Genomic DNA, 140,083 nt, shown 5'->3' with positions numbered 1-140,083 from the left:
GTAAACAAGTTGATTAATTAATAACCTTTGCGATTTATCTTTCCAGGCCCAGACTGTTCAACAGGTTCAGCATGTTTACCCAGCACAGGTGCAGTATGTCGAGGAAAACAGTGGCGTCTTCACCAATGGCAACATGTGAGTCACTTAGCCAGACTGCTCATACACCACTCCACAGATATTAACATTAAATCTCTGAAGCCTGTTCTTTCTCCTCCCCGGTCTCTTCACACCATCATTCATGTCGCAAGCACATGATGTTGGTGGGAGTGCATGGTTGTTTTTGTGTTAGATTTCTTTTCTTCGTGGTGTGAAGACCTGTGTTTGATGGTGCTTAGTCACCTGAAATTGACCTGAAGTAGTCTTTTTCTTTTAAATGGTGATGCTTTCCAAGAGTCTCTTGAGTCTAGGGAACAGAGTTGGATGCACACTCAATAACAAGCCCAAGCCGATATATGATGCAAACAAAATGCAGAAGTAGGGCTATGCTGTATTATATCAGCTGCGATAATACATGATATAAAAGTGTCTTATCATGACATCGTTGCTGTAGCAACTACATGTTTTAATGTTCCCTAGTATGTACAACAGTGACACAAGCACAGTCATGTTATTGCGTGAGGCCCATCTCAGCGTCTGATGTCGATTTAGCACCTAAAAAGAGAGCTATTTCAACAACCTCAAACACAATACTTTGCAAAATATGCAAAAAAAAACTTTTCCACTCTAAGTTTAAACAACAAAGATCATTCACCATTTGACGGAAAAATATACTGTCGAGCACAACCGGGCTGTTACAGAGGATGTTAGCAGCTGGTCATGTGCAACCCAAAAGTAAACAAATGACTCAAGAAAGCATCAGTAGCTGCACTCCTTAGTTGCACTACATGGAACAGGAAGAACAAAGTGTGGATGAACATTATTGATTCAGTTTCATGGTAGAAAAGCATGACTTTAAGCGGCTGGTTAAAAAGCTCGACCCAAGGTAGAACATCCCAAATAGAAAATATTTTTCAGTTGTATAATGTGACAATCGGTGTTGGGCTTTTTTTTCGTATTTTACTTCGGATGTCCAGTGAAAATGCTGCTTAGGCTACTTTTGTGCTTACTCGACTTATGCTACGTCACTGTATATCATGCTGGTGGTTGATGTTTCAATAGAGTCACATTTCAAATTAGGTAGTGTGTAGTGCTAACCAGTGCACCACTGTGGCACTTAATTATCTTAAAAGGACAAAATCCACAATAACAGCTATATTTAAATTGTCTGTAAAATAAATTTACCATGTATAAAGGTTTGTAGTTTTTCTGTCCTTACTTTGGGCACACTGGCTGATTGTTGTCATCTCTTCTAAACAGAAGAACCTATTCCTACTCAGAGCCACAGCTATACAGCCAGAACAGTGGAGGGAACTACTTTGACACACAGGGCAGCTCAGCACAGGTGTCCACTGTGGTGACGTCACATGGCATGACCAACAATGGAGGAGGGGGCACTGGAGGAATGAGCATGGGTCTGGCAGGGGGTCAGGTAATCAGCAGCAGTTCTGGGGCTTACCTCATGGACAGTGCTGGACCCCACCCTGCAACCCAGACCGCACGAGCTTCACCAGCTACTGTAAGTCGCATAGCATCGACTGTGTGGGTCCTCAGTCTACCTTTCCCTCTTTGCATTTGTGTGTTTGTTTCTTGATCTGAGTAGTGTTATGTAGTTTGTTGTGATTTGGTAACTTAGAAATTTTGCCTGATAAGATCCAGGCCAGTAATAGTTTGCTTAGAATCTCCCTATTAGCATATGTATCATGTGTACACATATTATACAATATCATACATAGACAATTTTAGTGTGCTACTCTTCCTTCATTGTGTGGTGTGTGCTTTATCTCTGGTCATTATGTGGGGCTGATGTATGAAATGCACTGTGTGGGCTGGGAGTTTGTGGAGTGATATAACTTCTACCGGCAGTGTTCACTATCATCTTTAATGTTATTTGAGCAATATAGGGGTTTGTTTTTATCCCTTATTTTATATGTCTACTATTTCCGATCTTTGAGGAAGAAGACAGGGAAGGGATAAGAGCTAAGAGACAGGTGCAGTAAGGAGGGGAAATTAGGGCATGCTTATGGAAAATCGCAGCCTTTTTATTTTGCTATGATGATCTAAATTCACTGTAAGAAAATATTTTGCGTTTTAGAAAATATCTACTCATAAATCAACATGTGCAGTCAGGTTTCACAGGACTCTATGCAGGTCTGTGAAGACCTACGTGCACCCTTATTGCTTCGCATTGGAATTAAGAGGCTAAGTAGCAGCCAGGTGCTGCTAATTATACGTTATTAATTGATCATCAGCAAGTGTGAGCACCTCTATAAAAGCAGAAGTTTTTGAAGTTTGTTGGTTTGGAGCATTTAGGTGTGGGTTAACACAGTGTCACGATCTTTCCAGCAATTTACCCCAAGACTGTGCAATAATCAGAGAAATTGCAAAAAAGAAGAAGAAGAAAATGACAGGCCTCAGTTAGCATTTTAAATGTTAAAGTTCATTACCACACAATTAGAAAATGATTGAAGAAGTATGGCTTGTTGAGAAGGGTCGCCAGGAGAAGGCCTCTTCTTTAAAAAGAAGAACATGGTGGCTAGTTTTCAGTTTGCAAAGTTGTATCCGAACAAACCAGAAGACTTCTTCATCACTATCTTTTGGATGGACGATACCAGAGTGGAGATGTTTGAGCATATGTCACAGCACCACAGCTAAACACAGCATATCAGCACAATCACCTCATACCAGCACGGTGGTGGAGGGCTGATGATTTGGGCTTGTTTTGCAGCTTGTAGTGATCGAGTTCGCCACGAACTCCTCTGTAGACCAAAATACTCTAGAATCAAGTGTCAGGCCATCTGTCCAACAGCTAAAGCATGCCCAAACTGAGTCATGCAACACAATGATGAGCCCAAGCCCAGCACCAGATCTATAACAGTCAATCAAGGTGTTACAGTGGCCTAGTCAAAGTCCAGCCCTCAATCTAAATGAGATCTGGACTTTCATGCAAGAGAGCTGTGCATAATAAATATCTGCAAACCAGCAGGAACTAAACCAACGCTGTACAGAAGAGTGTGCCAAAATTCTTCCACAACATTGAGAGACACTGATAATCATACTGAAAAGCTGTTGCTGCTAAAACTGTTTGTACAAGGTGTTGAATCACTGGGTCTACTTAGATTTTCACTGGACTTTTATGTACACTTCATCTAAATTATTAGCTTTCAAACAGTCATGTAAGAGTCATATTTCCAGCTACTGCATATCTCACTTTGGAAGTAAGTGTTCTTGCACTACAATGACCTGAGAACCACTAAGAGCCAGGTGTACATAGTATGCAATCACCCTCACTTGAGCTAAGTATTTGGTTTTTACTTTAATATACACTATTGGAATCACGCTGAGACACAGCACATATTTACCAGAAGAGCACTAAAAAGTTTTGAGCTGAGAATGGTTAACTTTATGCCTCGTGTTCATGCCCCCCCTCCCTGTAAAACAAGAGCCAGTCTGGTATTACAGAGTCATTGTCATCTCGAAAGGTTTTCCTGAATGACAGATTGTCCTGCTCTGCTTGGGTTTAGCGGTGCTTGCTTTGGAGTCTTTTCTAGATTACCTTTTTTATTTTCGCTTGTGGCCTATTAATGTGTGTACATCAACTCTTTATTTTTCTTGCTTTTGTTTTCATTTTCCCCTCTTACATTTTGTTGTCCTGTGCTTCGTGGTTTATCAGATTGAAATGGCGATTGAGACTCTCCAAAAATCTGAGGGTTTATCCAGTCAGAGAAGCTCGCTGCTCAACAGCCATGTAAGTTGCTTTTATGAACGCTCGCCCACGTCTAACTTTAACTTTTGCTAAACTCGCTCTCTTGCTGCCTCTCTCCAGTCTCTGTACGTTTAAGTTCAGTGTGGTGCCTGCTATTTTCGTTGCTGGTTTTAATTATTACCGCTTTAAATTTTCTGGCTGCTATAGAAGCTTTTGCAGAGCAGTGATGGAACAGTATTATATTTACTAACTGTTGGTCTAAGGTTTTTGTAAGGACCAACATGGGAGTCTGTTAAGTTAAAAAAGAAGATTAAAAAAATGTAATCAAAAACAATTCTTTCTCGCTCTTGTAGCTCCAGTGGCTGTTGGACAACTACGAGACAGCAGAGGGAGTAAGTCTGCCACGATCCACTCTCTACAATCATTATCTGCGCCATTGCCAGGAGCAGAAATTGGACCCTGTAAATGCAGCTTCTTTTGGCAAACTCATCCGCTCCATCTTCATGGGTCTCCGTACAAGACGCCTCGGGACAAGGTTAGCGCCTTATATGTTTTTCTTAAGTAAAGAAAAGCTGTTACATTAGGGATTTGACATTTTAATCTATTAGAAATATGCCCGCCTCCTCACTGTGAGTCTATCAGTGTGTTTTAACTTTGGGGTTTGTGTTGCAGAGGGAACTCCAAATATCATTACTATGGTATACGTGTGAAACCAGATTCCCCACTCAACAGACTCCAAGAAGACATGCAGTACATGGCACTCAGACAGCAGCCAGTTCAGCAGAAACAGAGGTAGAGCACACACAGCCTGGACTTCAATATTAGCAAGTTGTAGTTTTAATAGGTAGGAAGGTGAGCAATGTGATTTTTGTATTGGGGGTTTTTTTGTTATTGTTTTTTTTTTTTTTAGGTTCAAGCCAGTGCAGAAGTTTGATGGTGGCTCTGGGGAGAATTACTCAGGTGGAGGGCAGCACCATCCTGGTGCTGCAGAGCAGACAGTTATAGCACAGAGCCAGCACCACCAGCAGTTCCTAGGTCAGCGGCTTTACTTTTTACCCGAAAGTCTGTTTAAAAAAAAAAAAGAAAAAGAGAAAAACTGAACTGACATATCCTGGCTATTATGTCTTTTAGATGATTCTATTGTGTTCATTTCCAACAGATGCGTCGCGGGCACTCCCCGACTTTGTAGAGCTGGACCTTGGACAGAGCAATACAGAGAACATCAGCCCAGATGATGTGAAAGCTCTCCAGTCCCTTTACAGAGAGCACTGTGAGGTTAGACAAAGTGCTTTTTATATTCAATGCAGCGTCTCACACACACATGGCACACTGGGCACTTAAGTTGATGTCACAAAGGAAACGGGTCAGGATCCTCTTTCATGCTAAAAGATGTCTGAGTAATCCCTTTCAATGTTATCGCCTCCATTGATGCGTCATCATCAGTGTGTGTGTGTGTGTGTGTGTGTGTGTGTGGTAACTGTGTAACTTTTAACCCGGGCTTAACTTAATATCTGCAGGGCCCACATGTTTTCCACTTATTTTCTAATAAGATTCTTTTTCTCTGTCAAAATAAGGTCAGTTTTTTTTCTTTATCAATCATAACACAATCTTTTTTCTTAATCAGGAACTACTGTAAATTAGCTTTTACTTACATGGTGCTTTTCTACTCACTTTGAGCAGTCAAAGCACTTTCTCACTGCAAGTCTCATTCACCCGATCTCAGACACATTCATACAGTATTTTTTTTTTTCTTTCTTTCGATCTGTGTCTAAGCACTTTTGAATTTTTTTTTTTTTAATATGACATTCACACTTATGGACGTATCTTGCCCAAGGATACTTCGACACGTGGACTAGAGTAGCCAGGGATCGATCCACCGACCTTCAAATGCGTATACCTGCTCTACCATCTGAGCCACGGCCACCCCACAAAAAGCTGCTAATACTAAAAATACTGAAGTACAGTTTTGCTTAATTTAAAGAAGTCTGTGAATTTAAAGTTTTGTTGTTGTTGGGTTTTTTTGGATTGAGAGTGGGGGAACTTTCGAAAAGATCATGTGTGACAGAGATCTGTAAATGCCAGCAGCTGACATTTTGAAACAGAAAGTTCTCAACTCTGATAATGACCAGGAAACTAGGGATCAAATCATCCACAAGTGTTGACCACAGCTCTAAATTTTCGTTTTATCCAAATTAAAAAAGTTAAACAAAAAAATGTCCTTACAAACCCATAGTAGTGTGTAACCTTGTAAATGGTTTGGTATTTTAATGTCCGTGTGAAAGGTTTCTGCTTGTTAATATAAAAGGAATGGAATTTCATTTTAGCCACTAAGTGCAATGAAAAAACTGACAATATAACAGAATTGACTGGCATTAGTTTTTAGAAGTCATTATTTTCAAAGGAACAAAGAAAGCAGTATCATTCATGACTGTTCTCTTTTCATTTCAGGCTATCCTGGATGTGGTTGTCAACCTCCAGTTCAGTCTGATTGAGAAGCTGTGGCAGACATTCTGGCGTTATTCTCCCCCTGACACTGTAGAGGGTGCTACTGTCACAGAAAACAGGTGAGGTCAAGCAAATGATATACATGCAGTATGTGGTGTCTGAAGGAGAAATATTAAAATATTTAATGTCAGAAATTTTTTAAAAAACGGGTTAATCTGGGTTTTTTTTGTTTGTTTGTTTGTTTGTTTTGTTTTGTTTTGTTTTGTTTTGTTTTTTTCATTTTGCAGCAGCATAAGTGAAATTGAAGCACGGCTCCCCAAATCACAGCTATTGGTGCTGTGCAGAAACGAAACTGTACTCAAGTGGATGAGCACCTGTGACCATTTAATGTACCAGGCCCTTGTGGAGATCCTTATTCCTGATGTCCTGAGACCCATTCCCAGTGAGCCACAGTCACACATGACTCATGGTTTATTTGTTTGTTGTGTTAATGTTTATGACAGCTCAATCATTAATGCAGTGTTGTCAGATTTGCCTTTCTGTATCATTTGTCAGGTGCCTTGACTCAAGCCATTCGCAATTTTGCCAAAAGCCTGGAAGGTTGGCTCACTAATGCCATGAATGCCATTCCACAGAGAATGATCCAGACCAAGGTATGTTATTGCAGACATTATTCCCATCTGCAGCTTTTTTGTATTTGGCTGTATGGCTCTCACATCACATACTTAGAAAGCGTGAGTGTGTTCCTCACCCTTAAGTATGCATACATCAAAATCTAGAGACTGAGATCAACAGCAAGGAGATGGGTTGTAAAGTGGCTTGCAGATGTATAGCAATTGTGTGCAGGCTAAATAAGGTGAAGTAGTTCTACCAAAGTGAGATTTGCAGTAGGATGCATTAAAGCTTATCAGGTACATAAATAAAACTTAACCTCCTAAGACCCGAACTCTTCCACGACATGCATTTTTAATTTCTCTTTGATATTTGGGCATATTGGGGCCCAATGAATGTAAAAACAAAGAATTTCCAGATTTTTTTTTTTTTTGCTTTATTTTTGTTTTTAACAAAAATGAGAGCCACAAATGAGGATATTCATTTAAAATTTTGATAGAACAGTAGCAGTATAATGTCCTCGTAAGTGGATATCAGGCCCATGTAGAGCAAAATTGAGTATTTTGGTCAAAATAACCAAAAATGTGATGTCCACATATGTGGACGCCAGGTCCTAGGAGGTTAATTGAATTATGGTGGCTGGCACTGAGCTCAAATGATTTTGTTGGATTGCGGCTGAGCATAACTTCAAGGCCTGGCTGTAATAACACTACGGTTTATTAATAGATAACATGAATACCTAGAGCAGACTAATGTGTTTACGATACGTATGCATGTGTACTTAAAAAAAGATAACATCTGGGCTCTTGTTTCTTTTAACAGATTGCCGCTGTTAGTGCCTTTGCGCAAACATTGCGCAGATATACATCTCTGAACCACCTGGCTCAGGCGGCACGTGCTGTGTTGCAAAACACATCACAGATCAACCAGATGCTCAGCGATCTCAATCGTGTTGACTTTGCCAATGTACAGGTAAGAACTAAAGATCTTAACTACTGTGTCAAAGAATAGACTCTTATTCATTTTTTGTCGATTGTTTCCTGAAAATGTCCAAATAAAACCCCCGTGTGACTGTTGCATAGGAGCAGGCATCGTGGGTGTGCCAGTGTGAGGAAGGAATGGTTCAGCACTTGGAGCAGGACTTCAAGGCCACATTACAGCAGCAAAGCTCTCTGGAGCAATGGGCAGCGTGGCTAGACAATGTGGTCACTCAGGTCCTCAAGCCCTACGAGCACCGGCCCAGCTTCCCCAGGGCGGCTCGACAGTTCCTGCTAAAATGGTCCTTCTACAGGTCTGTGGTAGAGGGTGGGAAATAAGTGTATTCTGAGACACACATGAGAGTGTGCAGCATTGTTTTGAAAAGACAAAAACACTTTGGTGTTTTATATTTCTGAAGCTCGATGGTGATCAGGGACCTGACTCTACGCAGTGCTGCCAGCTTTGGTTCCTTCCACCTGATTCGACTGCTGTATGACGAATACATGTTTTACCTGGTGGAACATCGTGTGGCTCAAGCTACCGGAGAGACACCTATTGGTGTCATGGGGGAGGTAAAGATGTTGCATATCTTGTTTTCTCTTTACTCTCTCTGACTTTTTAAAATTATGTTTCCTAGTTAGTGCCATTGTCATACACTATATTAAATAACAACCTGTGAAATCATAGAAACCACTAAATACAAATTTCTTCATGATGATTGTTTGTCTTTGCAGTTTGACAGTCTCAACACCTTATCCCTTACTAACATTGACAAAGGTATGTAAAATGATAATATTTGCTACAAATAATGTGAGATTTTTTAATGTCATTGAATTGTGATGATTTTTGCATTTTCAGCCGTCTCTAAAGCTTCCTTTTAATGCATGTGTTTGCTGTTTTCTCCTGTCTAGATGAAACAAGTGGGATGGACAGTGACTTAGAAGAGGACACGGAGGAGTCCGGGGAGCCTCTTGCCAAGCGGGAGAAGTCGGAGCACGAGGTAATCCAGGTGATCCAGGTCGGGGCACTAGAAGATGGGTCTCACCCTGTGGTGGGTGTTGTCCAGCCTGGTGTACTCCACTCTTTGCCGCAGCCCCCACAGGACCACACTGAGCACATCCTTACCCCCTCTGTTGGTACTCCGACCATCCGCCACTGCAGCACCACGGGCAACACCTACGCCTCTGTTTGAGGGTCTGGGGGCACAGCCGACCTTGTCCGACCTTTTTACCCTGTTACTCTTCACATATCTTTCTCTTTGTAAGTCTTGATGTTTGTGTCCTTTTTCACACATTGTCTCTGTTTGCACCGGTGTGGATGTGCTCTCCTCTTCCAACCGGGTCAGTGGAGGAGCGATGAAGTGCTGATACACTGGCCACGCTGTTCTGTCCTTGTCTTACTGCTTAGATTCTGGATGTGCTGTCATCCGTTAAGTCTGTGCTCGGCAGCTGATGGAAGGGACCTGAAGGAAAAGGACTAATTCGACCCGTTAAATGTTTCCCGTTTCTGCCTCTGTCTGTGTATGCAGATGGGTTTTATCCCGAAGACAAATTACTACTGATAACTACTGATGTCTCAGAGCTCAAATCCATGTCACTAGTCCCAGTGGAGCAAAGGCATTGATTGACTCAAGACCTTACCTATTGTACATAATAGTTTTGCTATACTTTCAATTAATATTACATAAAAAAGAAATCATGGTGCTATCATTGTGTTTTGGGTTTTTGTTTCGTTTTTTCCTTAATTTTCTAGTTAATCCTCCTAATTTTAGTATGATTTCATGTTGTCACGCATTCCAACTGCTGATACACTTTTGGTTGAACAAAAATGTTTCTGTATGTAGCTAACGAAACTGACAAAGATACAACTTTATGTTTATATATGATTTTTAATTAAGGATCATGGGGCAGTTTTTTCCGTTCCCTTTGAGAATGATTTGGTAGCCATCCACCGATAAACACTTATAGCTTTTAGCCACAGGAAAAATAAGAAAAAAAAACCCTAAAGAGATGTCACTGCTGCTACTCTTGTATATAGGAAATTGAGAAGAAAGGCTGTTTAAAAAGGAAAAAAAGTCTCTAATGCTAGCTTTTCTATGCACTCTGTGCATAACGCTTGCCTTTGTTAATTTTAGATGCTCTGTAATGCTGTTTATGTGACAAGCTGTAATCTTGAAAACAACCCACCCGACACGTTCCCCTGTTTTTGCAATTTCTGTCTTAATGAAATTCCTTAAGTTTGCAGTGGACCAAAAACTAACGCGAGGAAACTGAAGAGTGAGCCAACTGGGGGCGCACAGAAGTTGTTTCCTGTCCAACAGTGCCATGTTGCAGAGCAGAAGGAATGTCAGGGATTTAATGTACCTCGGCTTTATCATAGTGCCTTATCTTTAAATGCAGCTGCCCATGTAGTCCTGACTGTGTGCTGTAGAGAGCCTACAGCCCTTCTGCATTGTCCAAGCCACAGATTTGGCTTTTCTGGTGACTCGTGGCTGGATTTGGGCTGGCTCATCAGTGTTGAGACCAAGGGATGCAGGCGCAGACACGCCTGTTGTTTCCTCCGGCTCAGCTCTACTTAGCCCACTACTTATCTGAATCGTGGTCTGTAGCCTCTCCCCTGCCCTCACTCTGCCCTCTCGAGGCCTATTCTTGCATTATTAGCCTTCGTTTTTGTGTGAAGTGTGCGAATGTGCGTGTTTGTGAACGTGGATGCTTATGTGTGCGCTGCGTTTTTATGTACGCATGTGTGTGTTTATGCCTGTGCGTCCGTGTGCTTGTGTGTATTTGTTGGAACACATCCATCAGTCACCCTACCTCAAACCAGTGGTGCCAGCCCTTTGACGCGTGCAGCACAGTCACCTAACCTTATTGCACACACACCACTGTACTGCACAAATCTCAACGCGATAGAGAAAATCTGCATTGCTTTTCTCTCACCTCTGACACACGTTCCTTTCAATTTTTAGCCCGTGACATGCTTCATTCTTTGTTCCCTGTTTAAAGATCATCTTTGTACAGTGGACCAAAAGTAGATATTTTCTGATATTCAAAGAGATATAGAGATATATATATGTATAGTATATATAATGATGATACACTACATATATTTGTTGTTGGGGTTTTTTTTGTTTTGTTTTTTTTAACGTGGTTGATCTGATTGTTTATATGTGAATGTTTCTTATGGTAGCTCATCTGTAATTAGTTCATAGACTGTGAAATGGGAAAGGCATGGTGACTAACTTCTGATTCCTTAGACTACATCTATACTTGAACTGTTATAGCCTTCTATGTTGTGGAGAATATTGAGATTAATCCTCTAAATAGGAACATTTTGTTACTAAAATAAATCTGTTCTTATTTTTTCATGCTTGTTGAAATGCTCTGTACGATTTCTCTGCAAAAATGTTTATTTATTGATATTTATTGTGATTTTTTTTTGTTTTGTTTTTGTTAAATTGCTTATGCATATGTTAAAATGGGTACTAATGATAACTCTTGATTATTCCGCTGAAAAAAGAGCAGACCTGTACAGAAAGGCTGGATGTTCTTTTCTTTTCTATTTTTTTTTTTTGTCATTTATGTCGACTTAAGGGTAAAAAAAATGCTGTTATCACAGCCCTTCAGCGGCTATCTTTAGATGCTAGCAGTACACTGGTACTTTTTGTTTTTAGTCTTGCTTGTGTGCCTGTGTAGAAAACATGCTTAACATTAGGGAAGTGTGGGAAAGTGCAAATGTCTTTTCAGCTATTGGGTCAGTGGACTCTACTTGATGTTCAGCCTTTTGGGGATGAGGATATCTGAAAAGTAAATTCTGACATTTCCAAACCCAGCTTCCTCACCAATTAAACCTATGCTACATCTGTAACACTTGCCCTGCCAACGTGTAACACTAGCCGTACTTGTCCTGCTGGCTTAAAAAAAAAAGTCACTGATCATATTGTAGAACTAGGCTCACATAAATCCAAGATTTTAACTGTATTGAATAGGAACAGCTTGGAAAGTCTCCAAAAAGAGCCAAGCGAACAGAGCGTCGGACGAGACGCTGCCGCCCTGACTCTCGATATTAAACTGAGTGCAACTTAAGAGAACAGAGAAAGTAATGAAAAATGTCCAATAAATGGAGAATTTATTAATCTCTTATATTGTGGAAGTCCTTATATAAATATGTGTTCACGTAATTGGAAAAAAAATGAAATGCACCATTCCCACAGGCTCCTTTAATGGGGTTGTGTCTATAAAATGTTCAAATGTGTTGTAAATCTGGGTGTACTGTTAGGAATAAAGGTTTTGCAGAATACTTTTCTTCTTTCCTTGGCAATGGCATTTTTACCTTTCTCCAGCTGGATTATGTTTAAAAGGAATCTCAGCTCTCTCATCATTATCGTCACTCAGAGATGAGAAGTTATTTTGTGCATTCTAAGTGAAAATGGATTTACTGGTTTTCCTTTAGGATCAAAAGTGCTCTCTGGTCTTGCACACCCTGCCATGTGCTGCTAGAAGCTTCTTATTTTTCTATCTCTCTCACTAAGTTTAGCTCTTTACCCAGTTTACTTTTGCCACATTGAGAAAGCCAAATCAGCATCCGGCACAATCTCAAAGCCTGCCTCTTTCCCAAAAGCTGGACCAATGTTAATGCAGCCAACACTATTATACTTTATTTCTGAGTGTCTTTGAGATTGATGAAGATTGTTTTTGTAACCGCTGTTTGCAAATTTCCAACCATGACCCTAGCGAAAGCTGAGAATTGCCTCTTCAGCTGAACAATATGGCAGCTTCACTGACCCATAGCGGACTCCAGTGCCTTTAATTTCACCCCGGCCAGAGCAGTGGGCCTTGGTGACTATTGGGTCTCTGGTGGGCTACAGATAGAGGCTACAGAACAGACATTTCCTTGCACAGGTGCTGCCACTAAGAATGCTGAGGAAGCATAAAGACATGTCCTCAGACTGGACTCCTGATTATTTACTGGATTTGACACACACACACACAGAGACGCTCATGTTGCTCATGGTAGATTGCCTGCATTTTATTGTACAGAACTGGTTAATGAACCATGACAAAAACTGTAAGTAAAATGCTCTCTCATTATTTTTTTTTTTCTCATGATCGTGATTTGTTTTGAATATTTTCTGAATGCTGTGACCCGTTTTGAGATTTGTAATTTTCCTTTTTTCTTTTTTTTTTCTTTCTAAGTGCCATTTGACAGTCCGGTGAGTCGTGGCCATCTGTAGCACCCTCTAATGCAAGCACAAGCATTTGGGAGTGGCGTTTAGGGAAGGTTTTTATTTGGCTTCACCCTAGACAAAAGTGTGTATATATCAAAAAAAGAAAAGGTATATTTATTTGTGTCTTAACTATTTCAGTTGTTCTTTTGGTGAACATTTTATCTGATATGTTGGCTTAAAGTGCTTTTGTGATTACTTTCCCCCCCCCTTCTTTTTTTGGATAATGTATAGTATCTGATATAATATATACACACAAACTTCATGTGACTTTCCTTTTGTGTGCTGTTAAGTTTTCTTCATATAATGTATATTTTTCAAAATTGGCAAAGCAAACCGATGTGTGTAGGATGATTTGTATCGTGTATTTTGCATAAAAAAAGCAAAAAAAAAAACAAGGATGATTCGGGGGCTTTTATATTTACGACATTATCATTTAGTGTGTCGTATTGATGATCATAGAAACTATTAAAGACACATGTAGTTTGTTTTTCTGAATATTTCAGATCTCAGCTCAGGCTAGCTTTAGTGTTGTTTTTCTTAAAATTTGTGACTTGTCTTTGCAGTAATAAACGTTTTCTTGTTCAAAGCCGGCGTCCTTTTTAACAAGCTTGATCCACTCACCGAGCGATGCCCATTAAATTTTATTCAACCATATGCATACATATAAACATCAATAGCATTCGAACTCTGTATGTATTCAGATTGTATGACAGAATTGTAAAGAAAAGCATGAAGTTGCATTTCTTGAAAATTGTACACTTTTTTTTTTAAATCATTTTTCAGAACGGGTGGTTCATCACTGTAAAAGTAGCAAAAAGAGTATAAAATACTGCAACAGCTGTAGGTAAACAGAGCTCCAGATAACAAAAATATTGTTTGATCAATAGTGCTGAACAAAACTAGAATGGTTCTGATCATTAAAACCAAGCTTGTACAAGCGACATAATACTGAAATGACTACGGTCCAATAACCTTTTCGCTTTTTTTGGCATCAATATGGCTTACACTTCCTCTCACAGTTCACCCCTCAGTTACTCAGCTAGAATATGTTAATTTAAAAATGGGTAATTGTGAGCCATCTTAAAGAAATACTCCACCTAAAGTGTCTCTAAAGTATTGAAGTCAGCCAAATACACCAGTCACACCTGCTGCGGGTGAGTGTTTGAAAGTAAAAACAGATTTTGGGCAGATAGCATATAAACCGCAAGTAGTTTGCAATGAAAACCCTTCAGCTATGCTAACAGATTATATGATTACCACAAGTAACCACAAATGAGACTATGAAGAAGACAAATTAATTACAAATTAATAAAGTGCTAAAGGACACTAAGCTAGTAAAAGAAATACAGTAACATATCAACACAGGCGTGAGATTTTTATTTTTACCATTTCCTAATTTCAATGAAAGTTTGGCTTTGAAAATTTTCAGTCGAAGCCATTACTTTCTCTGGGTTAGAACAGCCTTGACTGGTTGTGAAAAAAAGGAAGGTTTTATGGCGTTGAAAGAGAAACCGAGTTCATCTAAAATGGGCTTTTCAAAATGCTCTGTTATTACAAAAAGAAATATTCAAAAGGAGAATATAAATCATAGCACATCAAACAAGGACTGCCAGCACTGGAAAAATAAGCAAGATTACAGTTTACGAGAGCATGGGTAATGTATAACATAATTTTACATTAATGGCCTGATCTGTGAGGGGGAAACAACTCCGTGTACATGAAGCCGTATAAGAGAGCCATAAGAGGAGGACTGGACCGGCCGTATACTCCAGCTGAAATCACATTTGGGATGAGCTGGGATCAAACACCTAAATCATTTGAGAGCCAAATATTTCAATAAATAATTTACGCAAGAAAATGGATGAATTGGCTTCGCACAGCATCAACACTAATGCTGCATTAATATTCTCAGTGAAAATATTTTCTTTAATTCTTATCATTGTACCTTGAGTGTTTTTGTAACCTCAGCCTTGAGGTTAGAGAGGCACAGGCCGTGTTCGTTTGATGTTAAGCAGCCTCGCTTAGTAAACAATCAGCTTCCTTTTTCATGGCCGTCCTCTTCCACTGCGCTGCCAGTCCTCCCAGTGTGACTCACATGTTCCTCCAGCTGTTTGGAAGTCACTGAAACTGCAAACCTGGAGTCTCTCAGAATTCTGGAAACTGCTTGCAGCGCTGGATTTTTAAAGAAGTGTGTTTTGGAGTATACTGCTGGCCTTCATGTCCTCCTTCCTACTCCTAGAAACTATTAACCATCCCTGTGTTTGCAGTCCTCCTTTGGCACTCCAGGCTTATAGCTGGAGTTTTTCTCTTAAGAGTAGAGTCTGATTTGTTTTTCTTCTGTTTTTAACTGTTATTTTTCATTTATTTAGTTTTTTAGTTTTTTCCTAATACAGTTCATATGGTTTAACTCAGTCAAGAGGTTGAGGGTCAGCTATGGGCATGGTGTGCAGAACTTCATCCAGTAGTTGCAGGGCTCGGTGTAAATGGATCTCAATCCAACACGGTGTCTCTTTAATGCTTTGCCGTGGGTAGTCCGGCCCCCAGCCCTTCACAAAGCTCATCCGGAGGATGCACAGCCTGCGCAGGTCATCGACCCCAATGCCTGCAGCAGCTGACAGACCTGCAGGGGAAATTACAGGCGGCAATTTTTAGATCGATGTGGCACTACAGGCCAAACCAAAGCAGAGAAACGTGGGGCAACTGAATCTGTGTGTCTGTTTGGAACACACCAAGTAGGTACAGTTACCACACAGAGAGTACTACTAATTTACTCATTCCTCCCACTCACATCAGGTTGCATATTGTACTGCATTTCCACTAAATTTCATTTAGCCTTCTAGCCTTACTGACTACTCAAAGCACTGCAGACTAAAGGTCATCCATTCATACAGTGCTTTACTCTACACCCTTCAAGCACTTTTTCTACCTTTCATCCATGGACAATTTAGCTTAATATGCATGTAGCCAGATGAAGCCCACACAGGCACAGGAAGAACATGCAAGATGCACACAGAAAAGCCTCAGTCTATCCACTGCACCACCGGTCAGCTATAAAGAGGTTTCTTTCATCATCGTCATCATTGACATCATTGACAGTTAAAGATAATAAAGATGAAAAATCTAAAGTATTTTTTAAAAAGTCTCTCAAAACAGTCTGACAAAACCAACAAGTAAAGGAAGGAAAACATTGTTTGTTTTAATGTATAAAAAGAGGAACTGTGCATAACAGGTAATGAATAAATACATTTTACCACCTTTCACTTTCCTCATCTCAAAAGTGCTTTGGTCAGTGTTTCTTGTCTGATACTTAACATTTACCAAACATAAAAAGAGCTTGTCATAAAAACACAAGTAATCATAACAATATACTTGTTCAAGGCTAAGAGTGGCAGTAAGAAGACTCACTGATCGCAGGGGCGATGCCTCCCACGGAGCCTGGACCTGGAATATTCCCAGCAACTGCAGCTGCTTGCGCTGCAGCTGCTGCCTGAGCCGTCGCTGCCTGCTGCTGCATCTGCCTGTGGCACTGACGCAAATCAAACACCTGGCAGGGGATAAGGCAAATGCTAAAAATCTGTCTACAAATATTGAGAGACTCCGTGTATATATGGTCAAAATTCTCTACTAGTACACAGAAAAGGGGACACTTCACATAATCTACTGAGATTATCATTAGTCCAACTCTCATGGTTATGCTAATCGTACCTTAATGTAAGCACTGGGGTAGATCTTGTGAACTGCGTCGCCAGGCGCGCGTCCAGCCTCTCGGTCCAGATAATAGCTCTGCACAAACACTGCGTGATCACTCAGACAGCGCACCCAGACATCTCCTTCACCTTTGCACTCCAGCTGCACGCCTTTGCCGATGTGGAGCCTAACGACATGAAGGACAGGAAGTAAATAGTAACCATATTTGACATGAATTTTTTCACTAAACAATATCATGATATATTTTAGAGTGTGTGACATAGTACCTGGCTCTCTCTATGTTCTCCGTCCTGTGGACATTGCTCAGCTGACCCAAGCAGAAGCGATCTCCTCCTGATGGATCGACATAGCCATCCACAGTCACTATTGGACATGTGGATGGAACTTTAAACGTCTCCCCAACTTGGACATCCATCTCAAAGTATGCAATCGAACACCAGTATTCTGGAGCTGAAACAACCAGCAAGCAACCAGAGCTCAATCAAGTTCACTCATAGCACAATTAGGGATAAAAAAAAATTTTAAAAAGCAAACTGTATTTGATCTTCTTCCAGTGCTTACCAGGGTGGTTGGATATGGGTGGCTGGAATGCAATTTCATTGGTAACAGGCCCTGTAAATCATGTTGAAAATAATTACATGTGTATTTAAACAGAGAGATTTTATTTAGAAATGAGCATTGAACACAAAGCAGCTAAAGCTAGAGCTAAAAATGACCAAAAGAGGCTGACTCATAAACATATAATGCATTAAGGTCACTGCCCAGACATCGATGATGAAGATTATTTTAGTAATTTTCAAATCAACTTTTAAATTTGATAAACTTAACTCCACTCACACATTAGAAGTATTAACACTAATATCTTCAATAACTCATAAATAAACCATCACCTATTTGGCTTCACGTCTCTGTAGAATACTAATGTGTCCCTGCTACAGCAGCCAGTCTTTAACTAAACTACTTAACAGGGTTAATTAGCCTAATAGCACATTTGTCTCCACTGGCTTGAACACAGAAAATTACAAATGAATTTATCAGATCTGACTTGTCCAAGCTGTGCAGAACTTGTGCATGTTTTATATTCACTCACAGTAATGCCCTGTGTGAGGCATGGGCGGATGATGCTGTAGGTGCCCGTTCTGGTGCTGAGGCACCGCTGGGGTGAAGCTGGGGTTTCTGCTCCAGTTCGGGGTAGGATCTGTAAGCATACATTTAAAACAGCTGCATAAATAAATAGCTTAAAACAAAAGACTGAATAAAAGTAACTTTGACTAAATAAGTAATCAAATTAATTCATTTCCTTAAAAAATGCTTATTTAAATCTAACAAATCCCAAGTGTAAAACAGCAACATTTAGATTCACAGTGTTTTTAAAGTAGCTGCATTATTTTAATTCTGCAGAAGGTGCTGACACTGTTTCGTAACTTACTTGAGGGTCCGGCACTAATGGTCGAGAAAGCAGAAGTAGAAGCTGAACTGCTGCCCTCTGATGGGGGAAGTAGAGCAGGGCTGTTGAATGTTTCCTGTGGGCCCGGCCTCGACGGTGGATGCTGGATCGTCGGCAGGTGGTTTTCAGAGCTGGAGTGAGATGGCTGGTTATCGTAGTCATACTCATCCTTTACTAAGAGTGGACCTAGCAGAACAGGACGTGGTTAGAACTGAAGAACATTCACAAAAATCTAATTTGATCAAACAGAAAATGCTCACCCTACCTGAACTTGAGAGGGTCAGTCCTGATAGGTCTGCAAACACATTTAACAGCGAGACATTTTAATCAGCATTACTCTAAGTGTGGCTTAATAATCAGAGTAAAAATTAGGCAAGAAACTTGGATTTTTTTAACTAAATATTATATATAAACATGAGATATGATATCAAAGAAAATTATCACACTGAATAAACCGTAACATTCTTATATAAACCCTTTATTACTACTCTATATCTATTAATAACTCAAAAATTAACATCTACTCACCAATTCCAGGAGACACAACCCTCTCGTAGTGGTATGGGTTGACACAAACATTGTCACACTTCAGGTCAAACGCATACTGGCAATATTTCACATGTTTTAGCTCATTCTTGTGTAGATCAGGCCATCGCCATAATCTGGCATAGACAACGTGGGGAAACCCTTTCCGCCCCGCCACCTAAAGCAAAGAGGTGGATCAAATTGGACAGGTTTTTTTAAAGTTTTTCAATTTACAATCACAGTGTGTAACACCAACAAACACAGAAGTATGAATGTGCTGCTTTACCTGTAGGCGTCCATCCAAAGTCCGCTGTATGGTGACACACTTGCTAGGATGAGCTCCATTTGTAGTAATGGCTGTAATGAGGGAATCCAGCTCATCTTTCTTCTCCTTGAGCTTCTTGACGAGGCTCTCGATAGCTCGCTTAGCGAAGCTTTCGCTCTCTCCTCCCTGACGGTGGCACATGAGGCTGTGCACAATGCTCAAGCAGGCATCATTACTCGTGGGGGTGCTTGTGATTGACATCTTGCTCCTTAGGTTTCAACCTTGGGGAGGCTTTCCAGCTGTGTCCTCTTTGCCTTTACCAGAAGAAATGAGAAGGTAAAGTTACTGTCGAGCCACTGTTGCCCAAATTTAGCAACCTAAAGCAGGAGGAGAAGTGTCTTCAGTGAGAGTTCAGATAATAATCAGGATTTCACACCACAATTCATAAAGTAAAGTAAAGTAATCAACCTGTGAATCACCGCAGGTGGGGAAGAGAACTGACTGACATAACACTCAATGTACTGGCCACAGAAAGAAGAGTTTCTCTGGCAACTTTTCCAAAGAAGACTGCTCAAGGTTGTCTCTGTATCTTTGATTCAATACTTTATGCACATATGAACCGGTGCTGACAACAATGTTGTCATTCTGACGTCTGAGTTGTAAGGCACATAATTAATTTGTAACCATTGCTTTAAAGTTCCCATTCATCCATTGCATTGACAAATACAGTATGTTGTATGGGGGGCAAAATAATTTCAGTTTCTGAAAAATTAATTTGATACTCAGTTAATGTTTTACTTATTATACAGTCTCACAAAAAAAATGTAACTAGCCTTTGTCCTAATAAAGTAATTCCATCTTAAATCAGTGTAAACTTTCTGCTTGACCAATTTGTGAAATTTGAACTTAGATGTTTATATATTTTTCTTCTTTGAAATCTGGGGCCATGCTTGAACATGAATATCTCAAAAAGATACGAGCATGAAATTTTCTTACCATAAAAGACAATCAGAGTCTGCAATTTGGGACCAAGATAAAAGAAAAGTTCACATTTCTAATTTTCTGTTTTCGGTATCTGGCACAAATTACAACCCCTAGTTCCCTATTACGCTAAGAGAGGCTAGTAAAACATTTCAGGCTTTTATCTTTAACAGTTTTTGAGATATTCGTGTTCAAACATGGCCTCAGATTTCAAAGTGGGGAAAAACATGCTGGAAGTTGGTCGACAGATTTTTGAAAAATATATATCTTTGAAAGTATTAGATATATGAAGCTAAAACTTCACACCGACAATTATACCTGTACAAACTAAGGATCATTAAATTTTTTAGGGATGACTGAGCATAAAATGTTATTTAAATGGTGATTTAAGATGAGATCACCATATAGCTAATGGAAGCGGGTAACTTTATAGTTCCTCTATCTCTTACACCCCAGTATATTGCAACCCAGCGTGATCGGAACTACACTGCTCATGATCACGAACAACTGTGTATTCATAATAATGCACGTTGAGCAAATGTACAATTAATGAACAGAATAGGGAGAGCCAGCAATTTCCAATTCATCCTCTGTTAGCATTAGCTAACACTGGGTTACTCGTCAACTAATTCTAATATATAAATCACGACACAAATCAAAGAGAAAATGTTGCGCACTTACAGTGATACCACCGAGCTGTAGCCTTGTTCGTGGCGGCAGGAGATAATATGTGGTTTACTTTATCTACGAAGTGCCAGCGTTAACTAGCTTGCCTTAGCGTTATTTCGGCTAGCTTGCTAGCACACGCTAACCTTCATCAACTTCACGCCTAGCTTGCGATGGTCTTCTGTGATGGACCCAAACCTAAAAGCCTCGTCAAATGTTTCAGTGTAATACTCGCTAAACTCGCACTCCTTTATATGTTCGACTTCTTATACTTTACTGATAATGTGAGGGGGAAATATAAATGCTAACAACAACGCGTTTTACTAGCTAGTTAGCCACGAAAATAAACAAAAAAAAATCTCCACCCACCACGCTCCATCTGCGCATGCCCACGCAGGATGTGACAGGCGTGCCGCTGCGGTGCTGTTTGTTTATTTTACAGTAAAGACAGTGAAAATCGCCGCGCTGCTGTGAGCTTAAAGCTGATATCTGAGAGCGAAAACTAAATTGCTACAGCGAACCGGTTCATTTTTCGAGTATCAAAGTCTCAGTGAGTTCTGGGATATTCAACGTGTACACTGCACCAAATATTAAATTATTTTTAAAAAAGATGTGTTCCTCTACTTGATCAGATACTATTTATGTTATTCATACCATGACTTCCTGTCATAAGGCGACAAAGGTCAAAATTTCATCAAAGGATGGGGCTGATTTACAGATATGGCAAACGAGAAACCGCTCAGTGGCTTTAGTGTTTTGTGTGTGTGGTTGAAAGATGTCATGTGCGGCCTGTGGGTATTTAAAGATGATTCAGAGTACTATGTAACAGTGAGAAGCTGGCTGTTTTTTGTTTGTTTTTGGGGTTTTTTTACCTCAGAGGTCTCGAGCTTAACCATTTATTAAAAGAAAACCTATAAAATAAGCTGTTAATTCTATGTGTCCGTGTTGCTCATCACTTTATCCAGTGTCTGCAACAAGCAGTTTTCTCTCTTTTGCAGATTTCCTTTTTTGAACAGCATGGCTTTGTGCTCAAAGCCACAATTAACTGTCTTTGTTTATTGTACAGTTAGTGTTGTATAGTTAGCAATTACTGTTTTATCCCTTAATTTTACCCAAATTTAGCATGGTATTTATTTGTAATTCATAGTTTTATATCTCTTGGAGAAATATCTTTTATATACTTCTAAATGCACCATGGGGGCTTGGGGTAAAACAGCATTTCGGTACGCTGTATACTGTGTATACTGTTGTATTGACAATAAAGCTCTTGAATCTTCAATCTTCAATCTTGAACTGGGCCTGAGATGACCATCTGAGAGGCCTTATGCTCTCAGTGATATCATACATGCATTGAATACATACAAGCATATTACTATGCCATTAGTCTTGGGGTTTATTTGTATGCTACATATGCTGGCGTCATTGTGTGAAATTGCTTTGGCTATGTTTAACATGAATACCTGTCATTGCTACATATGTCAGACTCAGAGTTAAACTGGAGACAATGAGTCGAGTCTCAATCAGGGACTGTGAAAAATGACCTTTGGTTGGGCTAAATTAAATGGGCTACACAGAGAGATCATTTAATTACATCTGCTCACATTTACTTTATGTCTCCAGCTATTTTCAATTATGGTGGATCAAACTATAATCATTAAACAAAAGTCATGATTTCAAATAAATGATTAAAAACAACCGGGACACTTAAACACTAGTTTTTCCAGGAAGATCTATACTGGTTCTGCATACAAATAAACACTTATTTCCTGTTGCATGTCACTAGTTTCTACCTGTAAATGCACAATCATGTCCCAAAAAGCTTTAACATGAAGCTACTTCCCACTGTTAACAGAGCATTGTTTTACCACAGTTTAGTAAAGTTTAGTAAAGTGCAGCATACATGCAGCATAACACTATATATAAACTGCAAAAGACTGAATATCATCTAAAACCTGTGATTCATGTGTCAAAATCAAGATTTTTGCATCAGCGCATAAGTCTGTGCAGTCAAAATTAAAAATTCCTCTGGCACAGTGCAAACCAGGGGGGTGAAAATGGTTAGCTATTTTGTCACAATGACTCTTGAAGTGTGTTACTCATTGTCTAATTTCCTAAGAGTTTTGTTCTGCAACGTTTCACTGACATTGAACTCCTGCTGTGCCACACTGTTAATTTTCGGAGTATAACAGACTGACATTTTGTAGTAGTTATGAAACGTTGCATTCAAAAGCAAGGTTGGAAAGAATATATATATATTTGCTGTCGTGTGAAAAAGAATGTTTTCACAGGACTCAATGCAATCCTGTGAATAACTAAGGACACTTTTATTGCTTCTTTTAGTGCTGCTAATCAAATACACTCTATGATCATCAGAAAGTGTGAGCATCTTTACAAAAGAAGAAGTTTGAGCACATTCAGCTGTGTGCTAACCCAAAGCCAAGGAGGAAAGAGATCAACAATTACCTTGGAGAAGCAGGAAGGGTTTTTTATTATTATTATTATTATTATTATTATTAACCTTTATTTAACCGGGGAAAAAACTCTTGATATCAAAAATGTCCTGGCCAAGCAGGACAGCAGTGCAATCATAATTTGCATAAATTAATAGCACATACACAAACAAATCCATACAGCAGCTAAGTGTGTATGGATACACGATCCTAAACACACCAACAAATCTAACAAAGAAATCTGAAAAAGAAACAAATCAAGATGTCCCAGACAAAGTCTGGCTGAAGTCCTGTGGTACGACCTTAAGTGAGCTGAGCATAAAGAAAATCTTGATGAACTGAAGCAATATTAAAAATGATGTGGGCCAGAATTCCTCCATAACAATGTGAAAATTGATACAGTCATACAGAAAACAATCATCTCGAGTTATTGATGATAAAGGTGGTTTTACGAGGTATCGAATCACAGGCCGTTCTTAGCTTTTCATAGAAATCCTGTTAAAACTTTTTTTTTACATGGATGTAGACAACAGTCACAGAAAGAAAAAGAAATTGTACACAGCACAGAACAAAATCCTAATGGTCTGCAAGATGTAATGCATGGCTGTCGACACAGAGCACAGGCCTACTGTGTGCAATAGTACATTATAGTAACAAATCAGTGCTGGAAAGTGAGGGTGATCCTGACAGATTTTCATCCACGATCTTTTCTCCTACATCTTCCTTTACACTGTTGTGCTCTGTTTTTACTTTCCTTTACATTGCTATATCATCACATATCTTTATTCTTATGGGCAGGCTGTTGCCCCCATTAAATGTTTATCTTAGCAGCTCCTCTAAGACCACAAATGACTGTAACTCTATAAAAATGCTTTACAGTCTTCATACTCATGACTTCCAATGTGTGTGTTTGGCAGATTTTGACAAAAAAACAGGCTATTCTGAATATGATGACTCACACAATGCGATAGTGCTGCATTAATTTGGACAATTAAAGTACTGAACTGATATAAATGTCTGTTTCGCTCACACAGACATAAGCAGGCTGTAACTCTTCACACTGTAAACAATTGCACAGTCATTTGCCTTTTTATTTATTATGAGCACATGTTTAGGGGGATTTTACGTATTTTGAAAACTTCAGCAGAAATAATCGAAAGCAACTTGAGCAAAATTATATTTAGAAACTTGCAGATGATGTTAGAATCACACAATGCTGTTCGGCCTGCATTACACTGAACGAGAGAATGATGTGTCCTTTGCATTATATGCAAATATAATGGCAGAATAAAGCAGAATGCAGAACCACTTGTTCTTGAAGAGTATTTCTTTGAGTACAATACAATAAAAAACAAAACAGCAGTCAGCTATCATCACAAAATTAATAGTCTGTAATAGCAGCTACTCAGTGTCAGTCAACATATGTAGCACACAATTATTATGGAATTAGAAGGTGAAGAATACACCTACACAGTCCACTAATGTTCTGAGAGAATATGCATTTTTACCACCCTGGTTTATACAGCATCAAAGTAATGTTGTGACTCAGCGGGTGAAATTTCATTTTGCCAGTTAAAACATTTTGGAGGTTAACAGTGTTTTGTTTCAATAATGAACTTTTGTGGAAAGTGCATGTTCAGTACTGAGAAATCTAAAAAGGGCCCAAGAAACGTGCCGAAGCGGCTGAGAGCAAACATAAAAGAAATGGTCTAACATGAACAGAAAGCTTTTCAAATGTCACGTTCTGTACCTTTAATCTGCAACTGCTGTAACAGCCAGCTTGACCTTTTATGGGTTTTGCTGCCGTGGAAGAAAGGAAAGCCTATTTAATGAATGTTTCGTAGATATTTTAGGCTTAGTAGAAAGCGTTTACATGTAAAATGTAAGTTTAAGCTTAATGAGATTATGTTTATAATAAAAAAAAAACACTTTGCAGAAATTAAAGTTCTTAATGATAAGAAAAACAAACAGTAAGACTTTTTCTTGTCATGAATTTTCATTGAAGCTCTCCTATTGGCTTCACTCTTGGTATATATTTGTGGCTCATGCTTTATGCTTAACCTGTAATCCCAAGTGTATCATATTTGTTACATGAGTTTTTGAGAGCTTTACACCATTTTTTATCCCTAACTCCTTCATACGTTTTTGATTGGTTAACATAAACAAACTGTGGGCAATAAATTGCAAATTAAAACTCATATATGCCACTTTTTCTTTAGTTCACTTAAAAAAATAACATTTTCTGGCAATTATTTCATGATTCAGCATTTGCAGGGTTTAAAAATGAAACCTGCATAAGAGCCAAAATGTAAGAAGGTGAGAATGTGCACACTAATAAAGTTGAAGGTAAAACACTTATTTTAAAGTCAGAAGTGGGAAACTGATTTTCCCAAAGGGCCACATGAGAAACTGGGACTGTTGTGGAAGGCCACGCCAATAACAACAACCACAACAGTCCCAGTTTCTCATGTGGCCCTTTGGGAACATTTTAAACATCATGAACTAGAAAGTCGAACCCATTTCAGTGTGGAGTATACGAGTGTATACTTCCACTTTCTGGTTAAAATGTAGGTTAACTTTTCAAGTAGCATAGGGTATGTTACAGAACAGCTCCCAAACATGTCTACAAATAAACTGAAGGCGCTTATAAGTTCAGACCATAACAGATTTAAAGTGTCAAATAGTCAGCACTGTAAAATACAAAATTAAAATAAAATATTTCCCACTTCCATTTTAAATAAGTTCCACAATGATAAATGAATCCATTCACTGCCTGTCCGTATCTCTGCCCTGCACACTTGGCCCATGTAAATCTGTTCGTTACGTGAGGATCCTATTAAGTTCCACAGTGTTATTCCATTATTGTTATCTCCTTCCGACTGTTAACAGCAAAAGCTAGGTGATGATGTGACATGTATTTTTTCCATTTGTACCGTTGCCTTGGCCTTGATAGGAGTGTAAGCATGCCAGTGTCAAAAAAGGGAAGTGGGAGGGTTCAGAGGGCAGCAGGGAACCTGATGGTAGACTTGTCATTAGGACAAGCTGGCGCTCGAGACCAGGAATCTGACACCACCTTCTCACAAATGCTACCACTTGGAGTGGCGTCTCATCCTGAGTGATGGCCTACAAGACTCCAGGCTCTGACACCTCTTTATCACTCTGGTATGGAAGCGGGCAGAGTGAGGCCCGCCAGGCATGTGGCGCTAGAGGGACGGGGATTACGGCTGACTGATGGGGAGTGCGGTGATTACCTGACAATGAAATATGTTGCACAAGCTCAAAAACTGCTCAGTGAACATATTTGTTTTCAGATATTTTATTTTTTTTTCCCAACCGTATTAGCATTTATGTCGAAAGCCAAAAAGCAAGATATGAATGGCTGCTATAAAGCATGATTTCACAGCAGTCGACTGCAAGATTAAGCACGAGAAATAACATTTTTCAGACAAGAAGCCCCCGAAGAGCTCCAACACACCGTAAAATCCTCTCCTGGTCAAAAGCCATCGAAAATACATTTTCTGCAAGTATGGCAAGCAAATAGGAGAAAAAATGTCACAGTCTTTAAATCATCTGGCTGGCTCCAACATGCCACAGGGCAAAGAAGCAAATTATGTCATTTAGAAATTTGTGGCTGAATATCTCAATATAAAGCATTTCAGCAGGATTGTTATTCAAATAACACATAAGGCTTTTCATAATTTAAAAAAACACACATTACAGTTTATGTAGTGCATAAAATATGTATAAATTATTGAAATAAATATAGATATTGAAGGAAATGTGGAGACTTATAGAGGAAGTTTTTTGTTTAATTTCTCTCAGAATCCCAAAATATTCAGAAGGTTATTGCTGTTGTCTGCATTATTTAGCTTTTTGGCTTACTCCTCATGATGTGGCATGAGACGGGAACAACATTTATACTTTGATTTTCAGATGTTTGCTGTCAGACAATCGTTTCCTCTCTCTTGTTTCGACTACAGTAATAGATCATTGTGGTTAATAAGATTTGCAGCATTATATCGAAAGGCTTATAGTCTACATTAATATAAGGATTATTGATTTATCTTTATACAATTGCAAATTTACATCACGTGTTCATTTCTAATTTACAACTAAGTCCTGACCTGTGCTTTTTACACACCAATGCATAAGATCATAGATAGATAGATAGATAGATAGATAGATAGATAGATAGATAGATAGATAGATAGATAGATAGATAGATAGATAGATAGATAGATAGATAGAGATGTTTCTAAGATGATGACTTTTAGATCCATCACAACACAGTCTTAGTAATAAGTAATATTCTGAGGACTATCTGCAGCCACACTCTGCCACCACCATTCCCTCATACTTGTGGTTGAAAGTGATCGCCCCATTATCGTGATAAAGTAGTGAGATTGGCTCCAACTTCGTGGGCACACAGCAGGCACGCGGTGCTCTATCTGGACTCTTAATGCTCAGCAGAGTCTGCACTATGGCATGTTTGGTGGGGGAGACCTCAGAAGTCATAGGCGGGTTGCATACGCCGTTGCACTTGTACGCTTCATAGCCCAGAGGCTGGATGATCCATGAATCCCAGCCAATGTCTTTAAAATCCACAAAGAGAGGTGTTCTTTTGCATGACTCGCTCTTAACATTGCGACGGATTCGAGGAGGTGCGTCATAGATAAGGTTGGACTGCGGTTGCATGAGAGACTGTTGGTTCAGCTCGTCCTGTTTAGCATGGCCGTTCTTGTGATTAACATGCTCCCAGAAGGGTTCTTGGCCCCTGCCCATGTTCTCAGGAAGGTCATTCTCGTGGTTAATCATTTGGATGAGCTCTTGTTTGTCCTGTTTGTGGTCTCTGCTCTGATCATCTGAGAACACAATCATTATTGTATTGTGTTTCCCGTCCAAGCTCCTGTCAATGTCCACCAAAGTTTCGGCCTCCTCTGTGGCCTCTTGTGTGGCACCTTCATCCTCTGACCCCATACATGCAAGATGAACCTCGAGTCTGTGAGTTGCACACCCTGACTTCCGCCAGAGTGTAACCACATGCGTCAGGTCAAATGACACCCAGCTATTATCTTTTGCATGGATATGCTTTGTCACCAGTTCCTCCAGATCCTTCATCTCCAACACCTCCTCTTTATCCCTCCTTCTCCCTTCTTTCCCCACCTCTTTAGTCCAAACAACTCCCTCATGTACTTTGTAGATTGTCACCTTGCAATCAAAGCCAGCAGACGGTCTTTGGGCCTTCCAGACCAAAGTGAAAAGTCGAAGTTCAGCTAATGTTATTCGCTCGTGGTGGGGCAAGGAGATATTAAACAGCAAGGGATATATCCTTACACCCCTGGGTGTTATACTGTAGGGGGATGAATCTGAAATTAAAGGATGAAAAAGCGTGCTTCAAAACTTTTTGTATGAATGTGCGTGGTCAGACTTATGGCACTCTCACTCATAAATTGTCAGGATGAAATGAAACAATAATAATTCGCATTTATAGTACATCACTTTCCCCTCCATAAGTCAAAACTGTTGAATAATTTAAATTCCTGAACACAACATTAAACGTGACAAGAGTGTGAAGAAAGAAAAAATGTGAGTGGTAATATTTAAATGTTTACAAAACAAAAAGAAGCTTGTACCTTCATTATTGAAGCTGCGCACAATGTTGGCTGACGGCACAGCAGTCCGGTCATTAGCAAATCGGTTGTACAGCTCAAGCATGTACTCTGGCGGCTCTTTGTATGCAGCAATTTGCCGGGTCTGGGGCCTCAGCTTTGTGAGGTTCAGCGTGGACAGAAACTGGCTTAGAAAGTCCTGTGCATCAACCAGTGGATTATCAACCACGACACTACCAAGTGATGCCCTGTGATGGTTCTCAGCGGGGTTGATAGGACTGCTCAAGCTCAGATGAATGATCACCAGAAGGAAGTAGATAAACCCAAGGTTGGAGAAAAGTGAAGTGATCATGGCTGAATGGAGGAAATGCTTAATTCCAAAGAGTAGACATAAGAAAGGAAGATGAGAGCCTTTGGAGAAAACACCTGCAGAAAGTGCAACCTTGTTCCAGAGGTTTCTCTGTTAAAGGCCAACAGGTTGCAGTTGGGGACAAAGGGAAAACAGCTTTGCCCTTGTTGATCTGGTGGTTAGGTTCTGAGGGCAGGGCTGTGCTGACCAATGTGCTGTGCATGTTTGGAGATGTCACTAAAGCATGGGCTGCCCTCCTCTCTCTCTGCACAAGGATCTTATGACATTCAGTCCACTGATATTCTCATTTACATGCAGTGAATTTAGGCAAAAAAAAGTTGTAAAAACAGAGTAGAATGTATCATTTTAAAATCAAATAATCTTCCGTGTGATTTGGGTGGTTTTCCATATTTTTTAACCACAAATTGAATTTTAAATATAGCACATAGGCTTTCATATAACTCATGCAACCCATATTTATACTTGATACTTTAACTTTCATCTCATTATCTCATACATGTCTTGTATTTATTTATTCAAGCTTTACGCCGTGGGTCGGGTGAAACATTTCAATTCGTCATACATTCTGTACGTATTGCAGAATTAAGAGAAAAGTTGTCTTTGACTTTGTGTACTTGCAAAACTAATTAAAAATAAAATATACTGTAAATGACTTCAGTTTTTGTCTTTTAGAGTTTTTCTCAGCACTTCCTGCCTGATGTTGAGACTGATCTCAACATGACTGTGACCCACTAAATGCAGGTAATAGACTACAAATTGACTGATGTATTGACAGTTATTTTTATGGTGTTTTCCTACTGTTATTTTATCTGTGCTGTGATTTTGTTCTTTAAGTCCTTGTAAGGTGTCCTTGAGTGTGGTGAAAGGCACCTATATATAAAATCGATTATTGTTATTAATATTAAATAAAAAGTATTAGTATTTTATGGTTTGCAATCTTCACAAAATGCCTCAGTATCTCAATTTTTCATTCACCGTCTTAAATATGATTAAACATTTTTATAACGGTGATGAAATCATAATCCTGTTTGTGCATAGTTTTATTTGATTTTTGTATCCAAAACGGGAGTAGTTATGTGAATTAGCCGTGATCCGGAACACATGTGAAAAAATTCAAAATACTGTTTGTATGTAGGCTGGTTTATGAGATATTTTAAAGACTAATTTCTATATTATATATTACTTTCATCTGTTACCTGTCTAATACAGCTATTAATGGGGCTGTTTAAATAATCTTTGATGTCTTTGACACTATCTTTGAAACTATAGGCACTCTTTTTTTCCTTAAATTATTCTCCTAGCTTTCCTCAAGGAAAACCAAAGTCAAATGTAATTCGCATCATATGTAATGATATCTTGAGGCAGCTTATAAGCGTCGCCTGGAGTGCTGCTGTGTTCAAAGTTCTGCAGAAAAGAGTGTCGCAAAATTGCAAACTGAGTGCAAAGCAGACAATGAGCATTCAGTTTCGGCATGCTTGGTAAACAAATTAGTGTCATAGTGTGAATGCTTTCAGAAAGACAGCTTCAATAATCACTGTTTAAGCATTCGGAAAAAAAATCTGGCCGACTAGTGGGAGGTGTTTAATCTAACAGGTGCACACTGATAAAACAGAACACGGCATAAACTTCAGTCTGGAAAAGAAAAAGAAAAGCAGAAATGAGAAATTATGCACATAATTTATTTTCATTTTCATTCAACATCGCAATGCAAAAAGGACCACTGCAAAGCAGAGTTGTATTGAATGTAGGATCACTTACTGGTCTTTGCTAATACACATAAATAACTCTTAATTAATAACATGAGTATTACAATAAACATTACAATATAAATGCCTAAATTTAGAATATTAACAGTCCTTTGTTACACATGTACAATCCCATTTTTCCTCTCATGAAACAAATGGAATAGAGACACAGAGATTGGCAAATAGCCATACAGTCTACTCAGATTAATCGAGAAAAAACAAAATTCCAAGTATATTTTCGATGGTTAGCTCAGTGATAGCCTTAATCCTACATGTCTCAAACACTGAACCAAAATAGTTTGGAAATGAACTTAGATCAAAACCTATTGATGTGAACAACATCAAATCCACATTATTTTAGAATTGAATAGCTTGAGAAACAAGAAGTATACTGTCGCTAAGGAGTAAAATACAAATTGCACATGTCATATTCTTTGGAGTTATGATTCACCGCAGTTTGCATATTTGGGCTATTTCATATGTCATACTTAATCCCTCGTAAATTTCAGGAATCCAGTACACCTATAGCATCCCAAAAAGCCATAAAATCTATCAGCAAATAAACATGAATACATGTAGGCATTTGGCACATCGTTATTATTATTGTAAACAAAGGAAATCATTTTTAAGTGGATCTGTTTGTTTCTCTGTACAAGAATGTTCAGATAGCACGAGTCCACGTATCCTCAGTGGAAAATGTCTCTGCAGGATTTGACTGGTTTGATTGGCCGTGCTGTTACGTTTACACCCAGGAGTCCAGTGGTGGAGGTTTGTTATCCATGAGGCCCACAGCAGGCCTGCCAGCTCTGATGAAGTGCTTTCTTTCACTTATCGCCTAGGCCGATTTGCATGAGAAAAACAAGCCACAAGAAAGAAATCCTTCAAAACAAAATTCTGTAACCAAGTTTCAATCTGCTAATCCTACATGCTGTAGCAGTTACTCTGTGAAATTACAGTAAAATGGCAGCAATATTTGTCAGTTTTCAGCTGCAGCTTCTTTTTTTTTTCTTTCAGTGTACTGACTGCATAAAGCACCGTTCACACAAGCAGCCCAGCCCACAGCCAAGAAGGCTTCCAGGCATCACATGACAGAAAGTGCACATGAGAATGCAAATGTCCAGGGCTGAGATCTCAAGCATTAGCATGTCTTTAACCTGTCAGCTACCTAATAATAAAAAGTAATGTGATATTGGAGTGTGCCAATGTGCAATTACTGCAGACATATTTTATATTGTCACGTGGTCAGCCTCCTGAATGGTCTATGCAAACGGCCGATTGAGCACAAACAGCATTTCAAGGAGTATGAATGTCCACGAAGCTGTGTGCTACATGTGAGAAAGGACAACTATATAAACTATCCTGATGAGATTCTTCCTAAAATGTCCAAAGTGCCTAAGAAACTTGTGAAAGTTTCTTACTGTAACAGAAAAACGACTGCACTGTGCTCTATTGAATACAAGCTTTACTGTACCGTGCTGTTAACAGGTTGGTTGTCATATATTGTTCCTACTGTAATCTCCATAAACAGTTTATCACAATAAAATACAGACTGTGTACGCCTGACTCAAGTAACCTGAATTTATTTTCGTGTCTTTTTTCAAACTATGATGATATATCCTTCTCTTTTTCCTTTATTAAACATTTCAGCAGCTACCCTGAAAATGAGAGCAGGGCTGTTTACTGATTAGTAACTACACTCCCACAGTTCTCAAAAAATGGAAAAACCGAACCTGCATCCAGAGCAAGGTTTTAATAATGCTTTTTTTTTAAAGCATCAGAAAAGCATTAAATGAAATCATTAAAATGACATAAACTTAAACATTTAGGCTTTGTGCACTGTTATCCTGTAAAGATGCACAGCCGAGTATCATTTAAAGCTCTTCTTTGGCTGTTGGCTGCCTTTTGTTCTGTTCTCTGTCAGATAGATCACACTTTAATAATGTTGAAGTCAGAGCTCTGGGGAGGCCAATCCTCGACTGATAGGGTGTCATTGTTGTTGTTTTTCTATGCACGTATGTGTTTTTACTGCATTGCCGGTGTGTTTGCTAGATGAAACAGAAATTTCCAATTCAGAGTTGAGACTCCATAACCTCTGTTTCCACTGACTTTCAGGCAACGTTTTGTGTAGTTGGGGAATACTTCAGCCTTTTCTTCCTGTTTCCCTTCCTTAAGAAAAGCATCCTGACAATTATCTTTCCATCGAGACCATTTCTGATGAAAGGCCAAAAAAAAACCTTATGAAAATGGTCAGGTACAAGGACTTGACTACAAATGAGTGAGAAAGCAGCCAATGTCCAAAGAAAAACTATGAAGGACCTTCGGAAAGCCCAGAGAACTATTCCTCGAGACCCCTGTGGCTCATTGTAAGCAAAATATAAACAATTAACAGGTCACTCAAGACTTCTGCACAATACTACATCTATTTGGCACCAGAAAGATCCAAGCAAAGTCAGTGTTAAATGTTAAAAAGCCGGATTACCTGAAGAGCGTCTCTTTCCACAACAACGGGCGCCTTTCCATCTCCAATTCTATCATTTGGCTCCAAGCTTGAATAAACATCTGCAAGAGAAAAATCCTATTATATCGATAGTATCATTTCTTGAAACTGATACTGATCAGCTTCATTTTGCATCTCCAGTGGCAGCTGTGGCGTTTAATCATTATGGTGCTGTGAGCATTACAATAACACCATCTATCCATTTTATTCCACTCCAGGGTCACTGAGGGGCTCGAGCCTCTCCCAGTAGTAACAAGGACAAGACTATTACACAAACACTAGATTTTAACCTCACTTTAGACATTTTGGGGGCCAATAAAGTGAAGATAATTGCACACTCAGATATGATGATGTGATTATAAGAGTTAATAAGAGTTAAATAAACTACATTCATGTCAATTTCTATGCATGTTATTCATTTATTTAGTATCTGTTTAGGGAGGGCACATACAAGCTAAGAAAAGGTAAAAGGTGTGCAACTTTTACCTTACAAATTTGCTTTGTTCCATTTAAAACCAAAAAGCTCAGAGAGAAACAAGCAAATGCAATCATCCACTGAGAAGATTGCCCAACAACCTCCACCCTTCACCAACCCCTAAAGGATGTTTAAGTGGTGTTTATGTTTTGCAAAACAGCCCTGAGAGAGAAGAGAGTAAACCTGTTTTAAGGGGAAGCTAGAGGTCGCTCTTGACGTGGGAAAGTGGGTGTCCTCCTGAAATCAAATGTGACTGGTGATGCATGAGCCTGTCCTGCCTCTAGGAGAGACTGTTCAGGCTAATAAGCCGAGTCTGTGCACTGATAACCTTGGCGGCACATCACTGGTTTGGGGCAGTGTTTAAGAAGAATGTAGTCTGGGACTGCGAATGTTTATGTCTTTGTCCGTGACATGAGAAGAACCTCAGTGTGTTTGACAGCTTTTTGTTCCCAGAGCTAGAGGACACTTTTCTCATTTAGATGATGATTTAATAAAAATTCACTGAAGGAATGCACGCTGCAATTTTCTGACCTTGAGTTTTGTCCATGAGAGGCAAGGTGATGTCATCACTTCCTTGCTTTCCGCTCTTGGATTTTTTTGGCACTCCGGTAGTTGTGGGCTTTGAAAGACGACAAACGTAACATTACTGGATGACGGATGGTTTGCTTTTTGTGATGTTCTAATTTTATAAAGTGGCACGACACTGAAATCCTCTGCTAAGTGGCTTAAAGCTTACTATAAACACTGCTTTTCTGCATTTAAATCAAAGCCAAAAATACGCTCTCAACCTTTCTTTCTTTCCTTTTTTTCCACACAGATCTTCTTGTTTCTTCCTTATAACTATTTGGCAGCATGCATTGCTATGTGTAAAAAGGTTTGAATGATCACGCTTGTGTTAAAATCAGTCTTTTCTTGAAGTTTTAAACTGGCACAAAATCAACACGGATACCTTAAAGTGGCTCTTGTTCCAGCCGGCTTTGTTCAGAGTGTTTCTCAAGTCCTTGTAGGCCCATATTGTCTGAAGCACATGGGAGGCTGCCTTTGTCTCCCGCGCTGATTGGCTGACAACGGATCATATTGGATATTGTATAAAAAAAGCAGAGGAAATCTCTAAGACAGTAACGTCTCAATGATTAAACTCTAAATGCACTGGAACATGGCGAAACGATGCACTGAGGCAGTAGTCTAAGAAGATATTACGGCCAATAAAACTACAATGATCAAATCTTTTTTCTGTTTTATCTGTAAAAATGTTATTTGATCTGCCTTTTTTTATTATTTAAGCTTGTATATTTAAAAATGTGTAGATGTTCAGTTCAGTTTTTAACCTTGACTTATTGATGGCCACCAGCTTCTGCACAGCATGACCCTGGATGAGCAGCCGCGCGTTCTCTGGGTTATCTGTGATGATCTCGTGAATAGTGTTCAGTATGGATACCACCGTATCCCCCTCGAGATTCTTGGCTGGATGCTGCTGCCCACACGGCAGATTACCGACGAGGTCCCTCAGAGCATAGTTCCCTGCAACCAGTGACAGACAACGATGAAAATGTTAGCGCGGCTGTGCGAATAGAGCCAAACGTATACAGGCGTTAGAAACCTGTACCTATTAAATCTTTGTTTCTTCTGTCCATAGCCAGGTTGCGAAGAGCAATGGCCACGGCTCGCACAGCTTTGTCCGCGTCTGAGCGCAGGAGCTCGACCAGAATAGGCAGACCTTTCTCTTTTCTCACTGTCGCCCGGATATAGCTGGACCACTTCAGATGGAAACACAGAAATGAAAAATAGCAGAGGGAAGAGGTCGTGGTTTTTGGTTGTTTGGTCTTAATTCTTAGCCCTCATAAACATGAAGCAATACTTTTCAGTAAAATTCAACTGAAATATATAAAAATAAAGGTTTGTTTATTCAAATAATGACTGAATAAGGAAAATATGCTTGGTATAAACTGAATGGGTTTAACCAGATTTTTAAGTGTATAAATCTTGAAACTGTAAGGTAAAATACAGCAAGCTAGCTTTGGCTGCTGCCTTCACAAGGGGGTCACCACAGCAGGCAGCTCCACATACATGATTTGGCAAATTTTTTACACTGGATGCCCTTCCTGAAGGGATTTGCATCTCCTGCTGGGATCAACATGGTTAGGCGAATGTGACAACCACTACACTATGGTAAAATCTAAAAATACATACATAAATGAATAAGAAATCCAATTATACACTTTCATCTGCTCTCTTTTGACATGATTAGCTGTTAAAAGTCCTTTTATTTTTGGAGCAGCCTTCTTCTTAAATGGTAGTGACATTCATGGTGCACTATATGTTACAAAGCACATTAGTTAGAAGACCTATGGACCCACTTGAGGGGGACACAGTGGCAAAAGCTATTTTGGATGCCGATGACAAGGTCAGTCTAGAGAGTAAGCTGCGTAATGATGTCGCCTGAAAAAACAAAACCAACCAGTCAAGAAAAGAAAGCTTCGCGTATCCGCAAGGAAGGGCTTGAAGAGGTTGTCATTTGACTGTGCGCTGCAGTGATTGGAATAGAGGGTAAATCGATCGCTCCAGTTTAATTCACTTACGGTATTTCTTTAGGATAGAACTTTATTTTAAGCATCTTCTTCTCTTCTCCTAATGTACGTGCATTTATTTAGTGATTTTGTAATCTTACTGACCGCTCAAAGCATTTCAGACAGCAAGTCACGTTTTAAGCATAGCATTCATGCAGTATTTCATCTAACCCAGATCCACAGCACACAAATTAACCTAACATGCATGTCTTTGGAGCATGCACAATGGAGAGCAAACTCCACACAGAAAGGTTCCAGCTGGGATATGAACCAAGAGCTGTCTTGCTGTGAGGCGACAGTGCCAACCTCTTCAACACCCCTTTTTAAGGCTCTTCTTTAGCTATATTCTTTATAGCTTCTCTATAACAATAGAGAGGATAATCAAAGCAAGTGTCACCTTAAAACTGCATTCATTTAAAGTTTAAACACTTCACAACAGCAACCCAGGTAGTCGTGCGTATAAGAGATAACTCTTCTGTCTACTCACAGCCCAGTGTCCCGCAGCGAGGTTCTGCAGCGCTCCTGCAGCTGCCTCCAGGGTGTTGTGGTTGTGACTGCAGGTGAGAAGAGAGAGGTAAAGCCTCACCACCTCCGGCTGGTACAGCAGCTCCAACCCTTGAACACAAAGTCAGAGAAATATTACTCTAAAAAACCAAAAGAAGAAGAAGAAGTTCCCAAACCATTTTGCAAATATATGTTTGTGTTCAAGACGTTTGTCTATGTAGGTCAGTTCAGGTCAGCAGGCTGGTAGGTCAGGGGCTAAATATATATTGATTTAATGGAAGTGTATGGTAGAAAATTACTACTCCAGCTGACTCCCTACTGCAGAGACTTTTTTTTCTGTATTAAGCCAGGGGAGCGGAGGCTGCTGGACGCCTGACAAGTATAATAAAGCTGACCCTGAACCATAACATGCTTGTCATTCTGATTTGCATTCACAGACTGCAGCGTGGGAGGCATAAGCTGTTCTCTGATCTCTTTTCTAATGACAGCCAGATCCACATATACAGTATTCAAGCATACGGTACAATAGTGATTTCTGTTCTTTTCTCTTTTTTTATCTTATACAATACCACATAAAGACATGTGGGCCATCCAGTGTTTTGAGCAAACGCCAGATAAAATGTTCAGTCTTCGAGTTGATGGGCCATTTTGTTTTAGTAATGAAAATTTCCACAAGTGGCGCAGGTGCTGATGTGTGGCTTTGCATTTCAATGAATTCTCTTTGAGGCCATGCCAAAATCATGCTCACACAGCAATAAATGTAACGCAGAAAGCAGGTACTGATGACTGATAATAATGATAGGCAGCAGAAGTCCTTAATACAGTTAACTTTCAGCTATTTACAGTAAGCCTGATGCAAAGGTACTCTACATTTGTTGTATTTAAAGTGCAGTGTGAGGCTTATTACTGCATTATTGGATACCTTTCATTAGTTCTGCACATTTTGGTAAATCCAATGTACTGTATTTTCTGTCCACAAATCCATTTTTCCAACCTGCACATCACAGATACACACATGCACACAAACACCAGTTTTTAGACAGAGATAATGTCAACAAATCGATCGTGGTATCACAACATCACCGCTACGGAAAGATTCTGGAGGAATAAGCAGACTGACCTTGATTGAACCACTCTTCTGATTAATGTGATTTGAAGGGAAAGAAGAAAGAACAATGTCAGAACAATGTAATTATGCCGCAAAAAAGGACACATCAGCAGAAAACACATGACTCCTTCGTGTAGCGAGACACTGAGCAACTCATCAGACTAATGTTTTGCTCACAGAGGTATTTGTCAGCTTTAGCATTGCTGAGAATCATAAAACTTTAAATCACTGTTAACTCAAACCCTAATGGTTCCCCATTAAGTTGTTTCCTTCTCCACAGAGAAGGAAACAACTTAAACAACGCTGCAGCCTATTAATTCTCAACAACATGTCTAATTTTTATTTAGGTATATAATGTTAAAAATAATGGTCCAGCCTTCGCTGTCCTTATTGTTGCATCAGTGGCATGGTGCAAAAATTGCATAACTGATGTAACAAAGCATATCTAGGCTTTTTCCAATTTCTGAACCTTGCATTCCAGCCCAAAAGTAAAATCTATCATCAGCTCCTCCGTCTGCAGGAATATGAAATATTCAGGCTCTGAGAGGCATAAAGGGATAATAAAGAAATGTGAGGCCTAACAGCAAAAAAGGCAAAACGAAAATCTGGTCAGAGATGACAGCTCTAAAGTGTAAACAAACAAAATGTATCCCACTGAATATTAGTACAGAAAATGTGTGTCAAGCACTGAAAAGGGAGGAAGAAGAGAATAAGCATTTTGATAGTAAACTGTCCATCCCTCATAAAATTACTGTGGATATGTTTTAGACATTTTCACCTTGTATACAGCATATAGAGTCCACACTATGATGTATCTTACCAACCTTTGGGTCTTTTTCCTGAAAAACAGTCCGGTTCATTTTTCTTTGGATGCCCGATGGATCTCATGAGATGATTTCCGTGGGGCTCCTGAAATCGCTCCGCTCCTGGTATTTCTTTGTGAACGTGATAGGACAGGTTCCGAAGGATGCAGACGCAGTTCTCCACCGACTACGTGAAGAGCAGTGATGAAAGATTGCAGTTTAAAAAAGGACGTATAGAAAAATAATTCTTTAAATACCACATCAGAGACATTAGATTAGAGTCTCCTTATAAAAAGGAGAGTTTTGAGAAAATCTCAAGAGCTTTGAAGAACCTCATCCATACTTAGATTGCTTTGATGACGTTTAATAACTGTCTGAATCTGGTGCTGTTTCCAATATTAACTTAAATTTGAGACTAAAGCAACATGACTTTCAGTGGATTTTCTATTTCAAGTACTTCATAGTTAAAGTACTTCAATAAATATACTCACAAACCATCCCTAAACTCTAAAAGACAGAACATTTTAAAAAATTAACAAAAGCAGAACTTCCACTTAAGCAGTAAGAGAGACTAAACACGGGTTTAATTAGAAAGACAGACACTACTAAAGCATTTTTTACCCCTAAACAATGAGCACAAGTAATAAGACAATATGACCAGGATTTAAAGATTTTGTGCTCCAGTTTCCCAATGAAACGATGAGAGAGAAAAAAACTGTGGCCCGGAGCAATACATCCTGATATACCCCATCCGTCCTTTGTCCACTGACACTGAAACGAACAAACTGAGAGCAACACAGTTTTCTGTAAGTGGAATTTCTACAAACTGTTGTTTAGAGCAGCACTTGAAATTCCCCTTGTTAAGTTTCATGGGCATTACATAAAGAGGGGTATTTATACCCATGGTGTACTTGTTGTGCTGTGCAGGTTCAAAAGCAAACAGAAACTAAAAATTTAGTTACTTGTCTCAAAATACTTTACTAACTGTAATAGTCAAGTAGTAGATAAATATTTTATAAATGAACACTATAGATAGCTATGTTTGTTCTACTGCTAAAAGTAATGAAAAGTAGTTTTAAAAGCAAAAGGGCAAAACTGAACAAAGATTGGGAGAGCTGTGGAAAAAATAGTTCAATATTTAGTTAAATTTCTACATGGCTGAGACATTTAGGTTCTGGGTCCAAATGGTGGAGTAAATGTGAAGTTTACCAAACTGGTCCCAGCACTGACAGGTCAGCTGGGTAAAATGAATTGTAACAATACTAAAGGCCATTTTAAATAACTTTGGACTATGACTGGTAGTGTCGAAGAGTTACTGAAGCTCATCTGTCGGGCACGTTTGTTGGGCATGTCCAGTACATCTTTACATCCCAAGAGTGATACAAGCAATTTATCACTCCATCAAGTGACTCCCACAGACCTGTTTGGATTCACAATTATAAGAACCTCACTGCTTTGTTAAAGGGTTGGTGAACAGCGGTTGATAAAAATGTATATGACTGTATAGTAGAGGTGTAAGTAGCTATAAAGGGTTATTAAGGTTAAAAACTATATGGTGTATAAACATGCAGTCAGTGATATATGTCACAAATATCCAGCTACACTGTTGTATATTAGGAGTCACCAGCATTACCAGTTATGATGTCACAATTTTAAGCATGGTTACATTTCTCTGCAGCTTTGAGAAATAATTGTCATCATTAGAAGCTACATTTAGATTTTTATTTACTCTTAAACTTGAAATAAGAGTAGTGACTGCAGCGACCTTATTGTCTGTGTCCTTGTTGACAACAGCTGACTGAAGGGCATGAAGGAGCGCAGCCACCAACCCCTCACACTCTCTCAGTCTCTGTCGAGCCTCGGCCCCATCTGAGCTGACGTTCCTGCAGAAACAACTTTGTTTGCAAAGCTGCACAAACTCCATCACATTGAGCTTTTACCGGCTGTTTGTCATATGTTCCACAACGGCCGGCGGGGTTACCTCAGACATCCAGAGGTGTTCTTGAAGACTGTGGTCCACTCGGCGCTCTGCAGTTTCGAGGGGTCTGCTAAGTCTCTCTTCCAGCCTGAGTGTGGGATGATGATTTCGTCAGTCAGCGTTTGAAGTCCGTGGTTGATTACCATCATCTTTAGTGGCTCGTGTGATGAGAGGTTCCACAGGGTGCCTGCAGTGATAGAATGTAATTATGAATAAAGAAGAAAGTTGAAGAAGTAGCTTTAAAAAAAAAAAAAATCAGCGATACCTGTCACTAACTCTTTGACCTCCATGCTGCTGGTCTTCCTCAGCAGTCTAACTAAAGCTTGGATTCCATCACAGTTCTTGATGGCCATTTTATTATTGTGGTCTTTCCCGAAAGATATGTTGCGCAGTGCCCCGCAGGCCTTGCGGTGGACTTCTGCTTTAGGATGATCTAATAGTCCCACCAGGATTGGCACTCCATTCAGGTGGCGGACCTCTTGCTTGATTCGGTCATTCTCATAACACAGGTGCTGCAGATAGGCTGCTGCGTTGGACTTGACCGGGTCCATTGGGTGGCTGAGCATGGAGATCACCTCATGCAGGTTGGGATCTCTCCAGCGCGGGTCTCTTCGGATGCTGTCCAGGCTGACCATGCTGCTTCGTTTGTGGGGTAACTGCAGGGTCTGCGCTCGACACATGGCCTGGAAGAAAGGATTCAGGTTCCCCTCCAGCTGTGCCATGAAGGCGTCGTCGTAGCCACTTCTATAGAGACAGATATACACACACATTCATGTGTGGATCAGGATTGAAAACAATGCATCTCTTATATCAAGTAATCTGGAACACGTGTTTACTTTCTTGCTAAAAGTGGAGATTATAAATAAGCAGTTTTTTAGCTAGTACCAGTACCAAAATTAGCTAGTAGCTGCTTACCTCTTCCTCTGTAGCTTAATAAACAATGTGCCTAAATTTGCTTTTGTATTGTGATTGTGGAGTGGCCACAAATTTAAAACTTTAGCATTTTTTTTCACCATTGAACAAAAGCCAGGTTATCTCTTTGCCCCTGCATACAGAATTTATGCTTAGCTATGCTAGCAATCACATAGCTTCAGACTCATAGTACTGTATGTGAGGTGGTATCTTTCGTCTGCATATTCTCAACAAGAAAATGAATCATTTCCCAAAAACCATCATATTGTTTCTTTAAAATTCAACAGGCTTAATTAAGCAGATTCACATTACAATCACTGTGTCTAATAGATTGAGCTTCAGTAAATTTACAAGTGTTGTATCTTTGGTAAACAGTTCTGTCTGTCTGCGCGAGCGAAGGAAAAGCTTCTGGCAGCCAATAACAGGTGAAACCTCCTTATTTATCAACTTTGCAGCAGGCTGCCATCCCCGATTGATACCAGCTGCTACTTAACTGCTGTCCATCTGTCTTTCTATTATCCAGGTTGACTCGAGACTGGAGCAAAGACAGAACCTGGATGTTTGTGCAGGTAAATAATTTAGTATATAATATTATCATGGTGGGTCCTGTGTGATTGGAATTTGGCAACCTGTTGGAATTGATAAAAGATTAGATGTAAATATTTAAAATGTTATGTTGTGAGATTTATAATATTTTTTTTTTTTAGGAAATTGTCAGGATTTTTTTAGGAAACGTGTCAATAACCTTTTGGTTTAATCATGCTATAAAAACTAATCAGTTGTAGTGTGGATTTATGCTTACTATGAATGTCAAAGGTCAACTGGCCTTTCAGATTAGCTTCAGTTTGTTGAGGCCGTTTGTAAAAGGTGAACTCATTACCAGACACCTTCTTGATATTTCAATAAATCAAACTGCTCCTTCACCTCCGACTAGGCCCTCCTCAAAACACACACATAAATTACCTTAAATAAACTCACTCCACACCAAACCTGCTCAACTGCTTTACTTAAGAATGTCCTGTTAAATCTTCACCTCTATGGTATAGTGACTGACTGACAAACCAACACGAATACATTACAAATTACAAATTCTCCCCTCAAGTTATCTACATAAGGACTGATCAATATTTGTCCCCATCTGTAGGCCACACTGAAAAAGATTGTGGGATCCATAACATTTCAACTAATGTATCATTACCTACCTGGTTCTCGAGGGCTCCCTGAGAAGCTCCATGGTGGTGATTGGCCTAAACTGGTGGATTCCCCCCAGTGTTGGGTAATTGAGAGGTGGGTGGTTGGTCTTTATATCCACAGGGTTTTCTCCCCGTTCACTGTGGCCGTCCTGTTCTGGCTGGCTGCTCAGGCCTGCAGGGGCGTAGCTGTCTCTGAGGAAGGGTAAGGTGTAGTGAGCCCCCGACTGGAAGTTTTTGGCGGACCAGTAGCCATGGAGGTTAATTCGGGACAGGCTTCCATATCCTGCACATAAGTCACCTCCGATACCTCTGTAGGCATCAGGTAGGGCGTACGCTGTGCTCTGACTGTCTGGGTTAGCCGACTGAGGCTCAGAAGGCTGCACTATCAGCTGGGGTTGTGGGGGTGCCATGGTGGTGCTGATGGTTGTTGTGGTTGGTGTAACAGCCTCAGAGGGCTGAGTGCTTGTTTCGGGAGTAGGTTGTTCAGTGGTAGCGTCATCTCGAACCACTGATGATGATGTGAGATCAGGCGAGGCTGATGTCTGCAGGTTCTCCTGCTGTATCTCTGTAGATTCTTGGGTGTCACTCGTGGCCTTTTCACCCTCTTGTTCCACAGCCTTGGACTCCTACAAAGATAGATGCAGCTGTTATCCCAGTCTTATCAGAATCTGTGTTAATCTTCCCACTTTTCTCTCTTTCCTTTTAATCCCAGAAAATTGGTGTTTACAGTGAGATCGGGAGGTATTTGGTCTGGATGTACTACAGTCGCACAAAATTGTTTCTGTTACCTGCAGTGTGTTAATCATTTTGTTTTTAACTCTACGGCATATCCCATTTCTTATAGTGATGATCAATCATCATCATTTTAGCACATCCCTGGCTTAGTGAGCCTACAGTAAATAATGACTTCTTTGTTTCTGCCAAAGGATAATGAATTCCCCTTAGTTGAAAATGAGTTTAGATTGGAATCCAGCAAAAGAAGTTGAGGTCCAGCCACTGTTTAGAAGCAGAGTCAATTGCTGGAAATTTAATTGTCTGGTGTAGTAAATTGATTTTTACTTTAACTCTTGGATTGCAGAGTGTACGATAACTTATTGTCAAATTAAACTAACCACATTCAATTCTGTGACCAATGATTGATACACCTTTTAAGTCTGTGGACTTGCCAATCAATCAAAATCTACATTAACAAGGTGCATTAAGTTACCAGGTGGTGGCAAAGTGTGACCGTAAAGTCATTAACCTCAGTGTCTGTCTGCTGTGGGGTGTCGGTTTCTGTGGAGCTTTCATTGGTCGAGGTCATCACAGAGGCGATGGAAGTGGGCGTGTCCAGTTCGTCACTGGCTGATGGGTTATCCAGAGCTCCTTCTTTGGCTTCCTGGGACAAAGACAGTGGAGGAGGCCCCTCTGCACTCTGCTCCTAAATAATAAAAAAAGAACCATGTAAAGCTTTGTTAGTGATCACATTAATGGTGTGTACTGTGTACAACCCGACCCGATCAATTAGTCAGCGTTGCTAGGAAATGCATTGACTAATATGAAATATGGAAAATAAAATACATAACATCATTCAGAAAAAAGTAATTTAGACAAAGTTTTGTGAAATAGTTTCTGCAGCAGCACATGCAGCAGTGTATCAACGCAGCTGAGCAGATGATGGTGGGGAGTCAAGCAGTGGCTGTTTTATGAAATGTTAAACAATCGCCCCATCATTTTCCTTTGTCACTATACTAACTATAGCATATTCTATCTTTATATATAGTTGTGGTCAGAAGCTTAAATACACTCATCATGGACAAATGTCATGCTAAAAAAACATTAAGTGCAGACGTTTCTGTGGAATCCACACAGATTAAAATCATACACACTGGCTCAAATCTTCCTTAATAAGTTGCACTTCAACCAGATGCTTCTGGTAGCCATCAACAAGCTTCTGGGATCATTCTAGGTGGATGTTTGACCACTATTCTTGGCAGAATTGTGTTAGAATTCATTTAAATTGTTTGGTTTGTTGCCACAGACCCAGCTTTCAAGCGTAGTCCATACATTTTTGTAGTTTCAAGTTTGGGTTTGAGTTTGTAATTCTTGGTCCTTTTTTAAGAGTTTCCATGTTTATGAGTTCCTGTGTTCTTGTAATGTTGTTTTGCATTATGCGCTGGAATTTTTTTTTTTTTTTTTGGAAGGTTATATTTTGGTTCTTGAGTTCTAATTATTATGTCTTTCCTATGTCTTTTTGTCAGATCTCCATCTTTAATCACTTGGTGTTTAGTACTTACTATGGTTGGGTCCCTGGGCCTAGGACCCAGTGTTTTCAATGTTGTCTTGTTTGTGCATTCCCCGGCTTATCTTTATATTGCTGTACCACCTGATTCTGTTCACCTGTGTCTTCTTTTTCCCATCTGTGTCTTCTCTCCCTAATTACCTCGTGTGTGTATGTAAGCCCTCAGTTTTCCTTAGTTTCTTGTCGTGTGACGTGTCATACTGTTGTGTTTCTTCACATCATTATTCTGATATCTGGACTCTAGCCATGTGAATTTCCTGCCAATAAAAGCCCCACTTTATTTTAGTTAAGTCCTCCAAGTCTGCTTTCTTTCTTTTTCACACTCCTTATGCCAGGATGAGGTCGAGGCTTTGATGAGGCTATTCCAGAGCTTTATGCTAACCTGCTCTATTCCAAAACCTGTTTTTTTGGGAGGATCATTTCCTGTTGGAACACCAAACTAAGCTGGTTTTAGCTATCTAGCTGTTGATTTAAGGTGAAGTTGAAGAATTTGGAGATAGCCCTAGTCTTCACCACTGAGAGCAAAACTGTCCAACAGTATAAGGCTCCCACCACCATGCTTGTCAGCTAGTATTGTGTTTTTAGGTTTGAAAGCTTCATCTGTACTCCTCCAAACATACGTCTTATCAAATAGCTCATCCATTGTCTCTTGACCATAAAACTTCACTTGAGCCTTGGCTATTCCTAAACATCTAACCAATTTCCTCTCATTTTGGGTCTTCTTCCAGACCTTGGGAAAGTGGTGACACATCCAAATATTTTAATTGTACAATTGTCTGAACTAACGATCTTGGAATATGCAGTTTTTTAGAAATGGCTCCTTCCTAACTTGCATAAATCTCCAATTTTCCGTCTTAGATCTTCACTGAGTTCCTCGAGATTTCCCATTGTTCTGATTATTGGTCAGTCCAGTGAGAGCTATCAAACAAATCCTTTTTATGCTGGCAAAGAGAAACTCACTCATGAAACTCATGATCACTAATGAGAATTTAATAAGCCCTGGCCTTGTCCATTTAAAAGACTTAGAACCTTGTGCACTTGTGCACCCTATTCTTATATTTTAAAGTCATTAAAGATATATGCTGTCATTCCACCCTGGAAAAGGAACAGCTTGAAGATATCATTAAACACCCCAAATTATCATGGCATTCATGCCGATGATGACAGTGTGTAGACGTCTGACCAAAATATAACCGTATGCATAAGAATATATAGGATATATTTACATATACATATTTGATAGAATATAATGAAATCCAACTGCCTAAAATTGAGAAATATATTGCTGGCCTTGCTCTAATGTACATAATTCTTACAATACATTAAAAAGGACATTGCAATTTAGTAAACAACATTATGATAGCATACTGTGTCATTAAAGCCATTGCACATAATAAGGAAGCTGCACTTAATGTTGGGTTGTGAGCAGAGTCAGTGCTGAGAGCTCATCTCCTTTCAATTATCATGTAATTTATGTAATTCAAAACACAAACTGTGAATTCCTGATGAAAAATATACTCACTTTTTAAATTTGACTAATACAAGTCTGGAGAAAAAAAACACAACAATCTCTGTGTGTGAGCTTTTTTGTGAACTGTAATCTAATTGGGGAAAATGTCCACTGGGAAAACAATGACTCAAGCTGGTTCAGGGCAGTTCTGTCCATGATCATGTCTATCATGCACAAAAAAAGAGAGAGCGAGAGAGAGAAAGTAAAAGAAACGTAGCGACATAATAAGGAACCCTAAAAGGAAGCCTTATATGCATACTAGAGTGCACAATACAGAATCAGTTGGCTTGTTTCTGCCATCTTGTAATCTAATCAAAAATATCTAGAATCCCTGGATATATGCATAATTGCTTTTTTACTTATGTGCACTGGAGTGTGCTTCCATTTGTTTTAGCTGTAATAGGCAATTCCTGAACTTTCACACTCAATTCCCGTTAAAATTGAGAAACTACTCCCCTTATTTAAACTGATAAAGTTATCAGCCAACTTTCTCAGCACTTGTGAAAACTTAAAACGTTATGACTTCAGGGAGCTAAATTATCTTTCAATATTAAAAAAATATATATTTGACAGTCATTTTACAAGGAAGCTTTCAAAGACTAAGCAAAGATAGAGTGCTGTGAAAAAGTATTTGCCCTTGATTTCTTAGTTTTTTGCATACTAGTCACACTCAAATGTTTCAGATCATCAGACTATTTTTATTATTAGACAAAGATAACCTGGGGAAACACAATCTAAAGAAACCCAAGAGCCACTAGGAAACAAAGTCATGACATCTATCAGTCTAGAAAGCATTACAAAGCCATTTCTAAGGCTTTGGGACTTCCTGAACCACCGAATTAAAGCCGTAATCAAAAAAAATGGAGAAAACTTGAAACAGTGATGAACTTTTCTAGGATTGGCCAGCCTACCAAAAATGACTCCAGGACAGCTCATCCAGGAGGTCACAGAAGAACCCAGAATAACATCTAGGCCTCACTCACATCGGCTAAGTTCAGAGTTAATGATTCAACAATAAGAAAGAGACTGGGGAAAAGTGGGATCCATGGAAGAGTTTCAAGGAGAAACCGCTGCTGACCAAAAAGATCACAAAGGTTTGTCTCAAATTTTCCAAAACACATCTTGATGATCCCCAGGACTGATGTGAAAATATTCTGTGGACCGACAAGACAAAAGTTGAACTTTTTGGAAGATTTGCGTCAGTAAAAACTAACACAGAATTTTGTAAAAGAACATCATATGAACAGTCAAACACGTGTGATGGTCTAGGGCTGTGTTGGTGCTTCGGGATCTGGATAATACGCTATAATTGATGGACCTATGAATGTTCCTCTCTACCAGGAAATCCTGAAGGAGAATCACCAGCCATCAGTTCATGCGCTTACTAAAGTTATTTTAGTCTAATGTTAATTAGCCTAAATGTATTCTTAACTGTGTTTTCTATGATATTCTGAATCTTGTAAGTGTGAAAAATATGCAGTAAATAAATAAATCAGAAAATGAGGAAGGGGGCAAATGCTTTTTTACAGTGATGTATCTTCGGTGCTTGCAAACTGAAGTGGATAGGATAATGCTGAGTTCCTCAGAATTAAGTATGCATCAGATCAGCTCCACTGGCTGAAACATCATGCAGGTAATACTGGTTCCTCTGTGTTGTTAAAAACTGTATCTACCTTATTCACAATGTGTTAAGTAAGAATTTCTTGAAATGGCCCATTAGCGAAACTCTGAGCAGAGCGACACTGTAATGGCACTGTACGAGTCTCAGACAGTTAATTACTTAAAACAAATCGGTGAAATGTGGTTTAGCATCTCTGAGCCCTGAGCTGTGCTACTGCTCTGGTACAAAATGTGGATATTTCCATAATTTAATCTTGTTTATTTCTGGCAGAAGTTAAATTTCCCCTCCAATTTAACAAAACTGGTTTCATTAAGCAGAGTGGATTAATTATTGAACATCTTGGTCTGAGAAATAACTGGAGGAACTTTTTGACTGTAAACACATTTTCAGCTGACTTTAACTTCACATTTATTTCAGTGTGTGTCTGCAGAAATGTGATTAACGGCTCCTCTCGTTGTAATAAATGGCTAATGTACATCCTTGAGTCTTCAAGACCCTCTGAGTGAAGAGTTAAAATTATACAGGCAATAATGAAAGTGCCCAATCAAAACAGTAGAGTACAATTAAAGTCTTTTATAATGAAGAAAATCATTCAACTGCATCATCAGTGAACCATTCTCAACAAGTCCTCCAACTAATCTAAATCAATTTTCCCTGTGATCACTCAACGGCACATGCACAATATACCGAGATAAAACAAAATAAACTGTTAAATCTGCCCAAGCTTTCCTCTTTCTGAGGCTGCGGCATTAAACTGAACAAGAGGCGAGAACTAAAATCCACTGCATTAAATCAGGCTGCAGTGAGCAGCTAACTGAATGTGTGGAGAGAGCGAAAGAGAGCCTGATTCGCTTTCAAACACCTCACCAAACACAAGAGCCCCTCATATCCATGTGCAAAATGTGTCAGTGGGGAGTGGAGATGAAAGGGTCACTGAGGAGAAACTGGCAGCGGGGGGATGATCCTAGCCTGAACACCTCTGGGGGAGGCTGATTGGATATTGTTAGGCAGCATTAAATGAAGGCCTGGCCAAAAGACAGAAGGGGTACTACTGTCCTTTACAGAAGGCTTGATTAAGGATTTGGAGGATGTTAATAGGCTGGACAGTGGCCCGTGTGCTGTCTCTGTCTGATTCGAGCTCCAGGGAAGGCCAGGCCCCTGTGAGTCAAAGCTCATTTAAATAACTCACTGCACCATCACTAAGTATGCTCGCAGAGCCAAATAGGTCAAGATGATGATTCTGAATCCGACTGAGATTTAAAGGGGAAAAAAACGAGTTATAGTATATAGATGTTAGGTGCAGTGGTGCAGGAGACAGAATGACATGATTAGAATCTTGTTCCCATCAACTCTCAGAATCGAGGCCAGCAGCAGCAGCACTCGGGGTTTTATTTTGGGAGAAAGAGGCTGATCTAATGCTGACTAAGTTCAGATTTTGGTGACCAGCTCAAGGGCATGACAGACACAAGCCATGATTCAATCTGGTCTCAGGTCTATTTCAAAAAAAGAACAGCGGGCACTCTTGATTGCATTTACATGTGAGGGTCAAAGTCATTTAGGAGTGATCAAACTGGGGTATAAATTTGCTTAAACAGACAGCTTGTCTTTATCCGAACGGAGGATTGAAACAGTAATGCTGCCACGGGATAATAAAACATGACATCAGCCTGCTGATGTCAGAAGACATTAGTCACAACTTTGTCACAACTCATCTGCCCTCTACTATCTGTTGAATCAGTGATGCTTAAGCGCAAATGTGCAGAATAGTGAGTTAAAATTGCACTGAAATGGCAGACGCTTTAATAAACTCCTCTTATTTGTGGCTAGTTTCCTGCAGAAGGGCCATTATGCAATGCATCATGTTTAAGCTTGATGTAGCCACGCTTCTCTGTTTGAAAGAAATACTGATTCAAAATGACAATCCAGAGTGAAAAAAATGGGGAGAGGAAATTCTTCCTCAACATTTCCATCAGAAGCCAGATTTCACTCCTGATTACAGGCTGATCCTCAAATAGTTAAATGCTGCATGGTCAGATTTAATGTCTCACTGATACAGTACATCATGGCAATGCACTTACCAGAGTGTGTGCAGCATCACCCCCACTGCCACCCCCCACACCCCTCAAGAGGAACAACCTTTCCTCTTATTGCAATCAGATATGATCCCCCTCATGATATTGCCTAAAACAAAAAAAAGCACGCATGTTCACACGAGCACACTCACAAACATGCGCACACTTGATGAAGACCTTAGCGTCATGTCCCCATGCACGCAAGGAGACCGCACCGACCAGCAGCGAGAGGTAAGGAGGTGAAGCTACCGATGCCTCTTTCATTCATCATGACAGAGGCAGAATGCAAAGCTGTGGATTGCTACAGTTTTCTCTCTGCAGGAAGAAAAAAAACTGATGGGCAATAAAAAAAAAAAAAAAAAAAAAAGAGGGAGGGTACAGAGCAAATAGAGCCATTCCACCACACACACTTACCTCTTTCACTTCAGCAGGCATTGCCAAACCTTTTCTGCTTCCCCGCAAATGATGAACAAGATGCGTCCCCCAGTGAGACTTGTGTTTCTCTGCCTCTGCTGCCTTGACTCTCTTTCAGCATCTGAGGCAGTTCAAACATGAGCAGCCATCCTTCCTCCCTGCTTGCACTAACACACGTCCGCTCTCTCTCTCTCCCTCTCTCCCTCCCGCTCTCACTCTCTCTGCCTCTATTACTCTTTCTCTCACAAACACACACTAGACGCACCATGCACACATTTGCTCAACACAGACGTTCCCTCGCATGCACTCTCTCTCTCTCACACACACACACACACACAAACACACACACGCACACATGCTCTGAGCGAGAATGAACGCGGGGCTCTCTCTCATTACTGCGCTCCTCCTCTGATCTGTACTGCAGTTAATGTGTGTGCTATTAGTGAGGTGCTGAATCAACTGTGTGATGCCGAGCTGAGGTAAGTGCAGAGCCCCGCAATCCCTGTGCTCTCCCCCATATTTCCTGCCAGCTCTGGTCCAAGGAAACACGTGTACACACATGCACTCACACTTACAAGTGTGTACTACGCACACACATGCAGATACACACCATCCCCTGTGGGCTCACGAGCTGATGCAGCTGGAGCAGAGCAGCCCGCACTAGTTCAGTACTATGTCACCCATGTGCAGCATAACAAGGAACAAGGGGGATTTGAGCAGTGGAGGGATGGTAGCATGGCTAAACACTGCATGCAGCACTGGGCAGAGGAACAGGCTCCGTGATTAGTGAACTAAAAGATTATCTCAGAAAAGTGAAACAAACAAATCAAGCCCCTTTTCACAGCCTATCACTGTCTGCCAGCAAAGCCACTCCATTCTGCACCTGCTCAATTCATCATCATTTAGTTTAAATTTCCCCCCAACCCCCCCCAAAAAAGCACACTAAAACAGCAGGTGAGGTAAATGCGGCACCTTTTTTTTAGGTGTCATAACCATAAAATTTTGAATTACTCATTGCAGATGTCCTTTGTGAATATCACAGCTGATCTGAGGCATAATCCACCACTCGACTAGATCATGATAAAGTCTTCTGTCTTACTTACTTTCTCAGCTGAAAAAAAAAAGCAGTCCAGGACATCTTCCAATTTTCCACCAGACCACTTGTACTGAGACAGCAGTAATTCACATAAAAAATGATTTGCTATCATCCACAGACCAGTGCTCTCCAGCTGTCTGTCTTATTGATTTAAGAGAACCCCTCGCTATCATTGATCTTTCATATTGCATAGTCTTTCACAGTCTACAGCTTGTCCTTCTTTAATCTAACACATCTGCATCTTTGAAGTGTGTTTCTTTTAACAGTAAGGCAATCATCCTTTTCTCTTTGTCATTTCATGTAATCCTTTGTTAGTGAAAAAGCTGTCATGTGCAATTACATTTAAAATATACACGTCACCGGAGTAGCAACTAAAATCACTCATGTGGCTCTTCCAAAGGAGCCTTCGTTTACGTGTCTCAGAGATCAACAGATTATGCTTAATACAACCTTTTCATGAAATTTAAAAAAAAACAACGCAAAGGGAAATCAAAGCAACATCCATAGAACGTGATCACATTAGAAAGATGTGAAAACAGATCGATTTTTTTGGCAGAAATTAATCTTCCTTTCCTAATCAAAAAAACAAGATTGATCAGATGAAAATTACTAGCAATAACTATCTTAATGGTCAAAGATTAACAGCAGACACCAGAGCAGCCTTATCACTATTCACTATAGCGAGGGAAATAATGGACCACATCAACTTGTAGTTTACGCTGTTGCTGAAAGTAGAGGTTTGTCAAAGTTTAATTATGTTCATTCACACGTTCAAATAGTATATAATATATATATGTATATGTATCCCTCAATTTTTTGTAAATATTTTGTTAGATCTTTGGGACAATATTGAAGATATGACACTTTGATACAATGTAAAGTAGTCAGTGTGCAGCTTGTATAACAGTGTAAATTTGCTGTCCCCTCTAAATAACTCAACACACAGCCATTACTGCCTAAACCGCTGTCAACAAAAGTGAGTACACCCCTAAGTGAAAATGTCCAAATTGTGCCCAATTAGCCATTTTCCCTCCCTGGTGTCATGTGACACGTTAGTTTTACAAGGTCTCGGGTGCAAATAGGGAACAGGTGTGTTGAATTTGGTGTTATTGCTCTCACACGCTCTCATACTGGTCTCTGGAAGTCTAACATGGCACATCGTGGCAAAGAATTCTCTGAGGATCTGAAAAAAAAGAATTGTTACTCTACATAAAGATGGCCTAGGCTATAAGAAGATTGCCAACACCCTGAAACTGAGCTGCAGCACGGTGGTCCAGACCGTACAGCAGTTTAACAGGACAGGTTCCACTCAGAACAAACCTCGCCATGATCGACCAAAGAAGTTGAGTGCACGTGCTCAGTGTCGTATCCAGAGGTTGTCTTTTGAAAATAGATGTATGAAAGCTGCCAGCATTGCTGCAGAGGTTGAAGGTGTGGAGGGTTAGCCTGTCAGTGCTCAGACCGTACTCCACACACTGCATCACATGGCTGTCCTCCAAGAAAGAAGCCTCTTTCATAAAGATAATGCATAAGAAAGCCTGCAAACAGTTTGCTGAAGACAAGCAGATTACCTGTGGTCTGATGAGACCAAGACAAACTTATTTGGTTCAGATGGTGTCAAATAACCAGGTGAGGAGTACAAAGACAAGTGTGTCTTGCCTACAGTCAAGCACGGTGGTAGGATGTCATTGTTTCGGGCTGCATGAGTGCTGCTGGCACTGAGGAGCTACAGTTAATTGAGGGAATGGATTTGTGGATGGCAACATGTACTGTGACATATTGAAGCAGAGCATGATCCCCTCCCTTCAGAAACTGGGCCACAGGACAGTATTCCAACATGAAAACAACCCTACACAGACCTCCATAAAGACCAGTGCCTTGCTAAATAAACTGAGGGTAAAGGTAAACTTGACTGGCCAAGCATGTCTCCGGACTTAAACCCTACTGAGCATCTGTGTGGCATCCTCAAATGGAAAGTGGGGGAGCGCCATGTCTCTAACATCCACTCCTCCATGATGTCATCAGGGAGGAGTGAAAGAGGATTCCAGTGGCACCCTGTGAAGCTCTAGTGAACTCCATGCCCTTGTTGCCTGCAGTTTAGACATTAATGGCTGTATGTTGAGTTATTTTGAGGTGATAGCAAATTTATACTGTTATACAAGCTGGATACTGACTACTTTACATTGTATCAAAGTGTCATATCTTCAATGTTGTCCCATGAAAAGATTAAAATAAGAATAAAATAAGAATAAGAATAAAATATTTACAAAAATGTGAGGGGTGTACTCACTATTGTGAGATACAGTATATACAACTTCAGTTCCGTTTTCTCCTTAGAATTGCTTTCCTACACAGTTTTCATCACCAAACCTGCATTTCTGCTTACTGCATTTCTGTTATTCAGAGGTGCAAAAAATAATTTTAGCTGATCTTTTGCTTTTTTTCCCCTAAAATAATCTTCACTATCACTATCCACTGTAGATATGAAAACTGTTACAGCTGTTGAGTCTGGATAGGAGTGCAAAGAGGCAGACTGATATAAACGTACAAGTCAATCAATGTGAATGTTGCAAAATCCATAAACAAAACTAATGAAGTCCTACACACAGTTTAATAAAGTAAAGAACATAAAACCAACTGAGCAAACAGAATGGAAACGATATGACAAGACAAATCCTCGGGGGAAGGACTATTTATACACATGAGATAATCAAGGAATTGAAATACTAAGGAATGAGAATCAGAATCAAAGTATTAAACAAAACTAAGAACCAAATAGTAAAGAAAAATTCAAGCCATAAAAACACAAGATCCTGGTACCACGTCAGGGATCGTGACAAAGAAAAACATGGTGGAGGATTTCAGAGAGGATTTGGTCACAAATCAAAACATGATTATTAGTCAGCAGATGACGCAAAACTTCGTGAATGGGACGGAGATGGATTTTTTTAAAAGCTCACAAACCTAGAGAGTGCTCTTTAAACCAAATGCCTATTAAATCTTAATCTTACATCTTGACCAAGCCTTGTCTCAATTTGTTCCAGTTTGTTAAAAAAAAAAAAACATTAATATATTCAGGCCTATTTCAAGTTATAAGTGACCAGATTTAATATTTGATACTGACAGATGAATTTGAGTTAGTGTGAGAGAATGATGCTGCTGAGCACTTTAAATGTGAATTATGATGAATGAGGCCTTTTAATTTTTAAAATGAATTTGATGACATTTATTGACATTTACAAGGTTGTGAATTTTGGGAAATTACTTTGACTTTACTACACTTAAGGGTACAGAATGCCAGCTGTATTAATCTGTGAGCCAAGATTAATCTGTCTTTTTCTATGGGCTTCTTTCCATATTTCAGATCTTAAACTTGCAACAGATTGCGCACGCATAAGCGTTAAATAAGTCTAAACCGCAAATTTGACTCAAGGACTTTTTTCTTTATTTTGTCTACAGGCTGAATAGAGAAATTGCTTCACTGCTGAATGACAGTAAGAGCTGCTGTGGCACAAAGAGTCTGTACCCACCTGATATACACACATCTTTTCAGTGTGACAGCATGTGTTGCCTGCAGGCTCCTTCATTTTTACTGAACTGCTTTTAACTTCCAGCCGTTAACTTCAGCCTCCTACAGTGAACTCATTACTCAGTCCGTCCACTTAAGTGGCCTTTCTGGATTCAAACCCCGAGTGACCATTTACCCTCTCTCACCCATGTGAGCCTCAGCACACCAACTACCATAGACATTTTCAGTGTTTGGAGACCTTTCTCCGCTGGGTTTGCCACATGTTTAATCATCAGGTGTCATTCATCTACCATGGCATTCATTTAAAAATAAACACCGAATAAATATCCAACACTACAGCAAAACATAACAACAGTAGCAGCAAAAAAAAAAAAGAGGATGAGGATGTAATAAATAAGCCATGTGAGCTGAATAAATTAGTTTTCTCTGCTTTGACCCAGACAGCAAAGTCCAGCTCAAACATGTGCAGACGTCAATACTTCAACAGCTGTTGATAAAACAGCACGTGGGTGTGTGTGAAATAGTGTTGCTGAAAGATTTCATGTGTAGGAAACAAATCACCTACTTAAGAATAACATCAAAATAAAAGTATTTCCTGTAGTCCAGGTAGACTGAAAAGGGACATGAATTTATTGATTTTAAAAGAAATATGACCAAATTCCTCGATAACATCAGCAAAGTCTTGATGCTGCTGTGCATTTTTTATTTGTTTAATCAGTTAGTGAACAGATCATAAACACTGTAGAGTGCCATTAAATATTAGAGAGTGCGGGGGTGTGGGGACATTAACATTCAGGAATTATCCATGATGTTGCTGCTGTAATCACTGCAAAATACATGCAACACATCTTTGACTGACTTGCTGATTTTTAAAGAAAATACTTTCAATAAGCCAGTTTTAAGAGAAATATTATAATAATATTATATTTTTTCTTGGGTACTTTTATTCAAGACTTTTATTTGTGACAAGAAAAAAACAAATCAAGGTCCAGAGTCTGATTAACAGCTCAAGGGGTGGGGAAGCTACCGACAGCACAGCACAGAGGACACAGGGAACAGGTGGGTAAAGATGGGGTGTGACACCATCAAAGGAGACTGTACTGTCAAAAACGACATCAAGACTTAAAATTTGCTTGAAAACAGCTGGTAGAGAGAGGAGAGCAGCATTTGGCTTTAAATAGATGGGTGTCATCAGAAAAAGGGAATTTCAAAGATTCAGCACATAATATTTCTAAAAGGGAGGAATATATGAAATAAATGTAAGTGGCCGCCCCTAATTAGTGCCTCATTCTGGCCAGTTTGGACTGATAATTTTTTTGCTTAAATAAACATTTTTCATTTAATCAGAGAGGACGTGAACCAGTTAAGCACAACCTGAATCAACAGCTTACTAGTGTTATTTCCATTCCTGTTACTTATTTGGTATTATTTTTGAAAAGCATTAATAACATACAATGCTGCATCTCATCATTTGTGTGATGATTCATTGTTTTACTTATTATTCAATAGATATACAGTATCGGTTTTAGACACACCCATCAATGGGTGGGTTTGTTTTCTATGTTGTGTGGTAAAACCACCACCTGGATTTAACAAGCATTTAAGCAAGTGAAAGTATACCACTGAGTAATGACTGGAGTTATTAATATATGTTGCTGACAACAGATTATTTAATTATGTTTGAATGCATATCTGGTGGGTTGAAAAAGATTTTACTCCATTTCAGGAGGGCCACATTATTAGCCTGCATCAAGTAAATGGAAAATCGAAGGAGGGTGCTGAACTAAATATTGGATTAAGAACTTCTCAATGCATTATTAAAACTTGGAAGAATCATTTTGGACTGATTCAAAGAAGAGATGTGGTCTGGAAAAAAATCTTGAAATTGTAAAAAGTCAACTGTAAAAGTCACAGCGAAGTCACAGCCAGGCGAAGAGACTCAGAGGAGTGGAAATTTGAGAATATCCGGGATGTGCTGGAGAAGACTTTACACAGCGGCCCGATTCTCCAATCGCCGATGCCAGATCTTGGTAAAACAAGCTTGTGACATTGCATCAGCTAATTGAAACGATGCCACAGCGAATGTGTGCCACCATGAAAGCTAAAGCTCATCCAATAAAATATTCAAGTGTACAACTTTTATTGACAGGTCAGTGTATTTATATTAGATATTATGCAAATAAAAAGTCAAAAAAGGAGGAAAAAGTAGGTTATTGTATAATTGTGCCATGTTTTATGTTTATACTTCTTTATTCAGTGACACTGATTAATGCAATAAAAGCCGCATTATTTTAACGTTCATCAACCTGTCTCGCAGTATCCCCTCAGGGTCTGTGGATCATGGTGGAAAACTGCACCATGCATCTAGACAAGGATTCAGCTATCAGTGTGGTTTCGTATTCAGTGACTCTACTTTAGTTTCCAAGGGATACACTGCTCTTAAACCTGAAGCACATCTCAGATCATAATAGAAAGACTGCAGTACATGTATGAGATTTTAAATAGTCCATCATTTTGCTGTGTTGTTTAGAAATGTGAGAACTGACTTTCTGAGATAAATAGGAGATTTCTGTCTTCTTTGTTTCCATGGTCTCCAATATTTCTTTATTCAATGAGTGCAATTGGGAACAGAATGTAAAACTGGACTCTATCGTTGCTAAAAATACAACAGCCAGCACTATATGCAGAAATTTGTATCCAGTTTGCACATTTCCTATTAGACAAAGACAAATCACTGAAAACTGGGGCAATCTATGTTTATAGGTAAATGCGTTATTTTACATACTCGGGTCAGATAAATAGATGTTTGTGCTGAGCTGCATTGTTTTATAACACTACCACTGCACTATGACAAATCAGAAACCTTTTTAATTCTACCCTTTGCAGCTTTATGCCCACACAGGCCATTCAAACAAGTCCCTCTTTGAGAATCGCACCATGAAAGGGTTAAAACTTTCCACAGATTCAAGGTTTAAAGATTTTTTTTTCATGCCTTTTATGATAGTTTAATAGTCTAACAAGTGCAATTTATTCTTTTGTCACAGACTGATGAATTACAAGACTTTCCTTGAAACTCAGAACGCCAGGACCCTTTGTGGCGAATACAAAGTATTTTGCAGTCACACTACAGCTGAAACCCTCTGACTTATTTTGACTGCAATCCACACTTTCTATCAGTTAAGGTCATTGTTGAGTGCTTAGAATCTATTTAATATATGAGCATTTGCCAAGACTCCGACCAACTATTATACCAGGAAATATCTTCATTTTATAGATTTTCTCACATCTTTTATTATTATCCCACACCTTTACGCAAATATGCACATGAAACTATGTTTTCTAAAGTAAAGAGTGAATAGTAACCCTGTTCTGCTCTGTTTATTAATTCAACACACACACACTTCTGCAGTCACGCACACCACCTTTAAGTTTAAATAATGCCGTTTGTGGCTGCTGTGCATGTGATGAAGGCTACTGAATTGCTTCTACAGTATGGCAGAGATGAATGTAATTATTGCTGCCCATTATCTATACACACAAACACACTGAGGCTGAGCAGTACAGTGCAACACGAAGGGTCTGTTGACAAACACCCACAGAGAAGAAAACATATTACATTACACTGTGTATTGTGATACATTAATTGCAATGAAATGCCCACACAGTCTTTGGTGCTCAGCGGGGCATTTCACAACCTTTTCCTGCAGCCGCACAGAGGCACACAGTCAATGCAGACTTCTGTCCTAATTAAACCCCCGCACTACCCACCTCTGCTCTGTTCAGGCTGGCATGTGCAGCTGAGGCTAATTCATTTCAATACCGAGACAAAACATCTATAAAGAGTTTACAAAAAAAGAAAAAAAAAACACGGGAAATTGGTGCCAGCAGTGTTGAATGCTGCTCATATTTCAGATGGTGGTGCCACCCAGAGCGCATAATAACGCTGGAAATACCAGAAAAGGTCACCGATTCGGCTCCAGGAGAGAAAGGTCAGCTTTCATTTTCATATTCAAATATTTAAAGATGATCTACACATTTATTTTCAGCGAGTGAAACTTAAGAAGAAGAAAAAATCTGTGCAAATCCTGCTGCTTGTAGAAGGGCTCCTGTCAGACTGAGAGTCTGTCATCAGACTATAGATGGCAAAGCTTTACCTTGTGTCCTGACTTTTCACTTTGACTAAATGCTGCGCCCCGTTGGCAGCCTGTAGAAACAGCAATAGCTGCCTCCCAGCATCACCTGCACGGAGAGCAACTTTGCTCCAAGCGGTGCTACGTGGCATCCCCTTCCCAGTGACTTTATAAATAATGTAAATATTATAAAATGTGCCCCCGTCTGATGAAGAAAAAGAGCAAGTGCTGCTATTAATCCAAATCCTCCTTGTCGAGTGTCACTGCAGCGACTTCTTAATCACACCAACAGAGAGCCCGGGGAGGGAAATGAAATGCATCAGTGCCACTGCAGCTGAAAATGACAATCAGCTAGTTCAGCGATGCCTCTGATCATCAGGCATATCAATGAGGTGGAAAGAAATAGAGAGAGAGGGAGGAAGATACAGCTCCACAGTCATTGGCACGAATGTAGGTCAGTCAGCTGCAATTGAAGAAGTTTCATCAAAGATTTAGGCGACTGCCGGATTGATTGGGATCAAATCAGATCATGTAAAGAGGTTAGCACGAGTCCAGCAAGCGATTTCCTTTTTTTCCATAACATGTATGTAAGAAGAACAGCAGCACTGCAGAAAAGAATTATTTATACAGGGGGGGAAGCATATATTAAAGAGTACAGCTCAATAGGTTTAAGTACTGAATATTAATTGTTATATAATTGGGGTTTTTCTTTTGATTAACGCAGAAGCAGTGCTCGGGACACTAAAAAGTGAAGCTACTGCTGCTTTGACTGGCACAAAAATAAGACCGAAACATTTCTGATAAGAAAGCCGAGGAAGCACAAAAGAGAAAAAGCCTGCGTTCAAAAACCCCGCGTGGTGGGTTGTGCGTTTCTTCACTCCACGGGGGAAACAATTACAGAAACAAATAACTCTTTCAACGCGCACACAAACCCTTTAATGACTGTTTAAAGTTGGATGTGTCATTTAAATCCGCCAGCATGCATATTTGGGGTTTAATTTTTTTTTGCACAGCAACCAAGCTGCAATAGTTTCGCACTTTGAGATTAAAGCTGAGACAATGTAGATTAGACAGACATGTTTGTAATGGACGGTAAAAATAGCATGATGTAAGATGGAGGGCTTTCCAGACAACACAGCCTGCACAGAGTACTTTTGATCTCTTTCCTCTAACTCAACGACCTGCAATCCCGTCTTTGCACAGCATCCCTGTCATTACCGTCATTATCACTTTACCCCCGGCTAGAAAAAAGAAGAAGGCTGGAGATGGGGAGACGGGGGAGGAGGGCGAGACAGCAAGAAAACAACAGAGCGAAGGAGGAAAAAACATCACATCATGGCATCCAAATGCATTTCATTAAAGTGAGTGATTTCTACAGCACAAGCATGAGTAAGATTTAAAGTTGACAGGGTGAAAAGTGGAAAATATGAAAACCACAAGAATGATGTATCCTCAAATGAAATGCATATCACATGCATGTGATGTGATGTGTGGGTTTCTGCTACTGTGTTGTGTGTTCATCTGTCACAATGGGATTGTGATGCTTCATTGTGTCCCTGATGTACATTTGAACAAGTACAAGGCATTAGCGCTTTAAATTAACCATCCTTAAAAAGAAAACCTGACCAAGTGTGAAAATCGTCGCCGCGATTTGTTCGTGTGTTGATTGATGCCATTGTTTTAAGTTTCAATGGAGCAGAAACAAAAACGTTTTCTCCCTTTTAAGCCCGTGGCATCTATCTCCGCGCGGAGCTGTCTTATTTTTATTTTTTTTTAAATGTGATGTTTGCCCACGCTGTTTCCCAAACATTTTCATAACGACATCTGTCCAGAGTGGAAAGAAAAATCTCAATTCAGCCACAAAAAAAATATTTTCTTCTTTTTCATCTTCTTTTCATTTGGCAAACAAAACCATGCATCACAGCCTACATCTGCCGAGTGGAACAGACAACCCAGCAGCTCAATTACTGTCATTTTAAAAATCTTGACATAATCCAACCAAAGTCTACACTCACTGGACACTTTATTAGGTACAACTTGCAAGTAGCTACCTTACTTTTTGGCTTCAGAGCAAATTTTTCATGGGATTGATTCAACAAGGTGCTGAAAACATTCCTCAGAGATTTTGACCAACTGTTGTCATAAAAGGATGGACGTGGTCAGCGACAACACTCAGGTAGGCTGTGGCATTAAAACGAGGCTCAGTTGGGCCCAAAGTGTTCCAAGAAACTATCCTCCGTACCATTACGCCACCAGCAACCTGAACTGTTGATACAAGGCAGGATGGATCCATGCTTTCATGTTGTTTACACCAGATTCTGGCCCTATGATCCAAATATCACAGCAGAAACCAAGTCTTAGCTGAATAATTGTCCAATTTTGGACAATTTCGAACCGGCGCAAATTGTAGCCTCAGTTTCCTGTTCTTAGCTGACATCAGTGGGATCCGTGTGGTCTTTACTTGCTGTAGCCTTAAAGATGCTTCAAGAGATGCTCTTCTGCATACTGTGATTGTAACAAGTGGTTACCTGAGTTACTGTTGCCTTCCTTACAGCTCGAAGCCGTCTGATCGTTTTCCTCTGCTATCAGCAAGACATTTTCACCCAGAGAACTGCTGCTCGCTGGATATTTTCTCTTTTTCAGATCATTCTCTGTAAACCCTAGAGGTGGTTGTGTGGGAAAATCTGAAATATTCACACCAGCCCGTCTGACATCAACAACTATGCTATGTTGAAAGTCACTTAAACCACATTTCTTCTCCATTCTGATGCTCCGTTTGAACTTCAGCAGGTCGTCTTGATCATGTCTACATCTTTAACTGCTTTGAGGTGCTGCCAAGGAAGCTCTTTTTTTTCCCCTACTGTTACACATCCAACCAGTCCTCACTGGGTTGTTTTACTTTACATACTCTGAAGCTTCTCCTTTTTAAACTTTAGCCAGCTCAGTGTTTACATATTAAAAGAGCGCTGCCTACTAGCTCTTACATTAGTAGCCAAGGAAACAGTAAGTATACACCCGAATCAGAGCTTTAGAGAAGAAATGTGCCTGTTATCTTAAAAAAGTGATATTTAATAACCCGATCCTTTTACATTTAAGCTGAAAAGGCTTTTAAAGAGGAATCAGAAATGCCTCGTCACGATTGACCTGATTGAGTCTTTTATGGCTTTGTACGACTGTTGTGTTGGGTTTTGCAGCGTTTCACTGCTACACATTTGTTGCTACTGCAAATAAATAAAAGCGTGCTTCTAAAAAGTGGCATGGAGCACTGGTTCGCAGATCCTTGACAAGAATCTGTCAGTGACTCGTATAATTTGCAGCTTATTCATATTCCTCCTGGATTCTCGCATTGCTTTTAAGGTCCCGACATTGTCTGTCATCTTCCCCCCTCTGAGTTTCTCACTGTCATCTTCGCAGTCTTCACAGAAAAGGCTGTGTAATGTAATCTGTAAACGTGTTAGACATTTTTGCCAATAACAAGCACTCTGATGACTGCCGAACAATGTTGTTTACATTTTAATTGTTGCTCTCTGGCACCGTAATGGAGAGGTTTCCTTTTTGTGTGTGTATGTGTGTCATGTTTCACGGCTTTTGTTGTCAGGTCTTTAACTAAGCTGCGACGCATGAGCTTTTTTGAATTTACCAGTCTGGTGAGAGATCTGTCAGCAGTGCTGGAAGTTCCTGCCAGCGCTTTATATCATTCAGGCCTTTCAACGCTTTCTGTCATCTTTGCACTTCTGTCCGCCCTGAGGTCAAACGGAACAATAACTCACCTGAAAACTTGGCCTCAGAGCGTTGAATCTTGTCATTTATTGCCTAAACAAAGACAGTCTATCAGGGCTCGACGTAGTAAAAGTTCCTGTTATCAGAAATATTTCTGCCTCAAACACTGAATTAGTCATAAGTTCGCTCTGACGCTGAAGGTCGACCAGAAGAACGGACCCGTTAAAGCTGTTGGAAGCAGAAAAAAACAGAAAAATTTGTCACTTAATTCTTCATCTGATCCTTGTGAAGCATTAACACCACCTCTTGTAGATGAATGAAGTCTTGGTGATATTTCTTTTTTGTTTCTAATTAACTTAATGTGACCCGCTCGTACTATGTAATAAAAGTGCATTTGAGCCAGAGCCTCCTATGCTCTTTTCCATTACTCGTAGCCCCTGACATAGACATCATCATGCTGTTTTCTGGCATTTTACCCAAAACTGCATCATCTGCTGGATCATGCTGCTCTAGCTGAACATTATGCCTCCTTCTGAAATTGTTCACTAGAGGGTGCCGTGCACAAATTTGGTGCAGAGAGTGGCAGTATGGAGCCACTACCCTAATATACCTATCGCACCCCTTACGGACTCATAATATGTTTTTATCCACTTGTGTTATCATCATTGCTAAACAAATATGTGTTCTAAAATTTCTATTTAAGCATGAGGGTTTTTTTTTATGATTATCTTTATTTATTTTGCCTTTTTCAGTTTTATTACACACTCTGCAGGCTTTCATTTATAACAGGTGTGGTTAAACTTTACATAGAAGGGAAGTAAAACACTTTATTCTCACGTCCTACTGGAAATACTGTTTTGCTTGTGACGTGATGTGTCCCAGTCATATCTGAGTTTCGATTGGCCCAAACATGGCTGGCAGTAGGAGATACAACTGCTCATTTTATAGGTTCTTATGAGTATATCCACTTTTTTTTTTAGTATTATAGGAGAATTTTATAATTTATAACAAAATATTATTGTGAGACCCTTTATACTGAATGAACTGCTGGAACCCTGGATGGTGTTTTGGTGGCAATTCACATCACAAATAAATAACATAAGTGGAAATTACAAAATAGGTTTATTCATATAAACAGCTACAAAATTCTACTAAACAGGGAGTTTTCTTTTTTTGTTGTTCAGGAGGAGGCAAAGTGTATTGTTACACTGTTTCACAAAAGCATTATCAAATGACATACAAACAAATAAGTTAATCTGTATTCTTCACATAGCTCTTCTGAGTTTATAGAGCTCCCTCTGTCTGTACGAGGAGGCACAGCTATCCTGAGATTCACAGGGTTTTGTTTTTTTTTTATTTGTTCAAACTTACATGACCTTGCAAGAATATAGTTTCTATGTGTATCCATCACTGTGTATTTATTTGTCCCACACCCTCCTACAAAGGGAAGTCCCAAATGGCTTCTTATTTACACGCTGCAGAGCTGTGAAGACTGAGACTAACGCTGCATAGATGAGTCATTCACACCACCAGAAACATGACTCTTTTTTTCTTTTTCTTTTTTTCATTTCAGGGCTCCCAAAGTGACAGAGTCTTTCCCCTCGCCGGAGTATGGGAGAGAGGAACGTTTTGTGTTGGCATAGGAGGCGTACAGGGGGGCAGAGGAGGTTGAGGAAGAGGAAAAGCGGGGCAGGGTGGACGTAGAGGAAGGGAAGCCTGGGGCCGGCCTCTCAGGAGGGTAATAGGCCGGAGAGGAAGACCTGCCCCTGCTTTGTAGGCTGCTGCTGCTATTCTGCAGAGGAGAGCTGGAGGTTTTTGGACCATGTGTGAGAGAAGATGTGGAAGAGCTGGAGAGAGGTGAGGTCCTGATGTTGTAACCTAGGACGCCCGTACTCATGAGAAACTCCCTGGAGCCGTAGGCCGGCGGAGTTGGTCCGCGGGAGCCCGGAGGTCGAATGTTGTCCGGTGGTAAACTTCTCCTGCTTGGGATGTCATAGATCCCCATATCAGGGCCAAAGAGCACCTGGGTCCTGGCCGGGCGACGGAGCATCCTCTCCCGCTCCTCCAGCTCCCGTCTCTCTTGAATAGAAGCCATGATGGCTTTTGAAAAGTTATCATAGCGCGCAGCAGCAGACAGCGGAGGTGTCATGTCTGGAGGAATGAGGTCCCGAAGACTACCTCGAGGACTCTGAGAAGCCGCGTCTCGCATCGCCAAACCCAGAGGTGGGACGTCTCGCGACATTACGCTTTGGGATGCAAGGTCTCTTGGCAACAGTCCTTGGAAAGCAGGAGAAGGGACTCTTTGAATAAAACCTTGGAAAGAAGGCGAGGCATCCCTGGAGGTTAGACCCTGCAAAGAAGGTGAGGGATCTCGAGGCTGAGGAGACTGTCTGCTGATGCCCATAAACACGGGACTGTATGTGCGAGGATGCGACCGCTGCAGGTTCCCGTCTGTGCCCAGGGTCATAAAGTGATGGGGGTAGCTGACTGGAGCGGCCCCTCTCTGAGCCATGACCTGAGGGTCTGCAGGAATGAGATTATCATAGGAGATGCTGCTGCTGCTGGTGTTGTGGTTGGCCAGCAGGCTGGAAGAGGACAGGATGCCGGGCAAGGGACTGGATTCCAAATTGTCAGCATGCATGGCTGGCAGCTGGGATTTGCTGCCACTGCGACTGGTGTGTTTCAGGGTGAGAGAACGGGAGTTCAGCGGCAGAGAGTTGAGCTGCAGCGAGCTGGAGACAGTGCTGGTCTGGAGGGAAGGCTGGACAGGCAGGCTGGCCTGTTGGCTGCATCTCACGGGGCTTCCTTTAGACTCAGAGTGGAGGTCAGGACCTTTGTTACTCCCTTGCTGATCTGATGTCTTCAGCAACTTAAGCACAACAATACAAAACAGACAGCAGAATCTATCAGACACAAATCAAAACCAGGACTTATATACTGAGGAATAAACTCTGAAAGTCACCTGTTCTGGAGGAACGGGCGATGATCCTCTGGATATAGCCTCAAGGACAGGTCGTAGCTGTGGCACGGTGGGAATAGATGCAGGAAGGACGGTTTTATTATGATGCCCTGGATCTAAAAAAGAAGTCGGCTTCAGATTAATGGCATGCAACAACGTATGGAATAAAACCGCCAATGCATCTGAGCAAAGATGGCTTAAAGGAGTTCTTGTTTTTTCATCATCAACAAATCCCATGGAAAAAATAAAAAACAAACCAACAGTGCATTAGTTTGTCTCTAAATACTTTCCATAATCTCTCTGGAGCACACACACCAAAAGCCCTCTGATAGATAATATAGATGTAAACCTATGAAAAGTGGGTCACAAGTTTCCATTTTACAGATTTTTAAAACCAAAAGTACTTATAACAGAAGATGTATCTTTTTTTAAAGACCTGATATATAAAAAAAACTTTTAAGATATAATTATTGCGCATTTGGTGCAGTAATCATTGCAGTTTGCAGAGCCCACAATCCAACAGTAAATGTTTATTTATCAAATTATAATTATGTCCTCAAAGTGTCCCCCTTTTCTCTTACCTGATTAAAAAATGTTACCAAAAAATGTGGCCGCTACACTTTACAGATGCATGCTTATCACAGGATATAGGCATATGTGTCATTTTAAATTACCATCCATGGCAGCTACTTGGCTCTTCAACAGACCGTGGTCTGGTTTCGGAGGCAGCGGCGGTGGAGTTTTCGGTTGTTTGATGTCTGACAGCTTGACAGCTCCAGTTGAGGTTTGCTGGCAGAAGAAAAAAAAGCCAGAGACATGAGAGATATAGCTCATACATCATATATCACTTGACAAGTGTGTGAAAAATATTAAGCTCTTCGTGCATACCTTATTCTGGAGACTCTGTATCCCGTTGCCTCTGACTTTCACTGGCATCTGCCTGTCAATTTCTGGCCTCAGAAACGGAGGCTGAATGTGGATGACTGCTTTCCTACAGGGCCTTGCTGTGTACCTGGTGCCCCAGGACAAAGACAGACAGCAAAACAAGGTTGGTTTAAGGGTTTAAATTAAGCAGAAGATGGAGGAAGAGAATGTTTCTTACTTTGGAGAAATGGGACTGCAAACTAGATGCTCCAAGTTGTTACAGCAGCCACGTGTAAAAGGGTTTACTCCTCCCTGAAACTTTCCAGTTACCTGTGAAAGTATGAGGAAATATATTAGAGTTTTTAAGTGTATACATACAGTACTGTGTAAAAGTCATACATTTTGCTATGAATATGGAAAATAGGTGCAGTGATTTATTGAAAGGTGCAAACATACATGGAAGCACAGTATATGGAGAGTCTGTGAAGCTTGAAAGTTAAGTTTGTTATGACCACCTTTATTCTTCAACATAGTCCGAACTCTATTAGGCAGCTTTTTTCTCATTTCTTTAACTCGTCTTCAGTAATAGTTCTCCAGGATTCTGAAGGACATCAAAGCTGATTCTGTCTTTTGTTCTGCTCTCTGTCAACATGATCCCACACTGCTTCAGTAATGTTGAGGTCCACTGAAGAGGCCGATCCATAACTGATAGTGTTCAGCTGTGTGCTTTTATATCAAGCTATGCTTTTATAGTAATGGCAGTGTGTTTTTGTCATGCTGAACAGTAAAAATGATTCCCAACACCAGCAGCTGAAATATAGCTCAAACCATTACAGAGCCTCCACCGTGTTTTGCAGACAGCTGTAGACACTCAGTCTTGTTCCTTTCTCCTGACCTCTCTACATATTGACAATTTGAACCATTTCTCATGTGGATTCATCACTCCGTCAGCCACTGATTTTTAGTCTAGTTCTTGTGTTATTTGGAATACCTCAGCCTTTTCACCCTGTTTCCCTTCCTTAAGAATGGCTTCTTGACAACCAGCCTTGCACTGATACCATTTCTGATGAGGCTTCAGTGAACAGCAAATGGATCAGCTGAAGGGTCAGATGCATCCCTCAGGTCCTGTGTCAGGGCTTTGCTATATTTTTACCTATTTTGTACCGACATGACTTTCAGATACTGTTAATACTCCACACCTTCCTCTTCTGTACTTCTATACTATTTTATGCTTGTCAAACTGTTATCTTTGGCATTTTTCATAGATTCGGCTAAAGAAATGGGAACAAATGATGTGCATTTGCCACTAGCTGCTAGTAACAATGCACAGATACAGATAAAACTGGTTCTTTGCCAAGTTGTCTGTCTAATGTAGATAGTTAGGTGCTTTTTTACACTTGGATGATTTATAGGTCATTGTTTAGTGGCTTAACAATATTTTTTTAAAGAAACATTCCTCTGAAAATAGTCAGTTAAAAGCCCTGGACTGAAAATAATTGAAGACAATCAGCCCTTGTCCAAAGGAAAAGTTTGAAAGACCCTCAGAAAACATGGAGAACTATTGCTCAAAACAACTTTAAAAAATTACAAGTCTGGCTCCTTAGGAGTAAATGACTTTTGCACAGAATTGTATAACACAACATCGTTAAGTTCTTCAGTTTCATTCATACACTTCTATGTGACTGTTCTCAACAGTAATTTACATGTATGGAAAATACTGACTTGTTCATTAGTGGTGCGTCCTCTGGATACCAGATACAAGTGGAATCCAGTGAGACCGAGGACAGGGATCAGAAACAGCCCGGATATACTGATCACTACCAAACTGGGAAAAACGACGATAAGGAAAACTGCTTCTAGTTAGAATCAGTTAGACAAAATAGTCAACATATACAAGCAAAGATAGCTGCACACATATATCGAGTGCGCATAAGGATACGTGACAGTGCAGTGCAGCTTCCATAATTCATCCATGTGGTGCAGGATGTATATGAGGCCAAAAGTGAAGACACCAATCATGTGAAAAGTCAGTGACAAGAGAAACAGAAAGAAGTAGCGGTAGTTTCGCCTCCCAATGCAGTTGTTCACCCAGGGACAGTGATGATCAAAGTCCTGAAAGATTGAGAAAGTGTGGGGGGGAATACTAAAAATCAGTTATTCGCTGGTATGGTGTAGAACACTTTGTATGTATGAAGCATGAAACAGTGTCCCGCACTGCAGCATTTATGGCTTAAGCTCATTTGTGATGCTCATTCAAAACAGGGCCTTTAAAATGCAAAAAGCACAACGAAAATTCTATAAAACACGAGCTACACAACAGAAATATAAAGACACAAAGCTCACAGCACAACAAAAACACAGACAATGAGAGAAAAAATAAAAAAGGCAGCTATAGAACAGTAATACCTGCTGTGCTTTGTAAACACATACTTTCAGTAGATGCTGTCTGAGCCCTTTTTTCAAATTGTATTTCTACTGAGTCCACAAAGGATCTGAGGAAAGGATTAACCTGATTAATGAGATCTCTCCCTCTCTCTCTCCAACACCCTCTGGCCATCATTCACCCTGCAGAAATCCCCTTTATTGACTTTCCTCCCGACACACTGCTACACTCACTCAGAAGCAACAACTCATTTTCCCTCTTGATCTGTCCCTCCGTGCCTTCCACACCCTTATCACACAATTCCTCCATTTCAATTTCTCACCGCATTTGTTTTTGTGTTTTTTTGTTTTTTTACCCTCTCAATCATCTAGTTTTTCTTGCAAGCGGCCGGCACTTCCACTCACCTCCACACAGTGATCACAGATGCTGCAGTGGGAGCAGCGTGGAGGTCTGTAGAAATGGCAGGACGCGCACCACTTCATCCGCACCTGGACGCCCTTCACGTTCACGTTCTTGTACAGCGGAGCGCGGAACTCATCATCCTTGTCTTCATCCTCGCTGGCTGGGAAACAAGATGCGAAGTTGCTAAAATAAAACTCCCAAATAAACCAGTGATCTCTTCTGCTGTAAACATAATAAACATGACCCCTTCGCTTTGATTACTAACCCATTGGGAGCACGCCAGCATCCATAAAGGTTGCCATGGTAAAGTTGGCCAGCACGAAAAGGAAAAGGACGGCACAGCATGGTGGCACCGCAGGGCAGATGGTCACAGCCAGCCACGGGCACCTGAACACAAACACGCACATGAGAATATTCATAAACACCATTTCCTGCAGTTGCGCTGATGCAAATCCAAATTCCTGCTGTAATAACTGGAGGGGTGTTTTTGAGCCCTGCAAGCATCCATCACTTAGAGGTTAATTTTAACACAGCTATAAAAATTTAAAAAAAGAAAACGATTGTAAGGGATCATCTTCATCCCATTTATTGTGATGAGAGCTGTGGATCCCAAAAGTAATTGTTTACAGTGACAGATAAGCATGTATTAGCGTGTGCTCGGCAGTGCCCACAACAGGAGATTAAACGATGGAGGTCTCTCCTTGCACAGAATCCTTGTGCACCTTGTGCCCCGTTACACAACAGGGTTTGAACGATAGATAGCTTTCATTACCGAATAATCTGTTGATTACTTTTGAATCGTTTACTCTTTGAAAAGTCAGAAAATAGAAGGACGGCCACCGCGACATCCCTGATCCCAGCACAATGATGTGAAAGTTAGTGTCTGTGTGATGAGGCAAAAAAAACAAAGCTGCAGATAATTACCTTGCTAACTCATTAAATGTTCAGCCCTCTAACAACAGCATGCACACTGCTACTAGACAGAGAACTACAATAAAGGGTGGCTTATACGGATATAACTATTAATATTATAACTATAATAAGCAATCAAATTGCCAGAAAAAATGTCAAAAGAAGATTTGGTGGATTTAATGTTAAGTTGGATTTTGATCTGTTTAATTGCATAAAATGTTACAAACTATGATCACTACTAACTAATTAAAACTGTTGTGATTGATTCTACTCTACTGCATGAGATTAGAGCGAGAGAGAGACTAATATCCACTGGATTATGTTAGCAGTGTTTGATTGAACATCAGTTGATTGGACTATCTACTCTATGAGCCTTTTGCATATTGATTTATCAGTATGGGTACAGATCAATAATAAAATGCTATAATATGACGTATCTTTTAGGACTGACCGGGAAAACAAGTCAAAACCGGTTACGTGATTGATTGATTTATTTCGAACATGACTTCATGGAACATAGTTGATTAAAAATGAAGTCTGATTTAAAGTGAAAACGCCACAAAATTAAGAGTCCTCCAATCCCCAAACCCCCCTCTCAACCTACCCACCAAACCCACACCCAGGCTGGTTTGAGGGCGGTGGAGGGGGAGGGGTCTCGCCCTGCAGGAGGAATGCCTGCTGATGCCATGCCAGCTGCAAACACAGTAATCCCTGGATTATGAACTCTGGATTACAGACAATTTCTGCCAGTCCAGTTCATTGTGGATTCCTCACATCAGACGCTTAACACACAGAATATGCAGTCAAGAAGACCATATATCACACAGCATGATACTATATATTCTATAACATGACATAAATCCACTACATTTATTGTTGTGAGGGAACTTCTCACAACACTTGCAATCTTTGTTCAGTGCATTCAGAGCAAAACACGTCTTTTTAGACATGACAAAATGCTGCACAATAAAAAGATTTGAATCTTAAAATATAAAAATATGTGAGAAAAACATTAAGGAGCAGAATACGAGCCTCCAGCCCACATAATTTTGGGGGGATTTGTGTCCAAGTTCATCTCACATAGTGTGGTCATGTTTCACATGACCTTAAACTGTCATAGTTTATTGGTTACGTTAAGCTGAGTAACACTGCTCATTGTTATTTGCAGTTATCTCTTAAATTACAAGCACAAACCACGTTTTAACCAAAGAGAAGCTAGATATGGACCAGACTGTAATGTGGATGCTTCCACCAATTGATCTGAGACCATCTGGACCGCAGGGAGGGACAGTTCATTACGCCGTAGGCCCCACCTAATGAAACAGTCTGGGCAGGGGCGCTATTAAATCACGCAGAACAGTAAGCTGCTCTGCAATCTGCACACTGCGCTCATCCCTGCAGTGGGTCAGTGGCACGGCAGACACCACTCAGTCGGTCAAGCTGCAATTTCACTACTGCCAGCAGCCAGGGCTCCTTTTGTGAGCGCTGCAGTTACATAAATGACATCATAATCTGTCAGATTTCTAGAGACAATAGCCGTGCAGAAAACGCCACTCGTGAATACGTTCTCCACAGTGTCCTCACAAGGTCGTGGGTTCAACCTTTTTATGAGATTTGTGTCGTCCACATTTTCTCCTTCCCATTCTTGCCCTCTTTATTCGTAGTCCCCCATTTTTATCGTGCATGCAAATGAGATGGGAGGACGTTTAGGAGAAAATCAAATTAATTTCACTTTATCTGGACTTTTGACGTGATGCAAGCTAGACGAGTCATGTAAGCTTTGAAACGGTGCAGAAATGGTTCAGCAGTTTCAATGCATTTTTGCACCTTTAGCTTGGTGTTTTGAATTTCAGTGAAAAACTTAAAATAGCCTTTAAAAAAAGCAATTTATCAATAAAATGTCAGATTAATGGGATCAGTACAATCAAAGGTTTTGGTAGTGCAGCATAAACTTGGTCTAGTATGACCGTTAGAGGCTGAAGGCGATCAGACAACTTTGAAAAGTCTTTACTAAGTTATTTAAGCGTTAAGCATATTATAACTGTCTCTGTTTGATTATTGTGAAATATGAAATTGCTATACAATAAGCAGATCACATGCAAGATCTTGAGAAATTTTAAACCAGTAATTTTGGAGTTAGGGCCCACTTAAGAAACTGTAGCTTTTTTAAATTTCAGTATTTGTCAGTGCAAAAATGCATCCTAGCAGACTGGAACACATCACAAGGGGGATTTCTGCTGCTCTCTCTCGTTTCTGCTCCTTGTGGGTGATCTGGCAGTGTTCAACAATGCACCACACCTTAAACACTGACCCAAACAAAAGTTCACGGTCAGAGGAACAAAAGCAGGAAACCGGTTAACTGGTGAATTTTATCAGGCAAAGGAAGACAAAGGAGCCGCCACGGATATAAAGGTCGTCCTCTGACACTCCCAAAGCCTGCACTGGAAACAGAAATGAATGTATGCATGCTCGTACTGCTAATGCTCATAGAGAGCTGCCGACGCTGATAATTGCATGAATATTAGCAGATGAAAGGAGATGTGGCTGCAGGGTAACTGCGATTTCTGGAGAGGAATTTTCATGTCACCTTGCTCTGGTTTAAAAGCTAAAAACAGTTTAAAACATGAACAATGATACTGTGAATGTGCATGTGAGCACACACAAAGGACACGACTTCAAGGGTGCAAGGCCGTCCTGGCTGGTATTTTCTAACTACTGTGTGTTTCCATGAGTCACAGGAACTAAACGATGATGTTATGGCAGATGACAAGCGATGTCCCTTTGTTTCAGTTTTACAGGGGACAGGCTGAACAGAGTGCAGCACCTGTCCATCTCTGCTTTTCAAGGAAAAAATACAAGATGATAAACAAGCTATTTAACCGGCAGTCCACAAAACTCAGTGTCTGCTGTTTATTCCTCAAAGAAGATGTTTCTGCTTAAGGCAGTTATGAGTGACCTTTAAGTCTGCTTTAGCTGCATGCAGTATGTACGACCACACAGCTAGAAGAGCATTTTAGACATTTACATTAAATTGCACAAATAATAACAAAATGTTATACTGTTGGCCAGTAAGACAGACAGATTGTTTTGTTGTCTATCTTAAGATTGGGATACAGTCTGTGGGATTCAGAGGTCCTGTGGTCAGAATATGTCGATCTCTATTCTGTAGAAATGTGATAATTTAAAGTGTTTATGTTATAAGGTCGCTTCAGCTGACTTGCACTCACTTTCAATCACTTGCAGTGTCCTAGTTTTGCTGGTTTGGCATTGCAGTCCCAATTAAGCAGTCTCTTTTCAATCTATCATGTCAGGAGTTCATCGACTTCTTTTTTCTCTCATAGGATATAGATGGTCTGCAGGGATGCTCGAGAGTTTCTGGCCTATGAGCTCTATGTCTCTATACGTCTCAGCCCTGACGAATTTAAATACTTGCAGAGTTTTCCCTGTTTGTATCATCTCTGTATTCTCACATTTTAAAACTTCTTCTTAAAACACTCCATAATAAAAATGCAATGCAATCCTTGACCATAGACTGTATATAAAAGCGAAGCCAATCCATTTCCCACTTCCCATGATACACTATTCACTGAGCTGGTTACAGCAGATGGCTGCCCTCCCTGAGTCTGGTTCTAGAAGAAGGTTTCTTCCTGTTAAAAGGGAGTTTTTCATTCTCACTATCACCAAGTGCTTGTTCATAGAGAGTTGTTTATTTTCGGGGGTTTTTTCTGTATTATTGTAGTGTTTTAAGGTGGATATGCTTTAAGGCAGCGGTCCCAAATCCCCAGGCCACAGACCGCTACTGGTCTGTGAGAGTTGAGGCTCGGGTGTGAAATTTATGGTTTTCAGGGTTTTTATCGTTAACTCGGTCTTTTCCCGTGTTGTAGTTGTGCGTCTTATTTTGAAAGAAATATTTACGCGTTACCATAGCGACCAGAGAGCATTAAGGGGCAGAGAGGAGGATGTTACTCTCAGTGTTGTTGGCGCATTTCAGGAAGAAGCTGCTAATGAAGTTACACAATTACACAGTGAATTCGCGTTTACTATTATATTTACAAAATACCACAGTTTTTGTCTTGGTCGTATCATTTTATTTTGTTCTATTTATCCGCGACACCTTAATCGCCGGTCCGTGAAAATACTGTCGGACATGAAACCGGTCCGTGGCACAAAAAAGATTGGGGACCCTGCTTTAAGGAGGGCCTAACTTGTGGCTGACAAGGTGCCACTATATGCCCCTTGTTTTTTAAGTTAGATCCGAGCTAACACACCAAGGCCAAAATGCTCAGCTTGAGGCTTAAAAGCTGGACTTCGCAAACCAGTGGGTGGCCTAATGGCAGCTATGTCTATGTATGTGTATAGACAAATCTCAAAAATTACTCAAGAACAGAGCCCAGTCTCCTCAGCCTCCAACAATCCCAGATGCCATCCAACTGACCATCCACAAGGTGTACCAAAACAAACCAGAGACCCCACTCCTCAACACACAGGACCCAAAGGTTCAGCTGTCACTGTTCTGGTCCCAGCACTACAGGACACCCCTAAAGGTCACTTATTCATGCCCTAAATAATTAGATCTCCTTCAGAAGTACAGGAAGAACCGAAAATATTAGGCAGATGGTTTTAATGTTGTGGCTGATCCACCAGCCAGATTAACCAGATTAAATGTGCATAGTTATAAACAGGAGAACAAGAATTTAATTTTCACATTCTTCTAAAACAGGAATATTTAAAACATTTCAAACACATACACAGGAAAAATATTGCAGGAAACTATCAAAGTAAAGGAATTGCGAAACTATCCCTTCGCATTTACAGTAAACATTTCCACTTATTCTGACTCTTATCTCCAAATAACCTATTGTGAACTCAAAGATTGCAGACTTGGTTTTCCCAGATGGGGGATGACATGACATCAACCAGAGGAATCTAATCCCATACCCCCAATCTGGTGTCAGATTCCAGTGGAAACGGTGCACAGCCTGAGAATAGAGAGAAAAACTAGGGCAGATATGGCTACAGAGGTTGAGGGGTCAGAAGGCTGACATATAGCCTATGATGTGGGAGCCTGCAGAAAGTCAATGATGAATATGGAAAAGCTTTATCATTTAGTGCATTAGTATTACTTTGTAGTTCTCTGTGTAGCTTTGAAATGTTTGGAGAAATGACACAAATTTATAGTCATCGTTTAAATTGGATTCTCAGGGTATTATCGGATATTATATTCAAATTTGGCTTGGGTGGAGTCTTTTGAGTCTTGGACATAACCTGAATTTCCTCACAAATAGGTCAAAGCCAGTATGACTGAAACAGCACCTCTAACATCTGTATAGCGTATTTAAAACTACATTTTCTTCAGTTTGTCACATATTGCGAGAAACCTTGCAGTGAATTTTCGGGGCTTTTGCAAGATGAGTAGCCTCTTTTGATTTCCTTTAGCTAAATTTATGGCACATATGGGTCACAGTGACACACTGAGACATGCTGATTGTGGGTGGCTTATCCCATAAACTGAGCTCACACTTGGGTCCTCAGGGTGCACCGGGCAGGCACCCAGACCCAAGTCCAAACTGCCAGCTAACCAGGTCAGATGTTAGCAGCCTCTGTGGGTCTGCCAGCAGAGTGAAGACAGTGGAAAGGAGAGGAAATTTTGCTCTTTTTTAACAGCTTCTTGGATTTTCAAAATAAAATGTTAATTTAAAAAAAGGGAGAATAAAAGTGGAGTAAATTGCATTCAGTTTATTAATCTTAGCTGTGCCAGAGAGGATACTGGGGATATGTGTGATATTTTTCTAACGCTTAAATAGATCTATTTGATATTTAGTAGCTGTGGACGACAGGTGTCTGAATGCATGGCTCAGCTGAATGATCCGTACAGTAAAACACCAGTTTCCCGTGACTCTTTCGTACTTACGTGAAGACGAAGAACAGGGAGGAAGAGCCGACCAGGAGGCAGGCGGCCGTGCACACCGGGATGAAGGCGCTGGGTTTCAGCGAGTCGGCGCCGCTGGCGGGCATCCTGTCCTCTCCACGCTCATCAGTGTCTCATACCGACGAAACGCACGGCGAATACACCGCAAAAGTCCCTGCTCGTTTGTTTGCAAAGCCCTTCATAAATCGCAAAACGCCGAGAAACGACAATCATAGTCAAGGGGTGAGGAAGAAGGAAAAAAACCCGAAAGCTCCAAAAAATACAAATAAAAGCCCGCAGAGCCGCTGCTCACTCCTGCGTCCCGGTTGGTCTGTCCCGGCCGCCAGCAGCGCACAGATGCCGCCTCTCGTCTGTCCCAAAGGTGGTGCTTTTACTCATCAATGACGTGAAGCACTACTACACTAGGCCGACTGAGACCCCCTGCTGTGATCTCATGAACTACTTCTTTTCCTCCAGTTCTTCCCACCATTGTTGCACATGACTGCTGCTCATACCGGTGGTTAATAACACCACTGAAATAAGATCGGTGAAGGGGTTGCAGTGATGAAGTTAGTAAGTTATTTACTGGTGCGTGGTTCCTAAGAAATTCATTCATTTTCACTTAAGAGGCTGTGGAAAATTCTTTGCCTTGTCTTGAAGGCTTTTCGGGGGTGTTTCCACTAGGCAGGAGAGGGCGTGAGGGAGGGGGGGGGTCCCAGAAATCGCAATAATCAGAAATAGAATCAGTATAAAAAAAAATGGTGCCCTGTGTCCTGCTACAGATTTATTACGTGAAAGTGGCAATCATTTTGTGTTGTTTTGCAAAGTGAAAAAAAAAAACAGCATTTATGCTCAAAAGTGTCATTCCACATAATGAGTATGTAGAAGGGCACTTTTCAAAATCGTGCACACTGTATTATTTTAACTTTGTAACCAATTATCTTAGTTGCTTGCTGGGTAATATGAGCTATAATGATGCAATTTATCACCAGATGAATAAAAAAAACTACAGCTTTAAAAACTGGGGGGAGCGACTGGTGCCACCTCCACCCCACCAGACACGCCCCTGCTGTGGTTTAACCAGGAAGACCAAGGGATTAGAAGATTTAAGGATGCACAACAGTTATATTTTCAAGGTTTGGCAGGCAGAGGCAGAAACTTTGTCAAATTAAAAGAGCAATGTTCCTTGTCTAATCGTTAAAAAAAATAAAAAATCATGGAGAAAATCACAAAGTCTAGCTACAATACAAAAGATGATAATTAGGACACTTTTGTGATGATTTTCTACACACCAAAGATTAGTGCCAATAAACTCTCAACTGCTGGCAGGAATTCGTTCGGTCAGAGCTCCATTCACATGTCTTTGAACAAGCTTTACTTGGACTGTTGGGAAATTATGTATTTGGTGGCCGGGGATGACTGAGTGTTTCTGTTCTTTGTCTCCACAGATGTCAATTATCAGAGGACTCACAGTTTTGGCTGCTGGCCCTTTAATCTCACTGTTTGTTCACTGAACTTTCAGATTTGGCTTTGGATTTACCTCTTTCTGTGTTTTACTCAAATGGCAGTTTCTATAATCTACCAGGGGAAGTTTCCTGGGAAGGCATGACATGAGAAACACACACATCCATCTCAGTGGGACTGCACAATGAAAGCTCCATGGGGTTGGGCCATTTCTCCCCTTCTCTATAAATGTCTAACGCTAACAGCATCCTCCTCAGATTATATTAAGGTTGTGAAGCTCCCACACTGATCTAAAGGCTGACAAGTTGTTGCCTGATCTTGTGAAACAATGGAAGAGTTGATTGAATCCATCATCAGAGGACTCATGTTTATTGCAGGGATCCTGGGAAACAACTGGCTGGCTATATGCTCCCTGCCCAGGCACAAATCCAGCATCCGCACAAACGAGGTCCTTTTCATCAATCTGGCCATCTCCAACCTCATCACCAACTACCTGGTGGACCTGCCTGACACCATGGCAGATTTTGCTGGGCGATGGTTCCTGGGGGAGACCTACTGCGGAGTGTTTTGCTTCTGTGCCGGCCTCTCTGAAACCAGCAGCATCTTCACAACCTTCTTCATCAGTGTTTTCTGGCACCAGAAGCTGGTCGGCTCCCTGAAACGAGGCGGCGCACCGGTGCAGATGGACAGCCTGTGCCTCGTGGGCTGTCTGCTTGCTGGGAGCTGGACGGTGGCTGTGGTTTTCAGCGTCCCACACTTCTTCTTCTTCACACTGGAGGGGGCAAATGACAGCCATGAAGACTGCATAGAGATCTTCCCTAATCCAAATGCTAGGCAAACATATGAAGCAATTTATTTAACCCTGGCTAACGCTTTACCTATGGCTGGGATTGTATTCGCCAGCGCCCAGATTGTCATCACTCTGCTTCAAAACCACCAACGTATAAGGAGTCATAACTCTGATCAAACCAAGGAGATGGTTAAAGAGGAACGAAAGAGGTTTGAGAGCAAACGCAACAAGGCGTCAGTCAGCATCATCTCTGGTCCAACCAGCTCAAAAGATCTCAGAGATTCTACATCTACAAACCACATTTATACAGGTGTGCCTGCTCCTTCCTCTCCAAACCGCCAGCCATCGGGCCATAGTCTCCGCAACGCTCCCCAGAACTGCAGCGTTGGAGCTCAGCCAAATCTCTCGAGGCCCTCTCAGATACCATCTAAACCCCATCCGAACTCGAGCACTCAGGTGAGAGCGGCCAAGAGCGTGGTGGCTGTAGCCAGCGTGGTGCTGGTATGCTGGCTGACTCATTTGCTTCTGCACATTACTAACAACATCCACACTTCATCAATAGTAGTGGAGGTGTCCAGCTACATCGCAGCCTCCTACACGTGCATCATTCCCTACATCTTCCTGCACGGAGTGAAAAAACTCACTTGCTCATCCAAAAGATAAAAATGACTTCCAGCTCTTTCTCTTGATCCTCAGTGTACTCTCTTTTTACTCAGCTGTCCAACACATTATATCAAACTGCTTCACTGTTTATTCATACATTTTATTTCTCCTGCACTATAAAAGGCTAGATCCAAATCGGTCAGAGAACATCGTTTTACAAAGTGGACATAGAAGTCAGAACTCAGACCTATTTTAAGCAAATATTTTGAAGGCTTTGCAATGCCCACAGCTGCCTCTACACTTCTGAGAGAAGCACGATATATTCAAGACCTCCTGACTATCATTTAAAGAGTGGAAAATTCAATATGACAAGTGGCCCTCACCTACTTAGAACAAGCTCTCTGGTGATTTCAGAGTGACAGAGTGTAAATGGTTTCAATGTGACTGGTTGTACGTGTACAGAAGGTACTGTCATCTTTATTGTATCCGAGATTACATCATCACAAATAAAAGATGGCATTTGGCTTGTTCCAATAGTTTGCCATATGTTCAGTTTGCTACTTCTCAGCTATAAAAACACATATCTGACAATCATGTGTCTAAAACAATCAAATGGAAAATGTTTACACATACTCAAGGAAAACCCTGTATTTGTTCTGGCTTAGTTTTCTACAAAAACATTTAAGCATTAGGAAAACACTATAAAGATGCAAACCTTCAGACATTTTCCCCTCACAGACATTATGCATGGCTTACTATGCTGGAGCATGTCCAAGTATACCAACAAAAATCAACCCAACATCAGGTCAAAATCAGTTTATTTCTCATGAGGCTAAGAATTAAAACACAATTGTGTACTCCAGCACACAGCTAATTGTAATTTAGCAATTACTGCCTTGTAGGGCTGATGTTTCTAAGAAAGCATGAGTGCGGGATTCAATTAAAGATAATTATGTAAACAGTGTCACATCCACCCAAAGCAATTAAATGCCCCTTTCTGCTGATAATTTGTAAAGTTTCACACAGATATATTTCAACCAAGAACATGTGTGTCTAGTTCACAGACACAGTTTCTGTGTAGTGTTTTGAAAACATCCTCAAAAGTGCTGTTTTATTTCATTAAAAATGAGTTTTATTTATTTTTCTTCCAAGTGGGCCAGAGTTTGCAGTGTTAAAAAATCATTCTGCTTTCAAAACAATCACAAAAAAGCACTCACACACAATGGCACTGTTAAATCTAACGCCCAAGCAGACAAAACATTCATTGTAATTAATAAAATGAAATGTGTAAATGACTTGCGGCAGAAAAGACGGCATTATGGCCAAGTTATGTACATAATTACAACATATAAAACTAAACTGTTGGCAGACAGGCAATAGAACAATCAAAATCATTCCCCTGTGAAGAAATGGCTTCAGTCGGGGACATTTTACCAGAAAAATCAACCCTGCATTTCCACTATAACCAATAAGCTGTAAAATTTAAAGGGATTTTATATTTGTGATGAAAAAAAAGTCTTCTCATCTTTAGATATATGACAGCTATCTGCACACAATGCAAATAACAGTCATTCTTTCCAAGGTTGTATTTCTGGATAATGTTTAAACTAACAAAATGTATCAAATAAGTTATAAAAACCTGTCTCTCCAAGCTGCAAGACGAACTGGAGGGGAAAAAAGAGCCAAACTACTTTGTAATACAAACGTCATCATCATATTGTCCTTTGCTGACAATGTAAACACACTTTAAATCAGCAGTTTTCACTTAAGGCCAACAGGGCAACACCCACAAGTCACCCGACTCTTGTCCTGATGTAATAAAATTATGAGTTACATCAGTGGAGTTTCTCCAGCTTTGCCTGAAGGGACTTGAAGTTGCCGATGGTTTGTTGAAGGACAGAGTTTGGGCTCAGGGACTGCAGCTCCACGAGGTAACCACAGATGTTGTCAAGACACACGTTAGTGAAGCGACGTCTGCAAAAAACAAAACAAAACAACTTTCCAATGTTTGTAAATCACTAGGCGCTCTGCTCTTCCCTGAATCATTTAAATCTCATCCAAGAAAATTTCATGGTTGATCTAACTGTTCTCTCTTTCTCAGCAGAGAGAGGCAAAGTAAAGCTGGGAGAAACTTTAAAATCCTTGATGGATATAGATGGGATGCTTCAGATAGTCTTAGTGAGCTCTGACCTGAATAAATCACAGAGAAATGATCAAAGTGCAAACTAAACATCACGCGTGGCCAAACGAGGTGAGGTTTTACATGTTTGTCCACGGTATCTGACTGCCTGCTGGGAGCTGGCATGATGGGCATGATCTGTTGCTTAGAAACAGCAAAAATGCATCACACTGAAGAGGGGAAAAAAAGAAAAAGAAAAAAACAAAAAACACTAGTGTGATCAAGATAAACCTGTATTTAAAGTGTGATCATTTTGCTCCTTTTATGGAACATTTAATACATTTTCTATTTTTGGTGTAAAATTAGAAAATGCAGTTGCTTACTAAAAAAAAATGTTCAGCGTCATTACTCTCTGTTATGCTTTGTAAGCACTTTCTTCCTGTGCTGACAGCATTTAAAATTTAGCTTAAGATTATATCTAAAGTCTTGAAAATAAAGCCAAGATCATACTCTCCAGTGTAAACGTCTCGCCAGACTCGTCCCTGGAGAATTTATATTTTAATGCACCAACTACACACGTGCATAGCCAGCAGACTACCAGAAGGAACACTACAGGAATGCCTGCTCGGCCGTCGGATCTGCAGCTGTCCTTGTCCAAAATGGAGTATAATTTGGGCCTGAGAGCTTCTCAGTTCTGATCTTCACCCCATTGAGTAAACAAAAGCATGCCTCTTATGATTCCTTTGCATGTAATCTCGGTTAAAGTTTCACAGGTTCATCTGTAGTACAATGAGAGATTATGTGGTTGTGTTTTAACTGCCTCTGCAAACTTAAACCCCCTATTCCAGTACTATTTAATATCAGTGGTTTTTATTGTATATGGTTCATTTTCCTGGACTTTTTTGCTCTGTTCTTTTAAATGGCTTTAAATAGTGTTGTTTTTTTCCTTTCAACATCTGTCCAGGGGATAAAAGTTCAACAGAGATTTAGCTAACACTGGCACATGTACAGTAAAGTTGATGAATGTGTATCTAAAAGAAATAAAATAATCAGCTTACACACTGACTGATGGCAACAGTTGTGACAGTAATGCTCACCGGGGACCTTAGGTTAATGCTGTGAACACTACAGCAGCCACTACAGGCCAGGAGCTGAACAGACCCTAATTACCTGTCATAAGTTGGTACCCTGCTGGGGTCTTCTACATATCCTGAGAGAAGCACATGAATACACTCCACTAAATGAAGCGGTTTCCTCAGGCGTTGCCAGCAAGGATCCTATGAAAAATTTAAAAACAAACAAACAAAGGGTTGGTTTTTGGATTCATTGAGATAACTGGGTCATTATTGAAAAGACTAAAAGGAAGTTCAGCTTAAAAAGTCACGGGGCGATGCATGTACCCGAGTTTTGAGGAGCTGGTCATAGACCTCCAACAGACGTGGCAACTGCACCCCAATCTCCTGCATGGTAGATGTAACGAATCCCACATCCCAGTTGAGCCGGCAAACCTCCTGCTCCAGGAACTTTACTAGAAACTCTGCAATCACAGGACACATCAGCTCCTTAGCATCGCATACTCAGCAATATGTTCACTCCCGGGTACGTAATTGATTATGTGCACGCATGCAAGTACCGATGATTTATATAAAATTAATCAATGCCTCCATAGGCATGACAAGCTTGAACATGCTGGTTATAAAAAGGAGGATAATTAAGCAATCGCCTCAATCACCAACATGACCCTACAGACCTGCACACCAGAGACATGCTGACATAAATGATGCTAAAGGGAACTCCAATTACATAACTGTTGACAAAATTTTAAAGTGCAAGCTGGCAAATGTTAATCAGACTAAAACTCAATGTAATTACAGCTTACCCAAAGGGAAATATCTCGGTGTTCCAGCATAAATCTTTCCAAGCGATACCAGCTTCAGATTAAGAGACCTCATTCTATCCACTGGACTCATGGCCACAGTATCTTCCAGTTCTGAAAGAGAGAAGAGGCATAAGTGAGATATAAGGCATGCAAAAAAAATAAATGAATAAAAATATAAAGCCCCAGGTTGCATTTTTGTGGGATATTGAAATTTGGCTCACCTTTCTCCAAGATCTCCTGCCACAGCGAGTGCACCAGGATCGGGTCAGAGTGTCCAGCGCAGTGAATGATGGCCAGTTTGCATTCAGACAATTTGAAATGATCGGCAAACTCTCCGTAGAGCTATGCAACAAAAACAGTTCCACAAACAAATTTCCATTCACTGTAAAAACAAAACTCTTTATCCATCACCTTTAAATTAGGGCTAGCGTGTTAAAATACTCCTAAAAACACTCTTCTCTGTTCCACAGTTGCACGTTACCTTTGTGATGTCCATTAGCTCCGAGTCCAACTGAGAGATGACATTTTTCACAGAGGGATGATGGGAGTACTGTCTGATCAGGGTTTCCTGTATCTGCACTTGGATACGCACAAGCTACAGCAGAGGGGAAGTAGACAAACAGAGCATGAGCAGAATGTGCTGAATTTCAGGGGCTAGGATTTCTTTCACTGTAAGCGTTACAACGTCAGGGTTACCTCCATCTTCTCTTCCAGCTCATGGAGGAACTCTCCATCAGATGCCTGAGCTGAGATGGAGGATGAACTCTTCGCAGACAGGATGGCTCGAGCGATGTACTCCAAACGCTGCTTCAGTGAGATCTCCGTGCTACATGATCAGAGTGCAGACAACAAGGTACTTTTTCTAAATTGTTTTTTAATAAGTTGAATATAACGTATACACTTGCTGAAGGAGTCTGTGTTGGAGGTGCCAATTTTCCATGTAGATGTGTTGCATGTTGTGGCGTTGGCATTTTGCTGCTGCATCCGAACCTGTGCATGTCGGCAAGGCGGGCCAGTACGTGGGCGGCTTTGCCAAAGTTACGATTCTTCTCGTAGTAGCGCCACAGGAGGTCCATATTATGAACTTTACTCTGGTCCTGCTTGATCATATGCATCAGATGTTCTTCCAAGTATGGAGAATTCACCTGGACCCCAGAGCACAGGGACAAACACAGGTATGATATACTGGTGTGTAATCACCATGACAATGCTAAAAGCATCTTCAATTTGGTCATACACGAATGTGTGGAGGTGTAAAAAATAAAACTGCAAGAATCAGAGTAAAACAACACTGAAAATGTTGGATTTAAACATTTTTCTATTCATTTTTTATTATTTTAGGGGAGTTTTTATTTACATTAGTAGTCTTACTTCAAGTGAAACACATTTTTGGAACCAAACATTTTTTATTAAAAAAAAAAAAATGCAGTTTCAACTTGCTTTGATAAGTATTTAAATTTGTTTTAATTCTCCTAGTTTGTTAAATACCATTTTATTTTTATACATCTTCATTTATATATTTTGTTCATAAAACAATTTCTTTGAATGAAACTGAGGTGCAAAAGGTTTGGATGAATCAATAAAAAGGAGATGTGAAAAATTCATGAATAAATAAAAAGGTCATTTGGGAAAGCAAATAAATGGGGAGCGTCATTTCAAAATGTAAATAATAATCTACAAACAAATTAAAACATAACTAGAAATTAATTAATTCCTAGATTAATTTGAATTTAAAGAAACTATTTTTTTCAGATTTTAACAGCATCTGTCTTCCATGTATATTAGCTGTTGTGTTTGGGGCAATAAAATCTGGTTGAAAATAGAATCTAAACTGATGTAAGAACTGATTTCTGCCAACTAAAAAAAGAAAGAAAAATAAAAATAAAAACAAGCTTTACTGAAACAAAACATTTACGAGCAAGCAGACAGTACCTCGAGCAGCTTGTCAGTCAGGTCGGCCTGAATCAGCCAGTTGTAGAGCGCGATGTGAAACAGCTCGTCCTGAGACCTCTGGGCCAAACCCAGCATCTGCTCAAACTACACGGGAACAGATTTTTATTAGAAGGAAGATGATACACAGTGCAGCAGAAAGAAATGAGAGAAACTCCTACTCACATGAGCTGTCGCTTCTTCATTGCTGAGCATGTTGGGGTCAGAGGTCATGACAGGAGGTCCGGGCTGTTTAGGGACACTGGGGGACTGTGGGGCAGCTTTGCTCTGGTTCACCAGCTCCTGCATGGTGTCTGTGATGCACTTATAACATGAAAGTCTGGAGGTTTAAAAAGCAAAGATAAAGAACGGTGACGACTACATCTCTGATGTGGGTGATTTGTTTAAGGCTTCTTTCCTTTGTGTTACCTTTCCTGGAAGGCCTGCTGTCCCACTCTGTCCTGCTCAGGTTCTCCATTCTTGTAGAAATGAGGCCCTAGCCTCTGTGGATCCTTCTTCTCTGCCGCAGTGAGGCACAACTCCAGGATTCCCTCGTAAAAACGCACTGAGAAGATAAGCAGCATTAGAAAATAAATCTCACGAACAGTACATATATATAAACAGAGATAGTGGAGATGTCTTGCATCTCCTTACCCTGTCTGTACTGGGAGCAAACAAGTGGGAGGTCTGTGTGCTGGCTGATCTGTTGGTAGAGCCGTAAAGACTCTCTCAGTGTTCTCTCTTTATCTGCTTTATTCTGGATCTGCTTGGAGCTCTGCAGCATCTCATTAGCCTGAGTGGGGGACAAGAGCAAATTCAGTGCTGAGACACATGGATCGATGTGGATAAATCAATAACCTCTTAGTACAAGACCTCATTGCCTTAAAAAATACCTTGAGGATTATAAGAAATGTGAAAACAAGACGCACACATCAATAAAGTACGAATGTGATACCCCTGAAGCAGCAATAATTGTAACTATACTTAACACAGAGGTGAAAAACAAGGTGTGTGTATGAACCTTGGAGCAAACGCTGTCATCGCTGCTGTACAGCAGCGGACAGATGTCGCGCAGGTGATTGCTGATAGCATCCACGGAGGCGTTATCTTTGATGTAGACATTAATGAGTCCTGTGATGAGCGCTCCAGATAACTCCTTGCCTCTTATCACAACATCTTTAAAACTTGCTCCCTTCATCTGCTCTTGAAACTCCTGCAAATAACAAAAAATGGCAGAATGACAAAGGAGCACTCCAAAAACAACGGGGAGCTTCAACTGTATAACAGGTTTTACTGCAGGGTTATGAGCATCTGTTTGCAGTGCACATATGCACCTTTGGCAGCTCAGACATAATGAGGCTGAACTGATGATCACAGAGAAGCTTCCAGAGGGCCAGAGTCTGATATGAGCGATGCACTAACTGCTGGATGGCCTGCAGGGACACTTTCTCATAGACTTGAGCCTTGGCTGGAAACGGAGATGACAAAGAAAAGAAAAAAAAACTTACACTATGTTTCCTTTCCCACATTTATATATAGTGTAATAAAAAATTATGCAGGGGAAAAAATGAAGCCTGTATTCATGACTCACTGTGATATTTCCTCTGGAGTTCCTGCTGAACCTGCTGAGAGCTGGCTCCATCAGGACGCATGAATCCCAGCAGCCTTTGCTGCAGGTTGGCAGGGGAGCTGAAGATAACAGGAAACAACACAGATGTTATACAAAAGAGATAGGAAACAAGAGTCTGTTGAAGTATATTTTTATCTTTTTAGCATCTACAGATCCTGTTTTGTGCATTAATATCAAAAAGGAAAGTGTTTTGATTTTTTGAAGGTTTTGAACAGAAGCTAGTTTGAGGGGACTTCTCATCTAAACACAACTTTATTTGATAGCTTTTTCTGTCCTTAATCACTCGAGCTGAACTGTTCTCCACAGACTAAAACATTCAGCAAAGTTAAACCATCTGCTCATATCCCAGCTGGTGTTACATCATGTATTCTGCTCACTGAACTGAAGGAAAATCTTTAATTCTTTGTACATTTATTTTACTCTACTCCTTTAATTTGAAGGCAATGTTGCAAAAGATCTAACACAACTTTCTGAGGTATCAATACAGCAATTAACTCAAAATAAGAATAAACAAAATCTGTAAGGAGCTTTACCTTGCAGCACCGAGAGAGGAGGGACTGAACTGAGAGTTTTTATCCAGAAACTCCTGCAAGCCGCAGAGCTCATGAAGGACTGACTCCACATCAAATGAATTAACACTGCTTTCCAACTGTGGTGGGCAAAAGATAAAAGCTAGTGTTAATTATTAACAGCATGTAAGTAATAGGAATAGTTTTATTTACATACCGCCATTCAAAATAAAAATCACAAGGAGCTTCACATCAAATAAAAACCACAAAAGGAGGACAATGAGGAAAAATAAAATGCTAAAATGAGTCCACTGAGCTCAGAGATGATAGACTGGGGAGCAGAGAGTCCCAAAGAGAGGGTCCACAATTGCAAAAGTTCTGTCACCTTTAGTTTTTAATCTAGATGGACAATAAACTCTGAGAAGACCGACAGTTAGTTTGAGCGGTCCTACTAGTGACATGGCTGCAAAAGTTCACTGATGGAGCTAAGTGTTGCCAAACAAACCCCTAAAGACAAAAACCAGAACCAGAATTGAATTCTAAACTTGATGGGGAGACAGTGCAATGAGATCAGTAGAGGTATGACATGGGAACGTTTGGGAGGATCTTCTGTAGATCGTCCAAACTGTAGACGATCTACCTGCCTTAGTAAAAGCTTGTTAAAGAGTGACTTACAGGACAAATTCAGAAATAATACTAATATTTCTCAGCTGATGAAAGCAAGAACAAACCAGGTCCTTAACATGCAAATCCAATGGCAAGCACCCATCAAGTGTCAAAACCTAGATCTCTAATAAATGGAAAGCAAATCCTTATTTTGAATGAACCAGGGGGACAGCTGGCAGGAGCCCACATTTTATTCCCATCCAACTGGAGAAAATTATCTTGACATCCAGGATTTTTTTTACAATCAAAACAATTCTGCTGTGAGTAAATGTAATGTTACTTGCAACGGTACTTACAATACTGACAGTCTGATTCCCTTTGCTGATAGTTTTCTCGACAGCAAGGCTGCCATCCCAAATATTTCTGTTCAGAGTCAGCAGGAAAACAGGAGAGGAAGACATGTGACTCAGCAGTTTAAGGACAACATCAACACACATCAGCAACCAAAGCTTTGAATCTGAGGCCGAGTATTTAAGCTGTGACCCAGAAAAATGTGACAAATGATGACAGGATTTACTAACCCGAGAATGCGTGCGAAGTAGATGCAAATGCCGTTGTGCTTCCCGGAGAAAATCACTTCAGGGCCAGCTGACATAGGTGTGATGGGGGCAGAGCCAGAATGCATTGGTGCAAAGGGTGTGGCCAGTGCTGGGGGTATAACACCTGAAGGGGGCATTAATAATGCACAATGGTATGAATATTATAGTTAGCCATTAAAATTATTGTTTTCTTCACGTACAGATCTGGTTTTGCATGATTTGGTCACATCCCACCAGCCAGGTGGACACAGCAAAATGTTTGCTCATTTACCCGGTGCTGGAGAGCTCATCACAGGCCCAACAGTACTGGGTGATGCCAAGGCTGCAGGAAATCTCATCTGTGCTTCTCCTCCATATCTGATCAAAATTGTAAAAAAAAAAACCACTGCCTTTAGTTTGTGCTTAGTGTGACTGTAAAATTTACATATATCAAACCGTTAACTGACCTGAAGAAGGCTCTGGTGGCCCATTGTGAAACCTCTCTGTCGCAAGCAGCACTGGAGCAAGCGAGGATTAAGGCTGTGGCACAAGCCTGCTCCTCCTGTACAGAAAACAGCAATGATTCAAAAATATGTTGTATGTCATGAAGGTGCCTGTGTGTCACAGAGGCTGCTAGCTAGTCACATGCTCAGGCTTACTGCTACATGCTATGATAAGGGGATTATAAAATATTACACAGTGATTGTCACTGCGATTTTACCCGGTGGAGCTTGAAGAAGCGTTCAATTTCTTCACTTTCCCCTCCAGCACAGCTCACCAGGAGGTGACGGAGCTGATCCACTGGTCTCAGCTTTTGAAAAATATGACTCCCCTGAAGGAGATTTGACACTTTTAGTTGTACAGTTATGATAATGTCTTGTCACGCTGTAACAAGATTAAGTTTACGTATGCAACATGAAGCGTCATGACAACAATTTTAACCTTTGCAGAGAGGAGGACAAACTTCTGTGGAGGGATGTTGTGCTGCTGGACCACCACAGGAGAACTGGTGATGGGGATATGGTCCTTGTTCAGAGGAGTAAAAATCTTGGCCGGTCGCTCTTCATTAATGGCACAAAGAGCCCAAGAGTGTCCATCCACGTTAGACATCATCTGCAATGCAACATGTGCAGCGAACATGACAGATAAACTGATCATTATGTAACAAAGTGCCAAAGAAAGGCAAAACATACATTTTATTTATTGCATGACTTTTTTGTGCTAACCTGTGTCTCCATTAAGGGCTTCTTGAATGGAAAGGAGTCGTGATTGATGCACCACAGAATGTCGCTGTCCTCTGTCTCAGAAGCGGCCATAAGAAGAACACCTGAAAGATTTCAAATGTATTAAAGACAGATGTGGTTCCTTGCCAACAAAGTCCCCGTTCGTCACTGAATGAACAAATAAATGATTCAGGATCTGAGTGCCATTTGCTTATTACCTTTGCTGTGTAGTGCCTTATGTACTTTGGAGGGTTTCTGGAGGGTAGAGGAGGCAGAAAAACCTGGAGGAAGGCGGACATGTACCAAAGCTAGCAAACTAGGTCGCACTGCAACGTTCTTCTGGTGCGGAGGCGCAAAAGGTGTAGTGCTGAAGTAGAGACGCACACCTGCAGAAACACAGTATCAGTACAGACGTTACATAATGCACGTATTCTAGTATTTCATCCCATACTGATTAATATTTCATAACATACCTGCGTGGGTGACGGCGAGCAGATGGCAATCTGAGGACTCTGATCTGTCAATCACAGAGATCTGTACGATGGGTTTGAAGACTGAACGATCTATTGTCCTGAAAATGGAAAAACTGAGTTTTTCAAACAGCCAGAGAAAAAAAAAAAAAAAGAAATACTCTCCCCTGAGAAGATAATGACACACAAAAGAAGCTTGATTGATGTTTATTAAACTAAAACATGCCTGGCAATGTTTCCAGCAGCCGCAACAATTGAACTCTGTGACATTGTTGCCACACGACTCATTCCTTGCCCGTCAGCACCCAGGTCATACACCTGAAAAATATGCAAGTACTTCATTATTTTAACCGACAGGTGATTGCTGCACATTTATTGCTTTCCAGCCCAATCAGAAAGATATGTACGCACAAAATGTGCCTCATACCTGAAGGACACCTTTTTCTGAGCGTGTGAAAAGTGTGTTACGAGAGTTATCGATTGCAATCTGCACAATGGGATCTGTGGAGAGAAGCAACAAAATGTTCCAGTCAGCTTTAATCAGGCAGACATATTTCACTCCACCTGGAAACGTGAACCTGCTCCTTACCATCTTCAGAGAAGGAGAACTGAAGCACAGAAGGGATTAGGAAAGACAGAGAGCTCTTAGAGTGGTTGATTTTTCTGCAGCGTTGGCTCAGCCAGCCTGCCTCAGCCTGGTAAGCGATCTCATAGAGACAGCCGTCCTTTCCTGCCATAAAGATGCGTCCCAGATCTGTGGAGGTGATGGACAGGATGTAGGTGTTGTCTGTGGGGATTGAGAACAGGGGGTCTGGTAGCAGCTGCATCCCACCAGACATGCTGTCATTCAACCCTGAAACAAGAGAGAGACACAAATATGACCCAGATAAACCAGCATAAGCACATCATGATATTATAGGCACTACTCCTATTACCCCACCCTGACATCCATACAAGTATCATCACACTGATTCTGAAAAGTGTGCATGTCATGCATTTGTATATGGCTGACAATGTAAATGGTAACAAATTGAATATAAATGCCTTTAAAACAGCTGGATGTCATTTAATGTACTGCCGCTTAATACCAGGGTCGCTGGAGGATTTAAGATGGAATGTTTAACTGTTAATGTTAAAAGGAAACCTTTTCTTTTCTGTCACCTACAAAATATTACAAAAATTCTGTTGAGAAATCACTTACCAGCTTGACTTTTGGGGAAACTGAGCCCAAGGATGACCACGTCCACAGAAGTGGCCAATACTAAGAGGTAGTGAATGTGTGGCTGTAAAATCCCTGAGAAAAGAAGAACAGAACTCATAAGAATTACTCAAACAAAAGATGACAAATGCTTTGCGAGTGCCTAGGCGTACCTTGTTTTGGTTTTACTAGGCCGACTGCCAAAATAGTTTCAATCAGGCCATCAAAATAGGCCACGTCTCCTCTGCAAGGAATAAAAGAGAGAAAAAAAATGCCTCAACTCCTGGTTTTATCATCAATAAAAATACACAATAAAAAGATTATTACTAATAATATGAGCAGAGTTTGTGCGCTTGACTTGGTTTGTAAATGTCAGTCAGTCCTGTTTTATCCAAGAGGTACGCACCCATCTTCGTAATTCCACATAAAGATGTCATTGTCGATTGTAAGCCACGCTCGAGAAATTTCAGGGAAAACTCCCATCATGCAATTGAACTGCATGTCTACAAGTTGGTTAAGCTGAAACTCGTATTACTTGTGGAACAAAAACAAGTGCAATGAACATATTTTCTACTCGATATGTCAGATGAAAATCATTGCATTTGTTTTTCCTGAATGAACCAAAGGATACGGCTGAATTGCTCCACAAGCTCAGGTGGCAGAGGGACTCGGCGGACTGCACTGAGCTCTGGCAGGTTAGGCACACTGAGTAAACCAGGCCCCTGGAGTGGGTAGTCCATATCTGACACCCCGGAGAGGGACGGCATATCTGTGAAGAACAACAGGAAGTCTGTTTATAGTATTAAGTTTTTCTCCACTGTAAAATAAGGTAAGCAATATAGTTGTTGAAATATATGAAGACATTACACTGAAAGGTGTTAAGACAATGGTTCATTCTATATCAACTGACCAAATGCATCAGGCTTGGCCGTCTCTGATTTTCCTGAAGAAAATTCCAGGACTATACTTCCAAATAAGGAAGCTGACACTTTTAGCCTAGTGCATGAGACTCACATTGTGAAATTTAAGCTCTCTTAAATACCATCTGTAAAAAGAATTTTTTTTTAAAGTCATGCTGAGAAAGTGGGGCTGAAGTTATAAACAAAGACACCAAATCTTTGCAAAAAAAAAAGTTACAATTAAGTTGTTTGGTGATGGGTTTTTGTGTGCGCGTGTGTGTGTGTGTGTGTGTGGGGGGGGGGGGGGGGGTACAGAGTACTGTAGTACAGCGAACACCTCATATATGGAAATCTGTGTTCCAAAAACTATTAAAATTTTCAACAAAATTCAAGCTGTCAGAAACATATGTTGAACTACAGCTACACTTTTGAAATTCCATATTCCTTCAGTCATGTCATAGCAGATATTTGGCCTAAAAAATTTGAGAACTACCTAAACTATATGAAAATGGCTCCACAGAAAATGGTGTTTAGAAAAGTCTTAAAAATGCCCCCTAAACACAAAAACAAATTGATAATAAGTAGCACAGTTAGCACTGTTGCCTCACAGCAAGAAGGTACCAGGTTCAAATCCAGTGTGGAGTTTGCATGTTCTCCCAGTGTCTGCGGGCACTTCAGCTTCCTACCACAGTCCAAAGGCTAGCATGGGGTGAGGTTAATTGGTGATTGCCTAAACTTCTAAAGGTGTAAATGTGAGCGTTAATGGTTGCCTGTCACTATCTGCTAGGACTTCGACAGATTGGAAACATGTCTAAGGTGTACCCTGGCTTTCGAATTTTTGTCAGGAAAATCAGAGATGGTTAGGCTGGGAATTTTATCCTAAATTTGGTCAAGTGATATGAAATAGTTCCAATGTGAACTTTGCATTTCCCTTATCTATCTTTTTAACTACTGAGCAACAGAATAATTTAGCCCCTTAAAAAAAATACCATGATGCAAGCATAACATAAAGATGCCTCATTTGCTTATAAATCTGTTGAGCAGATTTAGCTTTCCTCCTTTTACAGTTAAATAAAACAAAAAACAAGCAAACAAAAAAAAAAAAAAAAAATCACATATGGCAAATAAATTCTTACAATGAGATGATCTATGGGAGTTTAACCAAATACTTTGATTAAGCTTTTTGCCTTAGATTATTTAATTTTAAAAAAAACCAAACAAACCCTAAGTGCTAAACCTTCACATTTTCATGCTTTACAACACATCAACCTGAACTATTAAACTGTCTCTCTTCACCCAAACACATCCATATTTCCCAGTCACTCCTGAAATCTGTATTTTACACACACATGAGCAACAACTGCTGCTCAGATCCTCTGTAGGAAAGTTTTGTCCAAAACCTCCTACAACATTTGCTTTCACCGATATTATCCATCCCAGTTTTTCCTGCTACTCCTAGTGTTGCATGAGCTGTAAACAAACAGCTATCATTAGGTCTTTCCTTCGCCTTAACTTACTGTGTGAGGGGACTCCGAGCAGTTCTGACAGGTCGGGAAAGTATCGGTCATCCTGCAGGTGTCTGTCGATGAGTCGGGAGGAGTTCTCCAGGGCTTCAGCGAGCGCAGCGGCGGGGCTGCTGGGTCCAGCGGGGGACGGCATGGCTGGGCAACCACCGCTCACCCTATCCTATCTGCACAAAAAGCAGTTCAACCACAATTATTCGACTGCACCATTTGGCCAGATGCCCTCCGTGAAGACCCGAGAGAAATAATCAAACGAGACACCAAAAACATAACTTGAACTTGGTTTTTTTCAGTTGCTGCTAGCTAATGTTAGCTAGTCGACAGAACACCGGTTAGCTTTCTGCTGCCACTTAGAACCTATTATTTAGCATACAGCTAACTGCCAGCTACGAGTGAAATAAAGCATTTAAAAGTGCGGTCATTGCTTTACCCGACTGAAACGATTCCGCGTGTTTCTGGTGTGTTAGGTCAACGAGTTGAGTTGACCAGTTGAGCAGCAAAATTCAAAGAATTACCCACAATACACATACACAGCTAGCAGCCCGCCAACCTCATGCACAGGAGTAGAGAAAGGGTTATTTCCGGTGTAACGTCTTCTTCGTCTCCTTCAAAGTGTGTTGTACTGCCATCCACCAAAGATACACAAGAAGAGGTGTAAAATATTCCGCAAAATAACCATTTAAACCATTGAAAGACGTGATGTATTCTGTTTCATCTGCAGTGCTGTTTCAAATAACGATGTTTTCAAATCTATGTATTCAACTGTTCTTGTAAATTTGATTTTTTTTTAAAGGTGAGACGCTCATTCTATAAAGGTCAGCAGTTTTAGTTTCTCAAGCAGAAACGCAACTTTTGTGTTTTATTATGCATTCAAAAAAGGTTCGCAATCAAAAATTAAACATTAGAGTGTAACATAATGTTTTATTGCAAATAGTGATTAAATATGCTTCTGACGAAGCATACTTATGCTTAAATGCATAAATATGCTTCTGACGAACTTCTGACGAAGTTGTGTTTTTGTATTTTCCTACTCAGTTGTATATAGTATTTGTATTTCTATTTTATTCTATTGTATATATTATTCTATTCTATTTTATTCTATTGTATATAGTATTTTATTCTATTTTATTGTATTTTATTGCATTCCAGTGTTTTCTAATTTCTGCTACATAACTTTGCACTTTTGCTGTAACAAAACAAATTTCCCACCTGTGGGACTAATAAAGGCCATCTTATCTTATCTTATCTTATCTTATATCTGTAATGTGTGCTGAATCTCATGAGACAACAATAAACTAATGACAGATATTAAGTATGGTTTCATTTCAAACAGATCAACGTCACTGGCATTATCAGACTAAACAAAATACATCACAAACTCCTTAGACAAAAAAAAAAAAAAAAACAGTGTGTTTGGGCTATTAAGAAAGACGTTTTATACAATAGATCATGATATTTTAATAACAGATAATTAACTCAATGGTATTACTGTGTAGTTTTAAATTTGGTTGGGAGTTAGTTAAGAAACAAACAATAGTTTGTGAAGTTAAATGATTGTTACTCCATATGTATGGACATTGCTTGTGGCCTCCCCCAGGGGTCAGTGTTGGTCCCCAATTGTTTAAGTTACACAGTACATCAATGTGAGGTGTCCACCGTGTTAAAAATGCTAGTTTTTGTTGATGACACTAATATGTTCTTCTCTTGTGATGATTTGTAATATGTACTGGATGAGATGATGATAAATAATTGTTCTGAAGATCTGGCTTGATAAAAACTAATTATCATTCAATTTGATCAAAAACGAAAATAATGTAATTTGGAAATGGTAGATTCAATACAAATGTAAAGATTCAGAAAAATGGGGCTGATTGAAAGAGTCTAAAACAGATTGCTTGGGATAACAATGTGACACATGGCATGTATCTCATGCATGGATTTTGTGGGATTTTCCCACACAACCATCTCTAGGGTTTACAGAGAATGGTCTGAGAAAGAGAAAATATCCAGCAAGCGGCAGTTCTTGGGGTGAAAATGCCTTGTTGATCCCAGAGGTCAGAGGACAGGCTAGACTGCTTTGAGTCGAAAATTAGGCAACAGTCACTGTAATAGCAAATCCTTACAACCATATATTGCAGAAGAGCATCTCTGAACTCACTGAAATCTGAAGCAGATGGACAGTAGCAGAAGATCACACCAGGTGCCACTCGTGCCAGCTAAACACAGAAAACTGATACTACACTTCACCATAACTTGACAAAAGAAGACTGGAAACATGTTACCTGGTCTGATTAGTTTCAATTTCTTATGGTCAGAATTTAGGGTAAACAACATTAAAAAATAATAATAATGTATACTTTATTGATCCCCGTGGGGAAATTCTTCTCTGCATTTCACCCATTCACTCAGTGAAGCAGTGGGCAGCCACCAGTGCGGCGCCCGGGGAGCAGTGTGTGGGGACGGGACCTTGCTCAGGGGTACCTCAGGGTAGCCGTTCACCCATCCTGCACTGTATCAACAGTTCAGCCTGCTGGTGCTGTAATGGTGTGAGGGATATTTTCTTGGTACACTTTAGGCCCCTTAGTACCAACTGAGCATAATTTAAGCACCTGATTATTGTCGCTGACCATCTATCCCTTTATTATCACAGTGTACCCATCTTTTGATGGCTGCTTTCACCAGAATAACACAACAGGTCACAAAGCTCAAATAATCTCAAACTGGTTTCTTGAACATGACAGTGAGTTTACTGTACTAAAATGGCCTTCACAGTCACCAGATCTCAATCCAATAGGGCACCTTTGGGATGCGGTGCCAAGAAATCTTCAGCAACTGTGTGAAACTGTCAATACGGATCAAAATATCTGAGGAATGTTTCCAGCTCCTTGTTGAATCTGTGCCCCAAAAAATGAAAGAACTTCTGAAGGCAAAAAGGGGGGTAAACTCAGTGGTAGAAAGGTGTACGTAATAAACTGCATATACCTATTAGCATGATTATATTTACACTAATACTCATAAAACACACAAGCTCGTTAGACAGGAACAAAGTGCCCACAGCAGATTAAAAATTCTTACCTTTTATGACAAATTTTGCTCAGTGAATTGAAAGTGGTAACATTTTATGAATCATTGACGGATGAGTTTAATCTTTCTGTCACATGGGCTTATGTGCCTTTTTGAAATTAACTTCATAGAATCACTCCTATTTATCTGTGTCAAACACACGGTGGGAAAATAAAAAGCAAGCACATTACACGGTCTGATGCCTGCGGGAGAAAAAAACGCAAACAAGTAACAAAGATGTAAGAAAAATTTATTGCAGTATTTATTCCATCAGAAGAGCAGGCGCTCGCTCTTTTTTGTTCCTCTGTGCTCTATAACATCAAAAATCTATATTAAAAACAATAATGGCACAGATACTGCACTTGTCTGAACATAAATAAATTATATCAAAGATAGTCCATTATAGAATGAAGGTAATAAACAAAAATGTCTAAAACAGGAGAAAAACGAAAGTTAGAAGTTTTTGAAGTTCAGGTCAAGTGAATAAATCCATCTGGTGCTAGTTTAAATTCAAAAAACACTTTATTAAGAACATCATCAATACACTAATTTCCAACATTCACTTTGTTTTTTTTACAGAATTATGTTCAGATATAAACACATTTTTTTTAGTTCATCTATAATACAGTGGGAGTAAAAATCAAACAACCAAGTTGCTGCACAACAGCGAAGGAACTCCCACACAATGTTTTCCTAAACATTTCCTTCTTGTCTTTTCCTTGCCTTTGAACATGTCTGTATTTAAACAGACATGTTTACAACACTCTTCCACCACCAGGACGTTAATCTAACTTCTGTGTACGTAACATATTGAATCCATAGTGTTGAGCTGTGCGAGATGTTTCACTAATCTCTTTGATTAACTCTTAGTCCCCTCCTTGGCAGCGTACAGCGCCCGTAATGTCTGTGCCACTTTGTTCGTGAGCTTCTGTCCGCTTGTCAAAGAGATTTTCTTGCAAATAATGTCCGACTCCTTGATATTGTCGACCCAAGGCACCTTTTTGCGGCCGTCCCGTTTCTTTGCGACAGCCCAGGGTCCAGAGTAAGATCCAGTCATCCAGTGTATACTGTAGCCATTTCTGGTCTTCTGGACGACCCTGGCAATCTGCGGCCTGTCTTTGTATTTGGGACAGTAGATGGCTACGATGTCCATTACCTCTACTGTCTCGTTCATGTTACCTGAATCCTCTGCACAGTCTCCACCTTTCCTTGGCTTTCGCTGTGAATGACAGGCAGTGTCAGAAACTCTTATTTATGTGGGGATAATATGTTAATGGATATGCTGTAGATACAAAGCACTGTTAAACACTGAAAATCATTCTTCACGTCTGTTGTTTGTAAACATTAATATAAATGTACAACTTTGCAATATCGGCGGTGTTGAATGCAATCTACTGTAATTTATTTGGTTATGCTTTGCAGGGTTTAAGTACAGTGATCTGCCCTGTAGCTAAGTAGTATGCTGCTGTAGAAGTATGCTGCTAATCGAATGCACTTTAAAGCTGATCGTCAGCAAATTTGAGCACCTTTGTAAAAGCAGAGGTTTTAGCCGTTTTCTGCTCTAGAGCATTCAGATGTGTGTTAACATAGTGTCACATAGTGCCATGGACATTCCAGCAAAATCACCCCAAGGTCAGATTGTGCTATCCTTAAGAGAAACTGCAAAAAAAAAAATCCAAAAGCTATATCTCAGACTCTACAGGCCTCAGTTAGAAAGTTAAATGTTAAAGTTCATTAGCCAAAAGACTAAACAAGTACTGCTTGTTTGGAAGGGTTCCCAGAAGAAAGCCTCATCTCTCTAAAAAGAACACGGCCGCAGGGCTTAGATTTGCAAAACTGCATCTGAACAAACCACAAGACTCCTGGAACAATGTCCTTTGGACAGATGATGCCAAAGTGGAGATATTTGTTCATAATGCACAGCACCATGTTTGATGAAAACTAAGTGAGAATTTAGGGTTTTGGAGCCACAGGATCTGGACACCTTGCAATCGACCATGAACTCTTCTTTATACCAAAGAATTCTAGAGTCAAATGTGAGGTCGTCTGTCTGGCAGCTGACAGCAGCTTGGCTCAAACTGGGTCATTTAACAGGGCGATGATCCAGAGCACATTAGTAGAAAAAGAATGAAAAAGAAAAGAATCGCGGTGCTGTAACGGTCCAGTCAAAGTGCAGACCTCAGCCTGACTGAAATGCTGTGCCGGGACCTTAAAAGAGCTGCGTCTAAATGAATGCCTGCAAACCTCAATGAACTGAAGTAATGTTTGGGCCAAAACTCTTCCATAAAAATGTAAGAGGCTGATAAAATCACACAGAGTTATTGCTGTGTTATTGCTAAGTTATTACTGCTAAAGGTGGTTCTACAAGGTGTTGAATCATGGGGTGTTTTTCACAGGACTCCAGTCTGCTGAAAGCCATCTTTTACACATGACTTTTATATCTATAATATTTGTCTGACCTCTGTAGAAGTGCTCAAGTCATAACACTGTACATACTAACATTACCATAAGCCCCCTCTCTACAGAGGAAAATTCAATAAATGTTCAATGGTGTGGGCGTCTTTATGTGTATGCATGCAATAAAAGTCAGTTTGCTTCAATCTGTCATTTTCTGGCACTTCTTCCCCAGCATAACAAACGCCACCACATATTTCCAGCATTGTAGCAGATACCATGAGGAAAACAAATAAAGTTCTTACAGCAGGGGGATCTTCATCCTCGCTCTCCTCATCATCTGTCTCCACTGGAGCTGCATGATTACTGTGGTTGTGATTTCGGGGTTTTGGACCCCTCAGCAGCGAAGTAATGGCTTTGTTTCTGGCATTGGCATTTGCTTCACCGTCCTCCTCCTCTTCATCCCGATCCAAATGATCCATTAGAACCTTGAACTAAGAAATTAAAGGCAGGAAAAATGTAATAACGATCATTTCTAGCCTGCATGTGTTTTACAAATCAAAGGACAAACAGTTTCTCGGACAGAAAACCAATAAGACTTCCCGTGATTATTACATGCAGACTAATGGACACAGCTACTGCTTATGTTTCCAAGCTGAGACACGAGTATAGTGAAAGCTTACATCCAAATACTGTTTTGCAATGTTCTTCTTGGCCTCATAGCTGAGATCTGTGTTGGCCAGATCACTCCTTAGGTAGTCCAGTGTCTGACTAGGGTTGAAGTGCACCTTAGATTTCCTGTTCACTGCCTTGTCATATACTTTGGCAGACTCTGTCGGTGAATACTTCTGGATTTTGCTGTAACACAAACAAAATTGCTCAGTAAAGCGATTTGCATTGCTCACAAAGAGATTATAAAAGATTTGCGTTTTCTCCGAGGCCCACCTGTCCGAGAAGCCGTACAGATTCTTCAAATGCTGTTTGAGCACCAGCAGCAACAGAATGCCCTGTGATGCACTGGCAAACTCCAGCAGAGGTTTGGTGTTTTCAGGCAGACGGTCCATCACTGCGTCCTCATTTTCCAGGTCAGAGTCGGAATCGGAACCCTTTCGCCTCTGCACTACATCTTCCTCCTCGTCACTGCTGCTGGATGTGCTGCTGCTCTCCTCATCATCCTTTTCATCATCGTCGTCGTCATCAGAGCTGTAGTTCCTCCTCCGAGAATGCTTCTTCTTTTTCTTTTTCTTATTCATCTTCATCTTCTTTTCATGCCTTATAGGCTCTTTCCGTAAACACTGCACAAATGACAAAAGAGAGGTCAGATATGCATCTTCTCTTGAGCACAGCGACCAAGCATAACAATTGATAAACAAAACTAGACAAAGCTTTGCACCTCCTTAAATGACTGGAGCAAGTTGCTACCAGAGACAGACAGGGTAATGTCTATATGATGCATGATGAAAAGAGGCTCCTCCTGGGTCTGATAAGGGAAGCAGGCCAAGTTATCTGCTATGAACAGCAGCATGTTCACCTCTGTTTTCTGCAGGAGATAAAGTCAAAAATGCACATTTTTAAATAACAAACAGGTGTAATTGCTCTTCTGAGGGCAAATACAGCAACGTAAATATCCCCTGACAAAGGTCAATCATGCCAAAGTAAAGAGGTGAACTTACAGAGCTGTCGTCAAACAGGTTGAGCAGGGAAATTAGAAAAGCCCGTCTATGTTGGCGGTTCCCACGGACCATGGTGTAGAGATGAGAGCAGAGAGCCGAGTCGGAGTCGTCGTGACGGAAACCGCGAATGACAGCGTGTTTGGATCCATTAATGGCCTGTTGCACCTGATAAGACATCTTCAGCCCTGCCACAGCCTTCATCTGCAAAAAACCCCCAAAAGCAGTGAGATAACTCATTAGGTGGGCAAGTTAAATGATGACATTTGAAATACAATTTATTTTTAAAGCCTGTGTTTTTTAAGCCAGGTGTGAGTTAAAAAAACAAACTGCAGAACGTAATAATAATATAAAAGTATTAGACGTAAATGTATTTACTACACATAAAGTTCTATTCTATCCCACCTTTTTTTAAACTTTCACATTTTTCCAGTTGTCAAAAACCACAAGCCAACTCACATGAATAAAGCCTGAGTATTTTTTGTCGATCTCCACCAGCTGCTGATCGGCCTTGTTCTTCATTGTTGGCTCCGGGTCTGTTCCCATAGCGATCAAGTAGGGCACACACTGAAACAGCAATTTACAATTTACGAGTATGCAGACTGTAAAACATAAAAAAATAAATAAAAAAAACCCACCTAGAAAAATATTCAGAAAATTTAAATAAACCTTATCAGGCTATACTGATGTAAGACTGTGAACACACCTGTACAGGGTGAATGAGGCCCTGGCTGAGAGTCAGGGTGATGACGCTCAAGGCAAAGTGCCGAACTGTGGATTGCGAGTGGAAGAAGGACTCCAGAACCTGCTTCAAATAAATCTGCATTATGGAGCTGCTCATGCCCGATGAGATGTCCCCCATTTCCTTGAGATCCTCTTGCTTGGCTTTATTCTTCCCTGAAGAAGCAAAAACATCAGCCTGGTGAGTGTGCAGGTGTCACATTAAGTGGCTGCCATGTTTCACTGCATGTGCATGGATAACAATGGACGTGAGCTGGAACTGTTAAACTCACATTCACGGTCAGCCTCCTGCATTCGAGAGTCCTCCTCCTGCAGGTATGTCTGCAGGTTTTTGAGGACCTGGATCTTCAAATTGACTGAACTGTTCTCGTCCGACAGGATGCTGTTATAAAGAACCTTCACCTCCTGCACAAACATGAGCTCTGGGTGCATGATGAACTGAAACCCTTGGAAGAGAGGAATTGATTGAAAGCTGTAAACATTAAGTGACACTATAAACACATCTATACGAGCCTTTTCTGAGGTGTAGGATATATACCTAAACCTATGATTGCCTTGATCTGGACCTCCTCCTCTTCGTGAGTAGTGAAATACAGCAGAAGCTCCAACACTTTGTCCTTGATGACAATCTAAGAGACAAAGAGACCCAGCAATCAAAACAGCTCTTGCGGTCTTCATTCACATTCATTCATGCTGGGTACCCTTCATGCTGAAACCCTGTCTCCCAGTCTCAAAACAGGTCGATCTTTCATGAGTTAGGAGAATGTCTTAACAACAACTCCATGGAGCCACTACAACATTTAAGCGAAAGGCCGGGGTTTACCTTGTTAGCACCTTTGAACTCTTCTTGATCGAAATCAAAGTGTCGACACAGAGCCCCCACAGTGAAGAGCGAGCGCAGAAGAGTGGGTTTGTTAGCAGCCAGGGTGGAGCTGGTGGGATCCTCTTGGTGCTGTGTCTTGAGTTTTGCTAACGCTCCTATAACATAACACAAACAGTCAAGTGAGCTTTAATGCGAAGTCGAATTATAAGGTGAACAATTGCATTTCCTGGCCTGCGCTTATATAGTTTAGGTTTTCACAGAGCTTTTCATTTCTAGGACTGAAATCACAACATCGTGTTTTGTCCGTCAGCTTGGCACGAACTCATAATTGGCCCAGTGTATTGGCTCTATTAATACCTGATACTGATCATTTGTCGATATATTGTTACCAGCGTTTTTTAACAGCCGGTGATTGAAAATTTAAAACCAAGGAGGAGAGAGGACACAACCATGTTGATGTTGGATAGTTTGTCCACCAGAGGGCACTCTGCAACTTCCCTATTGGCAAAGTTGTTCTGAGCCACAAAGAGAACAACCAGCTGATCTGAGATGTGTTGGACAGCATAAACAAGTGTTTGTTTTTAAACTCCACTGTCATATTAGATTAGTAAGGACTGTTAAATAACCAAACATAACAAATGTTTGGGAAATGTTATGTTTTATCTTAAAAAAGAAAAAAACATCCTTACCATAGTACCGATTAAAACAAGCCCAAACAAACTTGTAGTTGTGTGTGACCTTGTTCACAATAGCACCAAGACAGCTCACACAGTGTTGCACAACCTGGGAAGCACAAAAAGTTGTATCAGAACAACTGTCTCACACGCTGTTTGTGGTTTTTAAAGCTACCTCTGAAAGCAGCGAGCTGCAAACGAGACCTACCGTCATGCCGTATTTGATGATAAGCTTCATTAGGTCTTCTTCGATGGTAGTGAGGAAAGTCGCACTCGGGTGTTCCATCAGAGGCACGACCAGCTCCAGGATCTTAGCCACGTTGCATATCACCATGAAGTCGTTCTGACTCTGATAGATGACAGCACAAAAACACATGGCAGCTGCACTGTCCAGGTCCGTGTTTAGCTTGTGTGTGATCATCTCAAACATTCGAAAAAGAAAGAAAACTATCACAGTACTTACATTGCACTTGGTGGTCAGGTAGGGCTGCATAGTCATGGCATGCTTAACCATTAACTCTGCCCTGATTTTACTAAACAGGTAGAGAGTGGTGATGCACGCTACCAGACGACCTGAGCTGACCCCTTTGTCCTCACAATCTGAGACACAAACATAACAGGGTTATTATTTGTAATAAGACTTTTATCAGCAAATACACACCTATGTTTGTTTTTTTAGCAGAATACATTTACCCGCAAGAGACTCCTCATATTTTAGTATATGTTCCACTAGATTGTCCACTAGCTGAACACAAGCCTTCCCTGCAGGTTTGTACGAAGCGTTCTCCTCTGATTTCAGCAGCTGAAAAGAAAAAGAAATTAAAAATTACCCAACACAGTAATTAAAAAGAGTGCCAAATGAAAAAGTGCAGACAAGCATCTTCTGAGACAGCAACAAAGTCAACTAACATTTTGGAGAAGCTGCTCAAACCAGTCGTAGCCTGAGTCTTTACATGCCAACACCTGGAATGAAATAAAAAAAAACAACAACACAAGTTAGTTCATTTTACTTATTTAAATAAGATCACTTTTTGGTTTTTTGTTTCCCCCTTTTGCCCTGATAATACACACCACGTCTGTGATGTTCAGGATCTTTCTGGTCATGGCTTCTTTGTCGTGACTGGGAGTCGGGGAGAACCAGAGTTTCTGGAATGTCTCATTCACCAGTTTCTGCAGAGGAAAAGATGTTTAGTTAGACACACTGTATATGAACGCTACTACCAACAGTCAACTGTAAAAATGTACAGTAAAAAAAAAACAACGAAAAAACACCAGCCTTGATCCCTTCTTCATCGTTGACCCTCCGGATCATTTTCACGCACATCTCGGTGATCTTGTGAAAGTCTGGCTGCTCTAGACAAATATCCCTCATGATCTTAATGACTCTTTTTCTCACACTGATGCCTGTGTCCTGTGTAAAGACAAAGGGATAACTGAACATTAATTTCCTTTTGTTGTCACTTATGGATCAAAAGTGTTACTTATCCAGTGGAAATATAACACTGAAAATGATAGATAAATATAATAGCAGACAGGAAGAGTAAGAGAAAATAATATCAGAAATATATTCCTGCAGTTCTTCACTTGATCTTTAGGTGGCACTGCAGGAAAAAAGATGTTTTAAACTCTTATAAACTTTTGCATTTTGAATTAAACTTTCCAGGACAAATTTCTCTTTACAAACCCATAAAAGAACACATGTTGTGATTAAAGTAAATCCAGACTTTAGCACATCAATAGGTTAACACTCATGTACGTAAAAGAACTGGAGGAAAGAAGAAGAAGTTACCAGTATCCTTTCAATGAGCATGTCATAGTACTGCTCAATGAGCTCAGGTCGACTTAGCACAAAACGGCCGAGTAGCTCCACAGCAGCCTCTCGCACACTGGTGGAGTTGTCCATGAGGCGACAATGAACCCCACGCTGCATGTCCAGCTTAAAAATAAAGAAGGAAAATTAGTTGAGGACAGTGACAGGACAGAACTATAGCTATCAATCTCTGTGGCATCGAGCCATGAGCAGCACGTTAGCAGGGCAGCATTTACAGCTCTGGTGCTCAGTTGCGGGCAAATCTGCACAGTCACAACAGCTGAAACACGTTCTGTGTCAGACAAGCTGCAAGAGCCAAGTAGCAGTCGATACTGAATGACCTACCCGTGCCAGGATACTTGGATCTACAGCCACTACTTCAGAGAGACACTTCATAGCTTTAGTTCTGACTGCAATAGCGCTCTCTCCCAGCACTCTCAGGATCTAGTTTGAAGCCACAGAGAGAAAAAAATTAATGACAGCTGACACAATATAAACAGTCACTCATGTTTAAGCTAAATTGATCATCTTACCTGTGATAAATAAATATCAAAGCTTTGTGCAAACGGCCTCATGGAGGCCAGATATCTAACAATCAGACAGGAGTCGTTGTAGTCTATTGTGTCAGAGTTCATCCTGAAAGAAAAGTCGTAGGATCGTTTACTATAAGGATGAGAAGACAAACGAGCAATGTGGCAAAGTAGTGTCGTGAGTGAAGCACTATTTACCTCAGGGAACTGAAATGTGATGTTGACGTCTTGACGGCCTTGCGGAGGAATTTCTTCCTCCCCTCCGCCTTCTGCATGATCTCGGCGGTCAAGTCAACATCCCTGGAATGATGGTGACCTTTCAAGTCCTCGTCGTCCTCACTTTGAGACTTCATTGCTTTTTCTGCCTCGCTTGTAATGTCCCTGAACCACTGGGCAATATAAAACTTCCTAGCAAACTGGATGAAACAAACACATAAATATATAAGAGCAGAGTACAATACATTTTTTTAAAACACGAAAGCAGTTCCGTAGATTTTAGTTCATGAAAAATCAAGTTAAAAACACACCACCAATGCCGGATCGGTCTCAATGTTCTCATCTAGGTAGCCGAGCAAAGCCTTCTGTAGTTTTGGTATCTCGTCGCTGCCTTCAGTCTGTGAAAAAAATGCCAAAAGCATTTTAAAAGCAGATCGACATCTTGGTTGGTTTTTTATCTGTTAAACCTATTCCATAACTGTTAGTCTACCTCTCTGAGGATGCGGTCAATAGCCTTTTGGTCCATCTTGCTAGTGACAGCATCTTTACGCAGACGGGAAGCGACAGTGCCGAGGTAGTCCAGCGATGCCACCCTGAGTGCCATTTCTGTCTGCTTGTTACTGAACTGGTGCACCTGGAGCACAAGACATGGAGGAGAAATGTCATAAGAAAACCGAACATCTGCAACTTTTTCCTAGTGGGCAGATGATGAGTGGTGACACTCACCAGCAACCGGCCCAGTAAACTGAGGAGCAGCTCAGCAGCAGGCCACTCAGGCTTGTTAACTGTAGACAGCAGGTCATGAACAAAGTTCTCAAACAGCGGCCTGTAATCCTCCTCTCCCTGTTTACTGCCACACCTGAAACATGCAGAGTACTTACAGAATAGCAACACATGCAGTGCAGCTTATTCCACAGAAAAAGATACAACTTATAAGGAGTCACAGTCACACAGACATGACAGGTTATAGCAAGAGTAGGAACAACGACTTACTTCTTGAGGAACACAGATAAGAAGTTCTGAGCTGTCCTCATGGCAGTTTCATAAGAGTTTGTAATAAGGACATCTTTATCCACCTAGACAATAAATGGCCAATAAAAACAGTTTGAGCATCTCTTAAAATACCTGTTTTGGTTATTTACTGAAGGCAAATACGGTTTTAAAAATTCTATTAAAACCTTAATATTACCTTCTTATTGTGCTCATCGTCTGTCTCTTTCTCAGAGGGAAGGTGGACCACACACTGGATCAGCTGAAGAACAAGGGCTGTGACCATCTGGATATACAAAGGTTCTCCATCTGAGTCACTGCTGTTCAGCCTGGGGAGCATGAGACATCAGTTTCCTTATGTTACACTGGGGGCCTCAATAAACATCTGATACTGAGCAAATATTTACTCTGGTTGCAGTTACCTGAAATTCCTCAGGCTGCGTTTACTAGTCGGCAGTCTGGCCAGGGAGGTGAAAATCTCTTCAAGAATGAGCTGCCTGTGCTTCTTGTAATGAGAAAACACCTACACAAGAGTCAAATAAGAAACAACCGCATCAAAATACACCAGTCCAGACATCACACTGAAGCATCCCATCAAAAACCTAATCTGAATCAATTTCAGAAGCACCTATAGTAATACTCACCGCAGTCACTAGTGTGATGGCACATAACTGCAGTTTACTAACATTCTCCACAAAAAATGGTGTAATGCCAAGGGTGGAGACCTAAAAGATGGGCACAAAAGTGAGATATGAGCTAACTCAACAGCCAAGGTGACATGAGGACACAAATCTGAGTGATGTGAGGGCAGATCCAAAACTGCACCTGCAGAATTGTGGTGTCAGTAAGCAGCTGGATTTCAAGGAGCTCAGAGATGCTGCTGATGATATCGCACACTTTGTTGTAGAGCAGGACTACCACCTTCTGTTTGTGGGTAGAACATTTGGCTCTCTTGGACTTTGAAGAATGCATGCCACCTGGGTGAGGAAGATCCGATAAATAAACAAGAAGAAATTATTTTAAAAAAACAACAAAAAAAACAACCAGAAGGAATATGTTAGAATTTCTCAGATATTCTGACACAATCTTTAGATTCAAATCCAGGGTCTTAACATCAGCTGATAAGAAATACTTGATGGTACAGCCCACAATGTATGTTACATGGGAGGAACTTTGGTAAACGCATTAGTTTTAGATTCAAAATGCTTTGTGGCCAAAAGGAGGAAAAGAGAATTTAAAATGTATAAAAAACTTGTGTTAGTCAAATTAGACCAAAAGTCACTGGCTTTATTATCAACCATTTCCAAAATGCCGTAAGAAATTCAAGTAAGTAAAGTTTTAAAAACTCCAAAATGCTAAAATATACACATTTTTTTAAATCCCTTGGAAATCATGATTATTGCTGTACTTGTTAAAACAGCTAAAAAGAACTTAATAAAACTGTGGCTGACCTCCGTGTGGATCCACTCTGTAGACGGGGTCATACTGAGGGTACAAAGAGTTTTGCAGATGGAACTTGGTGTACTGCAGCACCCTCTCAATCACATCTTCTATATAAACAGCCTTTGGCATGTGCGGAGATGTCATTATGTTGAGTGCAGTCAAACAAGCATCGGCCGACTTGGTCACCCGCTCCATGATGAGGTCGCGCCACAACCGCTCCTCATCCATGGAATCACTATCCTGTGATTCAGTTTTTTAAAAAAAGAAATAAATTTCACATTTTGAGCCTGAACAGCATAACTAAGATCAGGCTGAGAACTTACATGGTTCATTAGGGTAGAAAGTTTGACGCTGTCCTGAATGTTCTTCTCCAAAATATTCAAAAACTTCACCAGTTTACTAGATGAAAACTGCGGGAAAAAATAATTGGTTACTTTGACAGTACAGTAGGTGTAAATTAAGGTTGTTTACAATAACAAAATGCTGTCAGCATGAGTGCAACAATTTAACACTGCAAGAACATGTCCTTCTCACCTTGTTAGAGATGCCCATAGCTTTAATCTTAGCAGAATCGCTGCCCAGCTCACTCAGCTGCTGCTTTCCGAGTAAGAGCTCTTGAGGTATTTCGTCATCATCTGGCACAGAGTTACAATGTCACTATTTTTTAATGTAACACTCGATAAATGTCAAAGAGTTTGAAAACAGCAGAGTACATCATAACTACCTGCGGCAGTGAGGTCCACGTCTTCGAGATTCTCAAGAACGCTGTCAATATTTGATGCAAATCTCTTAAATGTGGAGGAGTCCATCATCTCTGTTAGATTAACGTCATTGAGAACTGATTAATACAAATCCGTTATGTTTTAATAAAATAAATTATGAATTAATTATAAAAGAATTCAAAGTGGCAGGTCAATACCCTCTGGTGTCAACTTGGAATCATAAATCTTCCTGTTTTTCTGTTTTTCCTTTTTCTTCTGCTTTCTGGCAACTAAACACACACACACACACACACACAATAGTAGCCAAATCAGCAGCAGCAACAACCAACCCTCAAGCCATCAACAGAGAAAGAAATTGATGTTGTATTCTACACATCCCAGGGACCGGAATGACCAATCATTTTAAATAACGATAATCTGAATGACAGGACAGCTGGAATCTAATCAAAAAGTGAAAGCACGGGCTTCACTGGCCACCACGTTATTTGATTATCCACTTATCCACTGGTAAGCGTATGCAAAAAAAAAAAAAAAAATCTCACCATCACTCAGGCTCGGTGGGGGAGAGCCTTCATCTGAATCTTCATCTCTCCAGTCGCGCTGACGGCTACCAGACCCTCGGCGAGCGTTATGAAAACCTCCACTTCGACGGTGTTCTCCAGAACCTCTTCTCTCTTCATGCTTCCATGTCTTATCGTGGTCTTTCTTTTTCTTTTTCCTTGCATCTAAAAAACACCAACAGAGAAGAGTACACGTTGAGACAGCATTTGCATTGTAAATTACTGCTTTACATGCAATTAGGTGTATAATTTATAATTAGGTCTAATTTTTAGGACAAAGTTACATTTTTGTACTTTTGCTTCTGTACACCAACACTGATGACTTTAACTCAAGGTGTGACTGAAGTGCACACTTTGAGCTGTAATCCAAGAGGTTTTGTAAAAGTACTTCATTAACTCCATTTTTAGAGAGTCAAAAGTTATTGGACAAACTAATACAAATTTTAAAATAAGGATTGTTTTTAATACTTGAAAAGACTCTGCAGTCTAAAGGTTTTATTGTCATTCTGACAGGTTTTGTTTTGTTTTTCCCGTCTAATGATGGCGTCTTTCTCTCATAACTCTTTGGACCTCATGCTAAGTTCCAATTAAAAGCTACCAAATTTAAGTTAAATACTTGGGAGTTACACATTTTATCTGATCCATTTGTCATTAAATAACAAGGGAACTGGCTTCTTCCGGCCACGAACCTGCTTTTAATTCAACTGTCCACTTGCTTTTGAGCCTCTGAAAATGGGGGACTATGTATAAAAATTGCCATAATTGCTAAAAGTTTCATGTAATACTTTTGTGAAATACTGGTTTGACTTAAAATCCACTATAGTGGTGCACAAAGAAAACAAAAAAAATGCATCACTGTCAAAATACTGTCAATAAATAAAAGGAAATTCCATCAGAAGTAGAGACGGTAAAGCACTTTGGTAGATTTTACAGAATTCCCATGTGCTCTTCTAAAGACTTGCAATTTTTAAGGCCTAACGATATCAGTAATTTAACTGTAATTGAGATTAAACATGCTTCAACAGTGGCCTGGACAAGTGGGCAGCAGACACTATTAAACAAAAACAGGTAGAAAAGCACTACAAAAAGGATGAACACAATTGCCAGAACACATGCAATAAAAGCTCAAGGTCAAAACAGGTACAATTTCAATGAAATTTCAGTGCAACTTTAAGAGGAAGCACATCCAGCAGGAGTAATATTTTCTCTTGAACTGAACCATAGCAACAGGTTCTGACTATTTCAGGTCCTTGTGCAGATCGTGGAAAAAATGAGCAGCATTTTTAGAAGCTACTGTGAGAGCAGAGGCGATACATGATTTCAGTTTTTACACGACTGAGAACATGAGATTATAAAAGGCAGTGATACTCACGCTCATTGTCAGAGTCTTCATCGTCATCCTTGTCTTGGTCATCATCCGAGGCCAACTCAGCATATTTGGATCTCTTGCTAATCATACTGTGGCTTCGCTTGTTTGTCCTCTCACAAAATGACCAGTTCCTGGATCTGGAGCCGTGTGCGTTCCTGCTTTCCTTAATGATCTTTTTCACCTCGTCAACGCTGAGTTTTTGAACCACGACAACGGGTTTAGCGCCTTTGTTTAAGTTATCTACCAATGAGACTCTCTCCAGCCTTACTCGCGGTTCGCTCCAGACTTCGACCAATTTATTTGGGGGATCTTTATCTTTTCCATCTCGTTTCAATTTAGGAATCACAAAGTTCTTCAGGGTCCCTGACTTGCCACCCAGAAGGTATGAAGGGAATTCGCTCGGTTTGGCCTCAAAGGACTGACGTTTGTCTCCTGCTTGGCACTTAATGTTGCCATCCTCACTTATCTTTTGGTCCTTATTTTGGGGATTTTTAAGGCTGGAATTGCCTGTCTTCTGTCGACTATTGGGGTCAGCTGATTTTTTGCTTCCATCGTGCTTTAGTCTGGTGCTGTCAGGTTTAGTATGCAGGTCAGCTAAGTTTCGACTGCAGTTTTCTCTTAACATCTTCTGTTTCCTGTCCCTGTCCTTGGCTTTGTCTCTCTCTTTCTCTTTTTCTATGTGTCTGTCTTTGTCCCTGTCTCTCTCTTTTTCTATGTGTTTTTCTTTGTCCCTGTCTCTCTCTTTCTCTTTTTCTATGTGTCTCTCTTTGTCTCTGTCCCTGTCTCTCTCTTTCTCTTTGTCCCTGTCTCTCTCCTTCTCTTTTTCTGTGTGTCTCTCTTTGTCCCTGTCTCTCTCCTTCTCTTTTTCTATGTTTCTCTCTTTGTCCCTGTCTCTTGCTCTGTCTCTATCCTTGTGTCTTTCTCTGTCCTTATCTCTGTCTCTATCCCTGCCTTTGTCTTCTCCATGTCTGGAGCGCTCTGTCTTGCTCGTGTTTTTTGGGGTCTCGGGTCGGTTTTCAAGCATTCGGTGGCTGTTGTGATTCTTTTCCTCTTTGTGGCGTGACTTTGAATGCTTGTCATGTTTCTGCCGTGGGTCTGGCCTTCTGTCATCTGACGGTCCCTTGCTGCTGTCACTTTTGTCGTCATGTCTGTGTTTTGATTCACGCCGGCTTTCCTGCTTCTGTTTATACATTTCCGGTTGTCCATCTGAGCCAGACTTCTGGAGAGTGTCAGCATGCTGCTTGATGATCCCAGGTCTGTCATCGCCAACCCTTTTGACCTTTCCATCGGGGTTTGACTTCAGGCGACGTAGGTGATCCTCACACAGCGGCTGTGATTCCAAGACCACTACAGGCTGTCCTATTACTCTGCCAGCTTGCTGTAGATCGATACTGACCATCAAAGCAGGCCGACTGGCACCATTACTTGCAGCATTCGTCTTCTTGGGTGTCATCTTGTTGACACTGTTGCACCCATGAATGGCAGCCCCATCATTTGACTCGGTCCCAGGTTCCTGGGGATACGAGTCTTGTTTTCGTTTCTTCAGCGGCTTGTCTGAAAGAAAGAACACTTCAACTTAGCAACTCTACACAAACAACCTGACAGAGGAGAAAAACATGCTAAGAAGCACAGGGGAAAAGCAAACATAGATTTTCACCTTTGTCCTGAACTTCTTTAGACCATCGTTCTCGGTCACTGGCTGACTCGCGTTCTATCCTCTCAATCTCTGCAAGTGTGTCTATCTCTGTATCATCAAAGGAAACTCTGCCAGTGACTCCAGTTTCAATGGCATTTGACCGCACAGCAGCCTGTTGACAGTTTGCTTGATCGTCAGCTCCTAACTTGTTTGGAACATCCTGGGCAGGTTTTGATAACTGATTATTATTATTATTATTGATCATAACCGTTTCATGTTCCAATTCCATATGTGCCTCAGGGGGAAGCTCCTCAGATTGATCCACGTCTTGAACCTTTACTCTGGACAGTTTTAAGGTCAGCTTGGTCGAGTCTTTTGGTGAACTAACTATATCGTACAAGGCATTTTTTTCCATCGGATCACTTTCTTCTTTACTCCTCTCCTTATGTTTCTTCTTGCGATCAGACGAGGTGAGGATTTGGTCAGGCGGTGCACCTCGTGGCACATCAGCTGGAGGCGACTGCATTATGAGGGAAGGCCTAGACCCTGCAGAAACACAAATTGTGGAATTGTGAAGACCACAGATTTAAGCCAAACATGATTTCTGTAACGGTGTATTAGGTTCTTTTGAAGACACAAAAATGAAGAATTAACTTGTTGCTAAGGCAGCATACTTTGTACAGTCTCTTCACTCCCAGCTGGAGAACATGCCGACTGTGGTGATCTCACTGAAAATGCAGCAGCCTTCATTGGAGAATTATGCTCCTATTGAAACACAAGACATTTCTTATTATTTTAACAGTCAGCTAGACATAAGAGTCACCAGACACAATACAATGTTTTTTCTGATTTTTTATATTTTGGGATATCCCGAGTATTGTGATAACACATATTATGATTTATCACCTTTTTCAACTGCAAATTACATCCTCAAAGTTAACCTTTGTCAATATCTGCTTTATCCAATAATTTATCTTACTTCAGTTGTGACAAACTGAGATTGTTAAGCACACACTGCCATAAATGTTGCCATAAGATGGGGTCAGTCTGCTATCAGTCTGTGACTGAATGGGATCAAGTTAGCTGTCCTGTTTTTACTCATTAGTTGACCCATTAGCTTGCTCTGAATTACTCGGTAGCGTTGTCAAGCTAAGTGTGTCCAGTGTTGGGTAATTTTTTGGTTGAGCTGATTTAATCGAAGTTTGCTCAGCTAGCATCATCTCAGCTGCATGAGATGAGCCATTTTGTTTATAGTATTTCCAGAGTATTTTAATTTATTAAATCAAATATCAATATTTGGTCTCCCTGTATTGATGCATTAATGCCATGTAAAATATCCCGACACTTTGCTCTATTTATTTTTTTCAACCACGCCTAGTTTGAGCTGAGGTCCAGTTCATGATATCTTGAATTTCGGCATTACCTCATTTCCCAGTCTGTGAGCCACGTTCATGTAGTCTTCATCTGAGCCCAGTCTCGCATTGTGATTCGATAAATCAGTTGATAGATGTCCAGAGACTTTGCTGTCATGGATATTTCTCAAGCCACTCGTAACTGAAACAAAAGCGAATTAAAATTCTAGTTAGATTTTTGCTCATTTTCTCACCACTTAACGGTGTATATAAGTTAATTATGTTATTAGGGATCAGTTAAGTAATTTGCATACAACCAGCTAGGTCTATCCAAGTCACCATGTGCACTGTTACTGGTTGCTGAAGTACACAAATGCACATAAAACTTATCAAAAGTTTGCTATTTTCTGTCGTTACTAAAAGCAATTCGACATGCAGCTTATGTGATACTTTTCTCTTGACCAAACATTACACTCACCTTGCTGAGCGTGTTGGTGTTGGGAATAACTGGGTGGATTGTACTGCATGTAGTCCGCGGGACTCTGGGGGGTGTAGGGACTAGGTATAGGGCTGTTCTGCTGGGGTACAAAGCGTGGCCCTGAACCAGACTGCGGTGATGTAAAGCATCTGCAGATGAGGAAAGCAAAGGAAAAGAAGTCTTAGCTGAGGAATACATGCCTCTGCTTTTCATCATCAGACAATACGGTGGCACTGCTTTACCCAGAGGGGCTCTGAGGGACAGTGGTTTGCTGATAGTTTGAGGCTGGACTCCCATGGACCTGATTCTGAGTAATCTTATACTGCTGCACTATTGGCTGCGGCATTACACCTATGAGATAAAGACAAAAATAAAATAAAATTAGACACATATCAAACAAGAAGCTCAGCATGTGCATTTCTCCAGCTAAACCAAGCCTGCCTACTGAGTAGGAATACTGGGTTCACTATATTAAACTATAAAGCAGGTTATTTTTCTCGTTCCAGGATATTAAGTCTATAATAAGTAATTAGCAAGTAAGTATTTTATAAATTATCCTGATCCTGTTCAAACATAATAATATATATTTTCTCTACCACTGAGGCATGAGGAAGAAAGTTGCAACATTAAATATCCAGGATGAAAAACTGTGTTAAATAGTCCTATAAAGAAAACATTTCAAATGCAAAATGAAGTGAACACTTAATACAACAGGCCCGGTACAATCTTGACCATCCTTTTCCATTAACCATGCAGGAAAGGTGTCCATTCCAGTCTGCGGTCATTTTGAGGGCATGTTTAGTGACGGTTGTTGCATTACACAAAACATGGTTTCACAGTCCTAACAGTGGGGTAATCGTGTTATAATGCACGTTTGTTTGCAATGTCAGAGCGTTTGGTACTAAACTGCAGGAGCAGCGTTATATTTTCAAGTAATGAAAATAAAATCTGACAAAGTGAATTTCAGAGTGACGAAGAAAGAGGTTAGTATGGCGAGAGTAAAGCAAAGGAGAAGGCTATGTACATTATCATCCATTAGTATTAAATGATGCTTGACTCCACATTTTTACGGGCTGTGAGTGTGGTCATTACCACAAACACTTGTTTACTTTTTCTTGTTTTCATTTTGCATTTGTCACTGTCCTCAATAATGATGCCTAAAAGTTTGCTTGCTATATTTAATATTATTATAATATTATTAATAATTCCTACAATTACCACCTGTGACTGCGAGATATTGCAGCTGTTCCTATAATAATAATAATACTTTCCCAAGCTAAAGCCAAAGACAAATATGAAACTGTCTATGGCAATGAGCAATCTAGCCGATGACAACAAAACAAACAGAGCTAGGCTGTTTCTCTCTCTGGCTGTAAATTCTTTTGACAGATGCCATTTATTATTAATTCAAAAGACCCGAATTATATTAGGGTGAATAAACATCAACAGTTATTTTTTAACTTAATGAAGACATCAAACAAACAGTGTTCCCTTTTTTTTTTAAATTTTAATTATCTGACTTTATGACCAATATGAAGACAGATTTAAAGGGCTATTTCACACAAGTGCCAACGAAGAGCCTAACCTCTAATGGGAAGCCAGATTTTGAGACATTTGTATACCAGATTTATACAGCCACCGCAATCTACTAGAAACAAATGAAAAAATAAAAATTCCCTATTTTAAATAATCAACAGAGAAACAGCCTCTGTAAAAAAAAACTAATTAAAGGATGTGCTGAACAATAAAATTGAATAAAAGGTATTTTTGGTCCTATAGCTTAGACCAGGGGTCCCCAACTCCAGGCCTCGAGGGCCGGTGTCCTGCAGTTTTTAGATGTGTCTGTGATCCAACACAGCTGATTCAAATGGCTAAATTACCTCCTCGACATGTCTTGCAGTTCTCCAGAGGCCTGGTAATGAACTAATCATTTGATTCAGGTGTGCTGACCCATGGTGAGATCTAAAACCTACAGGACACCGGCCCTCGAGGCCTGGAGTTGGGGACCCCTGGCTTAGACCTTTAATGTAGCTTCACTTGACAAGCTAAAGATTCTTGGTTTGACCCCAGGAGGAGACACAAAACCCTTTGAGGTTTGCATCTGGCAAAAAAAGAAAAAAAAATTCTGCCAAATCAAACATGCGGAGCTGACTGTGGTGACCCCATGTGAATAGGGGAACATAGCTTCATTTAAAGACTAGGAGATAAAAGAGCCAGGATCTGTCCAAACAACTAGGTGAAGACGCCTTGTGACTGCCGAAACTGATTTAAGACAATTATTTTATGCACGCTGTAGGCAATTGACTAGAAAGCTGGTCACCAAAACAAAGAATAGCCCTGTTTTTGTTGTTAGTAACGAGACAGCGCAAGCCTGGCCATCCCACGACAAAGACAAAACTTACTGGATCATTACTATTGTTGATCAAGCGATTAAGATAACTTCTTCAAAAATCCATACGGGGCCTGTTTTTCACTTTCTACACACAGGTCTATCGGTGCAAAGGGCAGATACACTAGTATCTATAGTTAGCGTTAGCATTTGTCCTCACCTTTTGTGCTGAAACAATGTAACCGCCAATGCTCACCCATGAAAACTAAACCTACATTTACACAAAAGTCGGCAACACACTTGCCAGTGGTTTCCATATTTGTCACTCCCTAGTACGTCTTAGAAGGGGGAAAACCCCCCCCCCAAAAAACCCATCAATGACAGCTCAGTTCTTGTAATCAGCGCGATCCAATCCAGCAATAACAGTGTGAATAGTTGCACTTTCCTCTAACAGGCTAAAATGCTTATTCTGTATTGTGTGATGATTCCACAGTTTCCTCCTGTGGTGACAATGACTGCAGTGTGGGAATCACACAGGGTGAAACAAAGCCTAAGTAGCACATCCGGCAAAAGATATGCTCAGGTGAATAATTAAGCTAAACTAAGGTACCCGCAGAGAGAAAGCATGCAGCAAGATCAACTGCAGAGTCAACAGCAATGTCTCAGTGTCTCCTCCTTACCACCCAGAACCTTGTGCTGGGTTTGCATACTTTTGTCCCTGAAGATTTTGGGATTCCTGGACAGCAAAGTTTGTAGGAGCATTGGCATGTCGCCCTCGGGTTCATCGTTGCCCAAGTTGTCCTTCAACTCTCTGGAAAATAAACAGAAGAACAATCTATGTTACAGGCAAGAGCCACCTATTCCCAAAAGCCAGCTACTGTAATGTGCTCACTGGCATTAAAATGGCAATACCCGACTACAGTGCTGAGCTAAACAGTCATTACTCTGAAATAACACACTGTCAGGGCAATAGTTTCTGTGCAATTCAAAAATAATTTAAGAGTTTAAAAAAAAACAGTACTGCAGCGAGGTATGAAAGCTCAGCGAGTGAAACTTACATGTGTTCGGTGGAAACCTGGTTAAGGCTATGCGCCAGCTGAGTCACTAGACTCTCGTCTCGACACACCAGCAGGCTGCTGACCTCTTCTGAGATCCTTCCATTGTAGAGGAGGCTCTTAGCAGTGGTGGCAGGTAGGGGAGAAGGCAAAGGAAGCTGGTTCAACACTGAAAGGACAGTTAAAAGAAAATCATGGCATAAAACTGTACAGGGAAACGCCTATGTAGAAGTAATGTCAGTAACACTTTGTTTGGCAATGCACTATTTAAATTTGCAGCAACAATCTAATCTGGATAAACAATCCAAAGGTTTCAGAACATGTACTTAAATGCAATAATGGATGCAATATATTTTACATATGTTTCTTTTTTCATTTCTGAAACTGATATGGGGTACATAAATCTATAACCTCTGCAATCACAATAACTAGTATTCAGACGTTCATTTAACTACATGCCCAGTTAATTTCGGCCTGCTTGGCATTCAAGTAATCACTAGTCTTGCCTCATTTTAGTCTGAATGCTAGTGTTTAAGCTGTGATGATGTTGCACTTACAGTCTGTTAGGCTAGCAATTCCAGCAAGAGTAGTGATGGGAACATGAGGCATGTCACCATTCATGCTGAAGATGAGGTCAAGAGGTCGTGTCAATGTACAGGTTGGTCAATATCACCAATCGTCCTATATGTCACATCGCCAAAGTGCTGCAAAAGACAGAAAAAAGTGGCAACAAGATTGGATTATATTAAGAAATGGCCCGTTATTTTACAGACAGCTATAATGTACTTGCTCTGGGATGGGGATTAGAAATGGTGTGAGCTCACGAGTGGGCATTATTACAGTGCCAGCATAACTGAATCTCTGAGGTACACGATTCACACAGGCCCCACAACAAGCCTGGGCATGGCTTTATCAGTTATTGATTTAAGGCTCTGTTGGAAATGCCACCTTGCTCCCCGGTACAATTTCCCCTTATATACATACACAACTTGAGGATATGCAATCCAGTTGCGAAATTTCAACCTGCTCCAAGTCGAAAATACAGTGAGAGCGGAAACACACCGGCAATCAACTACTTTAGATCTCAAACGCACGTCGTACACTGGCAGGTAGACTCGAGTGGTGACAGCTCTCATTTAATCACTCATTTAAAAAACACAATAAAGTGATACCGATTGTGTTTCTGTGTGTTGTTTTTGTGTCTCTGGCCTCTTGAGCTTGCTTGTCCGTGTTTATACTTTCAGTTTCGCCGACGGAACATACAAAACAAAATCCAAAGGCGATTTAAAAAGAAAAAGCCACTGTTAGCTAATTATGTCTCAAAATTCTTCTTTTGTTTCAGAGCCAGTTAAGATTCCCGGGACTGCCCGGAAACAAAACAGAGACATTAGCTCGTCTTGACAACACTTATAACTACGTTAATACTCTGTTGTTATTATTTTAGTTGTTTCATACCCTTGCTATGAGGAAGAGCGGAGCGACGACGTCTGTGAAAGTGACAAAAATGAACTCGCGGTTAGCCGGCTAGCAACAACTGAAGATGTAGCTAATGTATGCTAACTGGCTAGGTGTAGCCTTATCTGTAACTTGCATTAGCTAGCATCACCGGGAGTGCATCAAACCCGGTTAGCCGTGTGCTGCTTATTCGATATCGCTCTTTTTATCGCACGGGTCGCGTATCGCTTTAGATTAACACTTCGCACTTGCTGTGGCCTTCATCGTCGCATCTCCAGCTCTGAAAGTGGACCTCGGACTTGCCTAAGGAAGCGTAACCCCGACCCGACGCCAAGGAGGCAGGGGTACAAAGCACAGACCCCCCATCACAAATCAGAATTACCCCCTCGGCTGATTTCTGTAACGGCTCCCGGTGGCTGTCTGACAGCGGAAAACGCGCAGGGAGGTAAACAATCTGCCCGAAAAGAGGCTGTAACAGTTGAACCTAGCTTATTTACCTCTGGATGTGATGAGAAAGAGAAGTGGTTCTGGTGGAGAGGAGGAGGAGGAGGAGGGGGAGGAGCAGGAGTAGGATGGCAGCTGGAGCAGGAGAAGAGTCTCTAGCTCCCTCTCCGTCCCACTGTTCAAACAGCTCCCTCGGAGCTGACACATAATCCCTGCCTGGCTTTTCTTTTTTTTTACCCCTTCTTTCTCCCGGCGGACATATCTGCCGTGAGGGGAGAGCAGCTTGGTTAGAGGCGACGCTAACGAGTATCAGGTCATTTTTCAGGACAAAAAATAAAAAGGTTGATGGAGGGGGGAAAGGGGGAAATCCAAAATGTATCCCCTACAGAGTGACCCTTAAGAAAAAGCCTTAAACTAACGCATTGTGTAACTTGTGTTTCATTATTGCTATCACAGAGCTTGTGGTTTATACACATATTTATACCCTGTTATAATAATAATAATAATGTCTAGAGTTTTTTTTAAGCTTTCCCCATTATGCTGCACTTGTTTAAATAAAATGATGTGGTTTTCTGATGACTTTTTATTTTATTACATGTATATTTTGGTCTATTCAAGGGTGGACAGAAAGCAGTCAATCAGCTGACTGCCTCCTACTAAAAAACTTAACCACAGCTTGCCCAGAGCTACAAAATTCACTGGCCCCTCTTTAAAATGTTCTCACATGACCCAAACTAATTAGGACTGTAGCAGTTTGGGGACACGTGAGTATATTAAATCATTTATTCACACTACATTACAACACTACATAATACACCAGTAGTAAACCATTTAGCTTCGGTTTGAGACACATTAAGATTTAGTTTCATAAACAGGATTTGGTCTCCCTCTTGTGGAGGAAAAGTCAAGTTATCCCAGATTAAAGCAAACAGCCTCCCCTACGTCACTCCCCACAACCTCTCTGTCTCTCTCTAAAACTATCAAAAGTTTGTGTTTTCATTTCCTGAGACAAAAAGAAAAAAAAAGATCCCTCCAGCAACAGTTTGACTTATGAAAACAAACCCCAAACAGTAACAACTACTGTATAATTGAGAATGGGCCAGTGGAATGAGTCCTCTTTTATTTTCCATCTTCTTTTCAGTAAAATGAAAAAGAACAAAAAAAGAAGTTTTAAAAGACATTTTATCATAATTCCAAAGAAGGAAGAACATATTTACTATACTTCCATCTATTCTATTCCACTCTAGGGACAAGTTTGCCAGTCAAACAACCATTCACACTCACATTTGCACCCATACGAGCAATTTAGGATCACCATTTAGCCTAACCCCACTTTGGACAGTGGGAGGAAGCCAGAATACCCGGAGAGAACTCACACAGACACAGAAAGAACGTAGAAAACACAGAAAGCGTTTAGCCCACAATTTACCTCAGTTTAATTATATATCTTTAAAAATTTACTTTTTAGATTTAAACTGTGAAGGGTGTTTTTTTAGGTAACCGTCATTGCTTTATATTTTGTAAGGAAAATTTGATATAATTTTACCGGTTTATTGAAATATGTGAACATATATTAGGCAAAATTCATTCACCACTGGCCAAAATGCATACCCAACCCATGACAGAGCATCCACTGTGTTTTACAGATGGCTGCAAACACTCACTATTGTACCTCTCTTCTGACCTCCTCCTTACATATTGATGACTATTTGAACCAAAAGTTTCACATTTGGATTCATCACTCCATGAGACCTGTTGCTACTGATTTTTCAACCCAGTTCTTGTGTAATTTGACATACTTCAGCCTTTTCTCCCTACCTCACTTCTTGACAGCCACCCTTCACCTGAGACCATTTCTGATGAGGTTTCAGTGAACAGTAGACGGGTCAACTGAAGGACCAGATGCATCATCAGGTCCTGTCTCAAGTCTTTGCTGGATTTTTCCCATTTCTCAAGGACATCTACATCTAGATAGCTAGTAGATAGCTTTTCAGGCCTATCACTTCTTCATTTGTCCTGCACACCACACAGAGATGTGCCAAGTTTTTAGCTAAGAGCTCTTTGGGAATCCCCTTGTTAATGCAAAAATACTGTTTTGCGGCTGTCACACTGTGTTATCTTTGGGGTTTGTTTGGGGTTTTTTTAGATTCATTTTTTCAGAAATGAGAACAAGTTATGTGCTTTTGTGACAGGCTGCAAGTAAAAAAGTGTACAAAAAGGTACAATTTAAAATTGGTTGTCTGTAATATGTCAACACAAAATTGGTTCATTGACTTAGGTGCCTTTTTTTTACACTTGATGATTTGTAGGTTAAAGAAGAAAAAACATTCCTATTTAAATTGTTAGGTACAAGGACTAAACTAAAAATGAGTCAAAAAAAACCTTCAGAAAACTGGAGAACTATTCTTTAAGAGTACTTTGAAAATCACAAGAAAGTCTGGAAAATTACGTGAGCAGAACTAGTAAAAAAACTGTAAGTTTTGTTTTGTTTAGGAGCTGAGATAATCCAGGCAAATCCTCTTCACAAATCTAAAACAGTGATACTGGGATCAGAAATGCTTCTTTTTGTTGTTTGTTTGTTTGTTAGACTTTATGACTCAAATAACTGCTTAGGTTTATAGTATTTATGAAATTCTTATATTACATTGTGGTAATTTGAAGGTATTTTATATTTTATGATAAAGGCATAATATCATTGAGATACTTGGGTTGGTATTGTATTGAATTTTTGTATTCCTTTCCTTAGATCTATATCATTTCATTAGGATTTTTATCAATAATAATAAAGTTGGTATACACACACAAACACACACACACACAGTCATATGAAAGACCAGCAGCTGACGCCTGTAGTTTCACGAGTGGATAATAATGTTGCCTTCAGGGCCGTAGGGTTTCATGGTAATTACTCTGCTTCAATGGGTTTAACCATGAGTCTCTAACCCGTGACGGTCATGAGGGGTTTTTGCCCCTCTCTGCTCTCCAGCACACTGAGGTAAGATATTTGAGGAGTGAAGAAACACAGAGCTCCGTGGACCCAATCTTTCTGAGAAGGCAAGCCGACCAGAAGAGCTGCTTTCTGAATCCTTTCTGTCAAACCTGGTAAGGTAGCTGGTTTTTCCGTTTGTCTTACTTTTCTTAAAAAAAGAAGGCCTGTTAAAGGCATGTGGAGCATTGTGCTTTTATGAAAGTCTCAATTTGACATGACATTAATGTTAATTAAGGAAATGCTAATTAGGGTCTTCCTCTTGATAAGGTTCATTTCACTGCACACACGTAGGATACTCAAAGGCAACCTTAGTAGCGGTCGATTTCCATTGTATCTACATAATATATATGTGATTTGTATTGATGTGCACTTAAAGTCTGTGAGATAGCATCACTCAACACAAAGACAGAGACAATAGACAGAAGAGATGCAGCCAAGTCCGGTGTATACACTGGACAGAGACACAGAGCGGAAAAAGCAAGTGATCCAAATCTTAGAATCCCTACACAGTTACAATTTTGTGTTATTTTAAAAGTTTTAATAATTGTATCAAGAAATAATGGCTTTACATTACAGGCTATTAAAGAGTGAGAACTATCTGAACTTAATTTTACCTTAACAAGATAAGGTACAATATAATATTTTCACTTAAAAACTTTGCATGCTGGGTAGATAATAATGATTTCACAGTGCACAGCTAAGCTTTATGGCATTTAATTGTGTCCAGACTATTTGTTTGGCAGTTTATGGACCGCCCTCTGTGATAATATCATAGCCCAGTTTCAATTGTTATATGGCTATATAGGCTACAATGGGTTTAAATAGTCAGTCACGTGAGCGTATTGTCTATTTGTTCCTTATAAAATGATCCCTTGTTGACTTTCAGCTTGATGTTGTGTAATCGTACACACAGCATGCCTCGTGGGGACTTCAACGTTTATTTTGCCAGCAGCAGGCGAGGAAACGTCAGAGCTGAGGAGTATGTCTATTGATATCTTAAAATCATTGCTATTAAGCTACTGCCGTGCCCAAATTTGTATTGTTGTGAACACTGTAAAACCCATGTGGAAAGTAAAGTTTTTCTCAATTTGAATTGTGTTGTGGACCACAGGGCAGTGGGCATAGCTCTGCTGGTTGTCATCCTTGCAGCACTTCTCATCCTGGGCTGCTGGTACTTCAAGAAAAGGAGTGGCTACAAACTTATCAGAGTGAGACCATCACACTTTATAAGTGATTTATGTTATTCTGATTTGTTTCAAAAGGAAAATTCAGTTCACCCTATTTCAGAGTGCATCATGTGTTCAGTTTGTACCCATCTTTTCCAAGCCTGTATCACTATGTTCTTATTTTGTTTCATCACAAACCCTCATACACCTTTCTGTAACTTGCAGAGCCCCAGATCTGGATCATCAGGTTATACAGGAAGCCAGTACTCGGAGGCAGGATCTCCAGCAGATAACAAGATGGCTCTTACTGATTTTGGCAGCTTCCGATCTGTGGTGAGACAATTACTTCAGGAATAATAGCCACATATACAGGCCATAGTAATGCCCCCCCCCCCTCCCCTCCCCTTCCCTTCCCAGTCACCAATCAGTAGGTATTTCATTCAAATTTTGTGCAACCTGATATTCCACACAGAGCCTCAGAGCTCTGAAAAATGATGTAGAGCACGTGAAAGCCAAAGCAGTGGATGCCTGAAGCAGGGATTATGTCACCAGACTGGAGGGAGGTATAAAAATGTTTAATTCCCAGGGGAGATGTGTGTATGGTGGAAAAGTGAAAAGAGGATCAGAGCAGCAGTCTTTCAAATAGCATGCAGAATCCCGTGTGCGAAAAATTGACATTTCGCATTTGTTGTAATGACACGCCCCTAGGGAAATAAACTTTGGCTTCACTTTTCAATGCTGCATAAACATACTATTCACATATAACTGAACTGTAGCTTTCATTTTTGTTGCTGTTCCACTTCTCTCCAGGTTCCTAATGCACCCCCAGCCTATGAGAAGATTTCCTCGGGGCCATTGCCACCTCCCTATTCCCCCTGAAGCACTGTGGCTGAAGATGGAAGAGTCAAAGGAAGACAATGAAGGAGGAACTCCAAGTTCACCTTGCTGTTTGAAAATATATAATCTTATGTCCCTAGCAATATAGCGCATTGTAGCTAAATATAGGTGAAACTACTGTATCTCTCACTTTGTAAAATTTAAAAACTACACGAATGAACAAAGCTTAAATACTATAGCTTATTTCAATAAACAGTAACACACTATTATTGCACATTTCTGAGGATAAGAAAGCAGACACGCTTGTTTGGGACAGTTGCATTGTTTATTTCCATGCAGTATCGTCCAGAATTGTTCCATGAAAATGTACCTAGTAAATTTTTTTTTTTTTTTGGAAAAATCTATATGGTAAAAATAAATAAATGTGACTTTAAAACATTTATATGGGCTCAAATATGTAGTACAAATTTATCTAGTAGTTTATTTCTAAAAAGTAAAATGCAGCTTTCAAACAGTAACTAGTTAAAAAAAAAAAAAAGGACATGACAGACTGGATGCTGATGGATTTTTCTTTCTTTTCTTTTCAAACTGACAGACAAAAGTAGAGCAAGTTGTAATGATAAATCGTAAACAATACTGGGACTGAAATGCTAAACTGCTAAAGCTCAACTTGAAATCTATTTCATCTACCGTCCTGTTGTATTGATTGGTAATAAGACTTGTAATTACTCAAGGCAACAGTCTACACATTTGAAATCAGGGCAACCTTAGTAGTGTCCCCCTCCAGAAACTCTTCACAGTATACATTTTTCACCATGTCTGACTGAGCAGGTTTACATGTAAGACAATTTAACCATAGGATAAAACCTAATGTAGCATAACTTTAAGTTAGGAGTCAAACTAAAGCTGAAAAAGTAGTTCTTTAACCAGGATTAAAACAAGCAAAAAGATATGAACCCTGCTAAAACTAAGCAGCTGAAAAGTGGTGTCTGAGCCCTCACACTCCACTTTAACTGGTTTCACTTTGTGTCTGCCGTTGAAGGCTGTAAAGAGGAATCATGTGTTTGTAGTGCTCCAGTGGAACTGTTGGTACAAATCACCAGTGCATCCCGAGGTTCAGGAGGGGCAGTCAGCTCTGCTGAACTGACCGGCCGCTGAACAGTGCTCAAAACAGCCCCATCAGGACTAATAAGCATCTTGGAAGTTACACTTGTATGCAGACCCAGGGCTGAGGGCTGCACAGAGTGTTTTCCAAGTGTTTGATTGGTCAGTACAACAGGTGGATAGATGGTGGTGTTCGTTTTAATCGATGGCATTGTTTGACCTGGAGTGATTATTACAGTTGTGCTGGATGAAGATGCGGTCTCCACGGGTGCCGTTTCAAATGTGTTGACAGTGCTTCCGATGGGGGGAACAGTAGCAATGGGCAGTGTCTGCATCCTAGAGACTCCACTGATGATTGGTGGGACAGCCACAGTTGGCAAAACCTGTGTCCGTGTGCCAGCAGGCACCGTTTGCACGAGTGGGGTCTGTTTTTTGATTGATGTGCTGCTCAACCCTGAATGCATTAAAACCTGCGGTTGAGCGGTGGTCGGTGCTGCGAATCGGACAGCTGTCTGCTGAGGCTGTATGCCTAGGTCCAGTGTTGTCACTGCAATCACATGCTGGGCAGGAAGAGAACCATGCAAAGCTGGTGTGTCTGCTATTACGGGTGCTACCGCTGAAGAGAGGGGTGCAGGAACTGGTATAACAGGGCTGGGTAGGGTAACAGGTGATGGCCTGGGTACTACAGGCAATGACAGAGGTCCCGACAATCTGGCCAAGGGGGGTGCCACTACAGGTGAAATGGTTGATAAACATTTTGCTTGTGTAGCGGCAGCTAGTCTGACCGTGCCCTGTGCTGATCCAAGACAAGGGGCACTTGTTACCACTGGTACAGTTGGTACACTGTCTAACCTTGCTGTAGGGGAGACCAGAGTGGATGTACTTACTGGAGGCAACGCAAAGTTACCCACGTGTGCAGTTGGCAACCTAGGAAGTGCCGATACTACATTTGTTTTACTGGGTAACAAATTTGAGCCCAGGCCAGGTGTTCCTGTTAGTTTTAGTGACAAGACATTAGGAGTGGTTGCCAGCAACGGTGGAACAACAGCAGGAGTGCTTGCCACAAAGGGAGAACTTACAGCTGGCACACCAGGCAGTCTGGCTGGGGGTTGGGGTAAAACTGGCACCCGGGGGGCTACCATGGCATGGCTTGCACCTTGAGAAGGTACTGATGGTCCAGTGCTTGTAGGACTGGCAGGAGGCACTTGTTGTGCAGGGCTAGAGATGATAAGGACGTGGCTGCCTGGAGCCAAACCCTGGGGAGGGACTACAAAGCGTGCATTGTTGAGGAGAATTTGTGTGCCAGCAGCAAGTGGCGTAGAAGTGTTAATGACTATCCTCTGCTGGATTGTGCTGGTTGCAGAGGTGGTGAATGGGGTACAGGTGGTTGCTGTAGAGGAGAGAGGGAGTTGGGTTTTATTGCGAGCAAACTGAGATGAAGAGAAGGAGGAGGAGGAAGTGGTTTCTTCACCGATACCCCTCTGACAGTCAAGAGTGAGTGTGGAAGTTCGGTCTGGCCTACTCTCCACAGTAGTAGCTGTCTGAACAGGAGTGGTGACGGACACTACACTTCCCGGGATATTAACATCATTCTTTATCATGTGTCCCTTTGGCTGAGCAGCAGCAGTGTTTATGGATGTATAACAGCCTGTTTGTGACATCAAGGAGGATGCCGAGAGTCCCTGGAGGTGAGAGCTGGTGCTGACAGATCCATGAGAGACAAGCTGGGAAGAACAACTAGTGATGGCATTTAAACTTGTTGCTGGGAGCAGTCCAGTGGTAGTGGTGGAGGTTGTTGGACCACATTCATTTGAAACAGACCCTGGTGTGAACCTGGAAGAAGACTGTGACAGAGCACGAGTAGTCTGTCCAATAGCTGCTTTCCCTGGTAACTGGATTTGAACCCCTGGTGAAACATAAAGATGAGAAAGATATTTATTAAATTTGTGGTGGAAAATTTTTCTTTGATTTCAGCAAATCAAGCACTACAGTGAAGTAGTGTTTTCATCACACTTAAAGTTACAAAAAGAAATAAAATGTAAAGACCCTACAATAATATAATGTATTATAATATAATACAATGTATTGTGCAGATTGTTAAATGTTTATGTTGTTTATGTTCATACACATGCTGCTTAAGTATAATAATCAGTCCAACACATCAGTCTTTTTTTCCAGCCAACCCAAATGTGAAGATGACATTATCATATAGCCATGCTCTCTCCCTCACACACACACACACACACACACACACACACACACACACACACACACACACACACACACAAAGAAGGCAGCATGACCAAGACATGTTGTGCTCAGTTGTTGTGCAAGATAACGCTTTCTAGAGAAGACAAGTGCAGCACACATTACTGTAATCGCTATGTACATCACGGGTAAGACATTTATCAAACCATCTTCTCTTTTGCCTGCATCCTTTCAATGTTGCCACAGCGAGTTATCTGCTTCCCCTTCTTTCAAATCAGCCCTCTCCATGTCCTTCTTCACTGCATCCATGAATCTTCTCCGTGGTCTTCCTTTTTTTCTCCTTTTCACATGGCAACTCTATCTTGAACATCTTCCTCCAGTAAATCCACTATCCGTCCTTTGCACATGTCCAAACCATCTCAGCCTTGTCTTTTTCTTCCAAACTGCTCCCTAAGCTTACTTATACTTATTTTTCATTTTATCCATTCTGAAAATCTTAGCTTTTTCAGCTCGTTCACCTCCAGCTCAACCTCCTTTGTTTGTTGTTGCCACCATCTTCAAACCATAAATCACAGCAGGTTTCGCTACCACCTTCTTTTTCACTCTTGTTGCTATACTTCTGTCACAAATCACCCCCTGACACTCATCTCCATCCACTCCAGCCCTGCTCTCTTCTTCTTTACTTAGCTTAGTGTGCTGTCTCTCACACCTCTGACTTTCATTCCTCTTTTCTCCAGTGCATACCTCTCCCTCTCCAGGCTTTCTTCCACCCCCCTACTCTCACTACATATCACAACATCATCTGCAAATATTATAATCTTTGCTGAGTCTTGCCTGACCTCAAGTTAACTTGTCTATCACCACTGCAACCAAGAAGGGGCTCAGAGCAGATCATCAACTCAACTGCTTAAAAAGCTTCACCTGCTCTGCTACTCTGCTAAACTCGATTTACCTATATGCCAACATTGGATAGTGTGACATTTCACCCACTATGGGATACATGTTATACACATAAACTTTACAAAGTTTTCAAAATCGAACCAACCCAAGACAAACAACAAACAAAAAAACCTCACCTTGGGGCAGGGTGATGTTTTTGCCCTTGGACAATGGCTCCAAGCTGATACCGCTGGCAGGTTTTCCTGGTCTTAATCCCACCTTCAGAGTCTGACTTGATAACGAAGTGGTCGCTCCCTGTCCACTTGCACACGTTGCCATCGCCGGTGCTGAAAGGCTTCCAATGATGGTGGCTGATGATGTCAATGTGGGCTGAGTGACAAACATGAGTCTTGAACTAGGAACTGGTTTTGGGGAGGAGGGTGTCCCTTTGGATGCAGCTACATTTGAGGAGGACGACGAAGATGGAGTAACCAGGATGAATTTGGTAACTTGGGATCCTTCATCTGTAGTGGTGCGTTTCATACCAGTCTTGCTGGTGGCTGCTTGGGAAAACCCTGAGCCACTTTGTAGTGGCACGGCAACACTGTTTTTCACTAATGAAGCTTGAAAATGGGAACCAGCAGCAGGTGTGTGGACTGGCTGAGAAATGTTTGTCGCAACTGTAGAACCAGTTGAGGTACTGAGGCCCTGACTTACAGCAACAGCACTGACTGTAGTTTGACTGTTTGAGCATGTTATAGGAATGCTACCAGTGGTCGCAGTGAGCATGGTATTTTTGAGAGAGGAAGGGGTTTTTAACACAGGATGAACCTGCTTCTGGGGTTGGGCTGTTGTCATTGCTTGGACAACAGAAGGTACAGTCTGACTGGGAGCAGAAGTAGACTGTGTGGCCTTGGACAGAAGGAAGGCTTTAAACTGAGGCGAGATAGTGATGACTGGACTGGTGTGCACAGAGCCAAGTGCGTTCTGGTCTGAGGATGTCTGGACCTTGACAATGCCTGTGTTGCCACATCTAGTTGTTACCAGGATTGACTGTGAGTCACGGATGCACACAGTCTTCAGCTCCTGTTTCGGGTCAGTAGGCTTCCCAGTCGCAGTACAAACTGTATTTGAAACTGCTGTGATGGAGGTTGTGTTTGGTGTGGTATCTTGTGAAGCACTAGCTTGGACACTACATAACCGTGCCTCTTTAGACCCTGCTGTGTTTAGGGTCCCTTGTTGAAGACGAGGTGAAACCGAAGGAGAAGGGGTCTTCACTGTCCTGGCATCTTTTAGGGGTGCCACTTGTTGAACAGGAATTCTGTTTTCAGGAATCCTGAACCCAGGCACATCGGTAGACATACAAAAAGAGCTGGCCACTTTGGAAACTGTTGCCTGAAAGCCTTTAGTCTGTTGTTGATCTAAAGAGCAAGACTTTGCTTCAGTTTTATGAACGAGAAGGTTAGAAGGCAGAATCACTACTTGCTGGACAGTCTTTTCTCCAGTGTCTTGGCCCAGGACGGGCTGAACTGAAATCTTTATTGGGCTATTGTTGTCTTTCCTTACAAAGTGACCTAGTCCCTCAGGCACCTTGTAGACCACTTGGACAGGATTTTTAAGTGCAGTCTGTGTTGGTTTGCCTTGTGGAGATTTAGGAAGAACTGCTGCCACAGTGGCCACTTCTGACTGCTCAGGGGCTTTTGTCTGCTGTGGTCCTCGTACCTGAATCTGTTGCTTGTTCTGTTGGGAACTGAATGGAGAACTTTGTGCTTTTGAAAATTTGGTGTTAGCTACTGCAGTTGTAGGCAGGGAGACCAAAGACCTCTTGCTCTGTTCATCTTCACTGTTAACGCCTGGGCAATCAGAAGGTCGATTCATTAAGGTCACTTTGTTTCCCACACTCTTAGCCAGCAGGGTGGGGATGGGCGTGTAGCCCTTAGGTAGTCCAATAGTTGGGTGAAGGATGGGGGATCTGGGAGGCGCTGAAACATGGGCTGTTACCCTTTCTGCCCATGCTGAATCCCTGGATTGATTTGCTGGGTTCAGGTCAGATCTCGACTGTGACCTGGCGTCGGCAAAAGAAATTATGCTGCTTACAGTCTGATCTTTTTGCCGCAGACCAATTCCTTTCTCTGCACTGGCTTGAGGGTGTTTTAGGTGGTTTGGAGGTACACACGTCACCGTGTTTTCTCCAGCAGACTCAACCTTAATGTCTCTAGTGCTTGCTGAGAACGAAATAGAAAAGTCTATTAGAGATGTATTGATTTATAAGCTTTACTATTGCCTATACAGGTTCAACAGACAGTGACGTTCATCTAGTACAGTCAAATAAGCTAAGAACAGTGTAATCTGACTGCACTACTGCCTATAGAATGAGGAAAGTCTTACATTTCAGTAACCAAAACAACAACGTTAGATTAAAGCGTAATCACCTCCACTCCAGAGACCTCTGGGAACTCTGTTTTCCATGTCTTCCTCTTCTGATCTCCCGTAATGATCTGACAGTGAAGGAACCTCCTTCCCCAAATCCCTTTCTTCGTCTTCATCATCTGATGACGATAAATTGGACTCTTCGCGCACAAAGTTATTGTACTCTGGGTGTGTCTTGAAATCATCAAATTCCTTCTTCAAACGTAGCCTGACATAGAAAAACAATGAAGAAATCAAGACTTCAGTAATGATGCTGTAATACAATGAGCCGTTTAAACAAATTTGTCTTCATTATACTTTGTTCTGGACAGATGAGCACCAAATGACCACCAAGCAATACAACTTAAACAGAGGACAACATCAACAAAAATTTGAATATATCTGAATATCCACTCACTGGCCAATTTATTAATTACAGTAGTTTAACTGCTTGTTAACATAAATAACTAACAAGCATATCACATGGCAGCAACTCAAAGCATTTAGGCACGCAGACAAGATGACCTGTTGAAGTTCAAAAGCAGCATCAGCATAAGGACAAATAAGTTAAGATTTTTCAGCACAACCCTCTCTAGGGCTTACAAAGAACGGACAAAAAAAGAGAAGAGAAAATATCCAGTGAGCAGCAGCCTTCTGATTAATAATGCCTTGTTAATACCAGAAATCAGAAAACAAGCCAGATTACTTCAAGAAGATAGAAAGGCAACAATAACTCAAATGGCCATGCCTTATAGCCAAAGTATGAAAAAAATCATATCTGACTGTAGGGTTTTACGATATGACGAAATATATCGGATGATGAAATTAAAACATCCATCGTTTCATATTATACGCTATCGTTTGTGTCATGGTGTCGCAAAAAAAACACTGTTTACGGCAATATTTTTTCATCGCTTGGAAAGAAAGAGAATACCAGCATGGCCAGTCAAGATGAGGCAGAACCAGGTAGCTCCAAACAGAAGGACCTCTGTAGCATGGGCATGGTTTGGTTATGAAAAGTCTGACACGGACCATAAAACTGTACTATTCAAATTATACCACAAACCGGTCCCCACCTCAGACTCAAACACGACAAACCTCTTCTACCATCTACGCAAGAATCTAGTGAAAGAGTACGGAGAGAGTTTACTGATGAGAAGCCGTCTACGAGAAGAAGAGCCGTCAGGTGCTCAAAATAAACCTTAGACTCAAATGTTAGAACAGGCTTTTCTCTGCATTACGCCATGTAATAAATGCTCACAAAGACAATGGCGGCTGTTACAACTTATAGCTAAAAATATATAGTTTTATGCATGGGTCAAAACACTCGACTCCAGGTACACGGCACCCACCTGAAAACACTTCACGCAAGTCGAGTTGCCCGAGATTCACAGAATTTACAGAAAATGCCCTGTTTTGTGATATATATCGTTATCGGGATGAGAAATGTCTTATATCGGGATCTGAGATTTTGGTTATATCGCACAGCCCTATCTGACTGCACAAACAGGTCAAACCTTAAAGCAGGTGAGTGACAGCAGCAGAAAACCACACTACAGGGAGTGCAGAATTATTAGGCAAGTTGTATTTTTGAGGAATAATTTTATTATTGAACAACAACCATGTTCTCAATGAACCCAAAAAACTCATTAATATCAAAGCTGAATGTTTTTGGAAGTAGTTTTTAGTTTTAGCTATTTTAGGGGGATATCTGTGTGTGCAGGTGACTATTACTGTGCATAATTATTAGGCAACTTAACAAAAAACAAATATATACCCATTTCAATTATTTATTTTTACCAGTGAAACCAATATAACATCTCCACATTCACAAATATACATTTCTGACATTCAAAAACAAAACAAAAACAAATCAGCGACCAATATAGCCACCTTTCTTTGCAAGGACACTCAAAAGCCTGCCATCCATGGATTCTGTCAGTGTTTTGATCTGTTCACCATCAACATTGCGTGCAGCAGCAACCACAACCTCCCAGACACTGTTCAGAGAGGTGTACTGTTTTCCCTCCTTGTAAATCTCACATTTGATGATGGACCACAGGTTCTCAATGGGGTTCAGATCAGGTGAACAAGGAGGCCATGTCATTAGTTTTTCTTCTTTTATACCCTTTCTTGCCAGCCACGCTGTGGAGTACTTGGACGCGTGTGATGGAGCATTGTCCTGCATGAAAATCATGTTTTTCTTGAAGGATGCAGACTTCTTCCTGTACCACTGCTTGAAGAAGGTGTCTTCCAGAAACTGGCAGTAGGACTGGGAGTTGAGCTTGACTCCATCCTCAACCCGAAAAGGCCCCACAAGCTCATCTTTGATGATACCAGCCCAAACCAGTACTCCACCTCCACCTTGCTGGCGTCTGAGTCGGACTGGAGCTCTCTGCCCTTTACCAATCCAGCCACGGGCCCATCAAGACTCACTCTCATTTCATCAGTCCATAAAACCTTAGAAAAATCAGTCTTGAGATATTTCTTGGCCCAGTCTTGACATTTCAGCTTGTGTGTCTTGTTCAGTGGTGGTCGTCTTTCAGCCTTTCTTACCTTGGCCATGTCTCTGAGTATTGCACACCTTGTGCTTTTGGGCACTCCAGTGATGTTACAGCTCTGAAATATGGCCAAACTGGTGGCAAGTGGCATCTTGGCAGCTGCACGCTTGACTTTTCCCAGTTCCTGGGCAGTTATTTTGCGCCTTGGTTTTTCCACACGCTTCTTGCGACCCTGTTGACTATTTTGAATGAAACGCTTGATTGTTCGATGATCACGCTTCAGAAGCTTTGCAATTTTAAGACTGCTGCATCCCTCTGCAAGATATCTCACTATTTTTGACTTTTCTGAGCCTGTCAAGTCCTTCTTTTGACCCATTTTGCCAAAGGAAAGGAAGTTGCCTAATAATTATGCACACCTGATATAGGGTGTTGATGTCATTAGACCACACCCCTTCTCATTACAGAGATGCACATCACCTAATATGCTTAATTGGTAGTGGGCTTTCGAGCCTATACAGCTTGGAGTAAGACAACATGCATGAAGAGGATGATGTGGACAAAATACTCATTTGCCTAATAATTCTGCACTCCCTGTAGGTACCACTCCCTAGCTAAGAACAGGAAACTGAGCCTACAAATGATACAGGCTACCAAAATCGACAATAGGTGATTGTAAAAACATTGTCTGATCTGACAATTCTTCATTTCTGCTACGAAATATATTATTTTGTATATTATTTTCCTGACACACTTTGAGCCCTTTAGTTTCAGTTGAGCATCATTTTAACACCACAGCCCACCTGAATATTGTTGCAAACCATCCTTCTATGACCATAGTGATGGTGATGGCTGACGGCTGCTTTCAGAAGGACAACACACCAAACCACAAAATTCAAATTATCTAAAACTGGTTTCCTGAACATGACAGTGAGTTCTCTGTACTCAAATGCCTCCACAGTCACCAGATCTCAATCCAACAGAGCACCCTGTGGGATGTGGCGGAAAGGGAGATTCACATCATGGACGTGCAACCGACAAGTGTGCAGCAACTGTGTGATGCTATTACGTCAAAACCCCCCAAATCTCTGAGGAATGTTTATAGCACCTTGTGGCTTGTTGAAGCTGTGCGATGAAGAATTAAGGAAGCTCTGAAGACAAAAGGGCGTCAAACCTACTGTTGTACCTAATAAAGTGCCCAGTGAGCTTGCATAATCATGAATGAAAAATAAATCCAATTATTGTGTAAACGTCAAACCTGTTCCTTTGGTGTGCTTTGACAAGCTTGGGTTCCCAGGGTGACAGCTCATTTAGTAGTCTGATTAGAGTGCTATGGAGGTCTTTCACCGCTTCTCTCCTATAGTACCACCGACCCTGTGAGTTCAAACGTGTAAAGGAAAACCTACGTGAGTGGGCAATACTGAATGTCAGGAAACAAACTTTTTCTTCCCCTCTGCTTAATAAAAATGACTGTGACCTACCAATCTCTTTTTAGTGCTCTCCAGGTCATCAAGCTCATCTTCAGTCTTACCGATCAGCTCGCGTAATTCCTCGAGACTGGTGCAGACCAACTATAGAAGAGGGGAAAAAAAGCACAGAAAACTGTCAAGGACTAAATCGGGTTTAAAATTAAAATAGGAAAAAAACAGACTAACAAAGGAACAAGATCAGAGTATACAGTGGGTCTGACTACCTTGAATGAGGGCTCAGCTGAAGGTTCCTCTTTGATTTTCTTTGAGCATTCAGGTTTTTTGCCTGTCAGAAATAATTAATACACAAATGATTTTGATGTAATACTGACGGAAACCACATAAACGACATCATTACCAATCTTTTTCCCCTCACCTGTTTTATGTTTCTTTTTCTTGTCTTTTCTCTTGATTGTTGTGCCAACTTTCCGCAGTGTGGACTTGGCAGCCTCAGCTGGGGACAGCCTCATCCTGTCCACATGCTGCAGCTGCTTGTGCTCTCCTTTTACCCTCAGCAGCTGTTCCCTCCCTCGCTTTTTCTTCCGCTTTTTTTTTTTAGTCCATATTTTGTCATTCGCCCTCTCTTCAGTCGAGTTTTGAGTGCTCTCAGAAGACAGCTGTGTGACCAGCTCTGATGGACCACAACAGAAGCCACGCTCCTCAGATTTAACACTGCTAGTTTTCTTTTTACAACATTCAAAACACGGTGATCTTTGGTGTCCCTGAGTGGGACTTCCTCCCTCCATTTTGACTCCCAAGGGTTTAGTTGGAGAGGCCAGATTCACAGATCGAGCGGGAGACCTGCCTGTGTAGCTGTGCTCCCCAACATTCAGACAAGGCTCTTGTGTTTCTGCTTTAATAGTGCGAACCGCACCCAGTGAGAAGCCCGGCTCCTGTTTTATTGTGATTCTCTTTGCTTGTTGCTCCACATCTAAAGTCTCTTGCTTTAAATGAATTCTTACACTACCTCCTTCACTGGGGCTGTTGTGTGTGTGGCGCAGTGAGTTTGTGTGTATTTTTAAGTCCAGTTTAGAGTCTTCACATGAGTCTCCATCAGAGGACGCTGATTCAGAAATCTGCTCCAGTGACCACAACTTAAACTTTTTTTGATCTTCTTCTTCTTTCTCGTTTTCCTTTTTGAAAACACTAAATGTCTCTCTTTTCCGTTTTCCCAAATCGCCAGTCTCTGCAGTCTCCATGGAGACTCCATAACACCCCCTATCACTTTTATTGCCCTCATCCCGCATTCCATCTGACTCATCCTCTGTACCTGGCTTAAAATCAACTCTTTTCACCCATACTGAAGGAAACGGGAATGCTGGGGGTGTGCTGGGGCTCTGGCGATAGATCCTCAGGTCTGCGCCACAGAAATGTGGGAAATGTATATAGGCATTCTCCTTGCTGTCATAGCCCAAGATAGACTCCCTACATTCGTGGATGGGCTGGGCGAGCACAGCATCCTGTACATCCTTCTGTGTCTCATAGACATGGTCACATAGCCCCTTAAGAAGCCATACTCGCTGATAGAAGGGCAACAAGTGGAAGGGTTTATCTTCTAAAGGGCTAGCCTCCCCTAGGGTGCTAAAAAACTGGTGGCAAAGTCCCAGCTGTTCAGCGCGACCTGGCTGATCACGGGAGGCACCAATGGCTCGATACCAGCCTAAAACACGCTGCCTTAGCTCTGACTCCCATCGCCTGTAAGGCAACGTAGGCCGGCGGTGCAGTGTGGCCCTCCTCTGTGGAGGCGAGAGCAGGGAAGACATGATTTTGGAGAGGAGCAGGCTGCAACGGGGCATCAGCAAACAACGTTCCAGCTCAAAAAATATGATCTCAGGGAGGTTGAGGGCAGTCTGAGCCAGGCAGAGAAAGTGTCCTATAGCAGGGAGTTCCCAGAGGGTCTCCACAGTGTGGGGAAAAGCCAGTGAAAGCAAGCTCTGCTCCCACTCTTCCACCTCCTTGGCTGACATTTCTTCGGCCTCTTTCTTCTCAAGCTCACGTTGCCTGCAAATGCAAAGGTATAGTCGTGGTTTTAAACTCTGCTTTACTTGTGCACTAAATCATCACAGAAGTCAACGTGTGACAGAGACTTTTAGTCTTTTCTTTCAGCAATTCACTCACCTCTTCTCCTCCTTGGCCCTCTGTTGCTCCTCTAGCCGCAGGGTCTGCACCATGATCGACTCGTGCCCACCGACAGTGATCGTAGCAAGGCTACGAGGTGTGGATCGCCGCCGCGTGGAGGTGCCCCCCGTGCCCCGTTCCTCCTCTGCCCCAAAACGTCCTTTAGAAGTAACTGCCAAAGTTGTTTTCTCCCGCAGCGTTCTAGTTTGACAAATGGAGAAAGAAAAAAGGAAAACAAAAAGCCGGGTACACCAAAATGAATGAAGTTATTTTATAAAACCAAATGAACATAGAGTACATCAACACTACTAATGCAATCAAACAGACAAACAATTATTTAAAATGTCATAACTGTAATAAGCAAATAAACACTAATTAGGATGGTTGAGACATAATTACCTCTCACATTACTTTATAAAGATTAATACTAATATTTGTTATTGACCGGAAACTTGTTAAACAAGTGATTGCAACTTTACAATACTTTAACATATTTCTGCGGAGAGAAATGTCCAAAGGGTGTAGTTTCATTATCTTTACCTGGACAGCAGCGTCAGCTTCTGCTCCAGCATGATTTCCAGCTTTTGTGCCTGTTTGGAGATCCAGTGGTCCACACCATGGTAGCGATAACAGTTCTCCAACATCAGTCTGAAGTCGGCAACAAACTCTGTTATGGTCTCGTATTCCTGGCTGACAAACTTCTCCTCCATCCTCCGCAAGCACATCGACTGCCTGAGCTGTGACTGCACCCGACCCTTGACCCCTCCGATACCATGCTGGGCCTCCTGGTGGCCAATGGGATAGAGGAATGGGGTGGTGATCCCTTTGTGCTTATCCAAAAGAAAGCCATTAAATATCCTATAAGCTTGCTGGACCTCATAGTTCATGTCCTCCTCGAAAGTATTGCTGTTGGTGGAAATGCACACCTCAGGCAGTGAGAGGTCACTGTTGGAAAACTCTGACATACCATCATTGCTCAGAGCCAGGTGGTCACCCTCTGCAGTGAGATCTCCAGTGTCGCCAGGGCAGCATAACGCCACTACTGTATCAATGTCACAGGTGCCATTACTGAGCCCTTCCTCTGTTATACCCAAGCCGGTGTCTTCAGCGTTGCTGCGCACCCATTTTTGACTTTGTGAAGACATGATGATGTCAGAGGCGAGCTGCTGGAGTGCGGAGTCTCGGTCAGTCACATCTGCTGTGATTTGCTCGGTCATGTCCCCCTGATCCATAGCACGGACGCCTGAAGAGGGTGACAGGTGTCACCTATGGCGACTTTTCATTTTACAAATAACACTTAGTGATGAAAAACTAGACTTGGTCAAATAGACAATGCATTTATACAGCCCCCTCAAAAAAACGCAAAATGGGAAAACTGTAAATTAATTTGATGCCCAACATCGCTGAGCTAAGTTTGCTTTCATTTTAAGCGATGTCATGAACGGTGAACACATTATCAGAGACACATGATAAAACGCGGGGGTGTTTACCTCGTAGAATTAGCGGGTTGACTTACCTTACCCTAAATGTCCCATCTTTCAAAACTTTCCCTGCATCAGTGTCTAGCTAACTCGAAGTTAGCTGTTCGCACGCTAGCGCAAAACCAAGTGAGAATAACAGTAAGCAAACAAAAGTTTGCTCTGCCTGTTCTTCAACAAATTCTAAAGGGCACCCCCTTATCGCGCCTCGCATCCTGACCACGTGCAAAATAACAACAAAACAAAGTGACCACAGACAGAATTTGGTTGGTTCAACGACATACCTCGCCGTTTTCAGCTCGGCTCCTCAGACGTACCAGGCAGGGCAAGCTTAGCAGCCACGAAGGCTTGCTAGCTCTGCTAGCTTTGGTATTGTTTCCAGCCTAGGGCCTGCAATTGCTGCGTTTGCTCTCCATACTGAAAATGCTGCAGCGGTTACATGTCCAGATAAAAAAGTTCAGCGGGCGTATCATGTCGCCATCGCACGGAATGATGTCAGTGACAACTGGACGGCTAACAGTGGGCTAGCCGATTGTTTCAAAAAGCACAACAGTTCATTGTCACTAGCTACCCAGCTAACCAGCGAGGTTTTCAACTTGACAGCTACTTTATGGCGGGTAAAAATGTACACATTCACTTCAGAGACAAATATACACCGTGTGGCAGGTATACTATGAACGCTGAGCACTTAAAAAAAAAGCTATAAACTGACTCCTCTGGGTTGCTTGAAGACTACTGAAGCGTCCAGTTCACTTCCACCCTGCGTGCCCTCGATGCAAATGTGCGCAGCTTGACGCAGCTAGCATGTTCCGTGTCACGCCGAACCGTTGTTTTGTTTTGTTTATTTCTTATAAGGGGGCAAAGGTCGGCACACACATACATTACATACACTCGATGCTGTATCATTGAGCTTTTTATAATTATGTCTCTTATCATCATGGAAAACGCGAACGCGCTGAGACAGTTATCATTAAACAAATTAATACAAGCGTAAAAATCCACCAACTGATAAAGCCACAGTGCATGGAATGACACTGTTTGAAGTTCATTTACACCTTAGGGCTTAAGCGCCTTTAAATAAGTTAGGTG

The 140,083-nt window shown here is 40.8% G+C and overlaps 10 protein-coding genes across 21 annotated transcripts in view; 3 read left to right on the top strand and 7 right to left on the bottom strand.

Moving 5' to 3' along the window:
• rfx3 (regulatory factor X, 3 (influences HLA class II expression)) overlaps positions 1 to 12,548 on the top strand; it is an 18,361-nt gene extending 5,813 nt beyond the window's left edge. The window contains exons 3-17 of the mRNA XM_005470319.4: positions 47 to 135; positions 1,357 to 1,615; positions 3,770 to 3,844; positions 4,156 to 4,337; positions 4,475 to 4,594; positions 4,713 to 4,837; positions 4,962 to 5,077; positions 6,251 to 6,366; positions 6,535 to 6,689; positions 6,803 to 6,900; positions 7,682 to 7,831; positions 7,942 to 8,150; positions 8,256 to 8,409; positions 8,572 to 8,614; positions 8,749 to 12,548. Of these exons, the coding sequence (XP_005470376.1) occupies positions 47 to 135; positions 1,357 to 1,615; positions 3,770 to 3,844; positions 4,156 to 4,337; positions 4,475 to 4,594; positions 4,713 to 4,837; positions 4,962 to 5,077; positions 6,251 to 6,366; positions 6,535 to 6,689; positions 6,803 to 6,900; positions 7,682 to 7,831; positions 7,942 to 8,150; positions 8,256 to 8,409; positions 8,572 to 8,614; positions 8,749 to 9,029 (2,172 nt within the window). The 3' untranslated portion in view covers positions 9,030 to 12,548. The remainder of the gene's footprint in view (positions 1 to 46; positions 136 to 1,356; positions 1,616 to 3,769; positions 3,845 to 4,155; positions 4,338 to 4,474; positions 4,595 to 4,712; positions 4,838 to 4,961; positions 5,078 to 6,250; positions 6,367 to 6,534; positions 6,690 to 6,802; positions 6,901 to 7,681; positions 7,832 to 7,941; positions 8,151 to 8,255; positions 8,410 to 8,571; positions 8,615 to 8,748) is intronic.
• A 1,138-nt stretch (positions 12,549 to 13,686) lies between these two features.
• Positions 13,687 to 21,160, bottom strand: smad4a (SMAD family member 4a). 3 transcript variants are annotated; one of them, XM_013276715.3, is made up of 11 exons: positions 21,023 to 21,160; positions 19,028 to 19,320; positions 18,745 to 18,919; positions 18,482 to 18,511; positions 18,199 to 18,402; positions 17,860 to 17,967; positions 17,331 to 17,381; positions 17,036 to 17,219; positions 16,767 to 16,935; positions 16,467 to 16,605; positions 13,687 to 15,681 (listed from the first exon to the last, which is right to left on the bottom strand). In XM_013276715.3, exons 2-11 carry the CDS (start codon positions 19,265 to 19,267, stop codon positions 15,470 to 15,472), a joined length of 1,512 nt encoding a protein of 503 aa, XP_013132169.1. In that variant the 5' UTR covers positions 19,268 to 19,320; positions 21,023 to 21,160; the 3' UTR covers positions 13,687 to 15,469. The 3 variants fall into 3 exon arrangements, with proteins under 3 accessions (XP_013132169.1, XP_025764771.1, XP_003453910.1); XM_025908986.1 differs by lacking the exon at positions 21,023 to 21,160 and adding an exon at positions 20,669 to 21,015 and having other exon boundaries at positions 19,028 to 19,383; XM_003453862.4 differs by lacking the exon at positions 21,023 to 21,160 and adding an exon at positions 20,669 to 21,015.
• Positions 21,161 to 26,403: 5,243 nt separating this feature from the next.
• bmp10l (bone morphogenetic protein 10, like) lies at positions 26,404 to 29,272 on the bottom strand. Its single transcript, XM_003453910.5, has 2 exons — positions 28,737 to 29,272; positions 26,404 to 28,469 (listed from the first exon to the last, which is right to left on the bottom strand). Exons 1-2 carry the CDS (start codon positions 29,062 to 29,064, stop codon positions 27,421 to 27,423), a joined length of 1,377 nt encoding a protein of 458 aa, XP_003453958.1. The 5' UTR covers positions 29,065 to 29,272; the 3' UTR covers positions 26,404 to 27,420.
• A 1,468-nt stretch (positions 29,273 to 30,740) lies between these two features.
• On the bottom strand, positions 30,741 to 51,150 carry arvcfa (ARVCF delta catenin family member a). 2 transcript variants are annotated; one of them, XM_005470320.4, is made up of 16 exons: positions 50,763 to 51,150; positions 44,108 to 44,284; positions 42,874 to 43,490; positions 41,025 to 41,503; positions 40,763 to 40,946; positions 40,547 to 40,664; positions 38,803 to 38,968; positions 37,991 to 38,008; positions 37,793 to 37,864; positions 36,854 to 36,981; positions 35,406 to 35,556; positions 35,128 to 35,320; positions 34,749 to 34,860; positions 34,331 to 34,418; positions 33,307 to 33,386; positions 30,741 to 31,662 (listed from the first exon to the last, which is right to left on the bottom strand). In XM_005470320.4, exons 1-16 carry the CDS (start codon positions 50,781 to 50,783, stop codon positions 31,570 to 31,572), a joined length of 2,697 nt encoding a protein of 898 aa, XP_005470377.1. In that variant the 5' UTR covers positions 50,784 to 51,150; the 3' UTR covers positions 30,741 to 31,569. The 2 variants fall into 2 exon arrangements, with proteins under 2 accessions (XP_005470377.1, XP_005470378.1); XM_005470321.4 differs by lacking the exon at positions 37,793 to 37,864 and having other exon boundaries at positions 50,763 to 51,147.
• Positions 51,151 to 64,336: 13,186 nt separating this feature from the next.
• On the bottom strand, positions 64,337 to 77,047 carry zdhhc8a (zDHHC palmitoyltransferase 8a). Of its 2 annotated transcripts, none has more exons than XM_025909085.1 (10): positions 76,669 to 77,047; positions 70,111 to 70,232; positions 69,848 to 70,001; positions 69,000 to 69,172; positions 68,783 to 68,885; positions 67,299 to 67,390; positions 67,085 to 67,208; positions 66,871 to 66,985; positions 66,200 to 66,312; positions 64,337 to 66,106 (listed from the first exon to the last, which is right to left on the bottom strand). In XM_025909085.1, exons 2-10 carry the CDS (start codon positions 70,188 to 70,190, stop codon positions 64,802 to 64,804), a joined length of 2,259 nt encoding a protein of 752 aa, XP_025764870.1. In that variant the 5' UTR covers positions 70,191 to 70,232; positions 76,669 to 77,047; the 3' UTR covers positions 64,337 to 64,801. The 2 variants fall into 2 exon arrangements, with proteins under 2 accessions (XP_025764870.1, XP_005470379.1); XM_005470322.4 differs by having other exon boundaries at positions 69,848 to 70,005; positions 76,669 to 77,043.
• A 212-nt stretch (positions 77,048 to 77,259) lies between these two features.
• Positions 77,260 to 80,991, top strand: ora5 (olfactory receptor class A related 5). The gene has a single exon (XM_003453913.5). It carries the CDS (start codon positions 78,458 to 78,460, stop codon positions 79,580 to 79,582), a length of 1,125 nt encoding a protein of 374 aa, XP_003453961.1. The 5' UTR covers positions 77,260 to 78,457; the 3' UTR covers positions 79,583 to 80,991.
• nup155 (nucleoporin 155) lies at positions 80,632 to 94,787 on the bottom strand. Of its 3 annotated transcripts, none has more exons than XM_013276716.3 (34): positions 94,516 to 94,695; positions 94,080 to 94,252; positions 92,295 to 92,432; positions 92,070 to 92,166; positions 91,837 to 91,907; positions 91,667 to 91,759; positions 91,055 to 91,318; positions 90,893 to 90,966; positions 90,692 to 90,783; positions 90,469 to 90,566; positions 90,214 to 90,381; positions 89,999 to 90,099; positions 89,715 to 89,885; positions 89,494 to 89,604; positions 89,240 to 89,334; positions 89,065 to 89,150; positions 88,776 to 88,917; positions 88,551 to 88,617; positions 87,613 to 87,728; positions 87,041 to 87,138; positions 86,784 to 86,917; positions 86,471 to 86,662; positions 86,104 to 86,242; positions 85,879 to 86,014; positions 85,636 to 85,789; positions 85,453 to 85,557; positions 84,511 to 84,665; positions 84,217 to 84,346; positions 84,002 to 84,115; positions 83,742 to 83,862; positions 83,521 to 83,631; positions 83,042 to 83,178; positions 82,812 to 82,918; positions 80,632 to 81,496 (listed from the first exon to the last, which is right to left on the bottom strand). In XM_013276716.3, the coding sequence occupies exons 2-34, from the start codon at positions 94,219 to 94,221 to the stop codon at positions 81,358 to 81,360; spliced, it is 4,098 nt and encodes a 1,365-aa protein (XP_013132170.1). In that variant the 5' UTR covers positions 94,222 to 94,252; positions 94,516 to 94,695; the 3' UTR covers positions 80,632 to 81,357. The 3 variants fall into 3 exon arrangements, with proteins under 3 accessions (XP_013132170.1, XP_013132172.1, XP_013132171.1); XM_013276718.3 differs by having other exon boundaries at positions 81,358 to 81,496; positions 94,636 to 94,787; XM_013276717.3 differs by having other exon boundaries at positions 81,358 to 81,496; positions 94,616 to 94,773.
• A 2,864-nt stretch (positions 94,788 to 97,651) lies between these two features.
• Positions 97,652 to 120,100, bottom strand: LOC100699860 (nipped-B-like protein). Of its 4 annotated transcripts, none has more exons than XM_019361087.2 (46): positions 119,893 to 120,098; positions 118,498 to 118,644; positions 117,944 to 118,109; positions 117,566 to 117,696; positions 114,799 to 114,907; positions 114,557 to 114,705; positions 114,150 to 114,280; positions 113,401 to 113,491; positions 112,748 to 113,272; positions 111,094 to 112,644; positions 109,704 to 109,886; positions 109,359 to 109,430; positions 109,164 to 109,253; positions 108,974 to 109,074; positions 108,763 to 108,849; positions 108,448 to 108,679; positions 107,822 to 107,973; positions 107,641 to 107,721; positions 107,419 to 107,519; positions 107,196 to 107,325; positions 107,000 to 107,082; positions 106,733 to 106,865; positions 106,497 to 106,640; positions 106,318 to 106,404; positions 105,989 to 106,206; positions 105,794 to 105,896; positions 105,606 to 105,704; positions 105,240 to 105,386; positions 104,727 to 104,861; positions 104,522 to 104,620; positions 104,360 to 104,413; positions 104,144 to 104,252; positions 103,914 to 104,050; positions 103,659 to 103,799; positions 103,466 to 103,559; positions 102,777 to 102,931; positions 102,492 to 102,582; positions 102,226 to 102,399; positions 101,919 to 102,109; positions 101,672 to 101,779; positions 101,216 to 101,416; positions 100,936 to 101,082; positions 100,488 to 100,837; positions 100,226 to 100,400; positions 99,848 to 100,036; positions 97,652 to 98,367 (listed from the first exon to the last, which is right to left on the bottom strand). In XM_019361087.2, the coding sequence occupies exons 2-46, from the start codon at positions 118,559 to 118,561 to the stop codon at positions 98,008 to 98,010; spliced, it is 8,070 nt and encodes a 2,689-aa protein (XP_019216632.1). In that variant the 5' UTR covers positions 118,562 to 118,644; positions 119,893 to 120,098; the 3' UTR covers positions 97,652 to 98,007. The 4 variants fall into 4 exon arrangements, with proteins under 4 accessions (XP_019216632.1, XP_019216634.1, XP_025764814.1 ...); XM_019361089.2 differs by having other exon boundaries at positions 98,008 to 98,367; positions 117,596 to 117,696; positions 119,893 to 120,100; XM_025909029.1 differs by lacking the exon at positions 119,893 to 120,098 and adding an exon at positions 119,778 to 119,886 and having other exon boundaries at positions 98,008 to 98,367.
• Positions 120,101 to 122,818: 2,718 nt separating this feature from the next.
• Positions 122,819 to 125,423, top strand: mlana (melan-A). Its single transcript, XM_003453865.5, has 5 exons — positions 122,819 to 122,941; positions 123,715 to 123,807; positions 123,940 to 124,036; positions 124,220 to 124,327; positions 124,805 to 125,423. The coding sequence occupies exons 2-5, from the start codon at positions 123,719 to 123,721 to the stop codon at positions 124,871 to 124,873; spliced, it is 363 nt and encodes a 120-aa protein (XP_003453913.1). The 5' UTR covers positions 122,819 to 122,941; positions 123,715 to 123,718; the 3' UTR covers positions 124,874 to 125,423.
• brd10 (bromodomain containing 10) lies at positions 125,138 to 139,852 on the bottom strand. Of its 3 annotated transcripts, none has more exons than XM_013276719.3 (10): positions 139,279 to 139,852; positions 138,057 to 138,791; positions 137,517 to 137,717; positions 135,775 to 137,399; positions 135,623 to 135,684; positions 135,411 to 135,500; positions 135,188 to 135,303; positions 131,455 to 131,660; positions 129,220 to 131,247; positions 125,138 to 127,841 (listed from the first exon to the last, which is right to left on the bottom strand). In XM_013276719.3, exons 2-10 carry the CDS (start codon positions 138,746 to 138,748, stop codon positions 125,851 to 125,853), a joined length of 7,011 nt encoding a protein of 2,336 aa, XP_013132173.1. In that variant the 5' UTR covers positions 138,749 to 138,791; positions 139,279 to 139,852; the 3' UTR covers positions 125,138 to 125,850. The 3 variants fall into 3 exon arrangements, with proteins under 3 accessions (XP_013132173.1, XP_005470385.1, XP_019216627.1); XM_005470328.4 differs by having other exon boundaries at positions 138,057 to 138,759; positions 139,279 to 139,851; XM_019361082.2 differs by lacking the exon at positions 139,279 to 139,852 and adding an exon at positions 139,033 to 139,249 and having other exon boundaries at positions 138,057 to 138,759.
• Positions 139,853 to 140,083: the final 231 nt, after the last annotated feature.

This window comes from Oreochromis niloticus, linkage group LG7 (assembly GCF_001858045.2).
Source record: "Oreochromis niloticus isolate F11D_XX linkage group LG7, O_niloticus_UMD_NMBU, whole genome shotgun sequence".
In the NCBI taxonomy this organism is placed as follows: domain Eukaryota; kingdom Metazoa; phylum Chordata; class Actinopteri; order Cichliformes; family Cichlidae; genus Oreochromis; species Oreochromis niloticus.
This window is presented reverse-complemented; position numbering and strand designations above follow the sequence as displayed.

Bases quoted from the DNA above. Each gene is read 5' to 3' on its own strand.
- bmp10l (XM_003453910.5), bottom strand. From the start codon at position 29,064: ATGATCACTTCACTTTTCTCCAACCTTGGGTTTATCTACTTCCTTCTG. The intron at 28,470-28,736 runs GTACAAGCTTCT...CTTTAATTTCAG, and splicing joins GCGCAGCTTCAATAATGAAG to ATTCATCCCCCTACAGTATA.
- LOC100699860 (XM_019361087.2), bottom strand. From the start codon at position 118,561: ATGAATGGTGACATGCCTCATGTTCCCATCACTACTCTTGCTGGAATT. The intron at 114,706-114,798 runs GTAAAGCAGTGC...CCTCATCTGCAG, and splicing joins GTCCCTCAGAGCCCCTCTGG to ATGCTTTACATCACCGCAGT. The intron at 100,401-100,487 runs GTGGGCCTCGGA...TTTGTGTTACAG, and splicing joins CTGTACGGCTTCTCGGACAG to CAAAATCCAGAAGTATTCAC.
- ora5 (XM_003453913.5), top strand. From the start codon at position 78,458: ATGGAAGAGTTGATTGAATCCATCATCAGAGGACTCATGTTTATTGCA.
- brd10 (XM_013276719.3), bottom strand. From the start codon at position 138,748: ATGGATCAGGGGGACATGACCGAGCAAATCACAGCAGATGTGACTGAC. The intron at 135,304-135,410 runs GTAGGTCACAGT...TTGAACTCACAG, and splicing joins AGAGCACTAAAAAGAGATTG to GGTCGGTGGTACTATAGGAG. The intron at 131,248-131,454 runs GTGATTACGCTT...TTTCGTTCTCAG, and splicing joins CAGAGGTCTCTGGAGTGGAG to CAAGCACTAGAGACATTAAG.
- arvcfa (XM_005470320.4), bottom strand. From the start codon at position 50,783: ATGCCTGCTGAAGTGAAAGAG. The intron at 40,947-41,024 runs GTATCGCTGATT...CTATCACTGCAG, and splicing joins GGTCAAAGAGTTAGTGACAG to GCACCCTGTGGAACCTCTCA. The intron at 34,419-34,748 runs GTATCCGTGTTG...CGTCTTTCAAAG, and splicing joins GGAACAAGAGCCACTTTAAG to CCCACAACTACCGGAGTGCC.
- nup155 (XM_013276718.3), bottom strand. From the start codon at position 94,221: ATGCCGTCCCCCGCTGGACCCAGCAGCCCCGCCGCTGCGCTCGCTGAA. The intron at 91,760-91,836 runs GTACGCCTAGGC...TTCTTTTCTCAG, and splicing joins CCTAGTAAAACCAAAACAAG to GGATTTTACAGCCACACATT. The intron at 87,729-88,550 runs GTAAGTACCGTT...TGCCCACCACAG, and splicing joins GGAATCAGACTGTCAGTATT to TTGGAAAGCAGTGTTAATTC.
- mlana (XM_003453865.5), top strand. From the start codon at position 123,719: ATGTTGTGTAATCGTACACACAGCATGCCTCGTGGGGACTTCAACGTT. The intron at 124,037-124,219 runs GTGAGACCATCA...TGTAACTTGCAG, and splicing joins GTGGCTACAAACTTATCAGA to AGCCCCAGATCTGGATCATC. The intron at 124,328-124,804 runs GTGAGACAATTA...ACTTCTCTCCAG, and splicing joins TTGGCAGCTTCCGATCTGTG to GTTCCTAATGCACCCCCAGC.
- zdhhc8a (XM_005470322.4), bottom strand. From the start codon at position 76,772: ATGCCCGCCAGCGGCGCCGACTCGCTGAAACCCAGCGCCTTCATCCCG. The intron at 70,006-70,110 runs GTTAGTAATCAA...CTTGTTTCCCAG, and splicing joins TGCTGGCGTGCTCCCAATGG to CCAGCGAGGATGAAGACAAG. The intron at 66,107-66,199 runs GTGACTTTCAGA...GTTGTGCTTAAG, and splicing joins CGCCCGTTCCTCCAGAACAG to TTGCTGAAGACATCAGATCA.
- smad4a (XM_013276715.3), bottom strand. From the start codon at position 19,267: ATGTCAATCACAAGCACCCCCACGAGTAATGATGCCTGCTTGAGCATT. The intron at 18,403-18,481 runs GTAGGGTGAGCA...CTGTTCTGCTAG, and splicing joins ACTGACCCTCTCAAGTTCAG to GTCCACTCTTAGTAAAGGAT. The intron at 17,382-17,859 runs GTGAGTGAATAT...CATGATTTACAG, and splicing joins GCCTCACACAGGGCATTACT to GGCCTGTTACCAATGAAATT.